Raw genomic sequence first — 128514 nt, forward strand, 5'->3', positions numbered from 1 at the left:
TAATAATAAGGAAAATAAATAATACTAATAGCATTGTAAATGTTCATTGATACAGTTGACCTTATTCATATTTATACGTTTAAAGTCGATAAATATTTGTTGAGTCAGTCAGACGACGTAGGCTTGTTCATTTACACTTCATGAAACTGATATTTCAAATGCTTGTCAAAAATGGTTACATTCGTTATGTCTAGATATAGTTCAGGTTTCATATTACGGCGGTTAACAATATTCACACATGACTGATTAAACAAACTAGTTTTTATTACGACCAAAAATTAATTTTAAAATACAGAACTACAAATAATTTACAAGTGAACACAATAAACCGTTTCAATGGACTTTTACAATTTAACCACATTTAAATCTAACGTTGTCTAATTCTCATTATGAATGAACATTTACAAAATAATCCTTTACTAAATATTAAGTGTCTTTTTCGGAAAATTTATTACTACTTTCATATACTGTCAAAGTCAGTTCATTAAATGATCGTCTACGGTTGGTTCACCTGAATTATACATATTGCAACCAGTAATTTATCATGATGATTTATTGATATGTTGATTTCTTTTTCCCATTAACACACCGTGTGTTACAAAAAAGCCTATGCACACACTTTGGTGATAATTTGTTTATTAATTTGGTATTAAATATTTGACTACCGACCTCATTCAGTAATCACTATTATCAAATATTCAAACCGGTTTACAGATGCTTTTTCCCAAAAACTTTCTTTTACTGAGATACATATGATTATTCCTGTTCCGATAACTAAAGACTTCAATTCAAGGTATACTTGATCGGAAAACAAAAATTGATCCCAATACACATTCACTAACAGTAGGATTGCATGGTAATGCAATTAAGTTGGTGTCTTTTTCTTCAAAAGTCTAAATTTTTTTCAAGACTAAGATTACACAAAAAAAATTATTCATTATCATTAGAATAATATTGTCCGACCGGCCATTTTTTTTTTAAAAAAAATTTTCCAACCCCAAATTACAATATTTTTCATCCCGTGTTTCGTCCAATGAAATGGCTAGTTCCAAAAATTAGATTTAATTGGTTAGTTATGTCTTGAAAATTGTTATAAATTATCAGTACTTGTCGACGAAGCACAATCTCAATCGTCATTATGGAGCAGAGTAACGTGCCGAGTACGAGCGCTGGTGTTTCTCACGTAACGGAAATGGAGGAAGTCTTTTTGACTACCTTGTTTCTGGTTGCGTTTCCATCGGTTGAAGCGTTAAAGACCACCATCACAAATTTTGAAAGATCGACTTACAGTCATTATGTAGTGAGAGATTCGCATATTGGCAGAGATCAAAAATCCTACATTAAATTTGTGTGTTGGCGAAATGGGCGTATAAGATCTAGCGGTTCGTCACAACGTATTAGACGGAGGAGGTAATTTGGTAAATTGTTTTATAATTTTTTTTAATGAAGGGCTTCTATGAACACCCAATGTCCAGCATTTATGTTTTGTAAGATTATAGACGGCTATTGGACTGTTGTACGTGGGAATGTACATCACAATCACGAGTGCAATTCCCTGAGGTACCAGGGTAATTCATGGATGCGCAGGTTAACGGATGGGGAGTTTGAAACTGTGAGACCGCTGCTGATTTCCGGTACCGCTGCATTCCACATCAGGAATGTTGCTTACCAATCTTATGGGAAATGTCTGACCGCTCAAGATGTCTGCAATATGCGGTACAAAGTGTTCTCACACGCGAACCTTCCTGGTACGGAATTTGCCAATTTATAATGTACACTATAGGTGATTACGGGAAATTGAAAGCTCACATAACATCCTTGGGTGGGCTTTGCGAATACGAATTGGACGATGAGAACTGTCTATCGTATTTCTTCTTCATGACTGCTGAGCAAGTGAATTTGGCCGGTCACTTTTGTGACGTAATTGGTTTTGACGGGACGTACAAAACTAATAACGAGAACGTCCATTTATATCAAGTCGTTGCCATGGATATGAATTTTAAGGCAATACCCATGTGCATTGCCTTTTTAAGTCGCGAAACGTCGGCCTTGATTTCTCGATTCCTCTTCTTTTTCCAACGGTGTACCAACAGTCGACAACTGGTAGGCATTGTGACCGATGATTCACCTGCAATTGCTGCTGCTATTACGCAGGTGTATCCGGATGCACACCATATTCTGTGTCGCGTACACCTTGTTCGGAATGTGATAAAGAGGGTAAGTGTTTCGTTCATTAACATTAACCCAGTAACCGTTATTGTAGAGGGTGCGATCAGAAATTGTACAACTGTTCTTTCGCCTCATGTTCACTAGAACGGTTGAAAGGTAAATCAAAATCTACATAACATGATTTTGTAGTTTTAACAACGTACTTTCGTTAATCGAAATGTCGGACGGAACATTTGGCAGATACGTCAGAGACCACCTTCTACCACGGAAACACAAATGGTCCACTGCTTTTCGACCGCCATCCACTCTCTTTGAACTGAATAATACGAACTTCGTCGAGACCAGCCACCGAGTCTTGAAGATGTATCACCTTAATCGAAAAACACCGGTTCTCAGATCCATTTTCAATGTGCTGCTTCGTACTGGATATTGGATGGAAGCAAGATTACATAAATATTCAATGGATTGTCGGGGAAAGCCGGTATTGGTGAGGAGCCGGAAGTACGTCGACTTCAGGAACGACTGACACCAGTTGCCTGTCAACTACTGAAGCGACACCTTCGCATTCCTATAACGCAGTCTGCATTGACGGAAGATTTATTCACCGCTATGGACGCCACGGGGACGTACTACGTACACGTCGACACTAGCCGGTGCTCGTGTCCATTCTTCATTGAAAACGGATTACCATGCCGTCACATATTGGCTTACTGCATACACAGTAACACCGAAGTGAACGTACAGTCAATTTGTGACAGGTGGTTACACTATGATGGTTATCTGACTCATATTGCAGTTGAAAATTATTTCCCAATGCAACTGAGTCAGCCAAGCATGAAGAATGCGGTGATAGCGTTAATCAGGCGAATGTCGGAGGAACAATGCAGTTCACTTCATGACTTCATAGTTCACGGTAGACTACCAACAACGCCAGTAAACTTACATGGAGAACAGCATTCGTACACCCTTTCAAGAACCTCGACTAACGTAGCAGTGCCGTTTATACAACGAGGAACTGTTGATTTGGATGAAACGCTCATGAACGATGAGGAGGAAGTAATTTCTATTAACTCGGAAGAGTTAACTGAACGGGACATCGAAAATGAAGAAGAGCATGACGAGAATCGACTCTGCGACATCTGTAATCTTGCGCAGCCTCCGTGTGAAACCGGTGATGCTGTTGGTTGGGTTTTCTGTAGATGTGAAGCAATGTTTCATACCTTCTGTGCCTACGACCCATCGCCGAACGTACGAGCAGTGCACTGTCCTATCTGTGGCGCCATTACAAACTAATAGTGATGACGTTCGACCGCGAGAACGAGTAAAGGCCCTTTTCAGGGCCACCCACAATTTGATTTCCATTATTTTTTATCTACTACTTTTCCGCCGCAAAGGTCAAGTGATTAAGCACTTATTAATGTCTCATGAATTTAGATATCCCTTAGAGATTAATAGTGGAAAAGCGATTATCGTTCATGTATTCGTAAACTTGTTTCTAACGTTTATTAGATATAAAGGTTAAGAAAACTTAGACAAGATTTTGTCATCTAATGAAGACTAATCTAGTAATTTTATATTGAAAATAATGTGATTAGCGTTCATGTTTTAGTAACACATTTGTAAACTATCTAATAAAAGTACATTTTGAGTACATTTTAATAGGAATATTTTAAATGAGTGAAAATCGTAATTTTGTCGTTAGGTCAATAAACTTATGATGACATTTATTAGTGAATGTAATAAGATAATTACAAAGATGAATGTGATTAAAGCTCATAGAGAAGTAAACGAAATTGAGAAAATTAACTTATTTAGGAATAAAATAATGACATTTGAAAACAAGTTGAAACCATCATCATTGAAATGATGATGGTGATAAAAGGTCATACAGTAAGTGTAAAAAGAAATAAGAATATTATCCGTTTCATAGATACACAAAACAAGAACTTCATATTCTTGTTTTATATTAAAATTTCCTGAAACCAGAACTATGCGTACGTAAGAAGTACGTCTGATCGTAAACTAAGCCTCCATAGTTATTCATAACTACTGATTATATCACCGTATTCATTTGCACACCTCATCAACTATTTATGACTGGTACAATCTCGTTGTACTAGTTAAATATTCCCTTAAAATATTCAAAAATCAAAAATAATTTAGGAAACAATCGTTTTCCTCAACTTCATCATCACACTATACAGTTATTAGTCCATAATTTTATTATTTTATAAAGTCCAAAAATAAGGCATGACATTTATGAATTTGACAATGTAATGTGTTAACAATGGTTAACGTTTACATCTGTAACGATATATATATTTACAAATTAAAAAGGTCATTCACTAAAGGTCGGGATGATTTGCAGTAAAGTGTTCAGTCACAATAAGTGACTAAGCATTATAGGAAAATTGAAAATGCAAAAAATTTTGTGTCAATGAAATACATAGTACAAGAATTGAATCTTGTCAATTGACATAATAATAATAATAATAATAATAATAATAATAATAATAATAATAATAATAAGGAAAATAAATAATACTAATAGCATTGTAAATGTTCATTGATACAGTTGACCTTATTCATATTTATACGTTTAAAGTCGATAAATATTTGTTGAGTCAGTCAGACGACGTAGGCTTGTTCATTTACACTTCATGAAACTGATATTTCAAATGCTTGTCAAAAATGGTTACATTCGTTATGTCTAGATATAGTTCAGGTTTCATATTACGGCGGTTAACAATATTCACACATGACTGATTAAACAAACTAGTTTTTATTACGACCAAAAAATTAATTTTAAAATACAGAACTACAAATAATTTACAAGTGAACACAATAAGCCGTTTCAATGGACTTTTACAATTTAACCACATTTAAATCTAACGTTGTCTAATTCTCATTATGAATGAACATTTACAAAATAATCCTTTACTAAATATTAAGTGTCTTTTTCGGAAAATTTATTACTACTTTCATATACTGTCAAAGTCAGTTCATTAAATGATCGTCTACGGTTGGTTCACCTGAATTATACATATTGCAACCAGTAATTTATCATGATGATTTATTGATATGTTGATTTCTTTTTCCCATTAACACACCGTGTGTTACAAAAAAGCCTATGCACACACTTTGGTGATAATTTGTTTATTAATTTGGTATTAAATATTTGACTACCGACCTCATTCAGTAATCACTATTATCAAATATTCAAACCGGTTTACAGATGCTTTTTCCCAAAAACTTTCTTTTACTGAGATACATATGATTATTCCTGTTCCGATAACTAAAGACTTCAATTCAAGGTATACTTGATCGGAAAACAAAAATTGATCCCAATACACATTCACTAACAGTAGGATTGCATGGTAATGCAATTAAGTTGGTGTCTTTTTCTTCAAAAGTCTAAATTTTTTTCAAGACTAAGATTACACAAAAAAAATTATTCATTATCATTAAATTTCAAATGTAAAAAATGAAAATTCTGGTATCCAATCACAGCTCCAGATGTGATTTCGATTTCAACTAATCAGATTACAAAGATGAACAGTTTACGACCAATCACAAAATTATTAAAGGTAACAAAATGTTTGTTCATTATCACTTGAGCACACACTTGCAAAACAAGTCCACCAATCAATGATACCTAAATTTTTCATTCACACCCCACAATTTTTTTAAAAGGGGTGGTAGGGAATCATATAGGCCGGTTACTTAATGTCAAGTGAACATGGTAATAAAGGGGAGAGAGACACATTACTCTAGGCCATAAAATGACTTAAGGATTACCAGAGTAAATTCAAGATTAAGATAAGTTGCTTTTTGTACATATAGGAGGTGGTGGGTTTTTTTAATTTCTGAATAGCCAAGGCTTGAATTTAACCTGAGAATTCGTCCTTGACAATTTCTATACAACATTTTAGAATCCGTTTTGATGTCAATTTCGTGCGTCGTTTCAATTATGTCTCTTGTTATCAATGAACATGGTTTTCTACCTCCCACGTTGTTCGGATCATTTGACACTAATTGATTTTGAAGCCATCTAGGCACATGTTTAATAACCCTTGATTGAATTTTGTGATTACTCCTCCCTATGTATGTGTGTCCGCACAAACATGTAAATTGGTAAATGCAATGAGGTATGACATAATCATTTATGCATTGTCTAGATCTAATTGGAATTATGGGCTTAGACTTTTCAATCACAACCAAATTAGCAGCATAATCGGACGCGCTCGTTTCAAAAAAAGCAGTGATTTCTGTACTTGTTGTGATTATACTTGCTTTGGGTACTTATTGCACCAAAAAGCATTCTTGGTCTACTTTAACTAATAGTACTTTGGTTAAAGTTTGAAATTTTTAAGTCCTTGACTAACACCTGTGTTCACTTTGTGATCATTTTGTGTTTTTAAACCTTTAAATCTAATTACAATGGTTGGTAAGACTCACAAATGTGGGCAACCAAATTGTTTGTTCCCCGTTGAGGAGGGGATGCAGTGTGATGACTGTAAAAAGTATTACCACAAAATGTGTACACGCCTAAGTCCGATGGCATACAAAAGATGCTCGAAGCCTAACTCGCATTGGCTTTGTATGTTCTGCTGTACGGATAAAAAAGTGCTAATTAAGGAGGCTATGGGCCTATTGGCTTTGGCCTGCAAGAAAAACGATGACACATGCGCTGACAACACCGGCACTGACAGTGACGAATGTGTCAGTGTAGTATCTGCTGTTACGCGACGACTCAAACAACCGAATCTGACCGACACAAAAGTGAGATCTCCTTTGACATTAACAAAGGGAGTAATACCACCTGTTACTGACATTGATAACAATGCATCTTTAGTGGAAACCGACGAACTGGATAAAACCATCACCGTTCCAAATAGTCCCAATGTCCTGAGGGATGAAAAATGGACGACGGTACGTAGGAAACGAAACGAAAGGAAAAAATCTGTAGGCAGTACACAGGTAGTTAGTAACTCACTGATGGATTCTCATTGTGAGTCACAACCTGCACTACCAAAATCTGATGGTAAGAGTGAAACCCATCCTGGCGTGACTGAGAAGAAAAATCGAATAACAGCTAAAACTAATGACTGTTTACTTGAAAAGTCCTTGGTGGACTCTCAGACCAATCCGCCAAAGCTCCAAAGAAAAGCTTCGTCTAACACTGTTGTGAGTCACTCACTGGACTCTGTTACAATAAAAGCTAATCGTAAGATACCAGTAGTTAATATACAGGATCTATCGTCACGGTCGAAAACTGTTAACACAGTTTCAAAGGAAGCTAAACCCCTTCCTAGTTTAATTATTTGGAATCTAGAGGAGTCGAAAGATAACGACCCTGCTAGAAGACATGCACATGACCTGCAGTTAGTGGAGTCTGTGGTAAGAAATGTACTACCTGAAGAGGTTTCAGGGGTACATATTACAAAAGTAATACGACTTGGTAAATGGGTTGGAGGCGAGACCCAACCAAGAAGAATCCTGAAGCTGGTTCTCGGGAGTTTCGAAGAAAGAGACATATTATTGAAAAACGCACCAAAAACTCGTTACTCAAATATCCGTATTCGACCAGATTGGCCGCTTGAGGATCGAATCAAGTGGAAGAATGCTCTTACGGAGTTGAGGACTCGCAAGTTAAATGGCGGAAATAACCTTACCATTAAGGGTTTTCGGGTAGTCAGGTCTTGGAAGCCAATGCTTCCGAGGCCTGTATGGGTAGAACGATTGATTGCCAAAACACCATAAGTGTGTGCTACACGAACGCTCGTAGTCTTAGAAATAAAACGTCGAGCTAAGTCTGATGGTGGAAGAGTTATGTCCCGATATAATCGTTGTTACAGAAACTTGGTTCACAGTAGATATAGACTGTTCTCCGTTCATTGCAGGCTATATCTGTATTAGAAGTGATAGAGTTTCAAGTCGCAAAGGGGGAGGTATAATATTATACGTTAGGGATCACTTTCGTATACAATCAACCATATCGGAGGCTCATATCAGTGGCACATGTGAGGTTGCATGTTGTAAGATTAAATCTAGAAGTGGGTTAGAGACTATAGGGGGAATATACCGTAGTCCGTCTTGTCTTGCTGACGACTTTATCCTAAGACACATCTGTTCTTGGAGTATGGCAGAATGTTGTCTCATCATTGGGGACTTCAACGCACCGCATATCAACTGGACAGAGCTTACAGCTCCAGGTAGTGGTTTCGATAGCGACCTTTTATCTACCGTTATTCAGTGTGCGCTTGTACAATGTATCACAAAACCGACACATATTGATTTCAATCATGATCCGTCACTGCTGGACCTCGCCCTCACCCACCACTGTGAGGATGTTTTTGATATTCAGCACCTTCCCCCACTAGTGAATAGTGATCACGTTGTAATTCACTTTAAGTTTAGGACACATGGTATACAATTCGTATCTGCTCCACCCCGTCCCAATATTTGGCGAGCCAATATTCCGGCGATCAGAAACTGTGCTATCTCGACTGATTGGTCGACCGACGCGGATGGATCGATCGAAGATGAATGGAATAAGTTTAAGGCTACATTCGAGTCCGTAACGTCGCCGTTTATCCCATGGTCAGCACGTAAGCTATCACATTGCCCTCCATGGATTAATAAGGAAACCCGGAAGCTGTTAAAGCGTAGGAAACATTTCTGAGACTTATTCTTGTTGACAGGTCATGAACCATTTAAGCGTGAGTACCGAAAATTCCGTAATATCTGTAAGAAAACCATAGCCAAATCCCGTACCACTTACGAACGACAGTTAGTATATGACAGCCGTACTTGTCCGAAACGATTGTTTTCGTATGTTAAACGGCGGACGAAACGTAGTGATGGTATTCCCCCGTTACTGTTACACGAAAATTCAGAATTACTAGCTGAATCAGATCGAGCAAAAGCTGAGACTTTTTCAAACTATTTTAGCGAAGTCTTCTCCACGTTTATTGTAACAAATACTTGTCCCACTCACACCGAGATACCAACCATGGAATCTGTACAGGTGACTGAGGAAACTGTCCTTCCGTTGATGACTAACCTCAAACCTGGTAAGACACCGGGCCCTGACGGGTTACATCCACGGTTGCTGATATCTCTTGCGGACATTATTTCCAAACCGCTCGCGAAACTCTTCAACATGTCTCTTTCACTCGCTCAACTCCCTAGAGATTGGAAAGACGCTATAGTCAGTCCTATATTCAAGGACGGTCAGAGACATATAGTATCTAACTACCGGCCTGTTATTCTAACTAGTATAGTCGTTAAGTTACTTGAAAAGATAATTCGGGTTAGGTTGCTAAGCCACATAGATTTACACAATCTGTTAGCTCCTGAGCAACACGGATTTCGTAACAAGCGTTCATGCTTGACTAACTTGCTTATTGCGAGGGAGGATTGGACAGCAGCCCTAGATCACGGTCTGTCTGTCGACGTGATATTCATAGATTTTAGCAAAGCGTTTGACAAGGTTTCAAAGGTAGGTCTTATGCAGAAGCTCACGAGCTTCGGAATGATAGGTACTGTACATGAGTGGATAGGAAATTTCCTATGTGACCGCAGACAGAGAGTGAGGGTCAACGGAACGCTATCCGACTGGCCGGTCAAAAGTGGTGTACCCCAAGGCACCATCTTAGGCCCCCTGCTCTTCCTTCTCTACGTTAATGAGTTATCGCTGTTACTTAGGTCGTCGACATTATTGTTTGCGGATGATGTAAAAATCTGGAGAACAATAAAAAGTGCGGCTGATCATCTGGATCTTCAAGCTGACTTAGACGATTTAGTTAGATGGGCTCGAGAGTGGGGCTTAGAAATCAATGCTAGGAAGAGTGTACTAATGAACATCGGGCACGGTAATAGTTACCGTTACACTATTGAGGATAAACCTCTTCCATGCGTTCAAGAACATAAAGACTTAGGAGTAGTATTAAGTCATGATTTAAAAACAACTACGCATTGCAAAGCAACCGCTGTCAAAGGTTTTCGAGCGTTATGGTCACTTCGCCGAGCGTTCAAATCTTTTGACGAGGAAACGTTTCGAATTTTATATCCCACCTATGTAAGACCACATTTAGAGTACTGTATCCAAGCAGCTAGCCCATGTCTGGTAAAGGATACTAACTCCCTTGAGCGTATCCAGAGTGTGGGAACGAAATTAGTGAAGGGTCTTTCTAGACTCCTTTACGATGAGCGTTTAAAACGCCTAAATCTTTTCCCCTTGTCGTATCGTAGGACACGAGGTGACCTTATACTGGCATTTCGTATCTTTAATTATGATTTGGGTGTTAATATGTCTTATCTTTTTGCTCCCTCCAGCACTAATAATCTCCGCGGTCATAGCAAGAAGGTTCATAAACCAAGATCTAATAAACTTAAAGTGGGGTTCCGTTTTTCTCATCGAGTAGTCAGTCATTGGAACGCCTTACCCGAACAAGTGGTATCAGCCCCATCAGTGAATACTTTCAAGGAGAAGCTGGACCTTCACTGGAAAGCAGTACGTCAGGATTAACACAGGTTCATCGACCTACTGTCCTTATTACTGAAGACTGAATAATAGGTTTTCTCAATGACTGCTTTCAATCTCTATTTTAAAACTATAGTATTGGACACACCTCTATATGGGAGATAGATATAAACTTTTTCCCTTCGTGATCTGTTCTCTGTTTAACATTTTGCATACTGACTGATAGATTCAATCTAGTGGGATATGCCTGTTGATAGCTAAATGAACTCGGTTTCGGATTTCTAACTATCCTCTGATTTTATTTGTATTGTCTCTGTCGAATATTTTGACGATTTACAAGTCCGATTCATACAAACAATTATCCACAAACATTGATATAAACAAACATATTTGAACAACCACCTTGTTTTTATTTGTATGAATATGAAGAGAGCAGCCTATGATCTCATATAGTATTGACCATATCTGTCTCAGCTTACGTAGTAGATTACATGTAGTTTGTATTCCTCTGTCATCATGTCGTAAAGATTATATACACTACATCTATTCTTAAATGAAGTAATAATCTGATACCCATTGACGACGAGTCATGAATTAACGGGAAACTTGTATCGAGTGTTACTTGTCACTCGACAGTTATCGACTTGTGATTATTTTGTAGCGGTCAATAAATCTCCAAAATAAATAGCTCTGTACGTTTTCGACATTGGATGCTGACCACATTCATTTTAATGGACTCATCTAGCTGATGGCGCTCGGTCATGCATCCGCACCAGATCACGAAAGGGAACGCCGTGCTCAACATCTCTTACAGTCGTTAGACAGCCTAGATCAGTCAATCCTCGATATATTGACAACCTATCAAATATATCTCCGAACCTGCTCGCTTTTGACTTTTGATTTCACTTGGTGGGTACAATTGACATTAGATGTTACTGGTTAAAGAGTTGTCAAACTCCGAATACCTATGGCATCTTCAATTTCATGATCGCATCTATTTTGAAAATATTGAAGAAGTTTTTTACTTATCAAATACAATCTTTCTATAATACTCTGAATAGCCTCTAATGGATTGAAGGCAAATTAAAAATCACTAATCATTCTTGGACATTTAAAGTGAAGTTATGTTTCATGTATTATAAGAAAAGCATTCATTGTTTTTAGAATATTGACTTCTTAATAGAGAATTAAATACAGTGTAATGACAGAGCACGCCACATGTAGGCTGTACGCGGTTGTGATTCCGGGCCAAAGCGGAAGAACAGTGACGTATGTAATAATTCTCCATATTATAGCGGACCATGGTGTACCAGTAATTATAATAAAGCAAATTCATTCCAGTTATCATAACGGTTATATGAAGACTATTAATTTTTGGTCTGAGCCTAGCAGATAGATCTCGATTACTTAATTGTGGTACGCGAATAAACCTCTCTCAATGGTTAGAGATAATGTGTGACATGTCTCTAAATCGATCATAACGGTGAGGTGGCATATACTACTCTTTATCCACCTCTCGATCCTCAATTCCAGTATTCCTTCACACGTACCTTTCCCCTCATTTTTCTCAGAACATATTCTCAAAGTTCAGTATTTCTCATTACCATTGCAACTACATCATTTCGATTCTCTTGCCCATCACCTTTTCTTGTTAATGCAATATGACAACTTGAGTCAACACACACTCGTGCTAGACTATGAATGAATAAAAAGTTTGGAAGACCTCTCTTGTTCAAAGTCGACAATCCTACCAAACACACCTTTACTGTTCCAGTGTACTCTCGTTCAGGTGGATCTCAAATAAAACAGGACATTTCTTCTTATACAGTTGTGTTTATCTGATAATCACTATGAGCAACTTAAACATAATGTGAACAAAAATGATAAAATATACTACTGTACAATTTAAACGGATCATTATCTGAAAGGTCAGATCTACATTCCAGCTATTGATGGATATTTTCATTCATTACTCTCCTGCCGATCGTATATTGATTCCTACTACTTATTATTATTCAGTAGGTAGTCGCATTTCTAGCAATTTATAATGTAGCTTTCTTTACCGTTGCGTAACATCGCCAAGTATTTACATGAACTAATAACAATTGATGCATAATTCATTATAACTACTTTCTCTTAACCCTTATAACAATTATTTCTAGTTTTTAAAAAAAATTTTTCTTGTATCTTTGGTTAAACGTGAAAACCCCCTTTATTTGTATGGCTCTTAGTTTCCAATGCTGGTGTAACGACAATCGGTTCATGATCTTAATCAAAATCTTAGTTTACACGTACTTTGATTGTTGATAAATTTTCGTTAATATTAGACATAGTTACTGGTGATCATTTTCGGTATCGTATGTCATATCACTTTTTATGTAGTTACTACAAGAAGCCTTTCTCTTTCCAAACATATAGACGCATTAATCGCCATAGATACTTCACAAGTTGAGATTTTTAACCAACTGATATATATTCGTTAGTGATTAAACCATTCTCTACATATCATTTTAAAGCCTGTTTCATGTGTATTTCAACTGTGTAGTTGAATATTTTAATAGAATTAACAGACGTAAATAACTAACAAGTAACTAAAAAATGATAATCTATGAATTTTTTATATTTTAGAGAATAATCAATCTTCAATACGAACGTCAACACAGTTCTACTGCGCGGAGCTGAGACTTAGAGAACCACACCAACCATCATCAAGAAGGTACAAGTAGTTATAAACAGTTGTCTACGCAAGATACTCAATATCCGTTCGCCGGATACCATCAACAACAGCCTACTGTGGCAAAGAAAAAACCAGCTTGCGGTTGAAGAGGAAATTGGGAAAAGACGATGAAACTAGATAGGACATACACTGAGGGAATCATCAAACTGCATCACGAGGCAAGCCCTAATTTGGAATCCTGAAAGGAAGCGGAAAAGAGGAAGGCCAAAGAACACATTACATCGGGAAATGGAAGCAGATATGAAAAGGATGAATAACAACTGGAAAGGATTGCCCAGGACAGTCAGTCAGCTACAACGTAGGAACAGGCACATATGTGCATCGGTCCAGTTTGCCATACCGCATCAGCACACAAGATGAACACCGGATTCATAGGAGTGGTTAGCTCTAGGTGGTAATATATAAGAGAAAGATTGCATATAGAGATATAGTACAAGAAGAAAAAATTGGTTCGTAGAAAAAAAGGTATGAAGCGATTTTAATCTCTTAGTTTAAGGGAAGATAGGGAGTGTATACACCGACGCCATTGTGATCGATTCTGAGCCATGTCGTCCAGTCTCCAACCATTGGTTACGACAGTCACGCGGACCCCAATCAAGTAGTCTGCATCTACCAACAACATGGCTCAGACTAGAAGTTAGTGACTTCAAGCACTGATGCCACGTTTTGGTTTGGCCGCCCCTAACTTTCTTCCAACCATCTCCAATACCGGATAGCATTGCACGTCGTGGTAATTGGTATTCAGGCATACGTAACACGTGGCCCCAACCATCTCAGTCGATGAAGATTCACAACCTCATCGACTGATTTACCATCATTCCCTAATACCCTGCGTCTAACCTCACTGTTACTTACCCGGTGATCTCAGCAGATGCCAGCAATATTTCTAAGGCATCTGTGGTCAAATACTAATAGCTTACGAGTGTCTTCTACTCTTAATGGCCATGTTTCACTGCCGTAAATTAAAACAGAACGGACTGCCGCGCAGTATACTCGTCCTTTTATTGATAGACGGATATCTCGCCTTCGCCACAGGTGACGAAGGACAAGGTTGAATGGAAGGTGCTGGTGGGTGGTCTATGCTACTCCACGAGGAGTAACAGGCGTAAGCAAGTAAGTAACCGAGACTAGTCAACTGAATGTAAATTCACATATGAAATCAACTTCACTTATCTCTGTTACATTGTAGTATAAAACCAATTACAGATCAAGTGTAAAAGAGCACATTCAATGTTAATAATAGCACAAAATGAAATTTATTTAATAAAGAGATGAAAATATCTTAACAATAGAAAAATATTGAACAGTAATTATAATGAAAATTGAATTTATATTGAATAGAATCACAAATAGTAACATGGACAAGAGATGTTACAAATCCAAATTTATAATAATGGCAAGATTTGTAGTAATCCATAAACACACACACACATACATACATACATACATACACACATATAGAATGATAATCATCCAATCATCAATAACTATGATGATAGTGAAACTAATACTTATCAACACAGAATTTCCCGTCTAGAGAACAATCCTTGGATATTGGACAATAAGTATTCATACTAGATTCACAACATATGGACTGAAAAAAATGGAACAAAAAAATGTCGAAGACAATTTGAAGATAACAACACAGAACAACAATCATCCTATTAGTTGAATTCATGAGTCAATCTAAGCTAAACCTGGAAGCATCGAAAGTGCTCTCTTAAGTGCGTCCAGATCTTCACTGGTGATCTATCTTAGATCGACTCATCAATTCAACTATTAAAAATTAATACAATCTCCACAAATCCCCATTCTAACAACAATGATCAATTAGTTATCCCAATGCTATTTATATGAAGATAACATTTTATGTAATGAAAATATATGTGTAACAATAAATAAACACATGAACAAGTAACACAATATTGAATTTTAAACATACTTAAATTCATAGTAATTTATTCAACATATCTGTTTTGATAACTTTAACACGGTCTGTAATCAGTTCCAATTATTTATTTAAACAGATGAACCTTGGTACAAGGAAGTACCAAGTGTATATGCGCCACATGAATCATTCGATTTGTGTAAGACCTGAAATATTGCTCGGGGGCCCAAAACGAAGAAAGTGATTTCCTTAGGGGGCCATTCCTTGAGCCTTTCACCCAGAGGTCTAATCCACAAGACAGTGGAGCAACGTCAAGAGATCTAATCCTATGGTAGCCGGTAACATCAGGATTCTGAAGCCCATGTTCATCATTAGTTTAAAATCAGGGTTTTCCAACTTCCCTAAATGAACCCTTCATATCCACCAACCCGGTTAGAATGCCGGACATCCACCCCCAAATACCCTAGTACGGCCGACGGTGGGGAAAATCCGCTCTCCCTCTCAAAATTCTCCCATATGGTCACTGCTTTCTCACAGTGGTGGTGTTGCTTACCAAATTGAGAGGATGAATAGCGAATGTATACAATCAAACTTAATTTCACAAATCACTCTAGATACTTAAAGTCATAGTAATTTATTTCGTTAGCTAAAAACTTTTCACTATGCAACATAACAATAATTAATAAAAATTACAATTATAATTGATTCGGAATAAAAATACAAAAAAGGAACATACCTCATTCGGTGTGCAAGTATAACCAAATTTATTAGAAAGACAACATTGTTCAGATTTACCACAATAGTGTAATGAATCAGGACAAATTGTATGCAATTGTCGTTTAAGACGTCGATAATGACGAATACTAATATGTATTTATTGAGAAAAGAAAAGTAATTAGAAATATTGCAATTTTATAATATAACCCCCCCCCAAGTACCGATAAAGGTTTCTGTAATAAAATCCAAGGTAAACTGTATAAAAGCTATAGAGAATATTTGGAACCTGTTCATTTTGTAGGTCATCTCAGACTAAGACGATGCCAGTTAATTTTTTTCAATGATTAGTCGCAGTCATATGTAATACAGAACCTGATATATATGTGCATCGATTCAATCTACCATATTACATAAGCACAGTGAGAAGGGATTATTTTAAGGCAAATTCCAGAGTAGTAGAAGTAGTAATAGTATCCGAAGTAATAAAAAAAAATGTGTATACAAAACGACATAAAGGCTTAATGAGATTTAGGGAGTTAGGTTCAAGAGGCAGACCAGAAGTGAATGCATCTGTGCTATCATAAACGGTTTTGACCTGTATAACCTGGAGTCTCCAAAAATCGGTTACCATAATCACGCAGATACCAATCAGGTAGTCTACATCCATTAACATGGACTCAGTTCGATTCTCAATGACTTCATAGATCGGTGCGATATTTTATTTTCGGCGCCCTTAGATTTTATCCAGTCTATCCCTATATCAGACAACAACGCCCGTCGAGGTAGGCAGTGATTGGGCTTACGTAACACATGTTCCAACCACCTCAGTTGATGAGGATTTACTACTTCATCAATTGAATTGTCATCCTTACCTAGTATCCTAAACCTAACCTCAGTAATGCCCACTAAGAGATCTCAAAATACAAAAGCGATGCTTCGAAGACACTTCTGATCGAATACTACTAACCTACGAATATTCTCCTATCCTGATGGCACACATGGTTAAGTTTGTCATACATTGTTCCTACTCGCTCCCTTTCCACTCCTTTGTATATTGTTTTATAATATTTATTTACATTCAGTAAGCAGTTGTATTCTCAACAATGTTTAAGCTTATGTTGTAACGCAAGTTGAAGTGTAATATTCTGAAATGTTCACATATATTTATAACCTTTATTGTACTTATCATTTTATTTATCATTATAATTACTGTACCTTAACCACTGCAGTGGTTATCCACAGTTTCGTGCATTTGTTTAAACGCAACAGTTTCCATATTGTTTGCTCTTGGTTCGGGTTTTGGTTGTTCATAAACTGTTGTCAAACATAGACACAGCTATCAGCTGTCCTTTGTACTATCGTATATTATAATTACTCTTTATGTCACTGTTACAGGAAGCCTTGTTTATTTTCATACTTGAAGGATGCGTTTAAACGCCCCAGACATCTCACAAGTTGAGGTTTGTAACTAAATTTTGTGTATTATTCAATAAAGAACCGCTATTGTAGACAAATCGTTGTTTTGGAAACTTCGGTTTTGCGCGTATCTCAACCGGGTAACTTGGACGCTTCGATAGACTTAACAGTTCTCAACTTTGGTCCTAATTGGTGTGGATCCGAAGACATAACTCCCGCAGCTACAGCTGGTCACCGACATACCAAAACAGCTATGAGCGATGAGTTGGAACTTAAAGCACACATAGATAATATTAAGTCACTATTCATGACAAGCCTACCGAAGATAGAGATCATGAAATTCGACGGAAGTCCTCTAAGATTTTGGACGTTCATGAATAATACACAAAATTTAGTTACAAACCTCAACTTGTGAGATGTCTGGGGCGTTTAAACGCATCCTTCAAGTATGAAAATAAACAAGGCTTCCTGTAACAGTGACATAAAGAGTAATTATAATATACGATAGTACAAAGGACAGCTGATAGCTGTGTCTATGTTTGACAACAGTTTATTAACAACCAAAACCCGAACCAAGAGCAAACAATATGGAAACTGTTGCGTTTAAACAAATGCACGAAACTGTGGATAACCACTGCAGTGGTTAAGGTACAGTAATTATAATGATAAATAAAATGATAAGTACAATAAAGGTTATAAATATATGTGAACATTTCAGAATATTACACTTCAACTTGCGTTACAACATAAGCTTAAACATTGTTGAGAATACAACTGCTTACTGAATGTAAATAAATATTATAAAACAATATACAAAGGAGTGGAAAGGGAGCGAGTAGGAACAATGTATGACAAACTTAACATACATAAAGTAGAATGAAGTGAACTAATGTATAGTAAACTCATCCTTCAGTTGGCAGACAGATATCTCGCCTACACTACAAGTGATACTAGTTGGAAAATACTAATCTAGATTTTCTTCATCAGACATCAGCTCACCACGACTGATGAAACTGAAGCAATCAATGTACTTAACTTGCGCTAATGCAGGACAGTTTTAGAGCAAGATTTTTCATTTGAAGTGAAAGAATCATCCCAAACGCGAAAATGATCCGACAGTGATGATTAAAACTATAAACCTATCATTAGTGTAAAGGACGGAAATAATATTGATAGATTTTTTTCACGGTTGCGCTATGTTTCCTCAATGGATATCTAGGTAAATGGAACTAATTTAATTTAATACACTAATAGGTAAGCAATGATAGAATATGTTGCACACGAGCAGATAGTATTTCCGGGACGAGGGGGGTTAGGGAGGAGAGTTAAACTTGCAGAACAATTCCATGCAAAAACTTACACATATTTTTATTAAATAATCACTAAGTACTTGGATTATCTCCTTCTTATATCCTACTTAATTATAAACTTCCATTTGACGTGAAAACCCTTGCTACATAATTCAGTGTTAATAAATTATTCTTAGTTAACTATAAACTGATCATTCAATTTAGTATCATTTACAAATAAGCTATGTACAAATTCAGTCAGTCAGTCAACCAGTGGTACACAACGTAGAATCTGGTACATGTGTATACATAGATTCGATTTGTCACACTTTATGAGCATAACCAGACCGAATTGTCAGGGCAAATCCCAATATAATAGAAGGTAGTAACGGTATTAGTGGTAATAGAAAAGATTATAGATTGAAGATACGACTTAAGAACAAAATATGGTTTATGTGGATAAGAAAAACATTTATAAGGCAATTTAGAGTGTGGATTTAAGGGAAGAGAAAGAGTGAATGCACTTGCACCATTGCAAATGATTCTAACCCTTCATTTCATCTAAAGTTTTCAACCGTTTTGTTATAATAAGCATGCGAACCTCAGTCAGGCAATCTCCAACTACCACTATATGACTCAGTCCAACAGATAATGTTTTCATGGATTGATCCCTCATTTTTGGTTCCTTATTTGTAATACTTCATGGCCAGGAAATTCTTGTATATAATTCCTTGAGTTTTTGAATGGAGACCAATAGGAACTAATAGACGATTTAATCTGTTCCCTAACATCCCGAACGTTGCTGCTACCTTGATGTGATGGTCGAGCTTGCTTATCATGATGAACTAATCGAGTTATACTGGCTGGAACAATGATTCCACAAGGTCCTGTAATACCAGACAGGTCGGTTGAAGAGCGGTAAGACTAAAAGCAGCAAACTCAAAGTTCGAAGGCGAAGTCATACTAGTGACTGTACAGAGGTGTGACGGCAGTAAGATGTTTCCTTCAGACAACCAGTATAACGATGCTGCCTCCCCACAAGGTGGGGTGGGATTAAAAAAAGTCGATCCTAAAATGAACACCACTCTATTCCACGGATATCGGTCTCCGACGGTAAGGTTTCAACAATACGGAGCTAACACGAAAATTACTCACAGAAAGGTCGTGTGTGACTGACCTCAAGCAGCTAACCCTTGGGCATTGTGGTCACGCTCTCAGATGACTAAGACCAACTCTAACTGAATTTCCTTTTCAGTTACCTCTAGAAAGACTATTCCACTGTGTGGGCAACCGGGAAGTAAAAATTACTCTCATACCTGTGACAACACTCAAAATCACTGCATTCATAATCGATCTCCCTCTTCAGTTCCTATTATACCTCCTACGTCGACTTTCAACTCTAAACTTCCTCTTTTGGTTTCCTCCTCAAGTGTAACCATGACCAATGATTCTAGTGAGCGAAACACTGTCCTAGGTCTACTGAAACCTCGCTCTTAACATCGTTTTCTGGTTGGACACTAGGGTAAGGAGTTTTTAAACCATAAAATGTGAAATTATTCTTGTGTTGATTAAGTCATTGAGTTATTTGGTAAAATAAGCATAGTATCGTCGGTCAACCATAAAATCATTGATCAAATGACCTTAAAGTGAACAAGTCAATAAACAGGCTCTATAATCAACTTCCAATATCATCAGACACAGACCACGAGAAAAACCATTTTAAACGTACAAAAAAGGGAAAGAAAATCTACTTACAGAAGAAGGATATTTCTTTGAGCAGGTTTAGCACTGTTGGACATTTCTATCTGGAAGTTTTCTTTCTCATTATTTTGTTTAATGAAATGTGGTCTTTGTACATTGTTATTCATTGAAATAGATGGTATTAAAGTAGATGCTGATGATTTGAAGATATTCTTTTGGATCTTTTGACATTTCCCATTATTTAAACAACGTGATCCAGGAGGACAACAAGTATTTTGTCCCATACAGCATTCTCCCTAAATTAACAATAAAATAGAAATTCCTACAGTCTACACAAACCAATTAAGTAGTAAATAATTGAGTTTAAAAAAAGTATAACATTGATAATTTAGATATTTTATAGACAGTGAACTGATATTAATTAATTATTCATCAAAATCCATTAAAGATGAAAATAATTCGGGTTAACGTCTCTGACTGTGAAGCTGGGTGATACGGGATCGAATCTGTCAGGGAGTACCAGTTCCCTCAAGATTATAGGTAAACCATGCTGACGAGTGCCAAACAGCACGAAACCTAGGCCCAGGGTTTCCTGTTGACTATCTCCAACCACCATTTTATCCCAACAGAGTGCACGAAATGTCGAGTCACCTAGACTAGTGGCTGTATTGCAACTTGGTCGATAGCATTAACTAACCTTGAAGTAGAGCTTTTATTCACAATTCGTGTCTTCTCTCCCTAGTATTCCAGTTGATGTGTAGAAGTAATTTTAAGTTATCGGAACTAACTAGGAAGACAGCTTAAGCGTTTCGGTAGCAAGACCTATCGATATAATATAATAAGCCAATTAAAATTATCATCGTAACTTACGCCCACATAAGGACAACATGACCATGAAGTAAAAGTAACATCTGGACAACAAGCCCAAGTGTCACCACATGCTCCACACCATTTTCCTTGTACATAAGTATCAATAGTACTAACAGATTTTACTGGTTGTGAATATAAACTATTTGATAACTTTTGATTAGCTTTGTGCATAGTAAACCCATCATAAACTATTTTTGTGGTAGATTGATTGTATTCAATTTGTAAAATGCACTGTTTTGTATCCAAATCACAAATTGAACCAGCTGGACAACAGTGAAGATGATCACCACAACAAACACTCTGAAGTAAAAAAGGAACACAGAATAATATTATCTTATTTTTTATAAAAGATTTAAGACGAATATCAACTGAGATCATGTTAAGTGAAAACTTCAAGAAAATTATATTTATGTTTATATGGAATTTTAGATCGTTACGTATTTAGGAATGTCTATTGTACTCAATTGACTTGAGAACAAGTCTAGACTTACATAATTGAAAATCCAGAATCTGTTAACTTAGTTCAATCAGACACCTATCACTACACACTAACTATGGCTAAAGGAACTAATTAATATTGTTAAGAAAATGATTGAATTCTACAAAATAACTTGCTATATTATTCTACTGTCTAATAGTCGTTAAACATACTCCATACTTCACTTGACTCTTCCCAAATCAGAACAAGAACAGAAGGGAAGGAGAACAATGTGTATTCGAACCAGTCAAAAAAAAACAACAAAGATACAAATTATTAAGAACACCAAAGTAGCTTAAAGTTAAAAGAATTAAAAACTAAGCAACCGTTGCATAATAACAAGAGATATAGGTCTTCAAGGGTTCCTTGTGAACTACCTCCAACCATCTAACAGAACTGGTTGTACAAAATAGGTAAATAATATTTAAATCATACATGTTCATTCAAATAAACTAAACATTTGATGATTTTAATTGTAACGACATACTTCAGTTGAATCTAGGAAGTTATTTGATAATTTTATTTCAAGAACATTGAAACGATCTAGTTAGGAAGGGATTAGAGTAAACTTACGATTGCTTAATACAAGTATGAAATTAGAAACATGTGACTAAACGTAGGTTACTCTCTTATTATGATGAAACCAGATTAATTTGTCTAGTAAGAAAAGTAAACTCATTGGTCATTGAAATGAACTTATGAATAAATGACTATTACGAAATTCAATGCATCAAACTTCAAAGAAATAATCGAACATGTGTGACTATATCAAGAATGTGTTTATTGGAAGATAGTGTGCTTATTAGACTACTATAAACTTGTATATCTGTCAAGAAATGAACACTCATAAACTGAATATCAATTTTAATATTAATTTCAGATTTTTGGAGGGGAATTTCTCGAACGACTGATGTTATTAAATAAGATTAAATATCAGATTTCTTTCTCCCAGTTGAACTTGAAAGATGTGATTAAACTCGCAAGTTGGATCAGTTAGTCTCTAGTGTTGAAATCTTAAAAGTAGTACATAGCTAACAAACTTTCCTATATTGAATTATTAATATGAACTTTTGAGTCTCCAACAAAGATGAAAAGGAAATCCAGTTAAATTTGATGATGAATAGTTCTCTGTTGAATGTTATTTAGAATTGAATATTCACAATAATATATTACATATATCAGAAATTACCTATTAGTCATCTAACGTTTGTTGACAATTCTTTCAAACTACAAGTCTACAGGTATTAGCTTGTATAAAAGAATCTGATCCCTAAATATACATTCATGATTTTTATTATTTCCCTAAAGAAACTCTAACAAACAGGCTGGGCAAAACACTGGAATTACTTAAACTCCAATCACTGAGATGATTTCAAATACAATTTATACAGTTTAATGTTTTCTGTATACATTTCATGCCTCATTTCTGTCGAACCGTTCATTCAAATTTTGACGTATATTCATATAGGATACACTCATGTCTGTTTAGTCAGTGATTCTTCGACCATTTGAAATCCAAGATGGGAAGAGTACGGGGAATGTCACAGCAGCTTTACAAGTTTAACATTCAAGCACCAATAAAATATATAAAAACCAATCCAATTTATTAGCTAATCGGAAAAACTAGAAACTATGAGATCATGGAAATAAATATGTGATGTATGCTACTTATGTCAACAGACATAAGTAGTATGTAGCACCAATCATAAGTAGAATGCCTGGCAGCAGAATGTTGAGAAGACAGAACTGTAGAGAACAGGAATGTAAACAGAGAGCACTCGTAATAACAGAAATGCAGGAACAATGAAGTTTGTGAGAGACAATCGATGAGAGATGTGCAAATATACAATGATAAAACAAATGTATCGATACAATGATCGATCAATATTAAGGCTAACAAAACAAGTTGCTATTAATACATTAGTGTTTGCAGAGACAGTAAACTTTTTGCAGTTTTAAGTCACGAAATTGTCTTAGCTAGACCACAACTGAAAATCAGAAAGCACTGAATAGTTATTACATTTTAGTATGGGACCTTTCAGTGGTAACACGCAACCACGACCCAAACAAAGGGATTGTGAACGCTTAACACCTAGGCAACTGAGCCGAAATACGTTGGTGTACATCCAAAGCTGTTCAGTGTTTCCTGGTTTTCAATGGTAGTCTAGCTAAGATCAATTTATGATCTAAACTAGGAAAACGAGTTGTTAGTTAATTTTTTTTTAGAACACAAACAGCTTATCTCTAATCGAAATGAGTGCTGATGAATCACATTAAGTAGAAAAACAATAAAAGCCTCAAGATTAAACTACTCAGAACAAACCAGAGAACACAACTTACTTACTTACGCCTGTTACTCCTAATGGAGCATAGGCCGCCAACCACCAGAGAACACAACTAATCCACACGAAATTTAATCCCATTGGAAATGAAGGCTTAGTCTAGTTCTGTTAGTGACTTATCGATTTGATTATCACATACAACTAACCTAATTGTACCATTAAAATAGTTATGTAATAATCTTAACAAATACCATGAAATTTTATGATACTTATCGAATGGTATTTCATTCTGTTTATTTCATATTGTGTTTTCTATTCTCGACAAAAGGAAACATACATACATTAATTTGGTTGATTAGATAAACAATCCTATGTAATAATGACAATTATTATTATTATTCTATTGCTATGATTAACAGGACATTAGAGTCATTTATATTTATGTCTTAACATACAATAAGAAAAAAAAAGCTGAAAGTTGATAGGTAGGTAGGGAGCCAGATAGGTAGGTAGGTAGGTAGGTAGATAGGTAACGAAGTAATATCTCTTTATTATACAACTATTTTAATATAAACTTTATGAGATAAAAAATATAAACTTGTACAATAATTGATGGTGTTCTTAGTTCACTAATGATGATAATAATAAGAAGAAACACCAAAGATTGTCAAGATATGGGATATAGAAAGAGCCAGGAAATTAGAATGTGAATGTATCAGAAATAAAGTTTTATTCTGTAGATTAACTATGGATATCTATTAAATTCATATAAAATCTTGTATAACTTGGACGGAGCCAATAAATAATATTTGCAGGACAAAAAATCATGAAAATAATTGTATGAGATACTATCTTGATAAGTCTAAATCGTAACGCGTACTGTTATTCTGAAGCCACTCGTGGATCTTTTGATGTAGACACTTAATTCACAAGCCAGTATGGAAACGTTAAGCAATGAATTTTCATAGTAGTCGGTAACCATAGTAGGTTCGTACGCCATTTGTTCGCTCGAAACGTTGATACCAATCTGCACTATTAGTTTGAAGTCAGGGTTTTTTCAACTCCCCTAGATGAACTCCTGTTGTCTACCAACCCTCATTTAACCGACGGACGTCTGGTTTTATTCCTCTCATTTTCGTAAACAACACAATTGCTGTGTGAATGTAGTGAGTGAATATCCCTTAACAGAGGATATAATAACAATGAACTCTCCCTATTCTCAGATGTGGCAGAGTATTTATTTTATGTAGGTTAAACAAACATTAAAAATCAGGAAATAGTGAACACTTGTTTTATCCGAGCATGGAACTCATTAGGAATTCGGTCCAGGACTCAACTAGAGATTGAATTGAGGACCTGTTAGCATCGCGATGAGTGTCTATCCTTCAAAACACATAAATGCCACCCAATAGTTTACAACCCTCGCTTCATTCAATTCGTTATATTCCATGACCATTGAAGATATGAATCATAATGTGAAAAAATTCAAAATTTAGCAATCTCCAGCTCTTATAACGGGATGAAAATATTGGAAAAGTTGGGGATTTCAAAACTACCATTCAAATTGTTATTATCTATACTTTTATGGTATAATTAGTAGATAACTGTAATGCCGCATTTCTGTGTTTCCCATATTGTAAGCTATCAGTGGATCTATTAACTGTCCTTACATATTTGAGTGTTCCTTAGTTATTGCTAATTAGTTACAGACTGTTTAGTCCGCGATCAGCATAATTCTATTTACAGCAAGATTTATTATTTAGTGTGCTGTGATGTTATTTTAAATATATTTTTGTATAACTTTTGAATCATAATTGAATTGAGTACAATAGAGAACTAATCTGAATCCTATCGTCATCTTCTGATTGATCACTGGGGTTAGAAGGAGCTTGAGGACAAATAAGCGTGTTAAGGCCTTGATTGTAGTTCATTAGTAGGTATGTATTAGTCAGTGCAATTGAAAGTCACTAATCCTACTGGCGATACATCTAGGTGAACTAATTGACAATCGGAATGCTGACTAGGTAATATCAAACATGATATTGATTAGCGTCTTAAGTCATAACATTAACACACTAATAATGACACATAAATACATTGTATACTTACAACTTAACAATATTTGTTCTGTTAAATTGAAAATAAGCAAATTCTATCATCGAAACAATAATACTCTTATCCTATAAATAAATCATCACGTTAAATCAATAATTAGTCGATTCTCGCACCATTCAATGAAGTAGACCGAACTTATGACAGACAGTATTACAATTTTAATTGTTACCATGTAAGTAGCTACCTATCAATTATACATAAATGGTGTCAAACGTTTATTTTTTTCATTGTTTCAAATATTTCATATTGGTATACTAATGACAAATCGATGAAATTTTCATTATGTAATCGATTAATTGTCTATAGAATAATAACTAATTGCGAATGACTAGTTAGAGTTTATGCAAAATTAGTTATAATTGGATTGATTGTTTATCAAATAATATATTGTTTAATTATAAATGAGAATGGATAGATATGATGATGTGTAGCTATGCACGAGATTGAACTGGCACGCTATACACAAACAACTTATATATATATATATATATATATATATATATATATATATATAATTTATTTAAACACATAAACATTGGTACAAAGAGGGATCGAATAGATATGCACCACATAAATCATTCGATTTATGTTAGGGCTGGGATACTGCCCGGGTGACCAAACTGAAGTAAATGGTTTTCTTGAAGGGGCCACACCCGGAGCATTCAACCTAAAGGTCTAATCCAAAAAAAGTGGAGCAACCTAAGGAGATGCAGTCCCATAGTAGTCGGTGACCAACAGTAGGCTCATACGCCATTTTTTCCATAGGATCCTGAAACCAATGTGCACCATTGATTTGGAATCAGGGTTTTCCAACTCCCCTAGGTGGATCCTTGGTATCCACTAACCCGGTTAAAGCGCTGGACATTAGCTTTTCGTCCTGTCAATTTTGTAAACAACACCCCCGCCACAAGAAGGCAGCGACTAAGACTTCCCTGGCAGTGGTTGTATGCACATAGACACGTGAGAGCATTTCGAGAGGGAGAGCTGACTCTCGGCCTTACCAGGGCATTTGGGGATATATATATATATATATATATATATATATATATATAGAGAGAGAGAGAGAGAGAGAGAGAGTGAAGAGTCAGTAATTAGTTATAATCAACAGTCTAGCATAAATATAAGATGATCTAAGCTTCTGCACCACATTAACATAACGAGGTGAAATGGCCGGAATAAATAATAAAGGAGTGGAAATGATTTAGTAGGACTGAAAGTAAAAAGACCTAGAAGCACTGGCCATTTCGTCCTAGTACGGGACTCTTCAACAGTACCCATCCACGATCTCACACGCAGAAATCGAACCCGGGACCCTCAGTCGCGCGCACGAACGCTTAACCTTTAAACCAACGAGCCGGCATTCAACGGTGTTAATATCTGACTTTAGTCAACCGACAATATTAGGTGACCATCTCTCATTGTCTTCGGTAGGTAACTCCCCCACATCCGACACAGTTGAACTCCTGTGGTTATGGCTTCGCACTTGAACCCCGACAATTACTTCTCAAATCTAGTCACCAGTGAACATATGATGATTATCAGTACCATACTAGGAAGAAAGGGCCGTCCACAGTGATCCAGGTTTTCAATAGTGGTCTAACATTTATCGGTTCATGAGCTCAATTAAAACTCAACAATCTCCACAACCCTATACTGAAAATGAGAAAGATAGAACAGTGAGAACACCATTCAAGACGACAGAATGAAAAAAATGTGCACAAACGAATACTCGAAATTGGAATCTAGGTGAAGATAATAAATAAATACATGTTTTATTGTAAACGATTCTTAGTTATTTAATCAATCGTCTCTCTTCTAATATCAGAAAGGTTGTGAGTGATCGAACTTATCTGATTTTCTCCTGGCCTTAGTGGCTAGGCTCCTAGGTTGTTAAGGTTATCCCTAACACAATTTCAATTCCACGTAACTAAAGAAGAATACTTCCACAACTTGAATGATATGGAATTGACAATTCCTCCATAGTACCTTTAACAGCACTCAAGATTACACATAATGAGAGAGACAGTGCATTTGGAGAACGGTAATTTTACGGAAATATTACAAAAAAAACTAAGAGGATATAAATAGAGAGACGTCAAACAAATAGACAGCAGTGAAATTTATGACATCTAAATAAATAAATAGAAACGAAAGATATACATACGAACATTGCTACTTAAAATATGTGTTTGACAATAAAAGTAAAATGATATCCAGGCACAGTATTTAATCAGCTTAATGTACTATATTGATGCCAAAATGAACAACCCTGGGGTAAATTCTAAGAAATTCATAGTGAATTATATAAACTATGTATATTTAAACTCCATTTAAAATTTATATACATATACATATATATAACACGTACATTTTTCAGTGGACAACAACCGAATGATTTATCAGGCAATGGACAACAAGTTTGATCATCAGCACATGTAGATTGATGACCAGGGCAAACATGATCACGTACTCCAGTAAACAACAATCCAGGATTACGTAATAATTCATTAGCTGTTGGGCTTTCAATTGAATGACCATTGTCGGTTTTCACACACGATAGAGTTTTGTAGTCACATGAAGTTCCTGATGGACAGCAATGAATATCATCTGTACAACAAATAGCCTATAATGAAATTGAACATAACAATACAGAATTTGAAGAAAAGGTGGACAGTATTTTTACAAATTTCATAAATCAGATAAGGTAAAAAGGAAAAGTCAGCTTGTTTTCCAATAGGCAAAACTAGTTTGTGATCTAGTATCCCAACCTTGATGTGATGATGATCGCGCTCACAGAACAAAACTCCACCTAAGTCATTCACATGAGCTACAAACCTTCTACACCATCTCAAAACCATAAGACTAAAAGTAACAACTTATGGTCCAATAGTGAAGTCAAACTGCTGACTGTTACTGGGATGTAGTGGCAGCAAGCTGTTTTCTCCATATAACCAACACTTGCAGCGGTGCTGTAACAAAAAGGAGGGGTTAAAAAATACCAGTTCTAAGAATGTGACAATTTTTCCTATCCCATAGACTCTTGTCTCCAGTAATAGGACCTTTAAAGTACAGAACTAACTTACCGACAACAATTCCAAAAAAGATCGAGAAGTTGTTCCTCTGGCACTGCAGCTACGTTCCCAGGTCACTACAATCAATAAAACTCCGGTTTCTTCAAGAAGCATCATTACATAAAATGGGCAACTGGGAATAATTTGATTGATTAACACACATAAGCTAACTAATTGTAGCTCATATAAAGCAAAATTATCACCTAATTATTATATTCATTGAAAAATATCATGTATTTTTTATGAAAATCAGATCTTGAGAACAGGTGAAATGATAGTTTTCAATTGTGTTTCTGTTTTGTGAGCAAGAGAAAAAAAAGACTGGTTGGGTTACTTGACAAACCTGGTGGATAGTCTGACAGGTATTTGATGATGTATTATAGATATTTCCCGACCTCTTGTGTTTAATTATTGTCGGTTGTTGGCTAATGCATGTATTATTCAGGTCAGTTAGGTGGGTTTTTTTTTATTTTATTTTTATTGATATCTGATAGAATAATCCTGGCGGAGTATCTAGTGTAGAGTGAATGAGTTGTATACGCGGATAAATTGTTCAGTGTTCATTCTAAGCAATTTAGTATTCATTTAATAGAAAGGAGAAATACGAGATTAATTGAAGTCATAAATGGCACTACATTTTTGTTGTTCATTATTTATAGATGAATATACCAAATGAAATTTTAAATAAGATAGGAAACAAAAGAACACTGTAAAATCAGGAGACAAATTAAATTTTTTAGCAAGACTGTAGTTTATATACGAACATTGAGAAATACTATAATAGCAAATTGAGGAACTTCTACCAACTATTTTCATTAAGATAATTCGGAACTGAAATAAACTACAATGCCAGAATGGTATTTAGTTATAAAAACAGAATAGATAACGCGAAAAACCCAAAAGGTGCTCTCTGAAACTTGATTGAATTGTCCGTAGCTAATAGGCCTGCCACAAAGTTTCATATTTCCTTTACCCAACGAACCAATGTTCATACGAATCTAAACGCCGACTACTGTTTTTAACTCCGGTTAGGGAAAAATTAAGATTGGGAGAGATTGGTAGCATCTTTAACATTGAAACTAGATAACAAGTACGTTTATCATAGAAAACTTTGTTGTTACAAAAGCCAAAACGTTGCTTTATCTCAATATGTTAATAAAACAAAAACTATTGACAAACGTTTTAATTGTAAATGATGCATTCAGATATTCAAATCATTTCTATCAATATTAAACAGGGTCTTGGGTTTGGTCCCCCATATCGGTGTCATAAATGTGCACCACCACTGAGAAGTTCCATACAAAAACGAAACAGTTGTCCAGTGCTTCTATATTTTTAATGGTAATCTAACTTAAATCGGTTCGTAATCAATAAAATATTGAACAAGTTTTCAAAATTTTGAATGTATTCTGTTCGCCTGAACTGGTTGGTTCAATGGTCTATGGAGCTTTAATCGTCCTAAACAACATCACTAAAATATCCTTTAAAAAAGCATCTTTAGATGACTCTATCTAGAAAGACAATGAAAGATTAAAACAATCAACTAAGAAAACATGTTTAAAATCCTCATCATGAACAGCGAATTCTTGATTATGTCAAAACGATTCAAAGCTATGCTGAAATTAACGATTGTTTGTCTCCTTTACTACAGAACTTTTGATTACTTCTCCATTTAATCAGCTGTGATGGAGCATACGCCAAAATAGCTCAGTGAATATTGAATCTTAATCAACGGAATAAATGCAGAAAGTAGGAAACCAGGCTCCTAGATTGTAAAACACAATTGAAACAAGTCAAAGGATCAACCCTGAGATAGTCTTTAAGGCTTTGTACAGAAATTATCAAGGGCCCATTTTTAGATTTATAGAAGCCATGGTTATTGAAAAATTGTTATATATATATACCATTTATCATAGGATTTCAGTTGACTCATTCCGTACTGTTGTACGACTTATTATACCTATTTTGTTCTCATTCCATTATTTGCACCCTTTCCCATACACAGCCACCGTTGACTTGTTCTATGGTGTAATGCGGTCTGGTATGCCTGTATAAGAAACGCGTCTGTTTGAAATAGAAACGTAGGAGCGGCTGGTTGCTACTCCTCAACTCAGGGCAGGGCATAGAGAGGAGTGTATGAATAGCGGACCAATAGGTGAGCTGTTTGATTTACAGCTGATGGTACTGATCGACCGTGTATTTATACAAATTGAAGAAACTTGGCTATCGAGAAAGTGGTAGACGCGAAATAGACCAAATTAGAATTAGAACTGTGATTGGTGATATGGCACGCGATATTTATCAATCGATTCGAACTTTTATAATCTCCATAGGGCGATGTTGTGTGGTGTAGGAGTAATCTGGAAGAAAGCTAGGGGCGGCAAAACCAAAACATGCCGTCAGTCCATAAAGTCATAGACAGTTAGACTTGGCCATGTTAATAGGTGTAGACTACCTGGTTGAGATCCGCGTGATTATCATTACCAATAGTTAGGGACTTTGAATCACATGGCTCAAAATCGTTTGCAATGGTGCAGATGCATCCATTATTTGTCATCCCCGAAATTCTGAATTCCTCATAACCATTACTTTTGTCTTTCTTTCACTAATTTATATTTTCTTTACAAATCGTGTCTGATATCTAATCTTTCCTACTGCCATTGTTACCGTTACTACCTCTACCATTCTAAGATTTGGTCTTATAATTCCATCTCTCTCTCTGTTATTTGGGTATGGGGACTTGAACCGATGTACACACGTAACAGGTTCTACAGTATGAGTGACTGACATAACTCATTTTGAAGTAAAGAGCTGACTCACATTTCTCTCCTTTTTCCTATTGTTCAAGTTGAGGCGTATGCCTAATCTGTGGTTATAGGAAGCGGCTGGAAAGTTAGAAACAAATGTTCAAGTAGGCGGACTGACTTATCATAACTCAAGTAAAAAAAGAATAAAGTCTGCAAACTTGTTATCGAAGTATGATTACTAATTTATATTAATAAAACTCCTATTCTGATGGAAACTCACATTTGGAATTGGACAACATGCATATTCCCCACTAGATAATTTACAACATGTTGCACTATCTGGACATTTCGCTTTACCACCAGGACAAACTTGTGTGAAAACAGTAGACTGTGTGTTATTTTTGGAAGTAACATGTAATGCTGAGATCTTGGTAAGCAATGGAACAGAATTAGATTTTGATAAATCTTCTTGTGAAATAATACAACCACCATTGATCATATCGCATGTTGTACCCTTTGGGCAACAATGTTCACCATCGTTGCAACAAACAGCCTGAAAATTATAATAAAAATTGTATCATATTAGTCAAGTAATTGGACTGACTGACTGATGAATCAATCATATGATAAATTTACATCATTATGAATACATATACTACTGAAATATGTTTTTTTTTAATTAAACAAACGATTTCAAAGTACATCTTTGAATTTTTCTATAACTATCAACTTATGATGTCGACTTCGCCTTGAATATTGACCTAATTAACAATAATAATGGAACACAAATAGAATGACTACTAACGAATTGTCTAAAAACACAGCAAAGCATGATGGAGTACGACAGTCACCAACCGTTTACCTGTCCGAGAGGCTTCCAGGTAGTATTCCAGCCCTCAAACAAATCAAATGACGAAGTATGACGCGTGTATATTTGGCGCTCCCTTGTACCAATGTTTATGTGTTTAAATAAATAAATACATAAAAGACACTTTATATTTTAACTAAGAACGAATAGTGTTATAAATTATATGACACACTAAACATCGATGATAGGATGCAGATATATTCAGATGATAAGTTCAAAATAAGACGAAACGCGGTTACTGAATCCTACTGTTACTCACTATTCATTAGTTCTAAAACTTATAGTACCGTTTATCCAACAACAAATATATAAGACATCACTGAGATTGATCAATTGCAGTCCTAAACATCAATGGGACGATTAAAAATAAACAGCATCAAGTGAATTCAAACTTCACCCTATTGCACAAGCAAGTGGCTACCAGTAGTCAGTAGCTAAGTGGATAACGCGATGGAGTTTTAAGCGAACAGTACGGGGTTCGAGTCAGAGAGTGAACATCGACTCTGAGGTGCGGGTACATCCAGTTATAAACCGTCCATCTCGGAAAAGAATTCAAATCGAATGTTAAAATATAACACATAACAATAAATAAACTTTTAAAACATACATTTTCATAAGGACAACAAAGTGTTGATAATTGATCATTTACATTGGAACAACATGTACCATTAATACAAACTGATTTCATATCAGAGCAAATACTAATACGTGAATTATATTTGAATGAATTAAATTTAGGTTTAGATTTCAATTGTAGTTTAGTGAGAATATCACCTGATTCACCAATACACATTTCTGCTTTTAAATCACAAATTGTATTTGCTGGACAACAATGAATACCATCGGAACAACAGACTGCCTTTAAAAAATAAAAATACAAGTATCAAATGTAGAAACGATATATATAACTTCGAGTTGAGAACAAATAGCTCCAATTGGTGATTATTGAATTACATTATTACATCATGAGTAAACGTAGTGAAACTTATAGATGATATTGTGGTGAGACTATAATTTATCGACGACCTTTCAGCGACACTAGAGTGACCACCTATTAACTAGAACCAAATGAAGGTTATAAATCAGTTTGAGGAATTAGAACGATTGTTTACGGTTGATAGTTAAGGTTACGATTTAGATTTCAGGTCTTCATCACAAATTGACATCAGCTATGATGCCAAATGGATGAATTTCGCATCAAAATCCAAGACCTGTTATCTCGTACCTGATTGGTTCGTCCATAAATTATAGTCTCGCCGATATTGTTAATTACAAATCCTAAGTCTAGTAAGATAGAGAAAATTTTAAACGTACCTAAGTTATAAAGGAGATTTAAATTAGCATTCTCAAAACATAAATCATGATATACACCCTATTCTTCTGTATCATCTACAGTTTAATGCTCTTTGCTTGTTTTTTTCCCATCAAAGACATTAATTAGCATTATGAACATTATAAGAGTACGGTTAGTTAATGTCCGTTTATTATATTTGCGAAATATGATAGCCAGATATACATATTCCAGTATAACTGTTCTATTTATCATAGATTTTAACCTACCTTAAGAATACATTTTTAAAACTGATTGAATAACTATTTACAGGTTAAACAGGAAACCATTGATATAATTCAATGTTTATTGGTTGAACTGATTTCCAATTCTTAGTTGAAACGGCTATTTGAAGTTGGAATGACTTCGAATGATGTAAGTTAATTGCATGCAAATTGCACCATTCAACTTCGTACATATTAACATTCAATTCAGCGTTATTTATTGTTTATAATCTAACCTGTTTGAGTAGTATCGTCGACTAGTCTTAGGCAATTACTGAAATCTTAAAAGCACTATACAACTGTTTCGTCTTAGTGTTGAAATACTCAGTGGTAGTGGGCATCCACGATCCAACCAGGAATCGAACTTAGGACTATTAATTTCAACGACAAGCACTAAAAATTTGAACCACTGAGGAAGGATTCAAAGGTTTACATGTCTAACTTCAGACATTTCGCGATATTGTACGAACACTGGTGTTGGGATATTTAGAAAAATATCCCAATAATTATCATGTTAAGTCTAGTGGTGTCCTTGGACTTTAAATGGACATTCCCTATTGGTCAATATTTATTTCACTTGTTAAATATTGTACAAATGTTATTTTCTATTTTACGGTACGATGAGGTCTGGTTGATTGGTATATAAACAGAGTATGTCTGAAATATAATGATTCATATCGCTGAGACTGAGACTTGAGTTCTGGACTCAACAGGCTGGGCTAGACAGGGAAGCGGACCAATCAGAGCCCTAGGTCGTTCCTACGTGTCTTACGCGTCTTTGGATCGATCGATAATACACTGTCCTCTAATCTGCAGTCACTCACATTATAACAACTCGGAACAACTGTCTAACGCCTAGCACAACTCAACTTCCATAATCAAGATTTCTCACTAGAAGTCCAGGAATTACCTTTAAGTGTATTCAACGGCATGCGAACAATCAGTTTTTCATATAAAAATTTGTATCCAATCTAAATTGAAGACAACTGAAACTATCGCATAATATTGAAAGTTTCAAGCAATAATTATCTATGAGTTAACTTAAAGGATTGAATTTAAAATCTTGAGATTTAAGCAAAAGAATATTTATACAATGTAATATAATAAAATTACATTTGAGAACAAGCAACAACCCCATTCCTTATCATGTTCACAACAAGTTGAATTATCTTCACAATAAACATCACTGTTAGGACAACGATTATTATAACCAATTTTTGTTGGTAATGATGATAAATTAATGTTTGGTAAAAACTTTTTCAATTCATTTGATGGTTTAGAACGATTTATACACTCTCCAACAGATAAATCACATACATAACCATCAGGACAACAGTGTTCTCCATCACTGCAACATACAGCCTAAGGAATAGAATAAAAAGATTATACTGATAAAAATTCATTGGTGACTACGATAAGCAGAAAAATTTTTTTGTAATTTTATCTGTTCTCCATGATTTACATGTCTTCATTTTGTTTGAAGTGATTGTGTATAGGAGCCTTTACGATATTTTGCATATAATCAAGAAAGAAACACATTGAATGTTTACAACTTATTAACGTCGATTAGACATTATATCATTATGAATAAACATTAAATTTACTAATTCCATGCATTATTTAAGGAGTCTAAGGTAAACAATTCACTCAATTTAATTTGTAAGATACTACTATCTTTTTCACAGTAGGCTATATTTGTAAATGATACATTATTATCAGGCTCTACAGTTATAAGTCCATCATTATTGTGATATTTTTACAAAGGCCAAGAATAAGGCAAGTGTTAATGAATTTGAAAATGTTATTTGTTAAGAATGGTGCACGTTTGCATCTGTTACGATATATATCTATATACTTCAAAATTGTATTATTTGCAAATTAGAAAGGTCATTCAATAAAGGTTAGGACGATTTGAAGTAAAGTGTTCAGTCACAATAAGTAGAATAGTTGCACTGTAATTCTAAACAAGACAGGTTACATAGATCAAACCAAATTCCAAAAGCTTGGGTCATGTAAAGACCTCAATGAAAAGACCGAACGTCAACTAACTGCAGCATTAAAATTTTTTTGAAAACAACATCAATACATCACTGAGCATACCTATAATGCGCTGAAGCCTTCGGGAACACATACCCATCGACTATATGGTCTACCTAAGATTCATAAACCTGATGTTCCTTTACACCCGATACTGGATATGGCAAACTCACCATACCATTTAACAGCAAAATGGATAGTTAAACTATTAGAACCACTGCACCAAGAACTGGTTAAGCATAGTGTTAAAGACGTCTTTGAATTTGTGGATACAATGAAAAATATGAATATAAATGGCAAAACTATGTTATCACTAAACGTAACATCTTTGCTCACTAACATCCCTCTGACTGAAAGTATAGATTATATATGTGAACAATTGCTAGAAAAGAAAATAGAGATACCGATCCCAGTAAGTAAAAAGAGAGAACTTCTGTTGAAATGCACTATGAGTATCTACTTTAAGTTTAACAATGAATTTTTCAGACAAGTAGATGGGGTAGCAATGGTATCACCTCTAGGCCCGATCCTTGCTAATATTTTTCTGACCAAACTAGAAAATGGACCGCTTAAAGAAATCCTAAGCTTGATTATTACTGTCGATACATAGATGACACACTAATCATATGTGACAAAAATATCGACAAACAGATGTTAGACTGTTTCAATAATGTCCACCCAACCATTAAATACACCAGCAAAGAGGAGAGAGATAATAGTATGGCTTTTTTAGATGTCCTACTTTCTAGAAAGACAGACGGGTCAATATACCCATTTCCAAAGCTTCACACCTCTTCAATATAAAATAAATTTGGTTAAATGTCTCAACCACAGAATAAAGTTATTATATTCTGAAGACAGTGTAGATGACCAAATAGATATACTTAAGAACACATTACGAAATAATGGCTATCCCGACAATTTCATCAAAAAAATACCTCGTACAAAGTACTAAAAAAAGAAGACATTGCGACACAGTCAGTAAAAAGACCTTATACCTGAGACTTAACTTTAAGGTGGACATAGCGGGTGATATTCTAACACGTCGACTCAAAAGATCTGTCGAAAGGACGTTTCATGCCGCCAAGTTACACATATTTTTCTCGACTAAACCAGTACTCACACAACTAATCAAGGATAGGTCACCGAAGATGGGCTCTTCCATGTATGTATACCAATTCAACTGCTCCTGTGAAGCTAGTTACATAGGACGTGCTCAGAGGGCTTTATCCTTGCGTGTTCGTGAACCTGTACCAGCATGGTTGGGAAAACGAGTTACCAAATCGATTAACAGTACCATTCTTTCTCACTTGGTAGATAGTGAGCATCATATCGAAATAGAGGAAGCTTTCTCTGTTTTATATCAAGTTCCAAAATATCTACCTCAAGGGGCTAGATTACGACTGTTTTACATAGCCAAAGCTATCTGCATCGATTCCAGAAGACCAAATTTATGTATCCAGAAAAAATATATCCAGCCTCTAGGTTTACCTTGGCCTACGACTGGACCACCGAATACCTAGACTGAATATTATAAACCTCTTACCCCCTTCCTTTATTTTTTCCTTATTATCATTATTTTTGATTATCTCTATCTTAATCTTCACATCGATTATTCCCGAATCGTTTATCGTAATTACCTTGATAACATTCTCCTTATTACATATTATATTCACACAACAATCTTATTATTATTATTATTATCTCAATTGACAAGATCAAATTCTCCTACTATGCATTTTATTCACACAATTTTTTTGCATTTTCATTTTTGCTATAATACTATTATACTTATGGTGACTGAACACTTTACTCCAAATCATTCTGACCTTTATTGAATGACCTTTCTAATTTGTCAAATAATACAATCTTGAAGTATATGGATGCAAACGTTTACCAATTTTAACACGTAACATTGTCAAATTCATTAACACTTGCCTTATTTTTTGGACTTCGTAAAATATTATAATTATGGATTTATAACTGTAGAGCCTGATGATGAAGTTATTTAAAACGATTGTTCGCTCAAATGTTCTTCAGTTTTGAATATTCTATGGGGATTTTTAAACTGATAGACTATTATTATCAGAATGGGTTTTGTGGAGATTTTTAGAAATTTCACTGGTTGAAATCATGAGTCAATCGAAGCTAGGCCATCATGGAAAACCTGGAAGCACTGAACGGCCGTTTCGTCCTGGTATGGGACTCCTCAGCAGTGTGCGTCCAAGATCCCGCACCCCGCGGGATCCATGGTGTTCTAGCTTCAATTGACTCATGATTTCAGCCAGTGAAATTTCTAAACATCTCCACAAAACCTATTCTGATAATAATAATCACCTTACTAGTGACTGACTTCAGGAGACACTCCTAGAGTTCTAGTGAGAAGTCGTTACCAGTGGAGTTCAACCAGGTCTGTTGTGAGATATCAACTCACTGAAGACAATGGTGTACAATGGCGCAACTTGGTGGATTGGTTGAAGTTAGACACTAACACCGTTGGGTGCCGGTTCAGTGGTTCAATGGTTTAGTGCTCGCGCGCAAAGCCAGTAGGTCCTGGGTTCGAATCTCGCGGGGGGCGGGGTCGTGGATGCGCACTGCTGGGGAGTCCCCTACCAGGACGAGACGGCCGTCCGGTGCTCCCAGGTTTTCCATGATGGTCTAACTTCGATTGACTCATGATTTCAACCAGTGATACACTATTAGTTCAAATGATATTAAGATATGACAAAAATGTTTAAAATGGAAGGGGAAACTTTGTAACAAGAATAATCATTGAACAGTTATATTTTGGATTCTAAGAGATCTGTAACCGACTTTCAGGGATACTTATATCCTAATTTAAGTTGTAGATAATCAATAACTAAAAAACAAACAAATATGAGACATGGAAATACCCAATAATTTTAAAAACAGGCTTGTCAATTGAAATCTTTTTACGCTGCTATTTTGTTGAATGAAAGAAATGATGATTTTTTAGCTCAATTTAAGAGAATTATAGCTCTAAACTGTTGAAGAATTCCAAAGTTGGATGAATTATTTATGAATATTTCTAAGTTGTTTAGAGTTTTTGGGAGTTAAGATTAATCAGTTTTACCAGCAGTAATACTTAAATTATGAACATAAACGTATATTTTCAATAACTATTCTTCATTGTGGTTAGCAGGACATGGATCAGATTCAAGAATGTTCCATATGGAATTACATCAGGATACGTTGATTGGCCTATTTTTTTATAGCCAATCAGCGCTAGTAGATAAATGGAGAAAACACGATAACCCTCCTGTATGAAAATTATAAATATATACTAATATTTTTTCTTGTTGTAATCTCCAATTAGTTAATTTGCTGTTTTGTTATCGAATATAATTATGTTTTTATTTAAGCTGTATTCTGATATGGATACTAGTCGAGTGGAGTAGAGCGCCTGATGAATACTAACCAACTGAAGTAACTAGATTGAATAAAAAACAAGACATAACAATCATAGTTTAGTTAGTGTAAAATTTTCTATTCGTTCCTATTGCGTATCAACTAATTAGTTCAGAGACATACTTAAGTTCGGATAATCTATCAGCTGCATAAATTATCATTTTTTCAGCTCTAATACACTAATCTGATTCGTTTCAAAAGAAGTTGAATGGATTAATACAATCAAATCTTAAAGAAAATAGTAAATACATAAAGTGTGTGGATTGAAATGTTACCCGCTAATAAAATAACTGATTATGTTCATTCCCTGGTTTTCATAGATTGACAAATACAATTAATAAGCAATTTATGAGACTACGATTGTTTATGCAAAGTGAATAAGTTGATGGTTTTGTGGAAATTTGATTACTTAGACGTTGTTGGACAGATGAGTTTTTTTAGCAGTAGTGTTGACCTCAACGATCGTAGCTTCCACTTTGACGTAGAGATTGGGCTTATCTACCTTAATGATCCAATAGAGCTAGAACAAACGTTTCTTTAAGTCCTATCATACCAGGCGAGCCATTTATGGAACAAGTAAGACTAAGAGAAGCAAACTCATGACTCAAGAACAAAGTTGTACTACTGACTTGTGCTGAGATGTGACAATCAGCATCGGCAACGATCCTGCCTTCTTACAACACGCGGAAAGGGTTAGAAATGGTCGGGGGCCAAAACTGTAACACCTCAACTTACCCCATAGTTTTCCGTCCCTGAAGATTTGTTCTTTTGAAGCACGAAGCTTACATATCAGAAACTCCTCACAGTAAGGTCCTAAGCGACTAGCCTCATACAGTTATCCGTTAGGCACTGCGGTCACGCGCCGAGATCCCCATGATCATCTAGTTTCCTCTACGGGTCCATCAAAAAAGGTATTCTTCCACAATGTGGAGAATCGGGAAGTGATGACCTCGAATATACCTCTAGAAACATTGTAGATATTATTCACAATCGAAGTATTGATTTTATTGAATGACTCCTGATATAAAGTCATTAACAAAACAGGAACCTCGGAGAAAGAAAGAGTAACTACCGATACAATACTGACAATCATCATTTCAAAGAAATTAAAGATGCTGAAGTTCCGATTGGAATTCACGACCATACAATAATCTTAGTATCATGAAAGCATTATGACTTTGGTATAAAGGATGATCTAAAATCTCTCTCTCTTTGTGGTATAACTACCCTAACACAATGACAATAAGACTGGTCTGGGTGACCGAGTTTATGATACTACTAGATTGGATACTTGAACGGTACACAATACAGAGACTAGATCACGTTATATAAGATACCCGATTCACGACCAGAAATAAAGAATCAGAGTAACACTAGACAATACTTTATTGCACACAATTACAAGCAGTTACTGTCAGTGAATTCGAGGTAGAAATCTATGAAAGCAAAGGAACTCATAGATTTAATAGTAAATTGAGTGCCTGTTTGTCTATACTCACTGGCTAATCACAAGTTACTTTCACTACCATACATCAGACTTCTAAGATTTTCACAAAAGGGAAGAGGAATAGTGTGAGAAAATTTTTTAAATCCAACATAATCTACTTGCTTGCAGTTTTGGACAAAGTATGAGTTTATGTGAATAGTGAATATTCATCCTTGGAACCAGGTGTAATTTCACACAAATATATATCTAACTAAGTACATTATGCCTTAAGGAAACTTAGAGTCTGATGATGAGATCCAAGTTAATAGACCAGCATTTTTCCAACTATATTATAACGAGATTAAATTTCAGGCTTTATTACAACATTTAATAATTTTGGCTTGTAATATTAACTCACTTTAAGTAATTTAATGATTACTAGCAGATTTATGTACTGTATTTCAAGGTAAAATTATTCTCTAAGGGTCAGAGAAATACAGATTGGATTAAGACATGTTCTGTGCAGGATTGTGTTGGGGCACGGTGATTGGCTATTTCTTAACCAACCAGCAATAGCGGATACTTCAAAACTCTAGAATCTTATGTAGGAATTAAAAATATACTAACGTTTTTTTTTTATCGCGATGTCTATTTCCATCCAAACTTGTTATTTGTAATATAATTAGCCCCCCAAATGCCCTGATACGGCCGAGAGTGGGGAGAGTCCGCTTTCCCTCTCCAAATGACCACGCGTATACAGCCACTACCACGGAAGTCCTACTCACTGCCTTCTCGCACCACGGGTGTTGTTAGCGAAATTGATAGGGCGGAAAGCGAATGTCCGACAGAGGCTTTAACCGGGCCGATGGACACGGAGAGTCCACCTAGGGGAGTTGAGAAACCATGATTCTAAACAAATGGTGCACACGGCTTCAGTATCATGGCGTATAAACCAATTGTTGAACACCGGCTACCATCGGACTGCATCTCCTCACGATGCTCCACTGCCTTGTGGGTTAGACCTTTAGGTTAAAGGCTCGGGGTGTGGCCCAATAAGAAAATCACCTGCTTCGGTCTGAGCACCGGGGCAGTATCACAACCCACACACAATTAAAATGAAAATGATGACATTTACTGAAAATTCTATTCTTGATTCGATTTACAGTCAAACAACTCACATTATTATTATTATTTACTACGTCATTTATTCGCTTTCTTTTATTCCCACTCTGTGTAACCTTATTTTTCGACTTATACAGCAGATCGTCTACGGTGGAAATTCGGCTCTATCTAAACGTTCTCGAGTCACCGCCTGGTTGAAAATTGTATGCTAAAACCAAATAAGAATCATTTTTTTCTGAAATCACGTGCACCATTCAAACTGGCTGCCTTCAATGTTCGCACACTTATGAAGGTCGGACAACAGATAGGGCTGGCTATGTCTTTGGAAAGTCTTAATATCGATGTCTGTTGTCTATCCGAGACCGGTATTCAAGACTCTGGTGAAGTACTACAAATTCGCTCTTCATCTGTCGCTTCATAAAGCTTGTTTCACGTGCGTTTATCCGGGGACCCTGTGGCACCTTCGTCTGGTCTTGCTGGCATTGGTGCCTCCCTAAGCGCTAGAGCTGAGGCAGCACTAATCGATTGGATCCCAATTAACAGTCGGTTATGTGCTGTTAGATTTTTTTATTTTATTTGAACACATGAATATTGGTACAAGAGAGAGCCAATATATATGCACCACACAAAACAATGAGAATTCGAAGAGAAATAGAAAAAAAAAACTAAGGAGCGCAAAAGAAGAAGCGAACAACAACGAAGAGATTGGTGTAAGGTAGTATGGTAGTAACGAGGGAACGGAGAGGTACAATCAGAAGAAATCTTTCAGTTAAGGAAGATACAACCACTTTTTTTATGAAGAAAGTAAAAGAAGGTTACAGCAGGATCGACACTGGCTTCTCTTCTGAGCCATATCTGATAACGTCTCTAACCACTGTGTTGTACCATCTCTCGGACACCAACCAGGGAGTCGTGAAGGAACGACAGAAGCCAGTCCTTTGCAGCTTTCTTTCATGCCACGACACCATGTCATGCACTGACCACCTCTTCGCTTCTTCCAACCAGTCCCAGAGTCGGCAAATAATGCACGACGTGGAATTCTCTGGGACGACATTCGTAGAACATGTCCAAGCCACCGAAGTCGGTGTTTCAAGATGGTGACACCAATTGAATTATCATCTCTGTGCCCGAACACACGATGCCGAACCTCTGCATTACTGACATGGTGTTGCCACTGAATGTCAGCAATCCTTCGGAGACAGCGATGATCGAACACAGAGAGTCGTCTTAACGTCCTCAACTTGGAGAGACCAGGTTTCACAAGCATAGAGCAAAACTGCTCTCACCGACGCGTTGTAGATCCGACCTTTTACAGTCAGACTAACATCACGAAGGCGCCAAAGGTGGCCCAGATTGGTATAAGCCGCTCTGGCTTTCACTATTCGTGCATTGATCTCATCACTCACACCCCCACCAGCACTTATGCAGCTACCCAGATACACGAACTTCTCGACTACGTCTATCTGCTCACCATCCAGGGTGAGTACAGGATTAGAATCCTGCCAGTCTTGTAGAAGTACTTTGCACTTCGAAGGTGCAAAGCACATACCATACCTACGGACACTGATTGCCAACTGATTAAGTGCGGATTGCATGCCTTGGGCATTAGATTAGAAAGTTCCATCAAAGTGAGAAGAAATCGGCGTGAGAAACGATGTCTTTTCGTCATCTCCGCCTATGCCCCGACAGATTGCAGCCCGGATGCAATCAAGGATGAGTTTTACCACCAGTTATCTGTTCCTCTCCAGAAAGTGCGTTCGACAGATATTGTAGTACTAGCCGGAGACTTGAATGCTCAGGTCGGGCGTCTAGGCACAGAAGAGAGTCGTTTAGGTAGCCGATGGTGACTTGTTGGTCGCAGGACAGATAACGGGGACCGTCTACTGCAACTCTGCACAGACCACAACCTGTTCCTGGCTAGCACTAACTTTCGGCACAGTCATCGACGATGTGCCACCTGGCGTCCTCCCTCTGCATCCCAAGCCTGGACTTAGATTGATCACATCGCGAACAGCCACTGCTGGCGTGGTTGTGTACAAGACTGCTGCTCCTTTTGGAGTACCTATCTGGACTCTGATTATGCCCTTGTTTGCGTTAATCTTACCTTACTTTTCAGTAGCCAACGAAGTGACCGCCACCAACGAATTGATGTCAGCAAGTTGGTTGCAACTTCTGTCGCTAGTAGGTATCGAACCGAGCTAGCTACCATACTACTGAAAAGTATAGATGAACATTGGTTGCAACTTCACGACGCCATCAAAAGGGTGAGTAAAGCTGCTTGCAGCTTCGCGAAACGTCTAGCTTATAAGTACTGAGTTTTTTCAGGCTCCTTACAACTCATTGATGCCAGTCGGTCTACCCCGGGTGACCGTGAGTTTGACCACAAACGAAGGATGTTACGTAATGAAATTGAGCAAAGCTTGCGTAAAGACCGAGAAGCCTGGTGGTCGGAGAGTGCTGATGAGCTGAAAGCAGCAGCTGGTAACTACCGGAAGCTCTTTCAACTCATCCGAGCCACTGGCAGCAAGAAGTCCGGTGTGAGCGAAACAATCTGCGAGGATGATGGGATGCCAATCACTAACATCCATCGACGTCTTGGACGATGGGCAGAATTTTTCGAAGGGCAGTTCAACTGGTCAGACTGTCTTGCCCTCCATGGCCAGTGACGACTGATCCACCAAATGAGGCGGAAGTCCGCAAGGAACTCCAACTCTTGAAGCGTTACAAATCACTGGGCCCAGATGACTTACCTCCGGCTCTTTTTAAAGACGGTGGTGACTTTCTGGATAAGGAACTAACTGTGTTGTTTACAAAGGTCTGGGAACTAGAGAATTTACCAACGTAATAAAATGAGTCAATAGTTGTCCCTATCTTTAAAAAGGGTTCACGTTGTTCCTGTAACAACTATCGGGGGATAAGTCTACTTCCGATTGCGTCCAAGCTATTGGCTTCCGTCATACTTCGTACGTTGTTCAAAACCCGAGAAAGATTGACTCGCGAGGAGAAGGCTGGTTTTCGCTCCGGTCAAGGATGTATTGATCATATCTTCACCCTCCGCCAAATGTTAGAACACCGCCATACTTATCAAAGGCCAACAATCGTAGTGTTTCTCGACATCAGGGCTGCCTTCAATTCGTTGGATAGGGCTGTTCTCTGGGATTGTCTATTGAAGATGTGTGTGCCTGAGAAGTTTATTAAAATCTTAAGAGCCTTATATACAAACAGCTCAGGCAGAGTGAGGGCATACAACCACCTTTCTCCATTGTTCCATTCGAGCAGTGGGGTTAGGCAGGGTTGCCCAATCTCACCATTCCAGCTCTGATAGATGTAAGTAATGGTGGTGTGAATCTGTTGCCTGGAGAAAGACTTCTCGACCTTGAGTATGCGGACGATATTGTCTTACTGTGCGATAATGCCCAAGGCATGCAATCCGCCCTTAATCAGTTGGCAATCAATGTCCGTAGGTATGGTATGTGCTTTGCACCTTCGAAGTGCAAAGTACTTCTACAAGACTGGCAGGATTCTAATCCTGTACTCACCCTGGATGGTGAGCAGACAGACGTAGTCGAGAAGTTCGTGTATCTAGGTAGCTGCATAAGAGCCGGGACATGTTGTACGAATGACGTCCTAGAGAATTCCACGTCGTGCATTATCTGCCGACGCTGGGATTGGTTGGAAAAAGTGGAAAGGTGGTCAGTGTATGATATGGTGTCGTGGCATGAAAGAATGCTGCAAAAAGCTGGCTTGTGTTGGTCCTTCACGAATCCCTAAGTGGGGTCCGAGAGATGGTGCTACACAGTGGTTAGAGACGTTATCAGATATGGCTCAGAATAAAAGCCAGTGTCGATCCTGCTGTAACCTTCTTTTACTTTCTTCATAAAAAGTGGTTGTATCTTCCCTAACTGAAAGATCTCTCCTGGTTGTGCCTTTCCGTTGCTCCCATTATTATTATTATTATTACACTACCTTACACTAATCTATTCGTTACTGTTCTTCTTCTTTTACGCTCCTTATCTTTCTTCTTCTCTTCAAATTCTCATCGTTTTGTGTGGCGCATATATATTTGGTGCCCCCTTGTGCCAATATTTATGTGTTCAAATAAAATAAATATAAATAGTGAATTACCAATAACAACAACAAGAAAATATCTGTTATTCTGAAATAAAATCACGCAATATTACACACTGAAATATGATTTTCTCTCTCTCTCTCTCTCTCTCAAAACTTGCCACCTATTAAGACAAAACTTAATCTTATGTTGAAATAAGTAAAATGTTTCAAAACAAAGTAGCTAATCACCAACAGAAAAAAAATATTCATCACACCATGTTCTAATTCATTCATTACAAATAATTTAGATACTAAGTAACACTTAATATTAATTGACCTTTGATATACATCATATATATGTAACGAACCATATTTATCATTTTCATAGATTAAATTCTGTAAGAATGTAACTGTTATATTTGCAGAGATTAATAAATCACCCAAATCTGAGAATGGAACGGAGATTCAATGACACAATGATCAAATTAATTAACTATTCTGATGTGTTCTAGCCTCGCTAACTAACGAGAGAAGTTAAGTTTAACAGGAGGAAAATGTATTTCACAAACTGTTAGAAGTACAAACAACAACAGGCACAACTTTAAGCATACAAATGTCTTTGAAAAACGTCATATTTAAGGTCCTGACAAGTGGGAATAATGATATGAAGGTAAAAATGAAAACTTTTGGCGGGAAAGCAAGAAATTCAAATTTACAAAAATAAACGTTTATCAAGTGAGTTCTGGGTATCTAGCATTCCCAACAATAGCACATAACTTTAACAGATAATAATTTACAAAAGATTTAAATCTTTACATGAACTTTATTTATCAAATACATCAATTAAAACTAATGAAGAAATGAAGCAATCGACTGGAGTGAATTGTAACAAAATTCATGGTAACTGATTTTGGTGAAAAGAATGAACCGAATAAAATGTAAAGCAATAATGAGACATGAATTGAATGATGTACAAACTTATGATTTTCTATGATTCATATAACTAACAACAAATCTCTATAACTTATCATTTGAGATATTTCTAGGATGACTCTTTCTAATGTCAGAGAAAAACAAAGGTCCACAAGAAACAAAAAACTGAATATATGCCCTGGTACGGCCGAGGGTGGGGAGAGTTCGCTTTTCCTCTCCAAATGCTCTCAAATGACCACGCGTATACAGCCACTACCACGGAAGTCCTACTCACTGCCTTCTCGCACCACGGGTGTTGTTTGCGAAATTGATAGGGCGGAAAGCGAATGTCCGACAGAGGCTTTAACCGGGCCGATGGACACGGAGAGTCCACCTAGGGGAGTTGGAAAACCCTCATTCCAAACCGATGGTGCACATGGGCTCCAGTACCCTAAGAGAACAAATGGCGTATGAAACAGTCGTTGGTCACCGGCTACCATCGGACTGCATCTCCATACGATGCTCCACTACCTTGTGGATCAGACCTATAAGTTGAAGGCTCCGGGTGTGTTCCGCTAAAAAAACCCACCTGTTTCGGTTTTGGCACCCAGGCAGTATCATAGCCCTCACATTGACCAAACGAGATTTGTGCGGCGCATATGTATCTGGTGCCCACTTTACCAGTATTTGTGTTCAAATATATATATGGAAAAACATATCTGGTTGTACTTTCACAGTATTAAGGATTCAAGCCTTAAATATCGGATAGGTTTAACGTAAGTAGTTAAGTTTTAATCACTATGAGATAATATGGCAAAAAAATAACAAGTCAAACCTGCTGAATGGTCAGTAGAACCCCACTAATTCTAAACATTTCAGTAAGTTACTCACATTTTTCACAGGGCAGCAACCCCACTCTCCAGTTTTTAGTTTGCAACATGTCTGTTCATCGCTACAGCGAGGTTTTGCATCTGGACACAATTGTGTGCCATTCAATGTTGATAAGCTCATATAAATCAAATTAAAATTTGCGACAGAATATGAACTATTTTTATTATTGTACATCTGTTCAAGGGACTTATTCAAATCTTTGTTATAAACACCAGGAAAGGAGACAGTCTACATAATATGAAGAAAAGAATATCACGATAACCTAACTAAATTAAGGTATAAGAGATAGATGAAAGAAATAGTGAACAAGGAATACAGAAATAAAATTGTTTAGTAAATAGTTCCTAATATTAACGTTATATTTTGATTGAGAACTATTTTACATTCGATCAAAACTGGTAATCAGTTTTTAACTTCGTTCACTAAATTACATTCGTACTAAAAAGTGATATTCTACACAACAACATATCAAATTATGTTGATTATGAATAAGATTAAATAAGATATTAAGGTCTTGAAAACGCAAAATATCTATCGTCCAAATTCAAACAGACAATGACAAAGTATGGTAAATAGTAGTGTTAGGAGTAACACAATGCTAGTAGTTAATCGAGAACAGGTGATTGGATGATATGTCTTAATCGTATTTCGTATAACACAATGTTAACCACCCTTCCCCGTACAACTGAAAATTGTCAACTACCATATTTGGTTCAACAATATGTTTAATGAAGTTATCCACTCTTAAGAGTGGGAGTTTTACTACTATGTTTAAAATATTCACAATGTGACACAAACAAGTGTATATTAGATGGTTATTTTCATATTATTTACGTCCCGTTTTGTGAATTTCTTGTTGGGGCGATGCAGTCGTGAGTGCTGTTAGAGGTATGAGGGTGGCTTTCACTTCCCGGTTGCCCACACCGTGGGAGGGTCCTTCTAGAGGTAACTGAAAAGGAAATTTGGTTAGAGTTGGTTTGGTCAACTGAGAGCGTGAACACAATGCCCAAGGGACAACTACTTGAGGCCGGTCACACACGAACTTTCTGTGAGTAATCTTTGTGTTAACTCCTGACCTTTTGGGACCTTACCACTGGTGACCGATATCCTTGGGATATGGTGAGGTGTATATGTTTACGATCGACCTTTTCTAACCTCACCCTCCCTTGTAGTCAGGCGGCATCGTTGTTATGCTGGTTTTCTGGGATAGCACCTTACTGCCGTCACACCTCTGTACAGTCACCAGTACCATTTCGCCCTCTGGTCTTGAGTTTGCTGCTTTTAGTTTTACCACTCTTCAGCCGACCTGTCTAGCATGATAGGACCTTGAATAACAATTGTTCCATCCAGTAAAGCTCGATTGCTTCATCACGACAGGCAAGCCCGACCACCACGTCAAGGTGAAAGCAACGGTCGGGGGCGACGCAGTCACTTGAACTAATGTATTTTTTGTGTTAGATATTGCACTATGAATGATTGTATATATATATATATATATATATATATATATATATATATATATATATATATATATATATATATATATAATATGAAACAAAAATCATTAGTAGTTTACTACTGGATAGCCAACATCATCCAATCTAACCCAATAGAATTGATTAAAAATGTTACTAATGACGTATGGAATTATGTCACTAGGCTAATTTACTCAACACTCTAATGAATTATATTTGCTATATACATTCCAGCTTTAAAAATATATAAGTTCAAAATCTGAATTTCTAATTCTACGTAAAAATTAGTAAATATTAAGTAACCTGAAAAAAAACCTTTACATTTTAATTAGCAATATGATGATGAGCGATCTTAATCAAGCGAGGGATGTTACTATGAAATGTAGGATAATTCTTTTATAATATAAATAACAATATAACCCAGATTAAAAATGAACACAACAAATCAGGAGCTTTATATTGATTTGTGGACATTTTAACATAATTCTGAATTATAAATTCATAGATAATATCAAAAAACTTACTTGAGGAATAGGGCAACATGCCCACGTTTCATCTGGACTAGGACAACAAGTTGTATCAGCTGGGCATTCATATAATGGATCTGGACATACGACACCAGAATAAGCTAGTAAATACTTGGCTGACAGTTTATGAATCTTTTTTCTCCAGTCTGCTTTAGATGGGTTGACATTTGGGTTGAGACGTGCAGGAGCTGATGCTGATACAAGGTGTAAGGTGTGGGAAGATTCTTTTATCTCTGGGATTTCATTGGACTTAGTTGGTTTACATGAGTAATGCACCATATCGCAGACTGAACCATGAGGGCAACAATGTTCTCCATCTGGACAGCAAATAGCCTATGAATAAAACAAAAAACTCATCACAGAGTTTGGGTGACTTATTTAGAGACATAAACAGTGGAACTCATTTACCAAGTACAGTCCTATGTACTTAACTGGGGTATTTTTTATTTGAAGGCTATTAGTGGTATGAATAGGATGAAGTTTCAACGAAAAACCCGTTGGCTGAGAGTATAGTGCTTGAACAACGAAACTAACTAGATATTATGGTATTACACTCTTATATAATCACTTCAGAATTAGACTATCTGACTTACTTGAATCAACAATGAGATGAAAACGTTCCCAAGTAGATTGATTAATTCTGGAGAATAGCCACTTTGAACCAGGATTTCAGAGGACATTTAAATTTCCATTGTACCTATCATTTAGCTACGCAGAACCACATTGATATTACAACTAAAATTACTGTTATGATGGACGGTGTCCGATGTGATGCTGATACACAACGTGCTATGAGCTAACCCCCCAAATTGACTACTTGAGAGAGAAGATAATAGGTAGAAGAGAAAGTCTATTGGGTTACCGAACAAAATGCATAAATACTCATTTACATACGTATATACCGTTCTACACCTTAGAAAATGAATCCATTTCTTAACCAATGATATGTAGTTGTCCTTTAAGCCATTTCTGGCTGTCCTCAAGTGACTTTTTCATTTAAATACTTCTGACTGACTCACTATATCGCCTTCCTATCATGAAAAGTAAGTCCTACTTGGATTTAACTGAAGTTGAGGGAAACGTCATCTTCTTGGGGTCTGACCATCACTTCTGTATTGTTCTTTTTGTTTTAGACTTTTCTGATTAAGTAATCTAGTGGCAATTTCGAGTTACGGGGTTCTTTACCCGAATTCAATCGTCTACCGAGGATGCAGTTTACATGTCGCGTCAGACATTTCCCTCGAGCATCAATTTTAAACATCACACCACCAACTCTTTTTACGTTTACACCTGCAACCCACGGAGGCTCCCATAGCCGGAAGCCTCTTACATAAACTGGCGTTCAATTCTCCTCGCCTTGGGTTTGTAATCTCGTTTTCTTCTCTGGGAATATATATCATAAAATAAAATCCATGTCTTTCTTCGGAAAATTGATTCACATACTGTGTTTGCATTTAATTGAATATAATTTAAAGGAAATTAGATGATAACTGCTTGAATTACCTGTGGATACGACTAAAATTAGGATTTACCCATGATACTGTTGTTCGAAAACCATGTTTATCTGATCCTATTTCATTTATACACTTAATAACTAGTGAAATATGACCCCTTGATATACAACTTTAATAAAAATTTGCAATGAAGATAGTAAACTTACTAAAACACAATACAAAAACGTCTAGTATTTTCATGTAAAGAGGGTAGAAATGTCGACAAGCTTCATATCAAGTATATTGAAACCTATAATCATATAGGTAGACATAACTGGTTGATGTAGTAAACTGAGATGGTTAGGACGTGTGTTACGTATGCTCAAACACCGCCTATCATGACAGGTGATGTCAGGTGTAAGAGTAGACTGAAAGTTAAGGATGACTATACCAAGACGTGGCATCAGTCTATGGAGTTATAAGCAATCGAATCTTTCTTGATAATTCCACCTCGCCGTGTGTGGTGTGGCAACTTGGACCGATGAGCAAGTGTCAGGCGTTCCACATAGTGTATAACTGACTGACTTGACTTAACCAGTCAAATCTAACTAAAATCACTGGATATAATAATTTACTCTATCGATAGTCATCAATTACGTGATCAAATATAAAAGTTAGGCCCATCAACCGAGCAACGCGACTCAATCCAGTGGATCTTAACCATAATAAAAACATAGAAAATGGAATTGAAAACAACCGTAATGTAGGATTTTATTGTGATTATTTTACTGAGTGAAAAATTCAACGGTTTTCTTAACTGATATTAGTTCATAATGAAAATTATTTTCAGAAGAGGGTTTTGTGGAGATTTTAGTAATTTCAATTGTTGAGATCATGAGTTCACCATTGAAAACCTGGAAGCACTGGAAGGCCGTTTCGTCCCATTGTGGGACTCCTCAGCAGTGAGCATCCACGACCCCGCCTCGCGGGATTCGAACCCAGGGCCACTTAACCACTAGACCACTGAGCCGGCATCCAACGGTGTTAATGTCTAACTTCAACTAATCCACGAAATTGAGCGACACATCCACCATTGTCATCAGTGAGTTACTATCTCACAACTGACCCGGTTGAACCCAACTGGTCACTGCTTTTCACTAGAACTCCAGGATATACATCTTGAAGCCAGTCACTAGTAAGCAGATGTTTTCAATAAAAGTAAATATGTTGCTTTTGTTCCGTTCCTATATACTATATCTAGATTAGATAAGGGAAGTATTAATTATAACTTATTGCTTCAGAGTCTCATACTAATAATGAGTTATGGAATATGGAGTTAAAAAAATTCATATGTGACTTTTTAATATTATCAATGAAAAAGTTTGTCAATATTCTGTAGTATTCAAGACTCAATCGACGTGAAATTCACCATTTCTGACTTATAACAAGGATTATTTCCAAACTCAATATTTGTTTCTCGTAACAGTAATAATTATGGATTTATCAGTCAGACAGTCAGTCACAATGCAGAACCTGGTACGTGTGTACATCGGTTCAAGTCCCCATACCCAAATAACAGAGAGAGAGAGATGGAATTATAAGACCAAATCTTAGAATGGTAGAGGTAGTAACAGTATCAGTGGTAATAGGAAAGATTAGATATCAGACACGATTTGTAAAGAAAATATAAATTAGTGAAATAAAAACAAAAGTAATGGTTATGAGGAATTCAGAATTTCGGGGATGACAAATAATGGATGCATCTGCACCATTGCAAACGATTTTGAGCCATGTGATTCAAAGTCCCTAACTATTGGTAATGATAATCACGCGGATCTCAACCAGGTAGTCTACACCTATTAACATGGCCAAGTCCAACTGTCTATGACTTTATGAAGTGATGGGTAGAAGACTGATCAGCGAACAGCTCCCAAATGCCCTGGGACGGTCGAGGGGGGAAAGAGTTCACTCTCCTCTAAATGCTCTCACATGACCATGCGCATACAGCCCGTCAAGGAAGTCCTAAACACTGCCTACTCTTAAGGAGGATATTGTTTACGAAATTGAGAGGACAAAAAGCGAATGTTCGGATTTTTAACAGGGTTGCTGGTTATAGAGGATTCACTTAGAGGAGTTCGAAAACCCTCATTCCAAACTAGTGGCACACATGGGCACCAGGATCCTGAGGGAACAAGAGACTTATGAACTTATCGTTGGTCACCAGCTACCATGGACTGCATCTAACTCTGATCCACTGTCTTGCGGATTATGCCTCTAGGTCATTAGCTCGGGGAGTGGCCCCCGAAAGAAAACACTTGCTTCTGTTTGGACACACGGGCAGTATTCCAGCCCCCACGGGAATCAAATGGTTTGTGTGGCGCATATATATTTGTTGCCTCCTTGTACCAATGTTTATGTGTTTAAATAAATAAATAAATAAATAAAGGTTAGTAAACGCCAATCCCATGGCTATTATGGCATTTATTATAGGCTATGAAGATAAAAAAACTGACTGAACCCTTAAAGAAGTTGCTAATGGATAGGCTTAAGTAGTCATAAAACAAAGAAAAAGTGGGACTCGCCAAATTTCAAGTAGCTGTTGGCTTGTCACACAAGTTTTTACACGATGGAGGGACGACAACTAGTATTCCGATTTAAACCAGATTTATTGTTTGTTCAAAAAAAGATGAGTACCAGAGATTCGTTCACGGGGATTTCTAAAATACTATATATGAGTGAATCGATAAAGCAATAATTTATTAACACGAGGTATTTCCAAAAAGGAACTTACATTGGCATGTTGGCAACAACCCCATATCTCACCTGACATTGGGCAACATGTAGTGTTATCCTGGCACACTGACTGGCGGTCGGGACACATAATGTAGTCTGTAGATAGTCTCCTAAGCACCATATCCAAAGTACTGGTTTTTAAGTCACCAATTACTTTCTGAAAATGAATGAAAATCGATCATAAACGAGCAGTCAAGTACTCTATGTGGAAACCATTGTATTTAATAATAGAGAATTTAGAACTTATTATATTAAAATATAAACGAGATATAGATGAAGAACCACTCCCCACACATTATGCGCAGTCCCTACCGTGATGAAGCAATCGAGCTATACTGGCTGGAACAATTGTTCTTCAAGGTCCTATCATGCCAGGCAGGTCGGCTGAAGAGTGGTAAGACTGAAAGCAGCAAACCCAAGACCAGAGGGCGAAATCATACTGCTGATTGTACAGAGGTGTGACTAACTATAACCCGATTTCCTTTTCAGTTACCTCTAGAAGAACCCTTCCACGGTGTGGGCAACCAGGAAGTAATAACCGTCCCAGTACCTCTAACAGTACTCAAAACCACTGTATTCATAATCAATCTCCCTCTTTAATTCCTATTATTCCTCCTACCTAGACTTTTAACTCTAAACTTCCTCTTCAAGGACAACCATGGGCAACGATTTTAGTGCGCGAAATACTTTCCTAGGTGTGTTGAAACGCCGCACTAAACTACACATTGGAGCATTTAACGTACCTACCCTATGTTAAATCGGCCAACAGGCCTCCTTGGCTAAAACTCTCACATCCCGTAACATTGATGTATGCTGCATCTACGAAACACGCATACAGGATCCTAGTGTGATCATTTACTCGAACTCACCTCGCCAAAACGAGGGAGACAACGAGATACACCCTCCACTTATTTATCGACTCGATGACTAGTTCTTGTGAACTAGTGGGTGCAGGCATAGCAATAAGTATGAGGGCAGAACAAGCACTACTAGAGTGGATTACCGTTAACAGTCGCCTATATGCTGTTCGGCTAAACGGTTTCTTAAAAACTCGGAAGGATAGTGACACATATCGTTGCCTTTATGTCGTTTCTGCCTACGCTCGCACGGACTGCAGCCCTGATGAAGTAGAAAATAAATGTTTCAGTAAGCTTACTGAACTGCTTCAAAAAGCTGAATACTCATGGTACTCATAGGTGAATTTAATGACCAAGCAGGTAGCTTAAACCAAAGAGAGACATTTAAGTGGGTGGTTTAGTATTCCGGCACAGAGAACAGATAATGGTGATCGTCCGCTGAAAATGTGCTCAGACAATCGTTTGTTTTTAGCAAACACTAATTTTAAGCCTAAGGAGAGACATCATTTAGCATGGCGACCCCTGTACCAAACCAACGATGGACTCAAATACACCATATCCTCATCAGTCATCGTTGGAGAGGCTCGATAGAAGACTGTCGCTCGTTCTGTAACACATTTGGACTCCGATCATGCTCTAATACGAGCACGCATTTGCTTTCACCTCACTGGATGCAGAAAAACTACATTAAGACCCATTACAGTGGAACTCAGCGATAAGAGAGCCAAAGGTAAATTCCATGAACAAATGAGCTCGCACCCAAGCAATTCTGAAAACGAGGCTGACCCAGATGTTGCTTGAAATCATATACAAACAGTTGTAGAAACAGCACCCACATCTACTAGTGATTTTAATCAAAGGGTTACGAAAAATCAGTCCATTGAACGCGTAGATTCACGTAAACTCATCACCCATCATGCTTCAAGCACGATGAAGAGCGAAAACAAATCACATCTACCTAAACCAAAAGTTACGGAACAATAGTGAGCAGTGGTGGGCAACGAAAACAAAAGTGATGGAAAAGACAATGGCTTCACGTAACACTGGACAGCTTTACAGACTAATAAAATTAAACCGGAATTAAAAAGTTAAGTGTGAATGAGACAATCTCGAAAAAAGGACCACACTCCTATCTGCTCTCAGTTCAGACGGCTAGAACGATAGGAGGAACAGTTTAAGAAGCAGTTCACCTGGTCTTCAGATACTCTACAACTACAACTATCCACCATTTCCAAACAGTCGGAATGGAACATTGAAATAGACACTCCGAATTTAATTAAATTTCAAAAAGCTATAACCAATCTGAAACGAGGAAGAGTAGCTGGTCCAGATGGATTACCTCCAAAGGTCTTTAGGGATGGTGATCCAATTTTAGCGATTAGCTTGATTAACATTTTAGTAAAAATCTGGAAATTCGACGTTATCTCATCTGACTGGTCACAATCACTTATCGTCCCAATATATAAGAAAGGGTCAAAATCGTCCTGTGACAACCACAAAGGGATTAGTTTAAATGATATAGTATCTAAAATACGAGCCTCGATGAGTATCGGACACCTAACTAAGACTCGTGAACTGCAAATATGAGAAAACCAAGCTGGCTTCAGACCTGGTTGTGGCTGCATCAACCACATATTCACCATTCTTCAGGTTCTAGAACACAGGCATACTTATCGGCGTCCGACAATGATAGTTTTTCTTAACTTAAAAGCAGCATTTGACTCTGTAGATCGAGAGGTTCTGTGGCAGTGTATGTCATTATTTATTTATTTATTTGAACACAAATATTGGTACAAGGGGGCACCAGATATATATGCGCCATACAATGACAATGATTATTAGATATACTACTGTCATTGAAAGGTGTACATCAGAAATACATAAACCTTGCGGAGGCTCCACTCGAACACTACCAGTTGATTCAGAGCTTACGGCGAACTGTCATCTGATTTCGTAACCTCAAGTGATGTCCTGTGAGACTGTCCACTATCTCAATTTTTTTAAATTTCATCATAGAGCTACAACTGGAAATAACGCTCTCGTCGTCTGAATTTCCAGGAATCAGTCTCCTTCCACGAGGTCAACTTATCGACTTAGAATGTGCAGATGATAGTCCTGTTTTGGTGAGGTTGGATGCAGAGTATTAGGGAATGATGATGGTAAATCAGTTGATAAGGTTAGAAAGCTTCATCGACTGAGATGGTTGGACTATGTGTTACGCATGCCCGACAAACGAATACTATGGCGCTCAATGCTGACTAGTGCTGGAGATAGTTGGAAGGAAGTTAGGGGTGGCCAAACCAAAAATTGGCATCATTTCACTAACTTCTGATCTGAGCCGTTTTAGTAGATGCAGATTACTTGGTTGGGGTCCGCGCCACTATTGTAACCTGTGGTTGGAGACTGGATGACCTGGCTCATAATCTATCACAATGGCGCGTGTACAGTCTTTATCTCCCCTTAAACCTTGAGATTAAAACTAATTTATACCTCGCTTTCTACAAACTAATTCTTTCTCCCTACCTGAACATCTTGGCTCATTTTTAATCGTTCATCTTTCTAGTGAACTCGAGGAAGTTCGGTAGTTGACAGCTGCGTAGTATGTAACTTTAATCTCACCTAAGAATTTACGCTTACTTCTTTGGGACAAATCGTAAGAATAAGTGGAGACTCATCTCGTATTTTATTCAGGTTTTTTAGTGCTAACGTATCACAACATTTTTATTTTAACTCAGATATTGGTACAAGGAGGCACCAAATACATATGCGCCACACAAGTCTCTTGATTCGTGTTTGGGCTGTGCTAAGGCCCGGGTACCCAAACCGAAGCAGGTGGTTTCCATAGGAGGCCACACCCGGAGCCTTCGATCTGAAGGTCTGATCCACAAGGCAGTGGAGTATCGTAAGGAGATGCAGTCCCATGGTAGCCGATGGCCAACGATTGGTTCATACTCCGTTTGTTCCTTCAGGATACTGAAGTAAATGTGCACCATTGGTTTGGAATGAGGGTTTTCCAACTCTCCATGTCCACCAACCCGGTTAAAGTGCCAGACATTCGCTTCTCGTCCTCTCAATTTCGTAAACAACACTCCCGCCACGAGAAGGCAGTGAGTAGGACTTCCCTGGCAGAGGCTATATACGCGTGGCCATGTGAGAGCATTTTGCGAGGGAGAGCGGACTCGCCCCACTCTCGACCGTACCAGGGTATTTGGGGGCAATGTAGGACTTCAGAACTTGAACTCATCGACACCATAAGTAATAAAAACTAACAAATACCGATGATATACTTTTTTAGTTGCATTGATATTTACTCAGTGATCTGAACATTTACACAAGAATTTTGCGGAATGGAATTTAAAAATCAGAACTGGTTACGGTCACTGAATACTCGCATAGTACTACTACATAATTGGAGATTTTGCCCAATAATACAGTAAAAATCCGATTACAGGGTATTCCTACGAATTACAATTGTGCGATGCGGTATTTTACTGATTTTAAGCCGAAATAAATTCAAAAGAGACTAGGTCGTTTAGCAAATAAAATTTACTGGGACATATCACATAGTCTATTAGCTTGGAATAATATCTAGGCCTCCTTAAGTGAACTTTAATTGGTTTACATTACTATTAGTCTAATTCAAGCTTACAGAGCGATGTTGACTCAATGTTTTGAGTCTTTGATCTTATGTCACTAGGATACATGTTACAAAGAAACTTGGGTCTCAAGCCCACAGGGTTTTTACTTTGCACATATCCACATACATAATGTAATACTGTGCACAAAATGTGAAACAACTCTACTGAACACGATGCGGATTAAAGGCATCCTGCTCATATTTAAGAAATGGAACCTGAAAGTCTGATGATAACACTATGCCACTAAAACGTCGCTCAGTCAGTTATAACCAAAATATAACCCAAATATGTTGACCAAAGTTGCCGAACAACATCAAGATGGAGGTTAGTCGATGTAGACCCTAATTATCATAATAAAAGTTAAATACTTGTTTCTGTTGTATCTAATGTTTAGGAAGATTGATTATTTCGTTTTACGTATCAAACTTAGTGAAAGTAAGAGTAGCCATATTTTACTTTGCGTCCCAACAAAATCATTAAATGAGAAAATCTCAGCACAAACCTCACGATCGTTAGATCTCGGTCTGTTAAAATATTGTCAAGCTAATACCCTGTAAAAAAGGCAGCCAAACTTTAGGAGTACAGAAATTTAGATGCCTTGTCTTCATAAGAAGACTTGTGTAAAGTTCGCTTCAAGATAGAATACTTGGGGAGCAACGAACTCTATCTAAATGCTAATAACGATTCAGAAAAGTAAGGAGATTCCCTTACACAGCGACACTTACATGTCATACTGAAACAAAATGCAAAAAAAGAACATTCACCTCTGATATATGTTTGGAGGTTAACACAGTCCCATTAGTAGAACGACAATGACCGAGTTCCAAATCACACTTTGTCCCTTGAGGACAGCAGTTTCTCCCATCACTACAACATACACCCTGGGAAGTTATATGAGAATACTATACATCATTTGAAACATACATTAGCATAAGGACAGCATCTGAAATCATTTTCTTCAACTTCGCAACAGGATCCCGGCAAACACTGTCTTGGACATAAATTGGAATAAACTACTCCAGTCCCATATAAAAACAAGACATAAATGATAAACATTCCCAAACGGACAGTCGCGTTCATAGAATATCTGCTTTGGAGACCTTCCAACTGATAGTTCCAAACAAACCAAAGTTTATTCAAAGTACAATACCAATCCTCAATAATAAGAATAGAAGGTCTATCGACTTATATTAATATTTGCAGTATGTAACACTATGGAGGTCGAACCGCGTTTTGATTATATCAATAGAAGGTGCTTATATTACGTTTTATGGAAGAGAATTCCAATAATTCACTACTCGGTGAGAGAAACGAAACTCCAGGCGTAAATGATTTGATCTCGGTTTTTGAAAATTCGTATAACATCCTCTCAGATCACCGGTACTAGATGGAAGGAAGAGATAAGACACTGTAATACCATTCTATCTTACATGCTCTGTATAGGTCCCCAAATCATTATGTCCTCTGCGAAAAGTAGAACGGATGACTTTGCTTCAGTTGGTAATAAAAAGAAGTGAACCAAGGATTGCGCCTTGGGAAATTCCTCTTTTTACAGGTCCTCATGTTGAGAGAGCTCCATTTAACCTTACCCTCTGTCTCCTATCACTGAGAAAGTCACTTATACCGTCTATTACCATATAATGGATTTCAAAACATTCCCATTTTAATTTAAGGCTCGAATTGAAGACCTTTTCAAAGGCTTTACTTGGATCTATAATAGTTACATATACAGCAATATTTCTATCTTTTGCTACAACCGAATTTTCTCTTGCAATGAGCATATTTGTCAAGCATGATAGGACTTTCCGAAAACCGTCTTGTTCCCTGAATAAAAGATTACGCCCTTACGCATAGTTGATAACAGACATCCAAATAATCTTTTCCATTAGTTTGATGACCTCACTGGTTAGACCAACGGGTCGCTAGTTAATGAGTCTTTGTTACCGCCTTATACGCCGGACTAATTATTGCGCATTTTCAGTCACTTGGTAGTCAGGACTGCCGCAGAAACAAATCAGACAGTATGGCCAGAGGTTCGGCGATTACGTCATCTTAACGTCTGTGCTATCAAGAATCATGGAAAACTTCATCTACCAACAGCTGCTGTCATTTTTATTTTCAGAAAGTATGATTAGCTCATGTCATCATGGACTTATGACTAGACGCTGATGATCAATATCACACTTTGAATTTTTTTGATAAAATTGCCCAGAGAAGATATGCTGGTCAATCGGTGATAACCTTTTAATTCGATTCTGTAAGGCCTTGATTACTGTCTCACACAACCTTCTCGTTCTGAAGCTTTCTTCATTTTGCAGAATCTCCATTTATTCTGGTTCAAGTCTTTTTTTAGCAGAACGTAGCCAGACTGTTCACTATGGATCTTGCTACGTAAAACTTATGAATGTAACCAGTGGGGTTACACGAGGAAATACAATTGACCTGTTATTCTTCCCCTCTTCGTCAATGACATATGTTCATTCTTTCAACCCGCTAAAACTTTCCTCATTGCTGATGATTTAAATATAGTCTATTCATTCTCGTCTCTTTTTCGGAAAACCATATTTCAGCGGTAAACTTAGAAGATATAAACAAGTTATACCAGTGGTTCGTGTAGTGGAATCTGTCAATTACTGTACATTGGACACAGCCCTAACCCAAATCTGGCTCTACACAAACAAGTACTTAAATCCCTAACACTGTTCATGGTTTGGGTTTGAGGTATAGCAACAGACTGAACTTTTCCGAGTGAATCGCATCGAAAGTATCCCAAGCAAGAAGGCTCATTGGATTGGTACGTATACATTTTAATAACACCGGATAGAGATTATTATTATGTAAAATATATGTCATACCCATTCTTGAATATGGCAATCCAGTTTACAGTAATTTAGTGCATAATGATTTGAGGAATAATGAATGTGTTCAAAGAAGATTCATCAAGGTTGTTTGCGGAGTCTTCTGACAAAAAGAATTATTATCAAAGACGCCAACAAATGAAGTAAGAACCTCATCGGATCAGGCACGACAAATCAAAAGTTGCCCTTATCTATCGGAGTGCAAATGAAAATTCTTACTATTCGGCATCCACTCATTCATAGTCTTATAGCGTATGGTACTATACCAAGCCGACATGGATTATTTTAACTTCCGAGCAGACCAATCCATTCACTCTTCTTTAGTCACATTTTCATTATGTCAATTATTCGCTTATCAACCTTGACTGTTTTTATACGTGTATGCCTGCTAATTGCTCATCCTATTCATTACGTGTATGTGGCTTATGTACGTCGGACTATAAATATTGAGTCACGTTCAACCACAGCAAACTACCTCACTCGCCTTCTTCGCTCTGCTTTTCCGAATTTCTATCTGAATAAAGGAATGCTTGAAAAAAGTCCTCCAATGCAATCCGTGTTTGGCTTCTTACCATGGTCATATGCAGAGTTAAATGAAAGATATATTACTTACTTACTTACGTCTGTTACTCCCAATGGAGCATAGGCCGCCGACCAGCATTCTCCAACCCACTCTGTCCTGGGCCTTCTTTTCTAGTTCCATCCAATTCTTGTTCATTTCTCTCATGTCTATCTCCATTTCTCAGCGTAATGTGTTCTTTGGTCTTCCTCTTTTCCTTTGACCTTGAGGATTCCATGTGAGGGCTTGTCTTGTGACACAGTTGGGTGCTTTCTTCAATGTGTGGCATATCCACTTCCATTGCTTCTTCCTGATTTCTTCCTCCACTGGGATCTGGTTTGTTCTCTCCCACAGTACGTTGTTGCTAATAGTGTCCGGCCAATGGATCTGAAATATTTTGGGTAGACAACTGTTAATAAACACTTGTATCTTCTGGATGATGGCTTTCGTAGTTCTCCAGGTTTCTGTCCCATACAGTAGAACTGTGTTGACATTTGTATTGAAAATCCTGATCTTGGTGTTGGTTGACAGTTGCTTTGAATTCCAGATGTTCCTCAGTTGTAAATATGCTGCTCTTGCTTTGCCGATCCGCGCCTTCACATATGCATCAGATCCACCATGTTCATCAATGATGCTGCCTAAATATGTAAAGGTTTTTACATCTTCCAAATCTTCTCCGTCAATTGTGATTGGATTGGTGCATGCTGTGTTGTATCGGAGAATCTTGTTTTTCCCTTTGTGTATATTGAGACCTACTGCTGCTGAGGCTGCTGTCACACTGTTCGTCTTCTCCTGCATCTGTTGTTGCGTTTGGGATAGAAGGGCCAGATCATCTGCGAAGTCTAGATCGTCCAACTGCATCTTAGATGTCCATTGTATCCCGCGCTTCCCTTCAGACGTTGACGTCTTCATGATCCAGTCGATCACCAGGAGAAAGAGAAATGGTGAGAGTAAGCAACCTTGCCTAACACCGGTCTTCACTTCGATCAACTTTGTCAACTGTCCTCCATGCACGATTTTGCAATGTAATCCATCATATGAGTTCTGTATGATATTGACTATCTTCTGAGGCACGCCGTAGTGTCGAAGAAGTTTCCACAGTGTTGTTCTGTCCACGCTATCAAATGCCTTTTCGTAGTCAATGAAGTTGATGTAGAGTGATGAATTCCATTCAATTGACTGTTCCACAATGATCCGTAGAGTTGTGATTTGGTCTGTACACGATCTATCCTTACGGAATCCTGCCTGTTGGTCACGAAGTTTGGCGTCTACGCAGTCCTTCATCCTGTTTAACAATATCCTGTTGAAGACTTTTCCCGGTATTGAGAGAAGAGTGATGCCCCTGTAGTTATCACAGTTGCTGAGATCGCCTTTCTTCGGTATTTTGATCAGAAGTCCTTCTTTCCAGTCTTTTGGTACTTGTTCCTCATCCCAAATCTTATTGAAGAGAATGTGGAGTATCCTTGCAATTACTGCTACGTCTGCTTTTAGTGCCTCTGCTGGGATGTTGTCCGGTCCTGCTGCTTTGCCACTCTTGATTTGTCTGATGGCCGTGCTGATTTCTTCAATTGTTGGTGGGCCAACATCGATTGGGAGGTCCATGGGTGCTGCTTCGATGTTGGGTGGGTTTAGTGCAGCTGGTTGATTCAAGAGTTCTTTGAAGTGTTCTACCCACCTGTTTTGTTGCTCTTCAATGTTGGTGATTACCACAGCAAACGACCTCACTCGCCTTCTTCGCTCTGCTTTTCCGAATTTCTGTCTGAATAAAGGAATGCTTGAAAAAAAGTCCTTCAATGCAATCCGTGTTTGGCTTCTTACCATGGTCATATGCGGAGTTAAATGAAAGATATATGTTTATACAATAAAAGCGGAGAGACTACGGATCTACACTGTACTATATAATCACACAATCTGCTCAATCAAGACAATATTCTATAGATTCCAACGAACTAACTTCAGAATTTGTGATATGTTTGGTGGGGCAGTAGGCATTTGCAAACCACAACTAACTTTGACAAACCAAGACGTTGTATCTGTTTCTTTCACTGATTTATACTTTCCGCATAATTCTCCTTGATAGTAATCCAAGTTAGTTTTGGGATTACGTCAGTAACTCTGACAGAGATACTTTTTTATTGTATGTCAACTACACTAACTACGACATTTCCGATTCTATCTTGTTACTGAGAGCTCTGAACATTCGCTTCTATGATAATGAAAGCTGCCTTCGCTTTTTTACAAAATTCACCAGCGCACTTGGTGAAGACGGCCCATTCTGTATAATGTTGTTGCTTGTATGATCTAGGCATCTACCCTAGGAAGCTACATTATTACATCTACTAATCGAAGAGTCTTTCGCCTGTCAGTCTCCCATCATCCTAAGTAGTAAAAAAGATGAAGGAATCTAGCCTTGGATTTATAACTTTCCCCCTGCTTTTAGATTTAGTGTTGGATTTTATGTTTATGTTATCCGTGCCAAAAGCTACTCTTTACTCATATTTCTTTTTTTTCAGTACCGATAGGAAAAAAGACGAAACTCTTTCCATATTTAGAGCGGAAATGTTTGTACCATTCTAGTTCGATCTACCATCATTTCGGTCAGATTTGTCTTCTAAATAAGAGAAATTATCTGATGTAAATGTTGAATCTGAAGTAAATTGTCCTCAGTTTGTGAGAAATTTTAGTCAGATACACATAATATATGTGTCTTACGCACAAAATGTGAAGGTTTATTAGGAATGGGTGGTTTAGTAGGTATCATGATTTCATTGACATGTAACCTCTCTGTAGAATTATGATCTGGTTCGTTATGAGTACTATAATAATAGAGTCAATCCTAAAAGTATAGATTTGTCATGATGTGACTAACTAATCTACATGATCTTTATACTGACGCATCGTATCGTAATAATTAACAATATAATACTTAATAGTTCTGAAGGACACATTTAAGCTGAAGATATGGTAATATATTTAACGTAAATAAAGACAAGTTATACAGAATGACCACGTCTGTGAGGCTGAGCCATTACTTCTGATTGCATGCATGAATATTCTCTCCTTCAACTTTATTGGCCTTCTTTTCATGTTAGATGTTGAATATCTATATTCCCAGTTATATCACGTTCAGCTTTGAGGATTGTATAAGTATGACTGATACCACTACATTTCTTCCACGGATGTTGTGACAAAGGGAACGATTTATTTTCTCAGCAACGGACACCAACGGTATATATTTGTTCTCATTTTGCTTCACATTCTCGATATCGAGATTTCGCTTGCCTTTTTACCCCACATAGAACTTCAGGTGCTTACACTGAAATTTCTTGTGTAAATTGCACTTTAACATTCACCACTTATCAACCAAATGAATAAAAAATATCTACGAGCGCCAAATAAAACACGATTGTAAGCCAATGAAAACGCTGAATCAAAGTCAATTTTATTTTTTATTTGAACACTAATTTGTGGACTGCCACTGCTTTGTAATTTTATTAAATTTAGGGTGCTAGAGATGACCGTTATTTATAACTCGTTGACTAGGTCACACAGCCTTATGCGAAACCAGTATTTAACTTTCGGTAATAAATAAAAAGTACACTATTGAGCAGGATACCTATGTTTTACTTTTCATAACTTAATGGCCCTGTGTTTGACGAAAATGCACCAGAACGGATTAAAAGTCGGCCGATTAGTTCGGAGGGTCCAATGATTATAAATCCAACTGCAGCCAGTTTTGCCGTTACAGATGCACAAAATCTTCTGACAGCTAAAGCTGCATTCCTGAGCTGCTATATCATTATGTCCACTCGATGTTCACTACTTTTAAAAGACAACGGGCTGAATTATTTCGGTCACATCTTGAGAAGTGATAGTATTCCAGACCACCGAACAAGTGACTCTGCGTCCTCATTTATATTCGAATTTCCAGACATCAAGTGTGATTGAGATACGAACATTTCACAGATAAGCAACATTAAATCAAGTAATGTCAAATCTAAGCAAATTCAGTATTTAAAAAAGAATGTATTGACCTTAACTCAAAATTCACCAACATATTATTTCTCGCCACAATTAATGAAACGAATTCATTATAAACCTTCGGTCTTGAGGTCTCCTGAAGTTGAGGTACATAGGGACTGTAAGGCTTTCACATAGCCCACGTTCCATATAAGATAAGGTAGTTGTGTTAAGTTACTTACCGAGCAAGCCAGAGGCATAGAGCTCGAAATTCTTATTTTAAACACACAAAGATTTCAATATTCGGTACAAGACAATAGGGAGTATAATGTTTCCACAAAATAAGACAGTGAAAACATATTTTAGCCATAATGTTTCAGTTTTTGTAGAAGGTTCTCGGCTAAATTATAATCGCTCAGCTTAGACTGTTGCATCAGCCTCAAATAAAAATGGACTGTTATAGGAACGTTGGTTTGATCAAGAAGTAAGGAGGAGTCTAGTTTAAGGAAATGAATGAAATTAGTCAACCTTGAACAATCGCTCCACTGTTCTTATGAAACGATGAAACTCGAAGCAGAAACGCACGGTTACGAGTAATAAATGTTCGGTTCCACATCAATTTGTAGATGTAGTACAACATCGTTGAGCTTTAACGGAACATTCAGCAGGCAGAGTCATAAATGTTGGACAGTTTATCCAACCTCTTCAAGGTCGATCAAAGATGCGAGATAACTAATTGCGTGTCATAAATGAGGGATTGTGGCGTTAAATTTTCCTTTTGCTCCTGCTAATTGTCAATATTAATGTATGCTGTTGCCTACTGACGCCATTCATTCCACCACCTGGTTGTGACAGCAGAATAATTCCGGTTAAGTATTAATCGCAAGGAGTAGGAAAAGAGGCTACATCGTTACAGTCTAGCTCAAGTAGGCCCTCAGTAATTGACACCTACGTTCGGTCTCACAGAACGTAGTGATAATCTGGAGGTGATGTACATGAAGATTAAAGGGCATGTATGAAACCGAAAGATCAGGGTCAACGTTTTAAATGGGTCATTTTAAAAATCAGTTACCGATTTGTGGTGACATTTATAAAAATGGTTTATAAAGACATCAGTGATTTGTGTCGAGAATGTCCAAAACCGACCTGGTTGGCTAAACATTTCATACCGGTTGAATAAGCTTGTAGTCGGTGTACGATCCATTTCGAATGTTTTGTGTGTTTGTGAAAATCCCTCCATGTATATACTTGCACTTTGTTCCTATTGATCCCCTTAGTTGTACATTGTTGTCTTTTGATTACATTTAAATTGTTAATATTTGTATTTTATTACAGTTTTATTTTTATTACGTCTTCACTAAGTTTTCGTGTTTCTTCCCGAACTGCATCAGTGTTGTTTTACTTGACACTTGTTCTTGGCGGTAGCCATATTGATTTGCTCCTCCTTTTGTGTGTGTTCTATCCAGTCAGGAAAGAATAATGTTTATTTATTGTGACTGGTAATTTTCCCTCATCTTTCATCAACTACTTTATTTATTGTAATTTAGATTTTATTGGTTGAACAATTATTGGTTGAATAGCCGGGTGGTAATATTTGTTTAGGTAACGATTTACATGTAAATTTATGATGAATTATAGAACAGCTATTTACCCGATTACTTGTTTTGATTTCGACGGGAAAGGGCGCGTGTCTAACGTACCTGGAAGGCTATTCAGCAGTCCGAACCGTAGTTTGGATCTTACAGTCAGTGATTGCTTAAACACATACAAAACATATCTCTTAGGATTTTTCCTCAAGCTGAGATGACAATGACAAAAGCTACAGCTCCGGAAAAAAACAAAGAACGTGTATTCATTGTTTGCTCCACCTCCAAATTATGGATTCAAGAGGCTCTCTCGTGTATACTGTGGTGGTTCCCAACAAAAGGATCTTATAAACGGTATATCGATACACTAGTTTAATAATAATATACCAAGAAAATCAATAGTAAAAACCTTAGGTGTCTGTCTGTTAATAAAACCGAGGGTAACAAAATACAGTTAGGATACAAATGGTATATTAAACAAACAGATAACAACAGTTATTATGGAATGAATGTTACTTGTCAGCTGCCTCGTGAGATAACAACCACGAAGTGAGTTCACGTGATTGACGGGATTCCTCTGCTAGTGACTGCACCAATGGCGTAATGAGGAAGACGGAGTCCCATAGTATTATACAATAATAATCCGTGCCAAAAGTCCAACGTAGAGTCGGAAGGCCTAAAAGGATGTTATAATACTATTATAGTCTTCAATCAAAGCCGTGGCCAATAAAGCAGAAGAACAAACGGCGTAGATAGCGTTTTATATTTTTTAACCAACGCGGTAGTAGTATCGTATGTTATTCATCGAAACAATTATCATCGTTATTAACAAGTAATACAGAAAAACAACAGATATTGAATAAAAATGTGGTTACATATAAAGTGTGACAAATTAGAGAGAAAATACGGTCTTCATTTTGTCTTTTCAAAAAAATCACTGAATATACGTCACCATATAACTCCCCCCTAGGGCATACGTCGATGAAAGTATGCCCGACGTAAAACTCTAAATGCTTTAGAGGGAAAAGAAAATTACACAACGAAAAGAATACGTGTATACATATTTACAAACAAAATGTTTCCCTTGTAGTAAAGAGAAAAAAATGTGTATCTAGTTTTTTATGTATTTAAAAGGTTTAACAACAATAACGGAGTGTTGAATAACAATAATAATAATAATAGTGTCATTATTAATAACGGTGATTAAATTGATAGTTTACCGAAAGATGTAAATACATGTATAAATCGTGTAAACAATTAGTGATAAACTGAATGAGTCCAACGAAGTTGAATATCGTTACACAGTTAACAATAAACGTCATATGAAACGCATACGCATGTAGAGAAAAACATGATAAACTTATTAATATTAGTAGTACACATTAAATGTTTTTTTTAAAAAAAACAGAATTGCTCGCGAAAAAAATGTTATTAGTAACTCTGTTAATATATATATTTAACCACATTACAGGTAATGACAGAATAAAGATTAAGTAATGAATTTAACGTAACGTTTGGGAAAATGTACGTATCTTCCTGAACGAGTTGTTTTCGTAGAAGCCAAAGTGGCGGAACTAGGAGCTAAATTTGTGGGAGCTGTAACTTTAGAATCGTCTGTTTTACGAAGTGTTGATTTCGTAGAAGTAGGTGAAGAAATATCTGGAAACACAGGAAACTGCGTTGTGCAACTGCTGCTGTCTTTAGACGGATTTCGGCTGACATGTGTTTCGTACTCTACAAAAGCAGGTTTTATCCTGTCAATTGAAACTGTTTCTTTTTTTTCGTTCTTAATGATTGTAAAATATTTTGTTTGCCTCTCAACTACTTCATATGGTCATTCATAAGGGTGTTGTAGAGGACGTCTTACGGAGTCAACACGAACAAATACAAATTTACACGTATCTAGATGCTTGCTAACTTGCTCTTTTAAAACTACTCGCCGAGGTGCAACAGGCTTAATGGTAGTCATATGGCTCATTAGTCTTTCGCAAAAAGAAGTGGGATCCGTACATACGGGTTTGCCATTATGCGTCACTAGCTGACCCGGTAAGGTTAAATTGGTTCCATAGACGAGCTGTGCAGGAGTACATTGGAGGTCTTCTTTAATTGTGGAACGTATGCTTAGTAAAATAAGAGGTAGGGATTCACTTCATCTAGAAACATCAGGTTGTACCATCAGTGAGCTTTTCAGTTGTCTGTGGAATCGTTCCACTAGTCCATTCGCTGCTAGATGGTATGTTGTTTTAGTGATGTGATGGATTCCTAAAATGCGGGTAAATTCATTGAAGAGGTGAGATTGGAACTGTGAACCTCTGTCAGAAGTAACTGTAGAAGGTACACCAAAATTAGCGATCCATCTGTCGAGGAATACAGCAGCAACATTTTCCGCGGAGATATATTTTATTGGGCATGCAATTGGCCATCTAGTGAAACGGTCCACTGCAGTAAAAATGTAAGTGAATCCGTTAGATAGAGGCAGAGGACCAACTAAATCAACATGAACATGTTGAAAACGATGGTCGGGTAGACTAAATGTTGACGGTGTTGTAATCGTATGTCTATGTATTTTACTGCGCTGACATTGTACACAAGTCCTGGTCCATTTTTTTATATTTGCATTCATCTTTGGCCAAACAAATCTTTCGTCAATCAGTTTCACAGTAGCACGAATCCCTGGATGCGATAGTGAGTGAAGACAATCAAAAACTCCTTTTCTGTACACTATTGACACAAAAGGTGTGTGCGTTCCAGTAGAAGTATCAGAAATGATAGTAGAGTCAGAATGCGGTATAGGAACACTTTTTAAGGACAGGCTTGAACTTTGTTTACAAGCATCAAGGTCAGGATCATCTATCTGCAAACGTGCCAAGTCTAATAAATCGATTCCTTTGGTGAAGGAAATTGCATCGACGTTGAAACGTGACAAAGTATCCGCGACAACATTTAAATCACCTTTTATAAACTGTATGTTGGTCGAAAATTGGGAAATATAATCCGATTGTCGCATTTCTCTAGGGGAATAACGGTCACTTTTCGCGTTAAAGGCATAGGTTAAAGGTTTGTGATCAGTGAGTATCACAAAGTCTCTGCCTTGCAGTAAGTGGTTAAAATGTTTAACAACTAGATAAATAGCCAATAGTTCTCTACCAAAAGTGCTATATCGAGTTTGGGTTGGTTCTAGCTTTTTTAAAAAGAAGGCAAGTGATTTGACCTCATTATTCACTCGCTGTTGTAGTACTGCACCTACTGCTGCCTGCGATGCATCTGTACACAGGATTAGTGTTGCTTCCGGATCAGGGCTTAAGTAAGTCAGCATGGTAGTAGAAGCGATTGCTGTTTTAGCTGCAGAAAAGGCATCTTTCGCTTGGGAGGGTAATGTGAACTTTTTGACTTTACCTTTTAACACCTCCGTCAAAGGTTGTAGGATGGCTGAGCAATGTGGAATAAAGCGACGATAAAGATTGATCATCCCCAAGAAACGTCGAAGTTTATTCCACGAGTCTGGTTCTGGATGTTCTTGATGTCTTCCATTTTTGTATCCAAAGGTTTAATTCTACGTTTGTCGATCAAGTGACCTAAAAACTCTTAACTCTCAACTCCAAAACTACATTTGGATGGGTTAATCACTATGCCATATTTTTGAAATCTTTCGAATAATTGATATAGGTGATCAGTGTGTTCATGAAGCGAACTGATAGCTATTAATACGTCATCAGTATACACGAAAACAAAATATAGGCCTTTAGTGACCTCATCCATAAATCGTTGAAATGTTTGTGAGGCGTTCTTTAATCCAAATGGCAACCAACGCGGTAGTAGTGTGGTGGACCAAAAAGTATAATAACCAAAAATCAGCGATAAAGTTATTACGTCCAAAAATTAATGTAACAATAACAATTTATAAATTAGCAACACAAATTAAAAGTTCAGGGACGTTACTTAACTCAGCTAGTCTTTGCGTATTCCGTTGAGTTTTGGTCCCAAAAATCCACAATTATAAATGAGTAATAATTCCAATGAGGTAAATATAACTCCAATAAGTTTCTTTGACGTAGGATGTGATAGAAATGGCACAGCAGTCTAAAATGTGGATAATATTCAGTTTAGAACGCAATTGACTTGGTAACGAGAGAGAATAGAACAATGGGTATGTGCGTAGTAGTGTATTTGCGAACAACCAAAAGTGTGTCACGCTATGTTAGAATTACAACGGAAAAAGTCTTCATGGACATTTACTAAAACAACAGGTACAATCATTTAATGATAAATGTACATGTGGTAAGAAATTGACAAAATAAATGCAAACAACATTAAAAACTATTTACAAAACAAGCTTGTCAGACCTATCTCCACAGTAGTATCATATGTTATTCATCGAAACAATTATCATCGTTATTAACAAGTAACACAGAAAAACGACAGATATTGAATAAAAATGTGGTTACACATAAAGTGTGACAAATTAGAGAGAAAATACGGTCTTCATTTTGTCTTTTCAAAAAAAATCACTGAATATACGTCACCATAATACTATGCAGAAGCTCTTGGTGACGATTTAAAAATCATCTTGTTGTCACATATGTTTCACAATAATCCAAAAAGGGAAGGAATTGAATTTGCATTTGAAGCGTTGGCTACACCACAAGATGCTGGACATTTTATGAAACCTACTGTGATATAACCTGTTGAAGTCTTGCTGTAGTTGACGAAACGTTAATGGGCTAAGAAGACTATTACTACTCTGACATGCTGTACTGAAATCAACCAGAATAGTTTAAAGAAAGCCATCCTATAAATGTAAATAGCGTGAGTGAGTTTGGACGCAATAGCGAGGTGTGACGATAGATATATATAGGCTCGTAATTCTTGATTCATTCTTACAATCAAAGTCACAAGATTGCTGCCAGTGCTGTATGAATAATATCTGAGTCGGTGCTAGTGCACTTATCTCTTCAACCACAATGATACACCCAATATAGAGTTGTGGACCTACCATGATGTGACTACTTAATCTACCAGACTATACGTGAAAATTACATAATTGTTTATAGTGACTCCTATTATCGTGGTGGTCAGAAGTCGCAACCAGCAAATTACACAGAACACAATAAAAACAAGAAACAGATATTATCCTACCTATCTTAGAATTTTTATGTATATGGTTTAATTTGAACTCTTGTTTGATTTAGTAGATGAGTTCTGGCGCCAGGGCTGACCTTACAAGAGTCAGTTGTTTCTGTACGGCTTTTTCTCTGCAAACTGTTTGTTGGATTCTCGATTTTTAGCTAGCAAATTTTGCTTCTTGAGGGTTATAAGACATAATAACATTTTTCGAAGTTTAACTCACTCTTGACGGGCTGTATTGATGTGTGACAACATAACTTCTAAAATTCCTTTCCGCCAACTAAGGACCCAACTGGTTTTACAATTGTCTTTCCTAATGATTATTATTTACTTACGCATACTCTTATCAATAAACCGAGTGACTAACGTAAGCTTGTCAAATCATAGATACATGTAAGACGAGTGTCGCAGAGGACAACACGGGGCTACAAGACACTTAAGCTTGTCGACTCCAAATTTCTCGATTTCCCACGAATATATATATATATATATATTATATGTATATATAAGTATAAGTACATGTACAAATAAGTGTTTGCTTTAGGTCCTGCTCTGTTTATGTTTGGCAATAAATGTCGTCCTCCTTGTCAAACAACTTATCATAATTAAAGCTCCAGTGAGACTATAACTTATGGATGACCTGTGAGCGATGTTAAACTGACGTTGAGAGTGTCCACTTAATAACCGGGATCAAATGAGGGTTATAAACCTGTGCGATGAATTATAATTTATGGTTAATGTTTGGAAATAGATTTCGGGTTTTCATCACAAACTAACATTAGCTGTAATCCCAAATGGAAGAGTGTATTTTGAGCCGAAATCCGAGACCTGTTATGTTATACGTGATTGGTTTGTCCATAAATTATAGTCTCGCCAAATCTTATATTTCAGCAAAATACAAAACTACGCGTAATTGTAATCCTCTCACCAATTAGTATTCAAGTTAGTTGCATTACCACATAACTTATATGACCCTTGGTTAATTTTATTTTAGTACTTACCTGCACATTTGACCAAGATCATATCGAATTAGTGGTCTTGAACAGTAATAAGCGTCTTAAAACCTTGTCATGTCAGATTTGTCCACAAAAGCCCTACATAGCCACTCAGTTTGACGCTTTTAAGAGAATGACTAATTTTTAAGTCGTGTTACAAATGGAATCGGAAATTTCTTGATACTTATTCTTGGAATTATTAATAGATCGAAAAGCACCGTGGAGTCCATATTCCTCCTAAAATAAGGGCGAAATTACCAAGTTTTAGTATTTTTTAAAAATCGTCCTACCTAAATTTCTAGATTCGCCTACCAATGACGCGTCATTAACTTATCAGCAATGTTCTTCCTAGTTAGTGTCCTTACATCCAACTATATGTAGGACTGATTATCTCATCACACACAGTGTAATATTTTGTGGTATCAGTACATAATGTAAGCTAATGAATATGTGATGTACCTGCTTATTGTACAACCTTGTGATGTTTGTCACTTCGTAACGTTTCAGCTGCAGTTGTATGTTATAGTTTAGTGGCCCATTTAGACCCAAATAGTCTGATGTCGGGGTGTTTTGCAAATCAAGGTTTCCAATCCTAGTTCACTTCCAATTTATTTATTTATTTGAACACAAGTATTGGTACAAAGGGGCACCGAATAGATATGCGCCACACAAGTCTCTTGATTCGTGTTTGGGCTGTGCTAAGGCCCGGGTACCCAAACCGAAGCAGGTGGTTTCCATAGGAGGCCACACCCGGAGCCTTCGATCTGAAGGTCTGATCCACAAGGCAGTGGAGTATCGTAAGGAGATGCAGTCCCATGGTAGCCGATGGCCAACGATTGGTTCATACTCCGTTTGTTCCTTCAGGATACTGAAGTAAATGTGCACCATTGGTTTGGAATGAGGGTTTTCCAACTCTCCATGTCCACCAACCCGGTTAAAGTGCCAGACATTCGCTTCTCGTCCTCTCAATTTCGTAAACAACACTCCCGCCACGAGAAGGCAGTGAGTAGGACTTCCCTGGCAGAGGCTATATACTCGTGGCCATGTGAGAGCATTTCAGTCAGAGATGTACAATACTACCCAGTTGTTATCCTAAAAGATTTCCTAGTATTTACATAATAACTTACGAGTTACATCACATTAAACTAGTGAATTTTGTTTTTCGTTTATATGTATTGTTGACATGTAGCAGTCGTACATACAGATGAAGTTACGTGGTTCATTATGAGAAGAGTCGAGTGATATGGATTTCCGGATGATGTTTCCCAAAACTTGCATAGTAATTATTCTCATGTTCTAGTCAAATTCTCGCTCTGCGCAAGAGTAGACGAATCTAGAAAACGCACTGCGATATCTGTCGTCAAAGCATCTAGTTTTAGGCTCACAGACCTCTGTATTAACTGCTAGTAACTTGACGAACTGCTGATAGGGAAACAAATGTTTTACAACTTATGCCACGACTCAAACACGTAGTTTCAGTGGAGTTCGTATTCTAACAATGTTGGGTGTAGCTGCTGGGCTAAACAAGTCTTCTGTTATAACAACATACCTCACGTTTCTGGCAATATTTTAGATTAATTAACAGTGGAGCAGTAGCGTAGTAATTGAGGTGTTTGACTTTCACTAAGTCCTATGTTCGGATCCTGCCTGATCTACTTCGGACTGGACAACCGAGTAGTATCATTAAGCATTTAGCTTAGTGTGGCTCGTATACATGTACCTGGAAAATAAGTTGGTTTTTGAAAAAAATTAGTTATTGAATAAGTGGAAATGTTTTCCTTTCATTTTTAGATATTTACTTTTCACTAAATGTGATTGAGTATATCTGGCTCTGTCACTCACTTATAATCTTACCAATGCTAGTGATTTCAACATGGAAGACTTCTCTTTGTCACTAAAAAGTGATATTGTTCATTCTTGTACTATGGAAAAATCAGATAATCCATCGGCAAAATGTCCTGATATTTTGTCCAGTCAGGGTTCTAAAACAAATTCAGCTACAAGTCAAAATAATAATAACGATGCTTGTCGGACTGATAATATAACAACTGAAGAACGACCAGTTGAAACAATCACTGAAGATTTGGAACCTGCTTTACGACGCAGTAAACGTGGTAAAGGCAGACCTAGCAACACTCATAATGCAAACAACAATAATAATAATGATGGAACTTCAGACGATCATGTCCCTTCATGCATTATTTCGGGTACTGAATATCACACAGGTTTGTTATTTGTCTAAGTCCCTATTTTCTGTAATGTTATTTTAAGTGTGATATAGTTTTTGAGTGTATTACCTTTATCATTTCGAGCACTTAGCTTTTTCGTTCGTTTTCTATCAGTTGCTAGGATTGTTTTTAATAATTATGTTTAACAAATTAATTCTATTGTAAACAGTTTGTTTGTTAAACTTTCATTCGACTTGTGAGTAACATCGTCAGCACATACTTCAATGCTTACTTACTTACTTACGCCTGTTACTCCTCGTGAAGGAGCATAGGCCGCTCACCAGCATTCTCCATCCAACCCTGTCCTGGGCAATCCTTTCTAGCTCCGTCCAGTTGTAATTCATCGTTTTCATATCTGCTTCTATAATCCGACGCAATGTGTTCTTTGGCCTTCCTCTTTTTCGCTTCCCTTCAGGATTCCAAGTTAGGGCTTGCCTCGTGATGCAGTTTGACGATTTGCGTAATGTATATCCTATCCATTTCCATCGTCTTTTCCTAATTTCTTCTTCAGCTGGAAGTTGGTTTGTTCTCTCCCACAGAAGGCTATTGCTGATGGTATCCGGCCAATGGATGTTGAGTATCTTGCGTAGACAGCTATTTATAAATACTTGTACTCCGCCTGTAGCTCTTATAGGGTTACTGCCGGTCCCAAGCCCGGGTAAAGGGGGAGGGTTGGGCATGGGGTTAGCGTCCCCATCCCGTAGAAAACTAACTCGCTAAAAAAACGCTTACCAGAAAAAATAATCCAAACATACTTCAATGACAAGCTTCTTAATCAAACTGTCTAGCTCATAAATCACAATACTAGCATAACTTGAAATTATTTCGATTTCACATAACTGCCACTTTATTATTGACTATGTAAAAATATGAATATTTAATTTTGACTTGAAACACCAATGGAGGTTACAGTAAAATTCTCCTTTAATTTCAAACATATGTTAATAAAATTCGGGTTTTTTTTGCTATTGTTAATCGCTTAGCATGTAACGAGTACTTTAGATATATTTAACAGTTTAAAAATTGTAATAGTAACTTCTTAAAACTAAAATTTCATTTCCATCATTTTTTTTCTTTGTTTCTAAGAACATTATTCATGCTTATATCTAACGAATTTGTAATTTTCATGTCATTCCAATTCAATATATTATCTCAGTCAGCCAGGCACATATATGCACCAGTTCAAGTTGCCACACCTTATTAACACAACAAGATGAACACCAAATTCATAAAAGTACTTACTGTAGTGGTAATAATATATAGAAGAAAGATTGTTTATAAGGATATGATACGGAGAGGAAGAATTGATTTATAGAAAGAAAGATATAAAGTAATTTTGGTCTCAAGGTTTAAGGGAAGACAAAGAGTATATACACCTACGTCATTATGATCGATTCTGAGCCATATCACCCACAGTCTCCAACCATTGGTTACAATAGTCACGCGGACTCCAACCAAGTAATCTGCATCTACTAACATGGCTCAGACTACGAGTTAGTGATTTTGTGGACTGACACCACGTTTTGGTTTGGCCACTCCTAACTTTCTCTCAGCCGTCTCCAACACTAGTCAGCAATACGCGTCGTGGTAATCGGTGTTCAGACATGTGTAACACGTTGTCCAACCATCTCAGTCGATGAAGATTCACAATCTGATTTACCATCATCATTCCTTAGTACCCTACGTCTAACCTCACTATTACTTACCCAATGATTCCAGCAGATGTGAGCAATATTTCTAAGGCATCTGTGAAAAAATGCTAGTAACTTACGAATATCTTCTACTCGTAATGACTACGTTTCGCAGCCGTAAAGTAGAAAAGAACAAACTGTTGCTCAGTATACTCATCCGTTAATTGATAGACGGATATCTCACCTTCGCCATAGGTGACGTAAGTTGGCAAGAGCCAAACGAGCTTTTGAATCCGTGCTGAGATTTCGTCAGACACCAGCCCATTAGGGCTGATCAGACTTCCAAGGTAAGTGAAGTTGTTGATGCGTTCGACTACTTCACTCCCTATCCTTAGTTCAGGTGTTATACGATATCTATAATCCAATTATATATTTAAATTATTTACTCTGTGTTAGTTTAGTGTAATCTTGATACTGAATACAAAATTAAATGTACAATTCAATTCTATCATTAGGTTAATTATTGAATTTGAATTGACTTAGAACCTAGAACGTGTGAATATAATTATCATTTTTTGGGATTAAACATCATATATGTAAGAATTTATGAATTGATTAGACTACTATCAGATGAGATTTTATTCCACAGTTTATATATCGATCACTAATTGACAACACTTTCGCACAATAATTGGTCAGAATTAGTGTTGTTCGGTTGTAAATATGATCGAGGTATAAAACAAAATTCCATCTATCAACTGGTATCAAATATTTGATACTAGTGTTTTTGTACTCAACAGTAAATTAACACATCTTCATTAACTGAAGTGGTTGAGACATGTATTACACCTGCTTAATCCATCATCTACCTTGTTTTGTGTCATTAACCAGTGTAAGAATAAATTGAACGAAAGCAATGAGTGACTAGATCAAAACATGGCATCGGTTCACGAAATCATTAACTGTTGGTCTAAACCATGTTAGTTGATGCAAACTATGTGGTCGAAGTTTGCACGATCATTAGTTGGAGACGTTAGGTGACGTGGCTCATAGCTATTTACAATTGCACAAACATATTCGCTCATTATCTTCCCCTTCTTAATGTCACCTCATCGTGCTCCTCTGATATAGAAACATGTGCTAATGCACATTTATTCCAGTTTCTACTTTGATTATAACTAACTGACAATCTATTTAGAATAATTGATTTCAACAGCCTGAAGTAAGCAAATATAAAATAATTCATCAATCGACATTATACAATGTTGGTAAATTCGCTTACATTTATTTGAATGGAAAGTAATGTGAAATGATTGGTTATTTGAAATTATGGATGAGTGGACAATTAGTTACGAAAAATTGATGTGTTGTAGTAGCAAGAAGAAACTGAGAGCTATTGACGACGTATAAACAGTAATGTTGCTTGTTAATTAATTCTAATTGTAAAAAGACTACTACTAATACTTAAGGAATATGAAAATTAAGTTGATTTAATAATCTCAACGTTTCTATCGTTTGACATTTTAATAGAACTGTGTTATTTGCGTTGTTTAGAAATGTATTTTGTTTTTGTTTTTGTGAAGTTCACCTCAAAAGTTAACATTTTTAATGTAGAGTAATGGTCAACAGCTGCTTTTAATGCATTTTTAGGGTGTTTTTTTAAAACTAATTTCTTTTAAACGACTTATAGACAATTTTCAAGGTAACGTCTTTTTAGAAAAGTCGAATTGTAACTAACCGTGAAACTTCATCAGTTGAGATGGCTAGGACATGTGTTACATATGCCCAACCATCGACTGCTCCGACATGCGATGTCTTATCGTGTAGGAGCAAGTTGGAAGAAAGCTAGGGGCGGCCAGACCAAAACATGACACAAATCCATGAAGTCACTGACAAGTGGACTGAGCCATGTTGATAAGTGTAGACTACCTGGTTGGGATCCGCGAGACGATAGAAACCGATGGTTAGAGACCTTGAATGACATAGCTCAAAATCGTTTGCAATGTCTCAGGTGCATCCACCCTTTGTGTTCTCCCAAATTCTAATCTTCTAAATTCTTCATGTCTTTTTTTCTCTCCAAATTTGTTTTACTGGATTATACTCCTTGAATAACATCTTTAAACTATAATGTTTCTGATTACTGTTTATGTTTTTACTGCCTCTATCACCATGGGATTTAAATCGACAGCTACATCTGTGTGCTAATGTGGTATGGCAACTCGAACTGATGTACGTACGTACGAAGTTCTACGTTGTTGCTGACTGACTGGACAGTGAAATTCAGGATGCATGGTTCGTTTTATGTGAGACTCGTTAGCTGGATATATTTGCCATATTCCAGTATTAATGTCTACATCAGTACTCAAACTCAGTAACTTTCGCAGGTATATCCAACTGACGAGTCCCAAGCAGAATAAAACACGCATCCATTGTTAGCCACAATCTAACTTTTCTAAAAGTTATACTTAAAGCAAATATCCAAACAATTCACTCATGATGCACATCAACCAATAGAGAGTGATCAGATGCAGTCCTTAATATGAACGAAAAATAAACCCTTACGTACACATGTGCCACCTGTTTGTAGCGAAACTAGCTTTTATCTCTTGTCATAGTAGCTAGCAACTTGAAAGAACAAGCTCTGCTGTAGATATATAGTGTAAACTATAAACTGGGACATCAAAGGTAGGTATTTCTTTTTGCATAAATGAATTTACATGATCTGTTCCTACTGATCTACGTCTCATAATACGTAATACTTCGTCTGTCGCATACTAATTGAGTCATTTTATATGTACTTGTCTGAGTGAGCTCAGCAGTCATTTTGTCTGTGAATTAATATTATTTCATTATGTGGGTAACAGGTGGAAAAATAGATAATCAAGTGAGATCAACGAATATAGAACTAATTAATATATTCAAAACAAAAAACTGCAGACCAGTAGTAAAAATTTGATTAATTCTATGTTATGGTTTTCCATATCTTGCCTTTACTCTTAAGTTTTATCGATTACTCTGATATAATCCACTATATATTTTTTCTCAAGTGAACAACATGGATCAAGGTAGGAAGCGGTAGTCAACCATGAAGATATACAAAAGTATGGTGTAGATTTGCAACTTCATCGACTACTTTGTTTCAATTCTTAAAATTCACCTTCCTCACTTCGTATTTCTATTCACAACAAAAGATAATTCCAAGGTACATGTAGTCACTTTCTTTAGGATGCTATGGTATAAGGGAAAACTGTAAAGATTGGCATTTATTGATTCACTACAACTATCTAATTGAAATTGTAAAGGTCGTACAACTCACTGACTTCAGATGTTTTCAGATATACCCATTGACAGGTTTCTTGTTCATAATAGTGAAAGGAACCTAAATGTCACTACTTAATATTATTCTTGTCCATTCATTTATTTTCAGTATATGATTATGGAGATTATTAGGTTATTGATTGAGACCAAGAACTGATTGATGTTAGACTACCATTGAAAATCTGGAAGTACTGAACGGTCGTTTCATCCTATTTTAGAATTCCTCAACAGTGTACATCCACGATCTCACTTCCTGCTTCCTATGAATTATAAATGATGCTTTTTTCTCTCTCTCTCTCCATGTCTCTTGAAATCATAGGTGATTTTGTTTATTATGAAGAACCAGATTTTGAATATTATACAATTGGTTTAATTGAAGAAATTAAAGTATCTAGACGTGATAAATTTTCAATATTTATTAAATGTTTTTATCGTACACGTGATATACCGGATATTTCGAAACAAGGTCTTCCTGATCGAGATCATTATCCAATTCATTCAAATATTAAATTAATTCGTGATGTAAGTTTATCTATAATTCTTTATTTTGTTTTTGTTTTTTTCTTTCAAATTTTCATCTTTATATCACATCACGTACTCACTTCGTTTAAATGGCGTTCTAGTGTGTGTGTGTGTGTGTATGTCTATATGTATATATAGGTATATACGGTTTACATCATACACACAAATGCACATACATTTAGAGGGAGAGAGAGAGTATGTGTGTGTGTGATGTGTCTATAAAATCGTTTGTTTTCAATTGATGTGTCGCTACCATCCTCTCCATCCATCCATCTATCTATTCATCATCATTGTGTAAATCGAAAGTGATGTTTATGCGTATATATATATATATGTGTATGTTGTTGTATCTCGCGCATCTCTCTCTCTCTCTCTCTCTCTTGTTCGTTTGCCCCAAATCTTTGTGTTCTATTTGATTTGATTTTTGTTTTTGTATCTAAGTCATTATTGACTAGTCTGTAGTAGTAGCAGTTAGTAGTAATAGTCGTCATTGTCATTGTAATACCACTGCTACTATTTATTAATATAACTACTATTAAACACATCTTTTTTGTTCTTTATATGGAAACAGCAAATCAACTGACTGGAAGATTTTTATTTGACGGACTGTTAATAATTTTCATGTGTTTGAGATAGTAGTATATAGTATCTTAGATTCTATTGTATGGATATATAAGAAGATAGACAGGCAGTGATAGATATGTCCACACACACACGTACGCTCATGCATACTGTTCAATGTAACACAATGAAATAGTTTTTCCTTGTATTATTATTATTATTATTATTATTATTACTATGAGAATTCATGATAGATATTAAGGAGGTTAGTCAGTCATAAAGCAAAGATGTTAGATGTTAGATAGTATTTAATGCCTTATAAGGTTATGACTTTTTTTCAAAAGTCTTTGTTACTATTCTACAACATTCATTTAGGTGTGTTATTGTAGAAATTTCAGTTTTGAAATTAATGATTTTTTTTTAAGGTTAATTAAAATGATGATGTAATTTGTTGACCAAATCGAGATTTGTATACTTAAGCTTTAAGGCAGTCACATATTATGTATATGAGTGTTAATTATTAATGACCGGTTGTCTAAACTGGAGTAAGTGAAATGGGATTCGAACTTAAGACTTATTGATGTTTTAACCATCAAGCCACTGCTCCATAATTAATATATAAGAGTAAAATTGTAAGCGATCAGCGAGTGGTAAGTTATTCAATCGTTAGCAAAGTGGAAACATTGGACAGCCGTTACGGGTCTCCTCGATAGTGTACATCCACGATCCCATGACCAGGGACCGAAAACAGGGCCTTAGATCACGCACATAAACGCTTAACATTTATAGGACAATGAGCCGAGATTCAGTGCTATGCAAGTCTACAATATTACATGACCATCTTCGATTGCTTTCAGTGGATACCTTCCTCATAACCTACAAGTTTGAACTCCACTGGTCATAGCTTTCCACTAGAACTCTGAAGCTATTCACCTGGAGACACTGGACATTCGTAAATGTTTACACCCGTTCTTGCTTTCATAATATCTCTTTTCATCATCGAATATATCTGATGTATGGATTTCATAGTGATCACCTATTGATCTTCCAAAAAACCAAGGATAAAGTGCAGGACATGAGAATCACTGTGACAGTACTTCTTGGGTTGTTCAGTAATTATTTTCTGGAGAGATTGTAAACATTTTGTGAAAGCATGCATAAATACACATGGTTAGCAGATATAATTAGTGGACTTAAAATTTATGACAATAAATTCACTTTTGGGAAAAGAGTGACTCAAAAGTTTAATCAGAACAACTTCCGCTGAGTTACTGACCCACTCAGACTAGTAACAATAAAGGAAGTCTTTTTTTGCTGTTATTGTGCAGTGTCTGACTCTGATACCGATAGGCAATTCGCTTGTACATAAGCACAGCGAGTTACTTAAGTGAGAAGGAAGCATTTCTGGCTATCTGAATCGAAATATAACTGTAGACTTACATATATTCGTCCTATTGAAATTTAAATCACATTTTCCACCGTTGCTACGTTTTTTCATTCTTTATAAATTATTGCTATATATTGACCAATCGCGTGCGCAGTGTCTAATCAATGTTGATTACCACAAATTATCAGTTTTATTGCATTCGACAATAAAACGGGCTGTATTCAATGAAAGAGAGAATGACAATAGTCGGATACTTAAAACTTTACCAAAACGAATATTATTCTGTCATCTACAGTATTCTGCCTAAATCTATGCATATTTATTGAATGATTCCCATTTCGCCAGGGATGAATCGTATAGATCTCGTAGAATGAATAATAATAATAATAGTAAGGATAGTAATGAATTTTATGTTGGTAACTTGTTCTTAGTAAATAAGAGTAGGTTAAATAAAAGCTACGAGATGTCAAACTAAGGTTTAGTATCAGTTCAGAAAATCTAAACTGTGTTAGTAGGCGTAGACTTACTTACTTACATTTGTTACCCCTCGTGGAGGAGCGTGGGCCGCCAACCAGCATTCTCCATGAAACCCCAACCTGGGCAATCCTTTCCAGTTGCTGTTCATCCTTTTGATGCTTGCTTCCAATTCCTTGTTCTTCTTTTTTTTCTCTTTCTTACCTAATTTGTTTCAATTATGAAACTGATATATGACATTGAGTAGAAAATATGTTTTGTAAACAATATATGATGTTCACTTCATCCATATTATGCAATTTATACAGAGAGAATAGTAAAACCGTTAATCTACTTTCTTGATTTTCAAATTGCTATGTTATTATTATCATTGAATTGCATCACTGAATTGTATCTTTCGTTTTGGTTATGTCATTGGTTAGGCTTGAAATTTTCAGAGTATATGTATATAGGTACTCAAAAATATTTCTTTTATCATTTTGTTCTTCTATTTGTTATGAATAGATATTTGCTCGTGAATTATTTGTCTCTGAAGTTCAAGAGACTTTACCAGCTAAACAACTTCGTGGTTTATGTAAAGTGAATTATTTACCCGATTTAAAAACTGCATTATCTACATTTTCTCCAGAAGAAGATGATAGTTTTTTCTATGTATTTGCATATAATCCTGAAACTCGTCGTTTATCGAAAATTCGTGCAGAAATACGAGTACGTTAATCAGTTCATATGATTTCTCTATTTTTTCTCCTTTGATGGAGTTTTGTTCTCTGAACTGAATGGTTTGGTTTCTTTTTTGAACACAATATCTTTTGTTTATTTGTTCATGTTTGCATAGAATGTTGTAATACATCAATATAAATTATGAAATACAAGTGTTTGTAGTATTTCTCGACCTTAAGGCGGCATTCGACTCTGTTAATCGTGAGGTTCTATGGCACTGTTTGTCACTGAAAGGAGTACCAAAGAAATACATTAACCTTATAAAGGCTCTCTACTCGAACACAACTGGTCGAGTGAGAGCTTATGGCGAACTGTTATCAGAATTGATTACCTCAAGTGGTGTTCGTCAGGGCCATCCACTCTCTCCATTCTTGTTCAACTTTGTCGTCGACGTACTTTTGGAGATAACCCTTTCCTTATCTAAATTTCCAGGGGTTGAACTTCTACCGGAAGGTTCACTTGTTGACTTGGAATATGCCGATGATATAGTTTTATTTAGTGAAGACGCTGACAAAATACAGAGTTTTCTGACCACTCTAAGCAACAATGCAAGCATGTTGGGGATGCGATTCTCCCCCACGAAATGCAAAATGTTGCTTCAGGATTAGGTTGCATTGACACCCGAACTAATGATAGGGAGTGAAGTAGTTGAGCGTGTCGACCGCTTCACTTATCTTGGAAGTCTCATCAGCCCTTGTGGTGTGGTGTGTGACGAAATCTCATCACGGATACAGAAGACTCGACTAGCTTGCTTTTGCCAACTTGCGTCATTTATGGCGTAGGCGAGATATCCGTCTATCAACCAAAAGACGTGTTTACTGCGCAGCAGTTCGTTCCGTCCTAGTTTATGGCAGTGAAACATGGCCGGTAAGAGTTGAGGATACTCGTTGGTTACTAGTATTCGATCATAGGTGTCTTCGAAACATTGCTCGTATATCCTGGGACCATCGAGTAAGTAACACAGTTGTTAGGAAACGGGTACTAGGTAAGGATGGCAAATCAATTGATGAAGTAGTGAAACTTCATCAGTTGAGATGGCTGGAACACGTGTTACGTATGGCCAACCACCGACTGCCTCGACATTCGATGTTTTATAGTGTAGGAGTATGTTGGAAGAAAGCTAGGGGCGGCCAGACCAAAACATGACACAAATCCATGAAGTCACTGACAAGTGGACTGAGTCATATTGGTAGGTGTAGACTACCTGGTTGGGGACCGCGAGATGAAAGCAATCGATGGTTAGAGACCTCGAATGACATAGCTCAAAATCGTTTGCAATGTCTCAGGTGCATCCACTCTTTGTGTTCTCCTAAATTCTAATCTTCTGAATTCTTCGTGTCCGTTTTTTCTCTTTCCAAATTTATTTCACTGGATTATAGTTCTTGAATAACATCTTCAAACCCTAATTTTTTCTGATTACAGCTTATAATCTTACTGCATGTAGCACTACGGGATTTGAATCGACCACTGCATCTCTGTGCTAATGTGGTGTGGCAACTCGAACTGATGTACGTACGTACGAAGTTGTACGTTGTTACTGTGATTGACTGACTGACTGTTTGTAGCGTTGTACATTAAGTGTCTTTTCTGTTGCTTAGTCCAAATAAACAAATGGTTTCTATCACTTAATTTGTAGTTTGTGTAAGTTTGTTTGCGAAAATCTATCAAGTGCTTGACACATACTCCATACCTGTCGATTATACGTGCAATGAAACCAGAGATAATGTTACTACCAAAGAAACCAGATTAACGTGATTTGAAAATCACTGTTTTTCAATTTTATATAACTTCGGCAAAGAAATCTTGAAAATAATACCAACGAATTTTTATCGAATAACTGAATTGTAACTAGTGGTGAAATCCAGGACGTGGCCGACCGTTGCTGCTATATTGACGTGGTGGTCGTAATGAACCGATCGAGCTATACTGGCTGGAATAATCGTTTCTCAATGTCTTACAATGCCAGACAGGTCAGTTGAAGAGTGATAAGACTAAAATCAGCAAATCCAAGGTCTGAGAACGAAGTCATACTGCTGACTGTACAGAGGTGTGACGGCAGTACGGTGTTTTCTTCAGACAACTAGCATAACAACGATGTTGCCTTCCAACGAGGAGGGTGGGATTAGAAAAAGTTGACTCTAAAAATGCACATCTCATCCCATCCCTTGGATATCAGTCTCTGGCTGTAAGATCCCAAGAAGTGAGGAGCTAACACTAAGATTACTCACAGAAAGTTCATGTGTGACCGGCCTCAAGCAGTTGTCCCTTGTGCATTGTGGTCACTCTTTCATGTCACTAAAACCACCTCTAATCCAATTTCCTTCCCAGTTATCTCTAGAAGAACCCTTCCACGGCGTGGGCAACCGGGAAGTGAAAACCGCCCTCATACCTCTAACAGTGCTCAAGACCATTGTATTCAAGCTGACAATTTCAACTTATTTCCGTCATTTGCATTTTCTGTGATCAAATGTTCCTAATCTCCATATATGACCAAAAGGTGTTAAGGATTATCATGAATCTTTGATAAGCCGTTTAACATTATCTTTCATATATCACTTTACCAACGTCTGATTTCGTTCATTTGAGTATTCAATTATTGTATCCGGAAATACGATTTGCTGTTGTTCTCAATACTTAGTATTTTTCACCGCTATTTCTGCTACATTATTCCAATTTATTGTAAATTTCATCTTCTTGTGCTAATATAGTTTGGGGACTTCGGCCACGTACACATTTGAGCTAGTCCCTAAGTTGATTCTAACTGACTAACACTGAAATATTATCTGATATGATTTGATTTCTTAATGTGTTTTCCCTTGTTGCCTCTTTCAGGTTGGACAATCCTATCAAGCTTTATTGCCTGAATTTCGTCATTCTCCACCAGCTAAGTATCGCTTTGGACATAGTCGAGGCAGTTTTCGATCAATTAAACGTAGTCGCAAATCAAAAGTTACATTGGAAACATCATACAAATCTAACCAAGATGTTAATACACTTAAATGTTGTTTAAGAAAATCGCATTCATTGTCACCGTATTATCGTCGTAAATACCGGTATAAAGCAATGAAGTCAGTTGCTGCTTCTAATGATACTGTTGATAGTAGTAATAATAATGATAGTTTAACAAATCAACCAACAATCAATGATACATTGAATATTTCTAATCCTGACAATAATTATACTATTTCAATGTTGAATAATAATAAAACACTAAAAATATCTTTAGAATTATCACCAACTGATAACAATCTTATTAGTAGTAATAATCATGTCACTTGTGAAATAGATACTATACCAAATTTATCAGAAGATATGAAAAATTCTGAAGATAACAATGTTGAAATAGATGTTCAACAACAACAACAACAACAACAACAACAACAACAACAACAACAAATGGATACACAAAATTCCATACAACTGTTAAATTTACCGCCAAAATTAGAGAATGCAAATGACTTTAAAGACTCTTTAAACACTATAACTACTACTGATTATTCTCATTGTAGAAAGCATCATTCTTTGTGTATGCACAAGAATCATTCATATTATAGAAAACAATTACATCATCATCGGAAAAAACGACATCGTCGGTTACGGCGGCAGTGGCGTCAGCAACAATCACAATGCAAAGAGGTACTTGTATGGAGTCCTGGTGGTCTGTCCTCTGCTCTGTCTGGTACATCTAAGAAATTTGATTTTTCAAATAACACTGCTTATAATCATAATAACATTAATGTTAATGATATCAATGACAATTTTAGTAATGTATCAAATAACATCAGCACTGATTTCAATTCTATGCTTTCCGATGAACCATTAAAGAATTATTTAGATGCTGTACGATCAATGGTGGCATTTTTCGGATTTGGTGGTGCTGATGATGATTTAGCATCAGCTGAAAATGGTCTGGTACTGGCTAATTTAGCTGCAACAACACAACATGCTTATGATACATTACATAAGTGTAATTATTCATTAAGAAATGCCCTGCAAGCGATATCATGTAATCCTATTGTAGCTAAGGTAATTTGTTGTTTTGCCAAGTGGAATTCTTCTTGTCGTTCTCACTACACAAACACTAATCGTTTTTCTTTTTTTTGTAGCTAACGATGTACGGATTAGTGCATTTTACTTCAAGCTATATTTTAAGTGTCAAGAGCTAGTTAAACTACTTGATTGCTCAAACCGAAGTAGTTAGAGTGGCATCCAAGCCTGTTACTCTATATTTTAAGATTAAAAACCTTAACCACTATACTACCATTTAATCCAAGTGGTTAATAAACTTTATATTTAACCACTAAGTCACGGGTTTGAACTCCACTTGACCTACTACAGTTTGAGTAATCGTTTAGTATCCACTGGCCTTTCTTTACACGCGAACAATGTAACATGTATTTGTACGTTGTAAATGAGTTCGTTTTATGAATAATTCAGATAGATGAAATTACGAACTCAGTTATCATGTGCACGTTCGTATTTTTTTAGTTTCATGTTATTATCAGTGAACAGTAACATTACTCTCTCTGCTTTCCTCAAGCCTAAATTAAATAGAGAGGTGTTGGGAATTTGTCACTACCTATTAGGCCATAACTAAATTCACATCATTTGAAAGTATTTTACTTGTACTCTATTTTTTTCTCTTCCATACAGAAACAATTATTAAACTTAATATTTACAATTGATTGATTACTGACCAATGTCATGCAAGTCATTCTTAGTGTTCGTCGAATTGTATCGATCAAGTTGCAATGTAGCCACTAGTTTAAGTTAATGCACATTGCGTGCACTATGTTGAGATGCAAGGTGGTGGTTGGAGGTGGTCAATGAGGAAACCTGCTTACGTACTTTTCGTGTTACCTGGTACTTGTCAACAAGATGTGCCTGTAATCCTGAAGTAAATGATGCTCGTTGACAGATTGATAGAATTCGATCACTACTAAGAAGGATTTGACATACATGATATTGGTAACCTAGGTCCAGGTTTTCCTGTCGACTACCTCTAACCACTACTTGATTATGGCTCTACTTAATTTAAAACATTTAATGGACACTGGAGATCTGTATTAATAAACTTATGGGTGTTTTTCTGGAGATTGTAGTAATTTAATGGTTGAGTTCATGAGTCAGTTAAAGCTAGATCGCCATGGGAAACCTGGAAGCACTGGGAGGCCGTTTCTTCCTAGTGTGGAACTCCACAGCAGTGCGCATCCACGATCCGGAACGTGTGATTCGAACCCAGGACCTTCGGTATCGCACGCTACCGATTAACCTCTGTCTATATTTTAAAATTCTATTGGTTATCTATATCATTAATTAATCTCTGTATGCTCAATTATGTGGAATATTTAATTACAGTTATGCAACAATTCATGATTCCTTATGGGATATTTATTTAGCTGAGGTGATTTGATTCTCTGTGTGTCTATAGATGTTATACATTGATCTATTGACGTAGTAGTACTATTATTACCAATTCTTTTTCTATTTAGGATACACCTAGACATTGGACAACAGATCAAGTTCGTTTATTTGCACATGCTTTACGTATTCATGGTAAAGATTTTTTTAAAATTCAACGACATTTCTTTGGTGGGAAAACATTCGTTAATAATAATAATGATAATAATAACAATAACTCTACCGGCAATAATGGAAATAATGTAAATGGTGTTGGTCTCTGGAATTCAAGTCAAGTTGGCAATGGACGTTTACGTGGTCGTGGTCGTCGTAAATTGGGCGGCACCGGCGGTAGCGGTGTCTGTTCAAGTGCATCTACATTGAAATTATCCAGTTTAAAATCAGATGAAATCGGCAGTAGTACCTCAGTAGCAACAGTGCTACCGAGTAAATTGGATGAAGTTAAACCAGAGGATGCTACATTTGTACCTACCTCTGGGTCATCACATGACGGTGGAGAATCAGTTGAAAACGGTATTGTGTCAGGTAGGTTTGTTTATCAATATGTTATTTATTTTCTCATTGAAACTACATGAGCTATGGTACAGTATAGTTTCAAAGAAGATCCTCGCACAAATGAAATGGAGATACTGTGGAAAAATGATAATATAGTTAATAAACAAATGAAAAAGCATTATACTCAATAGGTGATACTGTTCATTCTGAAGTAAAACCTAAAGTGCATTCTTTCAGTTATAAAATCTCTCTTATTATGGCATTTATTACAAGCTATATCTGATAATTTTGCAAACCACTCAGTTGCACGATCTCGAGGACGTCAACTGAATTTTGATGAACTGACAGATCCTAGTCCTGTACTGCTTTCATTCCACGGCTACATGTCACAAACTGGCTATCCCATCTTTTTGTGCTCAATTCTAGTGTCGGTAAATAATGAGCGACGTGAGAGCACCTGAGATAAAATCCGTTTAACTTGACGATGGCGTTGCTGCCGGATGTGACCAATCCTTCGGAGATAACACTAATCGAACAAGGGGAATCCCTGGACATTCTCAGCTTAGATAGTGCGGGTTTCACTAACATAATGTAGAACTGCTCCAACTGATGAGTTGTATATACAAAATTTTACATACAGACTGTCATCATGACAGCACTTAGGATATTCCAGAAGGATTTATTCCACTCTAGATTTCACTCTGTTTCATCTTCCACACCGCTATTAACACACACTACGTGTATACACAAACTTTCCAATTACATTTAATGTGTCACCATAAAAAGTGGGTGCTAACACAAATTCATTTCAGTCTCACAACGATGTTTTACATTTATAAGGCCAACCACGTAGTTCTTTCATAGCTGTTTCCAGAATGCCATTGATGTTTAAGTTGAAGAAGGGATCTCGTGATTTACCGTCCTTTGTCTAATGCTCTATGGGGTCATGAATTAAAATAGCATATTGTTCGCTACTCGGTGATCAGTCATTTATTATTATAATAATCATAAAATTATATATATATATATATATATATATATATATATATATATATATATATATACTTGTTAAATCAAATTATTTGTGTTGGGGAGATCTAGAGTATTCCTCGAAAGAAACCGAAAGGGACCGTGAAAACGCTGGTAAACATTTTATCCAATCAGCACTGCATAGAGGTTTCTCAGAAACATCTAGAAAGTGAGGAGTCACGTTTCTGAATGGATGGTCACCTATCCTACTACTATGTTTAGTACATTCCCAGAACCTTCCAGAAGCCCAAGGCCATCAACCAATTCTCAATATTGCGCTATCACTGCCAATTGTCATTGGTCATATGTTTCACTCCGTTAATCATTCGACGTCATTTTAATAATCACTAGTGAAATTTATGATACCATTATTCTGTAACATCACTATTATTTATATTTGCAAATAGATAAGCAGTGGGAACAAGAAATAAATATATATGTATTTGTGTAGGGAATCGATGAAAATGATTAGTCCGTTGCTGGAACGCATATTACTGACTTTTAAGGAGCTTCTTATAACTTCAAATTTCTTTTACATATCAACTGGAATAATTTAGAAAAAAGTGAAACCTGCGAGTAAGAGTTTTACTCTATGGTTAGTTTGTCTACAGAAAATCAGAGGTATTTATAGTTTTGAATGACCTTAGACTTTTAGAACTGTCTGGAAACGTACCAATTATAGTAGCAGCACATAACACGTAATTCTTCATTGTCTATATGTTTCTACAAAGCTAGTGTTTTTTTGAGCCTCCAGAGACTTTGATAAATGGTATTTCGGTGACACTCCAACAAAAGTCCAGTTGAGAAGAACTATCTTTCCTCTTTGTTCATTCTTGTCTTTTGAGTGAAATAACTTTGAATGAGCGAAATCTTTTTCTGTTACAATATCTAGTCTGCTTGTACTGTCAATATTTACATTGATTAACTTAAATGTAAATGAAGTGTCACGGAAGGTGGCGGAAGTTTAATTTATCAATATAAATATTGTACTTTATTTCTTTTCGTTGTTGTTACAGGATCCACCACATTGAAAGGATCAAATTGCAATGATGAAAATACTCTATCCACAGGTCTTCCTGTCACAAATGAACCAATCAAGACTGTTAAGGAATTGATAGCTTTTTATTATTATTGGAAGCGGAAAGGTACATCGTCTTGCTCATCCTCATCCTCATCAGCATCGATTAGTGGTGTAGGGGGTGGTGGACATGGTGGTCTGAGTTCAGTTGCAGCGAATTTTGCAACTGCAGTAGTTGCGGCCACACTTAACACTACTACTACTGATACTAGTGTCGCTGGTGCTAATAATAATCATATCCCATCTTCATTAAGCGGCAATACAACTCCTTTCGAATCAGCTAATAATATGAATGGTAGTGCATTCTCTACTCAAGCTCATATCACTTCTGTCAGTGTTAAGAAAAGGAAACCAACTAATCGTGGTTGTGTTCGTAAGTTTATATGTATACATATTTTTCAAAAATATTTCCTTTTTATTATGTCCATCATTTTCTTTAGTTCATAAAGATCACCAAATGAGGAATAGTGAGTGTTAGATACACAGTACTAAGTACATTTTGAGTTTTAGAATGATCTAAGACATCCCTCCCATATTGTTTTTTTTACTACCACTACTACTGTTATTAATTCCACTAAATACGACATTTCTTTGTTCTGATATGATGTAGCAACATAAGTCATATTTATTTATTCATTTGTTTCAAATACTTATGCTGCACAGTTGTCGATGAGAATTATAGTTCTGTGGTTAAATGATCTTATTCAATTCTGAACTATTCTAATTGTTAATTCAATCAAATTTTTAAACAGTATTTTTACACATTGAATGTGTTTTCTACATTTCATGCATTATTACATAGTTGCACCTTTGTTTAGTTTTACAAATCGTAAGATTGGTTATTGGTATTTGATTAGACAAGTATGGTTGATGAGATTGTAAATCTTCATCGACTAAAGATGGTTAGGACATGTATTACATATCCCTACCTACCGTCAACCTCGACGAAGTATACTAGCTGGGTATGCTCCCTGTGGTATTCGAATGAGTATCACTCAGCTTCACAGTCTGAAACGTAACCACTTAGCTATTCAAGCCGCGACTAACTTCTTGTATGACTGGAATTTTCACATTAATCGATCGCTGAGTGGTGATTAATGTTATGTTTGTTTATCCTGTAAGGTTGGTCGTAATCTATCGATCAAATTAAAATATAACAACTAATCCAAGTAACTCGACATCATTTCTCAAAGGTTGAATAAGGTTTCGTCCCGACTGTCTCTAACCACTTAATTTCTATATCTACCTTCGTCATGATAATCAAATACTACTGTTATTATCCCTTTCATTTACACACACACACACACACGAAACTATAGAACTATAAATGTGTTGTTGTCTAAGTCTAGAGAGATCATTGTTCACTATGTACTTGTCTACTTATCGGTGTTGTTCTCGTTGTTGTACTGATGATTATTTTCTCTCTCGCTCTTTCTAATTCTTAATTAACTAATTTGTCAACATTTTACTTAATCCTGTCAACTTCAATGAGTTATACATGTGTGTGTGTGTGTGTGCGTATGTGTCCTATTTTGTGAATTCTATTCATTAGAAGTAGTATTTCTTTTTTTTTAAAAAAAAAAGTGTTTTGTTTTCATATCTTCCTGGGTAATTATTATCGATTCTTGCTAAGAATTGTTTACTTACTACTACCATAGTGATCACAATGTTGGTAATGATTCCTTTGTAATTCCTACTTTCTGTTTGAATGATTTCATATATGTGTGCTTGTGAGATTTCAAACATAATCCCTTTAAAAAAATCTATGCATTAATTTTACACATCTAATTATAAATAGATTTTAAGAATTTATAACATTATCCTCTTTTTCCTCTTATCACTAATATTATTATTATCATCATCATTATTATTGTAATTATCCGTTTACGTTTCTCCCTTTTTTTTTTAAATAAAAATTATCAATATTATTTCCTCTCTGTCTATCTATCTATCTACCTACCTATCTACCTATCTATGCGCCTTTCGAATGAAGTAACTAAACAAGCTTGGCTTGGTATCATTGAGCATCGTAAAGCTGCGGAGTATGAACTACGAAGATTATTAACACTGAAATATGAAAAGAATGATAATCATAATAATCATAAAAAGAATGATGAATTACAACATCAAAAAACTGGTATATCTGTATTCATATTATGTATATTTGTGTATATCTATTTGTATAAATGTCTACGGTGTGTGCTTCTACGTGTACATATTTGTTCTGTTTTCCTTTTTATTAGTCTTGGTTGTTCCATGTTCTGTTTTTATGTGTAGGGTTTAGTTGTTGCTACTGCTTCTATCACTGTTTATATTTCTCTTCTTTGTTCTCATTATTGACTAAGTGTAATATTGGTTAGTCGATTGGTTAGTTAGTTAGTTAATTACTACAATTACCAATATTTTAATCTAATTCTGCTTGTCTCTTTCTATCATTTACCATTTTTTTTGAAAAGAAAAAAAATCGTTTCACAGTTGTTTTTTTTTATATGCGAAGAGTTTTTCTCTTGTCAATCAATGTCTTTCAATGTATCAATATTGATGTATATCAATGTGTGTGTTTATTTGAGTAAATGCTTTTTTCATTGTGGTTGATTATGTGTTTATTAGTTTTATGATATTAAATTGAGTAATGAGATTCATATCTGCGCGAAACCAGTAGGTTCTGGATTCGAATCTCGCAGGGGGCGAGGTCATGGATGCGCACTGTTGAGAAGTCCCACAATAGGACGAAACGGCCGTCCAGTGCTTCCAGGTTTTCCATGATGGTCTAGCTTCAATTGACTCATGATCTTAACCATTGAGATTCATATGTATTGGTTGTTTCAATATTCTCATTAATGTTTAGGACTGTAATTAATCCGGTCTCTTATCGGCCTATATGCATTCTATGACTAAATGTTGTCATTAATTCGCAAGTACTATAAGCAGACATGGATAGTGGCTAGTAGTGAAATCCATGACGCGCGTCGTTTCGTCCTATACGAGATTCATACTAAGCTGGATACACATGTTTCCCAGAGTTAATGTTCATCGAGGGACTCGAACCCAGTGCTGTTCGTTCCAAACATTATCGCCTTATTCCCTTAGCTAATGAGTCCAAATAGCCACTGGCTTGTGCAATAAGGTGAATAGTGAGAATTGATGGCATTGTGTTCAATCGATAACCGATTATTACCTTTAATCAGTACAGAGTTATCAGCTAATCAGTCGATTGACCGATTAACTGACTATATGTAACAGATTAAAGTTGATGCAAACATTCAGTGCACATGATGCATTCCACTGCAATTATCCGGTTTGTTTCCTCTCCTCTCTACAAACTCATTTTCTTTTACAAATAAATTTGTAATAGGTTAAAAACAATGAACACAAAAACTACTGTTTTATCAATCGGTTATTTATTGATTATTAATACTGACCGCTTGGCCATTGATATTTCTTGACATTAAAGTGTTTGGAAGTTGGATGTTTTCATTTGTTGTTGTTTTTGTTGTTGTTGCTGTTTTCACTGTTATTGTTTTCGAACTACAAGACATGACTTGTGAATAAGTGAATTAATTCCAGTTTTGTTGGAATTCGATTTGAAATTGTTAAATTTTCAAATCCCTCTACCACTATAGGATTTGAATAGACAATTGCATCTGTGTGCTAATATGGTATGGTAAATCGAACTGATGTACGTACGTACATACGTACGAAGTTCTACGTTGTTGTTGACTGACTAAAATTTTCTAAATAATTTTTATTTCATGATACGAAGAGTAAGAGAAATTTGTTAAAATCTTATACTGCCAAAGATACTGCATTGTAATACTGAATAAATTGTTAAGAATTTGTAATGATTACCATTATTATCATCATGTATCTGGGGTGGGGGATAGTTTCACCGTATTCATTTATTTATTTATTCATAATGTTATTATGCAATAATTATGTTTTTCTTTCTCTATATTTCATTATCCCCTTTTTTACAAGTCAATTATTCAAAATCAACATTGATTAATGATGATAAATCAGAGTCGATTGATCCAAGTCATCCTGAATCAGAAATTGAAGAGAATTATGATTTAGGTAAAAAAAAATGTGGTAATTTTGTTTACTCTCTAAAAATTGACGACAACAACAACAACAAAAATACTGTTTTTTTCATAGTGTTTATGTAATTTAATCTCTATATGATTATAGAAAACATTAATTATGAATTGGTTTATCATCTTTTTGCCAATAACCTCCTTGATCTATAACACAATTACTATGAATAATGACCAAAAGAATCTTTGATTTCATGAACTTCTTTTAACCCCAAACAGGCAGTGAGAAGATGAATATAAAAAAAAGGGGTGATAAACTCTTTTATTCTGTATTTGTCTCTACCTATGAAGATTCAAAAACTGCATAGGTTTATATGTCATTAACTGCATAGTCACACAGTACCACAAACAAGAAACTATAATGTGTATGTGACCAAACCATAAATGATATAGATAATTCCATAATTAATTAACGATAATCTTAGTTAGTCAGATAGTCGTACGCAACATAGAACCTGTCAGATATGTGTACATCAGTTCAAGTTCCCACACCCCAATAACACTAAGATCAAATTGTCAGGGGAAATCCTAGGGCAGTACAAGGTGGTAAAAGTATTTGGTGGTGGTAGAAAAGATTAAGCATAGAAGATACGATTCGAAAAATTGTGGATTTTTGGGATAAACATATTTACGATACAATTAAAAAAAGAACATCTAAGGGAAGGTAACGAGTGAATGGAACTGCACCATTGTGAAAAAAATTTTAAGCCATGCCATTGAAAGTTTTCAATCATTAGTTCTGATAATCTGAATCAGGTAGTCTGCGTTTACCTACACGAGCCAAACTAAAAGTCGATAACTTTATGAACTGATTCCATATCTTAGTTCGGTCGCCCCTACTTTTCTTCCAATTTATCCATACACCAAACATTGTCGCATGTCTAGGCAGTCGATAGGTCGGTGTACGTAATGCATGTTTTAACTATCTCAGTCGATAAAGATTCACTGCTTCAATTAATTTACCGTTCATACCTAGTACTCTACTTCTAACTACATAGTTGCTAATTCGGTGATCCTAAAATACACGAGCAATGGTTCTATAATTTAAGGACAATAAAATTTATATCAAAATCTAATGAGCCAAACAGAGGCTTAGAATATGAGTAATATAACGATGACTATAATCCCCTTCTCCAAATATCCGCTTCAATCTAAAATCTACCAATTCGTCATTGTGAACTGTATTTATTTTTTTATTTGAACACATAAATATTTGTACAAATGGGCACCGAATACATATGCACCACACAAGTCAGTTGAATTTTGTGTTGGCAATGATACTGTCTGGGTGCCCAAACCGAAGCAAGTTGTGAACTGTAACTGAAATTGAATGCATTAGTTTTAAGCATTGTTCATTATAACTTATCATTGTGTAATATAAATAGTGTTTTTCCTTATATGTAATTCAAAATTACATAAAACTTGATGCATTAAATTGTACCCTGTCCGATATCAATATTAAATAGAACTGTTCAATCACCAATTAAATAATCTGCACAACTGTTTTTGTTGGTCATGCGATTGGAAGTAATAAAGATGATATATGTTTCTCTGTAGTGTTAAATAAACCGATTTCCAATTCTGAGGAAACCTGAAATCAACGGTGGTATTCAGTATCAGTGACTGACATCATTTCTTTGTAAAAGTATATGTTCAAAACATTTCACACATTTTTTTTCTGAATTCTCTATCTAGCGAACACTGGGCATGATGATGTTGATATACCTGTGACATCTGGTGAGAAAGCAGAAGAAATTACACCGGTTTCAACAACATCAAGTGCAGATTCACTGTCAACTAGTCGATCACGTAAACGTGTATGCAGAAATTGTTCTGTGGAGTTGGCATCTACTGGGGAAAGTTCGCCTTCACCCATGGTATGTATGCAAAAATTACATTTTATTGTATTTCTCCATAACCGTAGCTTTCATTCTGATTTGACGATCGAGGTTGTATATCATGTTGACCCAATCGGACTATATTGAGTGGTACACTTGTTTGTTTAGGTCTTAACATACCAGGCAGGTTGGTTTTAGATTGATAGAACTAAAAACAGTAAACTCATGATCCGATGAAGTCGTACTACCGATTGTCTTATGGCCTGATTGCAGTGCTGTGTTTCCTTCAGACAATCACAATTTACGTTCTAACAACACAAGGAAGGAGTTAGAATAGTTTGAACAGGAAACCTTATGATGTCCCATGGATTTCCATCTCCGACATTAAAACGTCTATAGTACGGAAGGATAACTCATGTAAAACTACTCTCAAAAATGTCACATGTTATCCGTCCTAAGCAGTCCTCCTTTAAGCTCTGCAGTCACACTCTCAGGTCACGACGACCACTCTTTATTCAGCTTTTTCAAATACCTCAAGAAGAACTATTCTTCCATAGTCTGACCAATTGGGAATCAACAGCAATCCTCATATCTCTAATAGTACTAGACTGTACAGTACTAACTGTACTACTTAAATATAAGTAAAACTCATTAAAACTTGTAGTGTGACAAACAAATATAATTGTCTAAATTTTAACAACATTGTTCCATGACTGACGTACTTTTTTGTGGTTCAAATTATTCATGGGCTCAGTTGAAGCTATTTGTTCAAACTCTGACTAACTTTATATCAGTTTACTGTTGAATTGATGTATGTTGTTTAGAGACCAACTACGCATCTATCATTCTTCAAACTATAGTAAAAATCGCTTTATTCTGTATAGCAAAGTATTTTCATCACAAAATGTAAAATATTGGATCGAGTTTTATTTAAATTGTGAATATTGAAAACATATAAATGTATGTAATTTACAGTATAGGGTGTGAAAATAGTTGAATTTCAATGAAATTATCAAGCTGGACGGCCTTTTCGTCTTAGTATTCTCACTAGTGACTAGCTTCTAGAGGGAATTTCTGGAGTGCTCGTTAGAAGTTTTGATCGGTAGAGCTAAATCATGTCGAGTGTGAGGCAGTTTCCTACCGAAGACTATGGAAGATGGTCTCTCATCGTGGATTGATTTAGATTAGAAATTAAATCTGTTAGATACCGACTCAGTGTTTCAAAAGTTAAGCATCCAGGTGCAATACTGATGCTTCTGGGTTCGGGTTTTGTGTGCGAGCTCATGCGTGCTCACTGTTGAAGAGCACAATAATAGGACGAAACAGTAGTCTAGTACTTCCTTTTTTCCTACGATTGTTTATATTAGATCGGTTTCACGATCTCAGTGAAATATATGTGAATAAAAGTTTTGTGACGACAGCTAATGGTAGTTCACACTAATAAGGGCTCAAGCAAAATGTTACACATTTATAAATGTGAATATTAAAAAGGTGCATATTAACAAAAGTGAGCATTGGAAGGGAGAACAAAACTTTTAATGATGTAAAATCTGTTCGATTTACCGTTTGTTGGGGAAGACCTTCCTAAAACGAATATTATGGTGGAGGGATTCCATAGAGGATTCAGCTAATTTGTTGGTGCTGCTCATCCAAGTATATGGAAACCTATTGATGCTCTGAAAAAAAGAACAATGTAAATTGATTGAAAACTGAACAGTTCGTTGCTGAAAGCTAGCAACAGCACCTAAAAAAGAAAGGTAGCAGTACGTGTTAAACGGACTGTAGAAGATTATGAAAACAGATCGACAGTAGACTATTTAATTAGAATAATTCATGTCTTTTTAATCTTAAAAGAAAAGGATTTCTTAGCATTTTAATTTATAGTGAAATTCACCAAACATTTCCTATATATTTTCGAAACATCGAATTGGTCTTACAAAATAACATGATTAGTGTGGATATGGAGGTTCCACCTAGGGAAGTTGGGAAACCCTGACTGTAAATCAATGGTGCACATGGGCTCCAGGATCCTGAAGGGACAAATGGTGTACGAACCTATTGTTGGTCACCGGCTACCATCGGATTGCATCTCCATACGATGCTCCACTGCCTTGTGAGTCAGGTATTTAGGTTAAAGGCTCGGGGAGTGGCCCCTTAAGAAAACCACCTACTTCGGTTTGGGCATCCGGGCAGTATCACAGCCCACACACAAATCAAGTGACTTGTGTGGCGCACATGTATTCTTTGTACCAATATTTATGTGTTCAGATAAATAACGTGATTAGGGTAATAAAAATAACAATTTTGTTACCAAACTTCAAGAATTACAGTGTTTGATGAAAGTATACTCTTCATTATGCTTTTAGAAAGCCACTTTTTTGATCGATCCTAAGATATGAAAGCAGAGAGCGAATCGAACAGATTTCACATCATTAAATATGTTACCCCACTTTCAATGCTCACTTTTAATTGTATGCGTTTTTTTAAAATGATCTCCCTTTCAATAATCCACCTTATTAATGCAAGCTCTTTTGAACAGATACCTTATTGACATGGAATAATTTAGGTCAATGCATATTTATGCCCAGCTTCCAGGTATTTTGACCAATTGACTAACATTGGTTAGCTACCAATTATTTTCGTCTGGTAAAGTTCACTACCAGCCCTACTCCCTAGATGTATTTTTGCTCTCGTAATACATTCGATACATGAATCCCAATTAAATCACTTCGATTTTTTTCTATCTTCAAAGTGCAAACAAAGTAACAGTTGTACTAACGCGCACTATAATCATAGGCTTAATGGTAATGGTAGTTCAACTTAGTATTCACTGTATTTTTCTCATTATTGGTTGTAAACTTTTCTTAAAAGTATATGAATTGACATGGCTAATAAGTTAAGTTAAACAAATACAAAATCGGAACAATTCAGATATACTTACTGTTACCCCTCGTGTAGTAGGAGCTTAGACCGCCCATTGGGATTCTCCATCAAACTCTATCCTGACCAATCCTTTCTAGTTGTTTCAACTTGCTATTCATTCCTTTAATATGTCTCTAATTCCTGATGCAATATATTTCTTGATATTCCTCTGCCTTTATGATTCCATATCACGACTCGCTTTGTGATACAGTTTGATAGTTTTTCTTCATGTTCGGTTAGCAGAGAATGAAGTTATATATAAACGAGCAATATTGTCACTAATTAAATTTCATTATCAAACTTTTATTATACATAAATATTCATATGTCAGGCAGAAAGTATAAATTGATCGTACGAAGAGAACAGATATACTAGTAGGAGTGATTAGTATAACAAAAATTCTAATGAATAGTTTAACTTAGAAAGTAGTAGGTCAAACTTACATGTATCGACTTTAAAATAATAATCATAAAACATTAATAAAATTACGTAATAAGAAATGTATGTAATTAGATGGATAATGAAGAATAGAGACGGGAAATGGTGACATATACGAGATATGAAAGAAAACTAGTCAGTAAATCATAAGTTGATGTGATGCAGGCCACCGAAAACATAAAAAAAACAACAAATTTATATGAAATAAATAGACTGTGTGTAACAAGCAGGACGTTTCGTTCTATTTGCAACTTGTCAGATGTTCCGGGGACTCGAACCCGGTACTTTTCGCTACAAAACGTCATCACATTATCCATTTGAGCTAGATTTCATGTAACTACTCATTTGTTCAATGGTTATGATATTTACATCAGTAGTAGAAAAGTTTAAGTTATCCCGCTTAAATGATAAGTGTAAAACTCACATCTTAAATTCCTTTGTGTTAGCCACAGTTCATCTATTTCATAAAATCTTATAATAATTATCTATATCTAGTGAATTACTTACAGAATATACATAGAGATATTAAAACTAATCGTCATTTATTTAAGAACATTAACAACCATCTAACTGGAACATTTCTAACCATAATTATATTTTGTTTTCCATGTTTATTAATCTTTAACTAGTGAATCATGTATCTCTTCTTAAAAAGAAAATTTATTATTATTAAGTCCACTTGGTATTGTTTACTTGAATGTTCCCATTGATGTTTAGGAATGCAATTGATCAGTCTGTTATTGGCATATATGCATACTGTGCGTATTGCCTCTATTATAGCCTTAATTCACAAGCATCCTAAGGAAAGATGGATAATGGTTAACAGTGGAATTCAGTTTGATGTGCGATTCGTCCTATTTGTGACTCTTCAGCTGGATGTGCCTGCATCTCAGAGTTGTTCACTGTGGGTTCAAGTCCCAGAGTGAACCTCTATTTGACCTGGGTTTTGTGCTTTTTAGTACTCTTCCATAAAGTCTACCTGTAATCGTAGCCAAACTAGTTATCCCGATGTTGACAATCTGAGACTTACCGTTGAGATATTCAACTTTAAAAGTCCCAACTAACATTAAATCTAGTTCAAGCATTGTTTCCTGTCTACCACTTTACATCTTAATATACGTACATACGATGTCGAATCACTTCGAAAACTAGTGACCAATAAAACATTGCATTGATCGCAATACTTGGTTGATCAACCAATTGTAGATAACTTGATCTTCCTTCTTAAACGTTCAGTGTATTCCTTTAAGGCATAATTAATCTCACAATGTTCATAGTAAAAATATATAATGACTTATTATTATTTAACTTGAATTGTGCTTTTCAATTTATGTTATTAGCCTAATCATCATCAATTGGGACAATTACGACTTCTTTGTTCTGATTGTCGTATTTATTTACAAAAATACGGTGAATTGAAGTGTACATTGAAAGAAGAGGAAATTAATAATCCATCTGAAGTAAGTAGTTTACGATATTTGTCTGTTTGTTTATTTCCTGTTTAACTAGGGTTGTGTTGTTCGAGTAATTAATGTTTATCGACTAAGTTGAATAGACAGATACCAGGAAGTTTAATTAATGACTAATTAAATAAATGTGCATTTATTTATAGTGAAACCCATGATGTGTGTTTCATCCTATTTGATACTTATCAGTTGTATGTACTTGGATCCCATAGTTGATACAGGTACATCCAGCTGATGAATCCTAGATAGAACGAAATACGAGTCTTGGGTTCCACTGCTAGTCACATATAAACTTATGTTATAATGATTACATTAGAGCAGTCCGCATAAGACGCATATATGCCAACTAAGTTTTATCAAAACTTCAATCAAAATATCAACAACGAAAGATTCAAGGCGTTACAAATGAAATTAATGAAATCCTTTAATTTACAATAATGAGAATCAATGTTACAACATTATCAATTATCAATCTTTCATAGTCAGCATAGAATCTGGCACGAATGTACTTTAGTTCAAATTATCACACTATATCAGTACGACAAGAAGAAATTAACAAGTTGAATAGCAAAGACATCAAGCTAGTACTAATATTTGTACCAATAAAAATGATTATCATTGAGATATATCACCCAAAGCTTTTAATCATTGATTAAGATAATCGCTCGAACTCCAACCCACTAGTCTGTGTCTACCTACATGAATTAGTTCAATTGTTAACAGCTTCCTTCACCAAGTAATATCACATGTTTAGTTAGGGAGTGTGGTTGTGCATATGTTTCACGTTTTTGAACCACCTTATTCGATAAATATGCACTGCTTTATCGACATTTTTAAAATACTTACCCCAGTCTCTATTCATAACTCACTTTAATTCACCACCTCATATTCAATTGGGAACTGTTTTTCCCTTTTGACACATAAGAGAATGATCGTGTCTTTAGAAACATTCATTCTTAAGTGTATGATAAGTTTTTAATCCCCACTTTGACGCGAATAACAACTCTACGTAAGCCCAGGTCTCTACGTTTGTACATTGTAATATTCCTCTTATGTGTTGTTACAGCCTATTGAATAACTTAATCAATCAGTCAGATGTGAATTCAATACATTAGTCAATTTCCTGATAGTTTACATTTCGGTGCGCTTTTTTAAATGTGCTAATATGTAACTCAGTTGTACGATTAATCTACCTAACATTCAACTATTGATTGATTTACAATTTTTATTACGAGTATTCCCTCTATTAAAATTTGAACACATCCGGTTATCATTACCCTACTATGATTTGATCATAACCAGTATTCCACATGATCTTACTATATCAGTGGGGTTATTTTGTGCTACAGAGTTGTTCTACCTGAAATTCCTGAACATCTTACCTCTCTATCTATTCTTATATCACGTAGTGTTAGTAATGTGGGCTAATTGTTGAAATGTCGTGTGTGTGTGTGTGTGTGTGTATCTCCGTTAACCAATCTTCTGAGGTTGTGTAGATTCAGTCGTTCATTAAAATATCTCAATCATTGGTAATGATGAATTGCTGTCGGTCATAGCAAAGTTTAACAATCTAATGTAATCTAACAGTTCAGGATATATAAGAATAAAACTATGTCCATAAATAATGTTGGTTCATTTTTGTTACATATTAGATAAATGAAACGTATTACTCGAAATATTAAAAAAATTCACAGAAATACGACTATGATTTTACTCTGGTGTAGGTGTATACACTCTCTGTCTTCCCCTAAAATATGAAATTAAAATTGCTTTACATCTTTCTTTCTACGAACTAATTCTTTCTTCCTATACTTTATCCTTATATGCCATCTTTCTTTTATATATTACCATCACTACTTCTATGAATCCAGTGTTCATCTTGTTGTGCTACTAAGGTATGGCAACTTGGACTGATGCATATATGTGCCTGGTCCTACGTTGTAATTTACTGACTGGCTGATTTTACTCTGCACGATTCTACCATTATGTCACTATGTAGATTATTTTCTCATTTTTAGTTTTTTTTTCTCCATAGGAAACAGATCTGCTAACCATTGAATACTTTTTTCTAGGTTCTTTTCATGTTACAATTATCGATTTTTTATTTTGTACATTTTTATCTCATTATGTAGACGCTGAATTCAATATCCAATGGTAAGCTTCAAACATTTTTGATTTTGCGTATGATGTTTTGAATTTAAAATTTCATTTCTCCCTTTACACGACATACTTCAGTATTTGATCTGTTCTGTGTATCTGTACTGTCACTGAAGTGTCCCATTGAGGTGTATGCTATTTATGTTGACATATGCAAGTATTATATAACACCGACCAGAAGTGGAATGTTTTTCAAAAGAAGATTGAATTGAAGAGAACAGAAAGGGATTGGAAGTATCATGAAGAATGTAAATGACAACTGATGGAAGATGCACAAATGAAGTATTTAGTGTATGATTTCCACAATTTACAAAGACACTGTAATTTTGAAATGAATATAAATTGATCGTTCCCACCTTGAGTTTGTTCACTGTATTTGGTTTCTCTACCAAACGTGAGGCGGAGAAGGTCCAGTTCTGCGGACGCCGTTGCGGGGCTAGAAGAGGATTCGCTAGTTGGTGCAGTCTGTCTCAGGAAGGTGACATCGAGTTGAGTGTTCTGACGGGTGGCGTTGACTGTAAGAGTCGCTGTCAACAGAGAGAAGGAGTGGCACGTACGGTATCGTATGTAGATGACTCGGCGTGTACAATAGTAATTCATTTGTTGTAAAAGTAGACAGTAAATGTGAGCATTAGTATGCAATCCGTATTGCCAGAAACATCTGATCTGGCTACAGATAGTATCTAAAACACTTATTTGTCATTGAGCGTACTTTGATGTGATTCAGGCCATATAGTCGTCTGGCAAGTCTATTTGTGTAGCGTTCTCCTACTCTAACCTTAATTTCTAACCGCTTTTTTGATTACTATAATGAATAATTCAAGATTAAAAGGTCTATTAATCATATCAACACTAGAATTAAATAGTGTGTTTCTGAATAACTGGTAAGTCGTTCAAATTCCCTCGTATAGTTCTAATAAATTGGTCTTGACTTATTTTTTTCTTACCTCTATTACATCCTACTTACAAGTAGTCAAAATGTATACATTTGAAATATTTCACTTTTATACTATTTACCGTATGTTATTATAGATGGGAAGCTTCAAAAGAAAGAATCAAATGATGGAAATCTTGCAGACACCATTGAAGAAAATGAATTAGATGTTAGACATGGAATGAAAGTTGATCCTTCAAGTGAAATCACTGTCAATCCCGTGTTGGATGACATAAAACCAACATGTTCATTAACAACATCATCTACAACAAATTATCGGAGAAAACATAAGAAACATTCATTAGATCGATTGAAGAAACAATCTCATTCTGATAATTACGACTCATCAACTAGCTTTTCATCATCTTCATTATGTTCGCTTAATTTACACATGGATGAACATTATTCTACTTCATCGTCAGCTTCATCCTCACCAAGATCATCTCAGTTAGAAGATGAAGAAGTAGACGAGGAAGAGGATTCAGATTCTATTGGATCTGATTATGAATCTAACAGTTCACCCAGTTGTAGTAGTATTGCTAGTTCCATTAGTTGTAAATCGCCTTTAATACATCATGAATTGAATGAAATTATCTCAGAATGTCCTAGTTATCGTCATATGAAAAGAAAAAGACGAAAAAATTCACATCTACGTATTAAAGGCAAAAAACATATATGCAATGATATAGATTATATGTGTAAGCCACCGCCTAAATTGGATGATAATAGAGACTATGGTTGTAACGAAGATAATCAATGCTTCTCTATTCAACGTGAGTGAATATGTTTTTCGCATTATCTACCATCTGTCTTTCAAAGGATAAGCATTTTGCTCAATAGTCTGTATTACTTAACAGACCTATGAAAGTATAAAACATGTGTGATTGTGAAATATTTATAGTCGTTCTATCCGAGGCATTGTTTACATTTTTGGGACGATTACCAAATGAGTGTTGTTGAATTCAGTAAGGTTTTATACCTTCATCATTTGAGACAATCTGATTTTGTGTTGGATGTACATAACTACTCCCTACTGAGGTGCTTACTGCTAGCTGAAGTAGAAATAAGCCTACAAAATAGCAGTAGGCAACCTGACACTAGTCTATAAAATCAATAACTATTGTCTTCAAATCTGTCTTTATAAATCCTCAAGTTTCTACTTGTAGGACATAACAGATAATGGGATCAACAGGATTAGACATTATACGGAGCATCCAATTAGTGGACTGAAATAGAATACCATAATTACTCATGTAGGACTCTCTTAAGATTTAATGTTGTAACCGAATATTTCTGTCTTCGATTATTCGCCAACCACTACCTACATTCATTATATATACACCATCTTTATGTTAAATCGCGATAGAATTTCAGTCCTCTGGTTTACACAACGAATGTTATGCTAAACGTTTGAGAAAAATTCGTTTTAATACAATATTCAAAACGGATGATATACGATTCGATAATTGTTACTTCCGTTCATAACCTTATATCTGATTAAACTACAGAATATCGAACAATGAAAACTTGACCCTTTATTGTGAATGGTTGACTTTTCAATGAAATATCACTCTTCACAATATGCACATTTCTAAACAGTCTAAAATTACAATGAAAAAGTTATGAAGTGATTGGTTCAACAACAAAATATAAATTTTATCAATATCACAAACTGATCTGTGTTGGACAAATATTGAAGGCCTAAAGCACTGAAAGTTTATTTTGTCTCAGTCTGGGACTCTTTAACAATATTCGTTCATGGTCCCGTGACCGATAATTAAACTTTGAACTAGTTACGCCAGTTTCTGTAAAGTCAAAAACTAGAAAAAATCGACCATTCAGTTCTTCTAGGTTTTCACGATATCAATAAAATTAAAGTCTCTACAATCGTAAACTAAGGGCAAAGACTGTCCATTAAGGTTGTTCCATCTATCTATTAGTCAGCCAATCGTAATCAACAAATAACCTGCCACAGCTAGTCGTGTACTATTTCAAGTTGTCATACCATATTAGCACAATGAGTTAAATTAACAGGTTGAACGGCTAAATAGATTGAAATAAATGTAATAGCAATGAGATTGCGTAAGATACGTTTTGAATTGGTTTGTTAGTCAATGGTTACGTTGTTCAATTTTCACCCAGTAAGTAGTCGATACAAATCCTACTCTAATTATTCTTCGATTTAATTAATCAGTTAGTATCACTAACCATCATGTATTTACTGTGTAACTTGAAGTTAAGTACACTACCATGTATATTTTGTAAATGAACCTTTTTTTAGAACCATTGTTTTTTTTCATTTTATTCCTTACTCTATGTTTAGCTAAGGTTGACACTAATGATTCTCATTGTTCTGATACTACTGAGACTGCTTTACAATCATCAGAGATTCTTTCAAGTTCCAATCTTATTGATTCACGTGATACAAAGGGACATATTTCCAACGTATTGTATTCTAACACTACTACTAATAGTAGTAGTGGTAGTACCAATAAACTTGATGAACTAAAGAAAGACTCTACAGTGAAATTATCAACTCCCATTGATATTAATAATAATGGTGACCGACAATCGCCTGGAGAAACTGATGATCGACAACGGAATAATGATGCTGATGATGACGATAATAGTATGCGTGAATTAGAAATTGATAAGTTAATCACTGCAACTAACGAATCAAATCCTCTATCCTGTTTCATGTAAGTAGTATTTATGTAAATAATTGTTTTATTGTGTTGTTATCAGTGAATATGTGAGTGTGTATGTGGGTGTTTGTTCATACTTTGTTGTATCTGATAGTCAAATTTTATAGGTGTTCGTTCAGATATAAATGTAATGTAGAAGAGTCCTCACTCCCTATTCAAATTCTCTCACATGGCCACGCGTATATTGCCAATGCCAGGAAAGTCCTATCCATTGACTTCTCGCAAGGGTGTGTTGTTTACGAAATTGAGAGGACAATAAGCAAATATCCGACGCTTTAACCGGTTTAGTGGATATGGAAGATCTACTTCCTAAGGAAACTACCTGCATCGGCTTGGGCACCCGATGTTTAAATAATAAAATCCAACATCAGTAATAAAAAAGCAATTATTTGTTTCATTGTTGTTTAAGTTACACGTATTGATAAATAAATTTACAATCCTATTTATTATTCATGTATTTCTCATTGTCTCCTGCCCCCCCCAAAAAATAATAAAAATCTAGAGATGCACATCGTTCCACCTGGTCACATCTTGTACGTATCTGGGATAGACAAATACAATATTCACATACAACAACTACTCCTGGAACAGATTATCAATCAACAAAGATTGAAACAAATGTTGGTTCATGTGCTCGTACGGATTTAGTATATTGTGGCAGAGGATTAGATGATATTTCACTGAATAATCGAGAATTTTGGAATATGCAAAAGTGTAATTTATTCACAAAATATGCTGATACAGCTATTGGACCTGGTGTTAATCTTTATCTTTCATCATCTCTACCAAGTACTTTGGATAATCCAATAAATGTAATCAGTAGTGAATCAATAACTAAGTCGGAAATATTAAATTTAACTTCACCTAATGTAAGTTGACCTATTATCTCAATATATTTTGTATGATTACGTAATAATGATCAAAGAATTGAATCTATGAATATATCAAGTAAAGATGTTGTTATGACTTGTAGCCTTGTGTCCTATTAATCATATAACGTAATAATAGCGCCAATTAAACAACAGTGACTTATCGACCGAACCAATGACGCATAAACACGTACGAGCAGTTTAAAATCTTTATCGATCCTTCTTCCTGCCTAGCCTTGCCTGTTGAATCTAGAACTTCAATTTCAAACATACTGGGTTTATATACAAACCAAACAGATCACATCGTGGTACGGCCGAGAGTGGGGAGAGTCCACTCTCCCTCTCCAAATGCTCTCACATGGCTACGCGTATATAGCCTCTGCCAGGGAAGTCCTACTCACTGCCTTCTCGTGGCGGGGGTGTTATTCACAAAAAATGAGAAGACGAAAAGCGAATGTCCGGCGCTTTAACCGGATTCCAAACCAATGGTGCACATGGGCTCCAGTATCCTGCGGGAACAAATGGCGTATGAACCAATTGTTGGTCACCGGCTTCTATGGGACTGCATCTCCTTACGATGTTCCACTTCCTTGTGGATCAGACCTTCAGGTCGAAGGCTCGGGGTGTGGCCCCCTAAGAAAACCACCTGCTTCGGTTTGGGCACCCTGGCAGTATCACAGCCCTCACACATATCAAATGAGATTTGTGTGGCGCATATGTATTTGGTGCCTCCTTGTACCAATATCTGTGTGTTAAAATAAATAAATAAACATTTGACACGGTCAAGCCAAAAGTGGCTGTGAATTTGGTAGACTGTAATTAATAGACTGGGCATAACTCAAAAACAGCAAATCGTATAATAATAGTCTATTGGTCAAAATAAAGCTTATAATAAGAGGAATATGAATATATATAGTATAATTACTTAACAATCATAAAATAAAAATATATGTATAGTATTAGTATTACTATTAGAACGCAACAGAACGGCAATCGAAAGAGCGAGAGTGAGTTCAAGAGAATGAACCTTTTTGAGATAACTTTATATTCCGAATAGAAGTCAAAAATCAAAATGAAGGAACATTGTTTAAATAGTAATACGCAATGATCTTAGGACACAATAAAATCACCGAACTAAAAGATGGTAACAGCCAATCAGCGTTTTTCTCTGGTTAGCCAATCAGATTACACTTGAATTCGACATAGAAATATGAATTTAAGAAATACCACCGAAGTTATCCTCCTGGAGGAAGTACTAACATGTAATAACAAAACAAATTAAATATCTTGTTCTCTTCTTAATAGTTTTGTAGTTGATTTTAATAAACCTTGAATAATTATATATATATCCACTAAAGGCCTTATTGTTCTATTCAATTAAGGTTTAGATATTTCTTGATCAACATTATTTATGTTCATATATCAGTTAACTGGTTTATTTAAAGAAAAGTAGCTTTTTTTTCAGGCAATAACTATTAAGTATAATAGTCAGTTTCCAGTTGACTTCATCGTCGTCACAATGATGAATCAATAGAAAATTAATTGGATGTTTAGATTTATCCTATTGATATTTTTGATTCAGTTTTAGTTGACATATGTGCAGATCGCCTCTATATAGCAATTATGAATAGATGGAAATATGGCTAGCGCATATTTCGTCCTATTTGGGAGCTGCACCAACTTTGGAACACAAGTTCATTCATCTGATAAGTCCAGAATAGGATGAAACATGCGCTATAGAATCTACTACCAACCACTTTTCATTTACTTTCATTGGTTGTATTAGTTTAAAACTTTCCGATTTAATTGGTAAATATTATTTTTTGTGGTTATAATTTATGCCTTCCCCAGCTCGTATCATTGTGAACATCTGGATCGATATAATTTAATCATGCCTACAATCAGAAAAGAATATCTTCATTTTTCATGTAAAGATTTGATTAGTTTTATATCATGGTAAACATTTGAAAATCTACTCATTCACTAAGTGCTTGGGTATAAGTCACCCTCTTAGTGTGATCACTAATGATACTCTACGATTGCCTAAAACCAAAGTAGGCAGATTTAAGTTGAAACCTTGTAATTGAGTGGCTGATATCATTCGTAGTAAGAAAAGGTATTACCTACACTACTAGGTTGTCGTCCTATTTATATCAAGAACTTCACTGAGGGACTTGACTACATGACAATTTGATACTATATGACATATGTATGGCACTCTAAACTATTTTTTTATGAATATTTGTATGATTTTTAGTTTGATTACTCATATAAACTTTCTTTGATTATTCTTCATTCATTGATGTTTTTAGGTGAACTATACAAATATGTCGTGTAATCCATCTCCAGGTATTCATGATTCATCATCGACTGCACTTGATTTATGCTCACGTAATAGTTCCAAACGATCATTTATTCCATCATCAACAACAGAACAACCATGTACAAAATCTCGTCGATCATTTCAATGTGATACTATCAATAATCCTTATATGCATTCGATCTCGTTAAATGTTCCAAACACCAATACATCTTGTTCTACCATGTTAAATAGTAGTAGTAATACTATATCTAATTCACAAATACTACCAACAGGAGCTGAATTGAGACCGACTGTCAACACTACTACTACTAATAATAATATGTCAAGCCAACAACAACGACAACTCCAAACTATGTATGAACAAGCGTTAATATTTGCTGCAGCTGCGGCAGGTCATTATCAACATAGTCCTCCTGTTCCTCCTGGTCCAGTACGCGACACATGTAAATTTTTCCCAACTAATTTTGAATTGAATAATCAAATGAAACAGTCACCCGTTGTATCTTCTCCAAATCTACGTTTTATAAGCTCAAATAGTAGTAATAGTAATAACAATAATAATCCTTTAATGTCAACTAGATTGGGTGCTGCAACTGGAACATTCTATCCACCAATTTCTTCTCTGTCAACTTCAACTGGTATCTCGTCCTCATTATCGTCTGGCAATAATAATAATAATAATACTTTTGGAACAAATAAACCACCAATTAGTGGTGTTCCATTTAACTTCAACCTAACTGATTCTCAATACCATTCATTAAATCTTCCACCGCCACAGATGGCTATGTCCGCTAGTGGTGTCGGTTCTACGTCGATTCTTCACGGATCGAATTTCAACCCTACTACTTGTAGTAGTATTAGTAGTAGTTACAATGGATGTAAGTATCTTATCAGTGTTTGACATTTTCTGTGTTCCTTACACTTTTTTAAACATTTGTATCACATTTAATTAAAGGCTTAACAATTTTATCAACTGATTCATCATCTTCGGAGCTGTTTAATCCGGTATGCTCAACTTCAATAGGGTTGTCAAGTCGATTGTTCCACAATATGCGAGCAATGCTTCAAAGGCAACTATGATACAAGTAAACCACAGCCTACACATGTCTTCTTTACAAACCAATGAATCTTACCAATAGAGTAATGCTGACTAGACTGCTCCACAGTATACTCGTCCTTCGATTGTTAGACTGGCTTTGCGTCTACGTCACAAGTGATAAAAATTGCGCGAGGTCAACCATGCTTTCTGAGTTCGTCCCGAGATTTCATCAGACACGATTCCAGTAGGGTTACTGAGGTTTCCAAATTAAGCGAAATAGTCGATGCGCTCAACTACTTCAATTTCCATCACTAGTTTGTACGCTGACGCAGACTATCCCTGATGTAGCATTTTACATTTAAGGGGAGAGAAACTCATCCCAAACTTTTTTGCATTGTCGCGATCAAAATACTTTGGATTTTGTCAGCGTCTTGAACAAGTAGGACCCTGCTATCTACGTATCCTCAATCGACTGGTGGATCTTCTGGTAAGAGATGAACAATTTATCGACAAATTACAGCTTAAGATTATCATTAAAATCATGAGCCGATCCAATTTAAACCACCGTTAAAAACCTGGAAGCACTGGAAAGCCACTTCATCCTATTATGGAACTCTTCAACAGTGAATCTGTGATTTAACACCCCGAACTCGAACCTGGGACCCTCAATCTCGCACTCGAACACTTAACTTCTAGAACACTGGCCCGGCATACAGCGGTTTTAATTTCTAATCTCAATTAATCCACGACAGTGAGTGACCATCTTCTATAGTCTTCAGTTGGAAACTGCCCCACACTCGGCACGATTTGGCTCTAACTACCACAGCTTCTAACTAGGACTCCGGAAATTTTCTCTCGAAGCTAGTCAGTAATGAGAATACTAGGACGAAACGGCTATCCAGGTTTTCAATGGTGGTCTAACATTGATTGTTTCATGATTTCATTGAAACTTAACAATTTCCACACACCCCCACTGTAGGTTCAAGACGAGTTGTAAGTAGATGCTAGTAATGAACTAATGTACTTGACAGGAGACCCTACTTGATGTAGGTTTTGTTCCAGTTGACAAGTCACTAAAGCTTACCCGTAATTGATACTCCTTTTAGGGGATGCGATGACGCGTCACATATCTTCACAGTTTAAAATGTAACGATGACATTATTTGATCTACGATTGACCTCATTTATAGACGGAGATGGTTACAATTGATTGATCACTCAACTAGTGACTGATGTTGTGTTTGTCTACATTTTTTGGTGTTGATAAAATTTTTAGATCAAGTTGTAACGTGGCTACTAAATATTGTACAAACTACTTAATTCTATATAACTTCATCAAATATGTAGCTTACGTTTATTGACTTATAACTGTTCAAAATCACTGATTGTCTAGGTAATCTTATATCCTTTAATATTACAATCTCATGCCTTCACCTAATTAGAAGAAGAAAACTGTTATTATCCTTATATCATTATCATTGTTCAAACAATGTGGTTGCATACTAATGCGCATTAACTTATAAGAAGTTTATGCATTAAATAAGCTTGTAAATATTAATTTTCACTTATCATTTATGCTAAATCATTCATTAACTATGATATAAATATAAGTAGTATGTATGTGTGTTCATTCATGAAAATATAAAATTATAAACTGTGTATTTTAATTTTCTTTAAAATTGTTTATTATTCATAATATGTGGAATCGGACACATAAAAGTTTGTAACTAGTTAATCAGCTAATTTTATGTGTAGACTAGTTTTCTCAATCTTTTTGCTTCATCCCTCACTATAGAATAGATAGATTAAAATTGCAATGTACTCTATACATATTAACTGTAACATTTTAGAAAAGAAAGTGTTGATCTATTTGCAACTTTGATTAGATTATTACGAAGATGAGAATGTACAGTTTCAATGAGTCAGTCAGCAACAACGTAGAACTTCATACGTATGTATATCAGTTTGAGTTACCATACCACATTAGCACAGAGATACAGTTGTCGATTCAAATCCCATAGTGGTAGAAATAATCAAACTACAAGCAGTAATCGGAAACATTAGGGTTTGAAGATGTTATTCAAGGAGTATAATCCAGTGAAATAAATTTGGAAAGAGAAAAAAATATGAAGAATTCAGATTAGAATTTGGGAGAACAAAAAGAGTGAATGCACTTGCGCCATTGCAAACGATTTTGAGCCATGTCATTCAGGGTCTCTAACCATCGGTTACTATCATCTCGTAGATCCCAACCAGGTAGTCTACACCTACCAATATGACTCAGTCCACTTGTCAGTGACTTCATGGATTTGTGTCATGTTTTGGTCTGGCTGCCCCTAGCTTTCTTCCAACCTACTCCTACACTATAAAACATCGAATGTCGAGGCAGTCGGTGGTTGGCCATACGTAACACGTGTTCCAGCCATCTCAACTGATGAAGTTTCACTACTTCATCAATTGATTTATCATCCTTATCTAGTACCCGTACACTTATCTTTTTTTATACATTTCAAAATTCGTCCACTTTTCAGTCAATTTTCGGTTGATGAGGTTGTGAATCTTCATCGATTGAAACGTATTTGTGTACACTTAATCTATCATTTGCCTTGAGGTCCGATGCTTGTTGGAGCAGAAGTCAGATGTAAAATAGCTAGGGACTGCTAAACTAAGACATGGCATCAGCTCATGAATTCATTGACTGTTAATCTGAGTCATGTTGATAAATGCAGACTACCTAATTAGAGTGTGTGATAACGACGATACATGATTAAACACTTTATGCGACATGGCACAGATACATTATTTATCTTTCTATCGATCTTCAGTTCCATTATCCCTTCATACATACCTCTATACTTCATCTTTTCGTTCTATATTTCGAATGTTCAGTCGTTCTCATTATCGTTGCTGCTACATTACTTCAATATCTTTTTTTTAAAATTGATCATGTTATTTTCTTCCCGTTGTGCTAAGTCATTATGACAACTTGAGTCAACTCACATTTGTACCAGGCCCTTTGTTGATAATGAATATAATCATTATTGCTGAGCAATTCGGATGTAATATAATTGTTAAGAATATATATTATAGTATATGATATACATTTCTTTTTTTCAGTGGGATCTTCATCTTCTAACTCATCAGTGCCAGGGAATCAGCTTTATAATCATCCAGAGTTTTTACAACGGCAATTAGCTTTGATGGGATTACTTCCACGTAAGTGAATTCCGTATATATATATATATACTTCTGATGTGCCCATATGTGTATGTTTCCCTTTCGATTACCAATGAGTCTAATTTACAAGTTTACTTCTAAGTTATATGTGTGTGTAACTCATCAAATTTTCACTTGATAAGATCTCCGAACGGAAGAATGAGTGAGTGATAGATGTAAGAGCATGATTTTCACTGAGAATCATATTCGATACTCTAACATTCACTTTATTTGTTTTATTGATCCATCAATTTGGAATGTGCTACGGTAGTGTGTTCATATATGATAGATGTTTAGATAACTTTAAATGATTGGAAAAATAATCACCTGTTAAACGAATAGCGAAATGTTGATTATGTTACTTTTATTGAATACTGAAATAAAGATAGTTTAGTAAGCTCATTCAACTATTGTATTATTTATCTGCTCACTGTAATTTAGACACTTGATCCACCATGTAATTTTCTGTGTGAGTCTGATTGAGCACATTTCTGCACATCAATCTCTAATCTATTCTCCTGTAGGTTGTAATACACAGACAATCAATAATTTATCCATACTTGATTAACACTCATAAATATATATGGATTTTAACACTCATACACACACACACACACACTTGTTTTCCCTGTGTGCTTGCTTCCTGTACGCTTGCGGATTTTACCACTCTTTAACAATAACCTATCTCTATAAATAAATCTCGAGTCAATCCATAATTCTACTAGGAGATTTAGCCTGCATTAAATACTCAGTTAATGGGATACTATTGATTGGAGTCAGATATAGAGGATACTAGCCTCTACAATAGTTAACCTCGTAAATCCCAATGAATTTGATATTTTCACTAGGAATTCTAACTGAATGAACAATGCCTATTAGATGTTATTATTTGTTTATTTATTTAAACATATAAAGATAGTTACAAGGAGGCACCAAATATATATGCGCCACAATTCGTCATTTGATTTGTACAAGGGCTGGAATACTGCTCAAGCGCTCAAATCGAAACAGGCCATTGGAAAATAATAAATTTCGAGTTTTCTTCTGTGATTAAGAGATGAGGGGGGAGAGATAGTGTTATAACTTGGGACCTGTGTGCCCTGTTGATGTATAACGTAACGACACCGCCAATTAGAGAGCAGTGAATCATCGATCGGACTAATGACGCGTAAACCCGTACCAGCAGTCTAGAATACTTATCGATCCCGCTTCCTGCCTAGCCCAGCCTGTTAAGTCCAGAACACCAATCACAGCCTCTGCGATACGAATCATGTATTTCAGGCATATTGGGTTTATATACAAACCAAACAGACCACATCACACCATAAAATAGGAAACAACATTCGTACAAGATTTAACCAAAAGTGGCTGTGAATGTGGGAGGTAGTGATTAATAGACAGGGCATAATTCAAGAATGTTAGGTCGTATATTACTAGTTCATAGGTCAAAATAAAGCTCATAATACGCGGGACACGAATATGAATAGTTTAGTAATTTAATAATTATTATATAAATGTATGTGTATAGTATTGGTCCGTAAATGGATCCCAAAAGTTACCATTCATTATTCTTATCGGGATATGACAGATAGTTTATAGTTTGTTTCTTTAATATAAATACCCGAAAAACAATGTATAACTCATCTTTCAGCTCTACTCTAGTTCATTTGAGAAATTAGAGAGAAAAAAACACAATCAAGTCTTTGGTTATGGAGAAGTTTATGAAATCATTATATAAGATCGTATTATTCATAACTTTGAGGATCCTAACTAACTAGTAATCTACAACTACCAATACGATCCAATTGAATTCGATAGGGTTTAGTGAAATGATACTGTGTTTTGATTTGATTATTCCTAGATTTTCTTCCAACTTACTCATACACCAGTTGACATCATTATTCGTTGAAGTAGGTGATAGTTTGGCACATATCATCATGCATACAATTAGTGTATCACCAGTTGTATTGTCACTTTTTTTCTTCTTGTTATCATTATCCTCTATTGTAATTTATGAATTATTTATTGATTAATATGTAGCTGGTTCAATACCTCCTGAACATATGATGCCTATTACATCAGTAGAACAACGTGAAATTGAAGCATTTCAACGATTAATGACTGAAAGACTTGAATATTTAAGAAATACTACAAATAATAATAATCCACAACAACAGCGTACTATAACTCCAGTTGAACAAATTTATCAACATCATCATCAACAACAAGAACTTTTTGCTACTGCATTTTCAGCTGAAATGGCTTCAAGACTTGAAAGTATGTCTTCGATTTATTCAAATCAAGATTGTCTATTCCCTTTATCATTTAATTTATCACATTGTGAAACTAATAATGGTGCAATGACATCTGCAGTGAATAGTATATCTACTCGACCTACAGCTTCTGTTCAATTACCACAAAATACACGTTTTCCACAATCAATTCAATGTAATACTCCATTGTTAACTAATCGTTTTCCTACAAATCATTCAGATATTCATAATATCAATAAAACACCACCAATGGCACATCATAATTCTTCATATTCTACATCTCGTGATAGTTCTACAAATGTAAATGTTAATATTTCACCTATGTCATTAAATGTGGTACCTACACGTGCTCAACCAAATATACCTTTTAGTACACCTATTTCTCATGGGACTAATCGATCAACAACACGTAATTCAAATACTCAGTCATTGTCATCATCATCGTCTTCTTCCAATTTACAGGAACAAGTATTGAATGCTGCTAAACTGGCTATGATGGCTGGTAAGTTCTTCTTTTTATGATGTTAAATCTCTGTAAAATTCTATGTCTCACTTGATTGTTTTGACAAATGATCAAAAATTTTTAATTAAAATCATTTAAAGTTGATCTTAGTAATCCTGTTGAACTCTCCATGTCCACCAACCCGATTAAAGCACCGGACATTCGATTTTCATCCTCTCAATTTCGTAAACAACACCCGTTGTGCGAGAAGGCAGTGAGTAGGACTTTCCTGGCAGTGGTTGTATGCACGCGGCCATGTGAGAACTTTTCGAGTAGGAGAACTGACTCTCCCTACTCTCGGCCGTACCAGGGCTTTTGAGGGCACTTAGACTTAGAAATCATGGGGGGGGGAATGAGTGAAGTTTCAGAATAAATGGTGGTTTAAATCGGTTTCACGAGAATGTGCGTTACGAAACTATTAAGGTGATATATGTTATCATAAAACATTGTTCATCTTTGAGATAAATTTCTTAGTCCAATGTATCTAAGCAATGGGAATTACGATTATACAAGAGGCCGGAATTTATTTTATCTAGTTTATAATGATTAGAATTATCCCATTGTTGGTATTTTGTATAAATTTTAATCAGTCTTAGTTGGAGTATTTATTTCAGGATTCGAACCCAGTAGCTAAGTAGATAATGCGTTGGTATTTGACGTGAATGATACTAAGTTCGAGCCTCGAAATGATCATTAACTCTAGGATGGAGGTACATCCAGATAACGAGTCCTAAATGGAACGAATCGACTTGCGTCCTGGATTTCTCTGCTAGCCACATTTCATCTATTTTATATCGAACTCAATTTATTTTTTTATCATATTAGTTAGATATTAACTTTAAAGAAAAAAACTTATTTTGATTATAAATTTATAGCTAATATGCAGTCTGATCCGAACAAAGCATTAACATTTGCAAGTTTAGCTGCGGCAGCTTTCACAGAAATGGCATCATCATCACAAGATAAAAAGTTACCGTCACGTAGTAATGATCATTCATCATCATCTCATCATTCGTTGTCTGGAATTCAAGAGAATTTATCACAAAGAAATATGAATATTTCAACATCCAACATGAGATTACGTTCTCCAGTCGGGAGTAGTAGTGGACAGTACAATTCAGATTGTAATAACAGTATTCCTACTCCTGGTGTTGTACTCTCCAATTTTATGCATCAAAATACACATAAAGAAAGACGTCGTCAGAATAGTCATTTAGCTTCAAACAATATTGCATCTCATTCACCTGGTGTAGTATCTCAATCATCAAATCGTTTACAGTCTCCTCCTGTACATTATTCACATTCAGAATCCCGATCATTTAATAACGATAGTAATAATAATAACAATAATAATCGTACACCAACTCCGGCAGCTAGTCGTATACATCAATCTCTGTCTGGTAATAATGACTCTTCATTTGTCGTTGGTCCCACAGTACCTGGAGGTGTTGGTGGGATACCTCCGGCACAATTAGCGCAATTAGCTCATCTTGCTCAAATGTCTGGTCTTCCGCCTGGTTTTTCATTTCAGGTAAATAAGTTTCTAGTTTGTTATTAGTTCATTTTTATTTTTCCTATTTTTTGTAATATTTACATTAATGTATGAATGAATCAGTGCTTCAAATGACTACACTTAATCACGTCAGTCAGGGTTATAACTAATTTAGAGGCTGGTACAAATATGCGTTAGCCGAATTTCTCCTATCGCTGACAGTACGACTAGATGAAACTACCTAGACAAATATTAAAGGTGTCGGTGTAGACGTAGCAGGAATAATAATGAAGAAGATTGGATATTTAGAATATGGTAGACAGAAAAGGTATATATAAAAGGAGATTGAATAAGACAAATAGTTAATACACCTGAACTATTGTGAGTGGTTCAGATTTATTGTATTTAAAGTCAACACCCACTAATCTCGTGGATCTCAACCAGATAGTCCTAATCAACCAATATAATTCAGTGACTTCATGAACTGATGCTAAATCTTAGTTTGGCCACCTCTAAATTTCTTCCAACAGATTTCACCAGTAAGCACCGCTCATCGAGGTAGGCAGTCGTTAGGTATACGTAACACATATCCTAATCACCTCGGATGATGAAAATTCATCACCCTATCAACCGATTTCGTACCTTTGCTTAGTACTCTACGACTAAGTTCAACAAAGCTCACTCGGTCGTTCCACAAAATGGATCCAATGCTTCGAAGACACGAAGATCATAAACCTGTAGTCTACACATGTTCTCTTATATCAAAGACCATGATTTAGTTCAGTTAGATTTATTCGTATTGTCGATGAAAGTTTGTCTACTACTGTTTCGGGCAGAACAAGCCCGACAGTCATTACTTATATATATATATATATATATATATATATATATATCGCAACATGACTCAGTCCACTTGTCAGTGACTTCCTGGATTTGTGCCAAGTTTTGATCTGACCGCCCCTAGCTTTCTTCCAACTTGCTCGTACACCATAAAACATCGCATGTTGGGGCAGTCGATGGTTGGACATACGTAACACATGTCCTAGCCATCTCAACTGATGAAGTTTCACTACTTCACTAATTGATTTACCATCCTTACCTAGTACCCGGTTTCTAACAACTGCATTACTTACTTGTTGGTCCCAGGATATACTTCGAAGACACCTATGATCGAATAGTAGTAACCTACGAATATCCTCTACTCTTACCGGCCATGTTTCACTGCCATAAAGTAGGATGGATATCTCACCTACGTCATAAACTACCCAAGTCATGTGTGAACGCTGCTGTAGAGTCCAATACCATTCACCGCTTTATACATGGGACCCTGGCTTATAGGTTAGAAAGTTCAACTTTCAAACACAAAGTCCCTGGTTTTATTTTGCCTGCTTTAGTTGAAATGAAATGTGTATCGAAGCCAGATATTCAAATTTACGCCTGACAAATGAGTCAGGAAAAAAGCCTTTGAGTCTATTGGATTTCATTGGATTTTTCAATCAGTTTTACAGAAGATATCGACATCTACTATTTTGTAATTGTGTGTCAATCGTGTCTTCCCATCGATTCAAAGATATATTTGTAAGAAGGGGGTATTGTGGTCTCATGGTTTTCGGAGACTCACAACTTTCGCTGTGAAGCGTCACAACTTTATATAATGACCCTTCAATTCCCTAAAGCCCGGCGTAATTTAGTTTCTGTTTTTGTTTAGTTAGCGATTTTATCATGGAATACTCTTTCCATGAAGTGGAGTTGAAAATCATATGCCCGAATCGTCTTTCTCTGGGTTTGGGACTGACAGTAGCTCAATATATGGTTAGTTTTCAGTAAAGTTATCACTTCCTTTCTTATTTAACGAAACCGGTATTTTTGTCATCAGAATAAGTATGTTTTATATATTTATAGGATCCAGCAGTGTTGAATGCTTTCGCTTTGGCTGCAGCAGCAACCTCTTTGGTGGCTAGTGGTGCTAATCAATCAGATATGCTTACAGATACAAATATGTCAGCGAATCCAGTCGATCGATATCGGTCACCGGTCCCATCATACACATCTCCACAACCACATCAACAACGTTATCCTCCTACTAATTCACAAACGCAACAACAACAACAGAAATCGGCAGCTGCCGCAGCGGCAATGGCCAATGCTTTTGGTTTACAAAGTTTACCAGCTCAATTTAATCCACGCCTATCATCACAACCACCATAATTAAGACAGCAATGTAACAATATAAGTGTTGTTATTTTAAAGAAAAAAGAGATTAAAATAACTAACTAGCTACGAAGTACACACTATTTGATGATCAGGTTATAAAAATTTCCATATTACATTTCTACTATGTATTACTTGTATATACAGCTTGATTTTCCCTTCGCCTCTTCTACTTCTTCTTCTATTCATCTTTTTTGTTTAGTTATAAAAATTTCTAATGAGTGCATATATTTGTATGTGTGTGCGTAGTGCACTGGATGAAACCAATGTACCTACACTTTATATTCCCCTGTATCAATGGATTGAATGATAAATCCGACATATACACATACACATAAACGGCACAATTTATAAATATATCTGCTCACATATTCATCATAATTTTTAATAAATAATAAAAACCGATTGGGTTTTTTCTTGGTTTCTATTGTATGTTTTGATAAACGACAACTATGTTATCATTATTATGATTTATACTGAAAATTCAACACCATTCTATATTGGTCTTCTTTTTTTCTTTCCTCTTATTTGATATTATACTGAATAGTACAACTTATCCATTCATTCATTGTATGTAATCATTCTTGTTTGTCTTCTGTATTTGTGTTTTATTCTTATCATTGGAAGATTACTCTGTGAGATATGTTCACCGTCCTTTTCTTGACCCTTTTTTGCGCATATACTATATACATTGGTATTCTCATACGATGTGAACTACTTACTTAATAATAATGATAATATAAACAATATGTAGTGTTCGTTCAGTCTTATTAATGTTAAATACTGGATAGTGAATAGAAAAGGTAAATCAGTTGCATTAGTTCAAAGACAAATGAGAAGTATGAGATGTTGACGTACGCTTGTTATTAGTCAAGATTTAAATTTACTATCTGAGGTAAACAAATACATATTAATTGGTGAGTTTGTGCATACATTTCTATCCAGGTTAGTCAATTGCAGCTGCCTACTTTTGATTTTTGCATTCAAGTAGCTGCTTTGACAATAAGCGTATATATGTCAGTTTCAGAATCGGACGACCAAACAACACGAAATATAGTCTAAGATGATAGTGTATTTGCATACATTCCTAGTTATTTTCTATAATAAAGAAACAGTCAGAAATATCAAATAGTTCCAAGTTAACATTTTTCAGGGGTTAATTTGATGCCACGAGAATAATGTACGTTTATTTATTTTGATTGTCTTGACATTACATTTTCCTAACAACGAAAGGTGTTCACTAACTTTAGTTGCAGAATCACCATAGATCGGGTCGAATACAATAGACAGAGGTTCTCTACATTAGACGTTCTCTTCATTGCTCTATTCAGTCTATCACGTAGTACATCACCAGCTACATCTACATTGAATTGCAGCTTCAAGAAGAGAGATTTCTTACTAGCCATTGATGTTTCTTCAGGAAACCCTGTGAATAACCCATTTCAATCAACATATTATGTAGGAGCTCTAATTCCTTATTAATTGTATCGACTGAGCATATCTTAATAGCTCTCCCTGCCAGACATTTGATTAAGTTTCTCTTATAATCGAAATTTAGTCGGATCATTCAAAATCGAGTTCATTTTATCAATGTAATTGACTTTGATCATTAAAACCACTCCTCCTCCTTTGTCTGGCTTGCTTATGATTAAAGTGTTGTCTTTCCTAAGCATATCGCTGCTATTTGTTAAGTGGAGTTTCCACAGTACACTTACTATTTTTGTATTGTTGGCAGATGTCCACCACGTAGTCTTAAACCTAGTGAGTTCATCGAGTGAAGTAGGCACAAAATCTGTTGTTTGTGTAAATAGATTTTTAAACTGCACATCTGTATCTAGTTGATTTATTTTATTTCCATCAACCTCTCTCCTTGAAGCTGCAATTCAATGGAGATGTAGCTGGTGATGCATTACGTGGTAGACTGAATAGAGCAACGAAGAGAACGTTTAATGCAGCCAACCTGTCCATCGTATTCGAGCCGATCTATGGTGATTTCCCAACTAAAGGATAGGTTACCTGGTTGTGCCACTTCTCTTTGTATTTACGAATTCAGCTGCTTCCGTGGAGAAAGCTATATTGGGTGCACTACCAGACAAGTGAATCAAAGTGTTAGTGGACACCCCTTCGTGGTTAGGAAAAGGTAATGTCAAGACAATACGCAGCTCGGTTCTATCACACTTAATCGATAGCGATCATGTAGTGGACAGAAACAAGTCATTTAAAGTTATTTTGATTGTGTCTAGTACTGGGACGCACTTATATCTGCCAAATTGATGTAAATACTATCCATTGTCATCTCTCTTTCGTTAAGCAGGAAATAATTATTCCAGCTTATGATTTCTGGCTACGAATATTTTCAAGACTGGTTTGAATCCCTTAGAGTGGCCGCTTGAATACTAGTTATTTGTTTATCTACATTGTATCCACTGGGATTCAATACGCCAGTTTCATTCCACTTTGGACTTCTCAACCAGCGCTTTCGATCGAATCAATATCTGTCAGGTGTCAAAACGGATTGGTTCCCATGTATTGAAGCATTTCTGTATTCCACTTGTATTTTTTTACTTTAAGTTCGTTGGTATTCATGCCAGTTACTGTCTGTTGTTTGATTTTAATTACTTGGTCCCTTGCAATACTGAGTTCTTGTATATAGAACACAGCACTCAATAACTCATTATTATCGACACTTGTTCATTTTCTTAAATATTTATACTCTATGCTTTATTATTGATACGGAAGACCAGTGCTATTTATTGTTTAATCGATAAACGTTTCCAGCCTAGTTTTCTAAGATAATGTTTGCAGGAAATGAATTCCACTATGTCGTATGATGAGTGGTTAATTAGCATTAACAGATAAAAACTATTTATGTGAAGTTTTGACGAATGGTTTACCAGTGCTTATACGTTAATGTGCCCGAAATGTTTTTAGAAATGAATCTCTGTGGACCAATAAGTGATTGGTTATCTGTAGTTCAATGAATAACACGTTGGGTGCTGGGTTCGACCCCCGGTATGGATACAGGTAACAAATAGGATGAAACGCGTGTCCTGAATTTCACATTTTCATCTACTCTGTAAGTTTTTTGAAGAAGTAGTTATATTAGGGCAGTCTGCACAACAAGCACACATACTAACGGTATTCAAAACTCAGTCCTGAATGTTGACAATGGGATAATTCAAACCCTTTCTAATTATGCCATAAATAAGTTGTGAGTTTCTCACTGATATTTACATTTATCGACCTCGATAGTCTAAAATCGTTCATACAAACAAATCATGTGCCTACCAACAGCACATGGGCAAGAATTATTTGACGCGATAAAAAGTTAAATTGGATAACTTGGTTGGTGCAGTTGAACTGATCAGTCAGCCGGTAATTTTACGTCTGATCTCTTCTTATCACTTCGCATCCATGAAAATTTCCAAATATCACATAATTCGGAAGTTGTAGAGGTGTCACCACTGTTTTTACACTACCAGGCTAAAACAATTGAAATGATCCAACGAGTGGCCTACTAGTTCTGCCTTTCAAGCTAAAATTAAACACGTATTCGTTTTCCAACTTTTTCGAGACTAGGAATATGTTTTAGAAGATACCGAATATCTTAATTGATCCTCTTAAACGGTAGTACGTCAACTCTACTACACTATCAAAGTAATTCAATCTTTAGGTAAATAAGAATTAAATATATGTATTTAGTGTAGCTGAATTTGAATAGAAATAGACAACTGAACACGTCTTGCCAAGTTTATTGTATGTAACAAAGGTATACTGACCTATTTTAAATACTGTCAATAAAAAGTAAGTTTTCTACGACCGCCATTTACTTTACACCAGTACTTAAATTCTAGCACGGGTACACAAGTTTATTGAGACAAAACTTTTCAAAATTCTCTAAATTGATAATTAACAGCAAGGCCAATATAAATATGTGGAAATTTATTTTGAAAGTTTAGAACGGAAGTCCAAGTTAAACTGGATTATTTTTCACATATAGTCAGACTTGATCAGGCGTATAAAACTTAGGTCACAAATTAAGTCCTCTTTCTATTTACTTACATGACTAAACATATACCTACAATCTATCCAATTTCGATGAATTTGGATACAAACTTTATGTTCCAAGATAATGGAAGAAAGGAAAATACAAGAATTCTGTACAAATAGACTTTAAATAGAGGACACTACAGTAAAAATAAGACAGACTCTTCACGTTTAAGAATTATGGCGCTGAGTAGTACTTATTTTACACGAACACAAATCAAATTCTAGCACTTCTAGAGCACTGAAGATTTCTATAAACAGAGACATTGAGATTGTCAAAAAACCATGACAAAAAGGTACTAACTAATGTCTCGAGTTGCATACAAGCGAATACAAAACCGATCAAAATTAGCAGTGATAGAAATTTACAGGTTGGTGTTACTACTCACCATCTAGTACTAGCAATTATCATCAATATGTGAACACTCAGAAAAACTGACTTACTTCAATAAAATTTTCGAACCTAATCATTTTGGTGTAGTTACTTATCTACATTATCTGAAGTGCTCAACCATCTGAATAGTAGGTCCTCTGAGAAACAAATGGTACTATAGTTCTACCTTACCGTCAAGATACAACAACTAGATAGATTTTGATACAGTTACGTACTCCTAAGACCATTTTGATTATGTAGTTTACATTAGGAATACTCTCGTGAAATCTTGATTTATCCTGAAGTAAATTTAAACTCTATAATGATTTTAATAATTATGTAAAACCTGAGAAGCCTGTACATCTCACATTTAATGAGTCCACCATAGAAACGCTCAAATTACTCCCCTCTACTTATCACTTAACAAATATATTGTTCCTATCCAATAATCATATGTCGTAAGCATAATTTGTTGACAGACAATAATATATTTAGGGAACTCTTACTGTGATGATACTTTTTATGATTCAACCCATAAACTCAGTGTAAATCTGTACAGTGCCGTTCTTCAATGGTAGATAATGAAGATAACGTTGTACCTGGACCTCATTAGGAAGAATAATCTTTGTATATTTCTCTGATCACTCTTGATACAAATAACAATACAACTAACAGACTGCATCAAATCGC

The 128514-nt window shown here is 35.9% G+C and overlaps 2 protein-coding genes across 2 annotated transcripts; one reads left to right on the plus strand and one right to left on the minus strand.

The window, feature by feature from the left end:
* Positions 1-14898: 14898 nt before the first annotated feature.
* On the minus strand, positions 14899-60081 carry MS3_00009688 (uncharacterized protein; the record flags this gene model as incomplete). The annotated part of the gene is made up of 13 exons (XM_035731249.2): positions 59905-60081; positions 59745-59861; positions 54484-54642; positions 50257-50592; positions 48258-48485; positions 35504-35752; positions 33444-33695; positions 32249-32521; positions 28519-28773; positions 21276-21575; positions 20460-20701; positions 16019-16145; positions 14899-14988 (listed from the first exon to the last, which is right to left on the minus strand). Exons 3-13 carry the CDS (start codon positions 54520-54522, stop codon positions 14899-14901), a joined length of 2391 nt encoding a protein of 796 aa, XP_035588105.2. The 5' UTR covers positions 54523-54642; positions 59745-59861; positions 59905-60081.
* A 12905-nt stretch (positions 60082-72986) lies between these two features.
* MS3_00009689 (uncharacterized protein) lies at positions 72987-128170 on the plus strand. Its single transcript, XM_035731248.2, has 19 exons — positions 72987-73181; positions 75854-76287; positions 81559-81761; positions 84688-84891; positions 87736-88929; positions 90396-90849; positions 92865-93299; positions 96905-97000; positions 98716-98897; positions 103559-103678; positions 105817-105838; positions 106874-107548; positions 109099-109474; positions 109983-110349; positions 112662-113550; positions 116828-116926; positions 118967-119701; positions 120577-121232; positions 123096-128170. Exons 2-19 carry the CDS (start codon positions 75936-75938, stop codon positions 123399-123401), a joined length of 7365 nt encoding a protein of 2454 aa, XP_035588104.1. The 5' UTR covers positions 72987-73181; positions 75854-75935; the 3' UTR covers positions 123402-128170.
* The last annotated feature ends 344 nt before the right edge of the window (positions 128171-128514 follow it).

The sequence above is a fragment of the Schistosoma haematobium genome, chromosome 7 (assembly GCF_000699445.3).
Source record: "Schistosoma haematobium chromosome 7, whole genome shotgun sequence".
NCBI classification, from domain to species: Eukaryota; Metazoa; Platyhelminthes; class Trematoda; order Strigeidida; family Schistosomatidae; genus Schistosoma; species Schistosoma haematobium.

Excerpts from the sequence above, each read along its gene's own strand:
- MS3_00009689 (XM_035731248.2), top strand. The coding sequence starts at position 75,936 with ATGGAAGACTTCTCTTTGTCACTAAAAAGTGATATTGTTCATTCTTGT. Across the intron at positions 109,475-109,982 it reads AATCCTCTATCCTGTTTCAT|AGATGCACATCGTTCCACCT; the intron begins GTAAGTAGTATT and ends ATAAAAATCTAG. Across the intron at positions 116,927-118,966 it reads TTTGATGGGATTACTTCCAC|CTGGTTCAATACCTCCTGAA; the intron begins GTAAGTGAATTC and ends ATTAATATGTAG.